The sequence below is a fragment of the Chironomus tepperi genome, unplaced genomic scaffold (assembly GCF_022539635.2).
Source record: "Chironomus tepperi strain 1889 unplaced genomic scaffold, CSIRO-AGI_Ctep_v1 contig_472, whole genome shotgun sequence".
NCBI classification, from domain to species: domain Eukaryota; kingdom Metazoa; phylum Arthropoda; class Insecta; order Diptera; family Chironomidae; genus Chironomus; species Chironomus tepperi.
In genome coordinates, this window is record NW_027226594.1 from 1,345,461 (window position 1) to 1,460,296 (window position 114,836).

General features: G+C 32.5%; 12 protein-coding genes and 1 long non-coding RNA gene across 15 annotated transcripts; 6 read left to right on the plus strand and 7 right to left on the minus strand.

The window, feature by feature from the left end:
• Positions 1-9,323: 9,323 nt before the first annotated feature.
• Positions 9,324-18,902, plus strand: Pdzd8 (PDZ domain containing 8). 2 transcript variants are annotated; one of them, XM_070651949.1, is made up of 6 exons: positions 9,324-9,781; positions 9,868-9,969; positions 10,028-10,231; positions 13,524-13,716; positions 13,780-15,881; positions 16,698-18,902. In XM_070651949.1, the coding sequence occupies exons 1-6, from the start codon at positions 9,701-9,703 to the stop codon at positions 16,917-16,919; spliced, it is 2,904 nt and encodes a 967-aa protein (XP_070508050.1). In that variant the 5' UTR covers positions 9,324-9,700; the 3' UTR covers positions 16,920-18,902. The 2 variants fall into 2 exon arrangements, with proteins under 2 accessions (XP_070508050.1, XP_070508051.1); XM_070651950.1 differs by lacking the exons at positions 9,324-9,781; positions 9,868-9,969; positions 10,028-10,231 and adding an exon at positions 13,024-13,154.
• Positions 9,369-12,337, minus strand: LOC139099480 (uncharacterized). Its single transcript, XR_011545314.1, has 2 exons — positions 12,187-12,337; positions 9,369-11,318 (listed from the first exon to the last, which is right to left on the minus strand). It is a non-coding gene; the product is annotated as an uncharacterized lncRNA (long non-coding RNA).
• Positions 18,903-23,816: 4,914 nt separating the features above from the next.
• On the plus strand, positions 23,817-34,400 carry Sclp (leucine rich repeat containing protein 20 sclp). The gene is made up of 3 exons (XM_070651953.1): positions 23,817-24,200; positions 33,708-33,851; positions 33,918-34,400. The coding sequence occupies exons 1-3, from the start codon at positions 23,993-23,995 to the stop codon at positions 34,253-34,255; spliced, it is 690 nt and encodes a 229-aa protein (XP_070508054.1). The 5' UTR covers positions 23,817-23,992; the 3' UTR covers positions 34,256-34,400.
• A 5,894-nt stretch (positions 34,401-40,294) lies between these two features.
• Positions 40,295-84,818, minus strand: LOC139099513 (uncharacterized). 2 transcript variants are annotated; one of them, XM_070651988.1, is made up of 7 exons: positions 84,317-84,818; positions 51,375-51,755; positions 42,790-44,656; positions 42,462-42,632; positions 41,967-42,206; positions 41,397-41,902; positions 40,295-40,881 (listed from the first exon to the last, which is right to left on the minus strand). In XM_070651988.1, the coding sequence occupies exons 2-7, from the start codon at positions 51,566-51,568 to the stop codon at positions 40,647-40,649; spliced, it is 3,213 nt and encodes a 1,070-aa protein (XP_070508089.1). In that variant the 5' UTR covers positions 51,569-51,755; positions 84,317-84,818; the 3' UTR covers positions 40,295-40,646. The 2 variants fall into 2 exon arrangements, with proteins under 2 accessions (XP_070508089.1, XP_070508090.1); XM_070651989.1 differs by lacking the exon at positions 84,317-84,818 and adding an exon at positions 53,837-53,952.
• Positions 84,819-90,181: 5,363 nt separating this feature from the next.
• Positions 90,182-91,467, plus strand: Bub3 (mitotic checkpoint protein Bub3). The gene is made up of 2 exons (XM_070652001.1): positions 90,182-90,447; positions 90,507-91,467. The coding sequence occupies exons 1-2, from the start codon at positions 90,253-90,255 to the stop codon at positions 91,293-91,295; spliced, it is 984 nt and encodes a 327-aa protein (XP_070508102.1). The 5' UTR covers positions 90,182-90,252; the 3' UTR covers positions 91,296-91,467.
• Positions 91,288-92,820, minus strand: LOC139099520 (3-oxoacyl-[acyl-carrier-protein] synthase, mitochondrial). The gene is made up of 2 exons (XM_070652000.1): positions 91,716-92,820; positions 91,288-91,607 (listed from the first exon to the last, which is right to left on the minus strand). Exons 1-2 carry the CDS (start codon positions 92,779-92,781, stop codon positions 91,357-91,359), a joined length of 1,317 nt encoding a protein of 438 aa, XP_070508101.1. The 5' UTR covers positions 92,782-92,820; the 3' UTR covers positions 91,288-91,356.
• On the minus strand, positions 92,806-93,734 carry Sbds (SBDS ribosome maturation factor). The gene is made up of 2 exons (XM_070652002.1): positions 93,563-93,734; positions 92,806-93,499 (listed from the first exon to the last, which is right to left on the minus strand). Exons 1-2 carry the CDS (start codon positions 93,691-93,693, stop codon positions 92,875-92,877), a joined length of 756 nt encoding a protein of 251 aa, XP_070508103.1. The 5' UTR covers positions 93,694-93,734; the 3' UTR covers positions 92,806-92,874.
• A 465-nt stretch (positions 93,735-94,199) lies between these two features.
• LOC139099527 (epimerase family protein SDR39U1) lies at positions 94,200-95,486 on the plus strand. The gene is made up of 3 exons (XM_070652012.1): positions 94,200-94,346; positions 94,411-95,096; positions 95,152-95,486. Exons 1-3 carry the CDS (start codon positions 94,328-94,330, stop codon positions 95,353-95,355), a joined length of 909 nt encoding a protein of 302 aa, XP_070508113.1. The 5' UTR covers positions 94,200-94,327; the 3' UTR covers positions 95,356-95,486.
• Positions 95,376-97,412, minus strand: LOC139099526 (nudC domain-containing protein 1). The gene is made up of 3 exons (XM_070652011.1): positions 96,130-97,412; positions 95,885-96,071; positions 95,376-95,774 (listed from the first exon to the last, which is right to left on the minus strand). The coding sequence occupies exons 1-3, from the start codon at positions 97,337-97,339 to the stop codon at positions 95,468-95,470; spliced, it is 1,704 nt and encodes a 567-aa protein (XP_070508112.1). The 5' UTR covers positions 97,340-97,412; the 3' UTR covers positions 95,376-95,467.
• Positions 97,413-97,480: 68 nt separating this feature from the next.
• LOC139099506 (lysoplasmalogenase TMEM86A) lies at positions 97,481-99,620 on the minus strand. The gene is made up of 4 exons (XM_070651978.1): positions 99,434-99,620; positions 98,414-98,586; positions 98,141-98,346; positions 97,481-98,074 (listed from the first exon to the last, which is right to left on the minus strand). Exons 1-4 carry the CDS (start codon positions 99,464-99,466, stop codon positions 97,791-97,793), a joined length of 696 nt encoding a protein of 231 aa, XP_070508079.1. The 5' UTR covers positions 99,467-99,620; the 3' UTR covers positions 97,481-97,790.
• A 936-nt stretch (positions 99,621-100,556) lies between these two features.
• On the plus strand, positions 100,557-103,295 carry Gycalpha99B (guanylate cyclase 1 soluble subunit alpha 2). The gene is made up of 5 exons (XM_070651968.1): positions 100,557-100,734; positions 100,847-101,075; positions 101,132-102,515; positions 102,571-102,725; positions 102,786-103,295. Exons 2-5 carry the CDS (start codon positions 100,855-100,857, stop codon positions 102,985-102,987), a joined length of 1,962 nt encoding a protein of 653 aa, XP_070508069.1. The 5' UTR covers positions 100,557-100,734; positions 100,847-100,854; the 3' UTR covers positions 102,988-103,295.
• A 520-nt stretch (positions 103,296-103,815) lies between these two features.
• On the plus strand, positions 103,816-104,558 carry LOC139099502 (hepatitis A virus cellular receptor 1-like). Its single transcript, XM_070651973.1, has 2 exons — positions 103,816-104,137; positions 104,332-104,558. The coding sequence occupies exons 1-2, from the start codon at positions 103,816-103,818 to the stop codon at positions 104,556-104,558; spliced, it is 549 nt and encodes a 182-aa protein (XP_070508074.1).
• Positions 104,559-104,855: 297 nt separating this feature from the next.
• On the minus strand, positions 104,856-106,073 carry LOC139099503 (general odorant-binding protein 99a-like). The gene is made up of 2 exons (XM_070651974.1): positions 105,956-106,073; positions 104,856-105,109 (listed from the first exon to the last, which is right to left on the minus strand). The coding sequence occupies exons 1-2, from the start codon at positions 106,071-106,073 to the stop codon at positions 104,856-104,858; spliced, it is 372 nt and encodes a 123-aa protein (XP_070508075.1).
• Between the last annotated feature and the right edge of the window lie 8,763 nt (positions 106,074-114,836).

Consider the following 114,836-nt stretch of genomic DNA (forward strand, 5'->3'; position numbering starts at 1 on the left):
GATGATTTCTTTAACTTAATGTCAGAATCTTATGCCTTTTTCTGATAAATGCTAGCATATTTATATCATGTCAAACTCCTGATTTTTTAAGCAGCTCTGAATTGATAAACTTAGAATAAACAAAAAAAATCGTGACTAGATGAATCCAAAAAGTTTTAGTTGGAACAAAAATAAATTGTTGAAAAAAATAAAATCACCTCAATGATTCAGAAAAGAAAATTCTTTTGATACATTTGCATAGATCAGTTCTTGTGGAGGAGATGGTTTGTTGGGGTGGTATGTTTGGTTAACAGAAAGATTGGCATTAAATTGCATCTGATTCAAATCTGAATGTATAATTTAAAGTATAAGCTGCCTACAAAAAACCTTAAAGTCGACCCTTAAAGCTATTAAAATTAGCAGCCATGACTTTTTGACACGAGCTGGTAGGTACCGAAACTACCATGTTATAGGTAGTAGCAGGTAGGATATTGCTAATGGATCAGCTGTGCTCCAGCAGTGCTCGAACTCTGAGGAGCTCTCTTCCCCAATATCCATGATTTTCTATTCACTACGAGGGATTAAGTCGATCATTACCTTGATGTCAAATTCCTTTTCACTGAATTCTTCTCAAATTTGGAATCATTTTCACTCGAATCTGGATTTATTAACAGAAAAGGGTTATTTTAACTCGAATATTGCATAAAATTTAGTCCATTTTAGTCAACTTTGTGTTGAACTTGTGTGATGCGAGCGACTGGGTTTTGGATTCTCCGCTGTATTTATTAAATTACTTACTTATTTACCTGATCGAACAGATCAATTGTGATCCAAGACCTTCCTAGATTTGTTAGCTTGGAGCTAAAGATTGCGGCTTGCTTGGCTAATGCTATAATAATAGCCAGAGTCTCGTTAGATTAAGCCTTAATATGTGACTTGGATTGACGGTCTCCATCGCAAGAAGGTGAGGTTGGTGCATGACGATGTTAAGCTAAATGCAACATAGAACAGCATATATTGTTTATATAAAAATGTTTTTAATTAGGGTATTATAAGCGCTTTTATTAAGAAAGTATTCCAAAAATTACAATGAATACCAAGCAAACCCCCAAACACACCAGACCCCCACAAGAAAAAAAATAAAATCCAATTTTATTCCAATTACTTTTCATTAAGAAAAAAAAAAACTAAATTAATTGAGAAATGGTCCAATATTCAAGAAGTTAAGATATTAAATAATGAAAATTACTGAAAAACCTATAAAACCTAAAAAAAAGTAAAAAAACGATTAACTAACATAATGAAAAAAACTTAATTTAAGAATACGTTAAAGTAAAAATTAGTCTTTTTTACGAATGAAAAAATCAACAACAACAGCAACAAAAAAATAATAATTTAATTTCAATAAGAATTGCTACTTAACATGTGCAATAACAGCAAAACTAACTAACGCATTTTCATGGGTAAATAAAAAAGTTTTTCATCCTTTTGCCTCAAAACCTGCATTAAAAAAATACATTCAAAATATGCATTACATACATATAAATTATAAGACAAAAATATCATCAAAATAGTGCTGATTTTTAAAGAAATTTTACAGTCAACAGATTTGTAAATGCTCATCCGTAAATGAATCTAATGTTATTGATAAAAAATATTAATATTTCTAGTTAAAATTCCTCTTTTTTATGTTTTTTTCCAAAAAAAAGCTTCTAACGGTTCATCATTCTCGCACTTCTTTTCGAAAGCCAAACCAAAACTTCATCTTTGTAAAGAAATTTTCATTTCTTATTTCTCGTCATTAAAGTCATTCATTCATAATAATAATATTGCCTATTCCGCATCAAGTACACACACACAAATCGAGCTTTGATCTGATGACCATTTTGAGTATTTTTGCAGAATTTTTATTATAATCTTGAGTTACTGATTGTTGAGTTTTAATTGTTGATTTTGTATTGTTTTAATTGACATTTTTATGACTAATTGGATGATGGAGTGAAGAATTGTCACAAATTGAATGTTGTTCTAGACATTTTTGTTTGCTGATATGTATGTCTTGCAACCCAACTCGGAACTTAGTTTTCAATTATTAAATAATTAGATCTTAAGATACAATAAGCATCCAGAAGGCAATTTTTATGTCAGTTAACATGAAAATTATCACTTGAACGCCCTGTGGCATTTATTTGGTTGCAATGTTGAACCCAATTGGTTGCCATGTTCATCAGTCCCTTAGCTGCCATAAATAATTTGTGTCAATTGGGTATGCGTCCTTTGTTGTAAGGAAAATGCGACAGAATTCTCTAGTGATTCACTGGATGATTTATCTTGTAATTGTCTAGTTGAAAAAATTAGCAATTGCATTAGTTGTCTTTGAATCTAGACATTACCTAAGCAAACTTTTTGGTTATCAACTTAAGATAGGCGAGCATTCTGTAAATTGATTAAAGTTCATAAGCTCAATTTGTCAAAAACTACGACAAAGTATCTGAAACTTAATTGATTTGGGTGAAAATTCATCTGAAATTAATGATTAAATATCTTATGAGAATTTTTAAGGTTCGAATCCCATTAATATTGTTGATCATTTCTTATTATATCAACCTTTTACTTTCTATAGGCAAGAAATTTTTTTGATGCAATTTCATTTCAATAAATTCTATTCAATTTGTGATAATTCTTCTTCAACAAATTTAAGTTTTTCGATTTCAAAAATATTTAAATCTTCTTTTGTTTCAAATTTTTGAATTTATTTAATCTTTTGAATTCTTTTTCCAAAATTCCATTTAAAAACTCTTAAAAAAATTCCAAAACTAAATCCTTCAATTCGAAGACATTTTGCTTTAACTTCATTCGTCAAACTTTAAAAATTAAAAAATAAAGTATTTAGAAAAAGTTTTTTGAGACAAAAAAAAATTAATAATTTTTAAAAATTTCTTTTCAATCCTTTTTGAATGAATAAAAAAAAATGAAAAAATGAATAAGAAGAAGAAAAAAAAAATCGTAATGTAAATAATTTTTCTGTGATATAACTAAAATGAGAAATGGATGAAAAAAAAATATTAAGGAAGAACACTACTTACTTATTAAGAAAAAAACAAAAAAAAAATATGAAAATACATGAAACTTAATACATAATTTTTTTTTTCTTTCATATTTTTAATCTTAAATCAACATTAAATTAATAACAAAAAAAAATTGATTTCATTCATATGGAACATCATACGAAAATAAAATAAAAAAAAAATTTGCAATCGCCTTTGATTCCCATCCATAAGACATAATGAAAGATGAAAAAAATATTGAAAAGAAAATTATACTCTCTCTATATCTAAAAATATCTATCAGCATAATATAATTCAACATATTTCAAGCCTTTTTTCATCTATCAGATTATATGCTCAGAGAAAAAATTTTCTTCTTAAAATTCCTTGGTTGATGGATATGATTAGATTGATAATGGTAATCATATTAAGATTTTTTTTGTTTTTACTGGGATGTGTGATGGAATTTGGTAGGAATAAGGGTTATGAATAGGAGAATTCATTCCCTGAATTAAATTTTAAGTAATTTATGGATCAATTTCGAGATTTAGTAAATTCTAATCCTCAATTTAATTTAAGTTGACAAAATATTTTAAATTAAGATTTATGACACGAATTTATCAAACTGGACTATAAGCACTTAAGTAACTTGCTAGTCAAATTAGTAAAATCCTTGGTTCAAATTTGATATGGTAACCCTAAAGTCATGGGTTCAAATCCTTCCATATCCAAATTGGTCCTTTTTCGAAGGTTGAGAGACTTCGACTGTTTAATTTATGAAATCAAGCCATGGCTCTCTGTGCAAAGATGGATTAAAGAACGAATCATAAATTTGAATTATACTTACTTTATTCACTTGTCGTACAGATTAGTTGTGATCCATGACTTCCTGCAGAAATCGCCTGAAGCTGAATTTTGAAGGCTAAAATTTGAAAAACAGCGGAAGAAATAGTGACGAGAGCTACCATATTGACGCTAGATTTGGGATATTGTCTAAGGTATAACATCTTGTCCACAGAAGATTGAATCGAGAGTCTCAGATTCAAGGTTTATTCGAAATCTTGAAATGATTAATGTGTTAAAATTAAAGTTTAAATTAGTTAAATGCAATTACCAAAGTATCGAATGGTTCATTTTAGAATGATATCTAAGCAAAGTTTTAGATCTGTTCTAGTCAAATTTCATCAAACTTTCGTGAAATAAAGTAGAATTACAGTTAATAATACAGAATTATTTCAAGTAATTCGGTGTATTAATGCACGAACTGATGTATCAGAGACACAACAATCCTGAGGATAGATATGTTTTGTTTCATAAGCATAACTATACTAAATAAATAGTGAATTTAATTTGAATCTACATTAAGTAGAGTAGATCATTTTTCTTTCAGAACTCTAGTCCCTTAAAATTAGGGGTAACTTTCAAATATTGAATTAGGATCTTACTTTCTATAACAGATTCCCTCAGATACCCCTCCTAACAGTCCCATCACACACCTAGTAACAAAAAAAATCTAAAAAAAAAATTAATTTAATTTCAAAAAAAAATCTTTAAACTCAATCGCAAAAAAAAATTATGTATAAAAATTTTTCCTCCTCTCTTTAAAGTAACAAAGTAATTAAAAATGAATTAAATTTAATGAAAAAAAAAGATTCGCAAATGAAAAAAATTTAAGAAAAATTATATTATAATGAAAAAAAAATAATTAAGAGTAAAAAAAAATCTTTCAAATTTTACACCATGTGATCTCTCTACGATTAAATGACGATGATGATTAAGTAAGAAAACCAAAAAAATGATAGTTAATTCGCATAATTTAAAAAAATTAACAAAAAAAAACATAAAAAATGATGATCAAGAATGTCATAGCTTTAAATAAAAAAAAATTCCAATTTCAAAAAATGAAAAAAACTTTTTTAAAAGAAGTAAGGATAAAAAAAAACATTAAAAAACTTATCAAAAAAAAACGCCGACTGTAAATGCTTTCCATACAAATAGAAATGAAGAATGATCAAAAAATTCTTTTTTCTTTCTTAATGCATTTAATAAAAATTATTAAATATAGAGTAGGGTTGGATGATATTGAAAGGGAGTTGAGAGGGAATATGGGTAACAAATACTTGATTAGATGTCATTTTTTAATTTGTAAAAACTTTAAATTTCCATTATTAAACTATTAAATCCATAATCATAATTTAAAACTAATTTTTAATTTTTAAAAAATTCTCAAAATATGAATTTTGTTAAAAATAGAATTTTAAATAAATTTAGTTTAAAATTTAGAAGTTCACAATGTTAGTTTTTTAAATTAATAAATTTAAAAAGTGAATTTTTAGAATCTGAAAAAATGTTTCTTAAAATTTTTGATTTTTTAAATATAAAAGATTTAACAATATTTTTAAATTTGAAGATCTTTTTAAAAAAGGATTTTTTTAAAATTGGTGAAATTTTCAATTAAAAACAACTAAATTAAATAAAATTAATAAAATTTATGAAAAAAGTTTTAAAGTTAATAATTTAATTATATAAAAACTTTTAAATTATCTTAAAAAGTTTGAATTTTCATTAAATTTTCATTAAATTTTCATTAAAAGTTAAATTTTGTTACTTGAAAATTTAGAATTGATGAATTAAAAATTTTTAAATTGGAAAATTGAAATTTCAAACTTAAAACATTCAGAATTTTAAAGTTTCAAAATTTAGTTTCAAAAATTAAAAAATTTAAAATTTTGAAATTAACAAAACTGAAATTGAAGAATTTTAAGTTTCAATTTAGAATTTACCAAATTCAAAGTATAACTCTGATTTCAAAAAGGTATCCCAAATTTCACCTCTAGTCTCCAACAAATCACCATCCAGCCCTACTCTTTAATAAAAAGAAAATGACGAGATAATAACGCCCACATTGCAATATCCGATTTAAAAAAACAAAAAAAAAACTAATGAAAAAGAACAACATGACGAATGTAAGTAGTTACCTGAAATGTAGTTAATTATTTTGTATTGTTAGCAGCTTATAAGCTCAAAGTTAATTCTCTTATAGAGAGACGAAACTCACTCACAAAAAAAAACATAAAACTTTTTTAAAAAAATAAATTAATTGATACTTAAAGCTCATCATTTGTGGATGTTTGAAAAGTTATTTCAAAAAATTCTGAGCGATGGAAATGAAAAAAATTGTTCAAAAATGTAAAGTCACAGCTTGTTGATTTATGGACATGTAAAGTTCCTTTCATCACTCAGATCCACGTCCACAAACGATGCAGCAAGGAATAAATTTTTCAAAAAACGAAAATAAAACTCGAGAGTATTAAATTTGAGTGTTGAAATGCAAAATAATTTTTACTTTCAGGTAGATAGACATTTAAAAATGAAACAAAAAAAAATGAACAACAACACAGTAAAATTCATAGCAAAAAAAAAATAATAAAGTGAAATAAAATGAAAGAAAATTTTTACAGTTGATAAATGAAATTTAATAAAAAAAAATTACCAGATGAAAAAAATGACTTTAATAGTTCGAATTAAGTAAATTAAATAAATGAATAATAAATTATAATAAAAAAGACAACAAAATAGCTATTTATATTTAAATGAAAAATAATATTTAATAAAATAGTTAAATTAATTCAAAACAAATTCTTTTACTTTTTAAATTTTCTTTTTTCACGAAATTTTTTCAACAAAAAAAAAAATTGATATTTCTTTGCTTTTTATAGCTTTTTGTGGGTGGGATTGGAAAGTTTTTTGGAGATTTTTTTGAGTTTTGATATCAAGTCGAGTTATTCGTGTGACTCTTTTGAAAAGTGTTGTTTCAATCTAAATTAATACTTTAATGCTCAGGGCTTTCTCTTGTCTAAAATGGATTACAGTCTAGTTCAACTCAATTAAAGCCCAAAGTAGATTTGGATTTTATTTGGGATCGACTTGATTCCGATCATCTTTTTCAAGCAAAATCATAATTGTTAACAATTTAGAATTAAATTGTTATGTCATCTTCATAATCCTGAAAAATGAAGAAAACTCGTAGTTTAGCAACTAAGGATTCAAAAACTTTAAATGGGGGACCCTCTCCCATGAAGGAATTTCAATCCTAAGGCTGAAAATTTTTAAAATTAATTCGAATAATGATCCATTACTCTAGTTGATTCATGCCTGAATCTGGTTACCGCTTTTAAGAATAAGGTAGCAAAAAATATGCGATTAAGTCAATATGAAGTGAACAAAATGTCGGATAAGACACAAAACTGGTAGAAAATTGGATTTCAGTTATTTATCTCCTTGGTTGGACTCCTTGTGAGTTAATTGCCATGCATAGTGAACGTCTTAGAGCAGCTACAATATTCAAAGTCTCCAAAATAAAAAGCTAGTTTCACACAGCATTTTGTTGAATTTCAGTTGCGATTTAATGTCCAGTAAGGAAATTATAAAACCTTAAAAAATGACTGCCCATTACTATATAATGTCGGGGTCAGATTCTAAAATTGTATAAATTGTGATTTTTTACAATTTTTATTAAAAAATGATTTTATTTCATTCAAAACTCCTTAAAAGTTCCCAATCTTAACTCACAAATTTATAATAAATTTTTCAAAAAAATTCCGTTAATTTCAATTCTTGGAAAATTGAGAAAATTTTTAATTAAACTTAAACCAAGAATCAATAAACAAAAAAAACTAAAACAAAATCTCTAAAAAAAGGAAGTAAATAAAAGAGTCAAAATATTGTGTTCTGACATGACATAAACCTAAAACATGAGAAAATAATAAAAGAATAATTAATAAATGAAAATATCTCTCTGTTTTTAGATTTACATATTTCGTATTTAAGAAGTGAAAGAAACAAAGAAATATAAAAAAAAATTCAAAGCTTTTCATCTTGTTACAGAAAGTTAAAGACAAAAAATCTAAAAAAAATTAATCAAACTGAAAAAAGCAACAACTTTGTATGAAAAAACAACTGAAAAATAATCGAATGCACATCAAAAGTACTAAAAAATGTAATGAGGAATTACTGCAGTGGGAAAAAATTAAATTTATTTACTTTTATCCGATTTACAAGACAAAATTGACAAAATTTTCACAACTGCCGTTTTATTCTCGATGAAAAATTTTTCATTTAAATTTAAAAAAATACACAAAAAAGTCAAAAAAAAGTCATCTCAGTTTCTTCCTGCTGCTAATTCTCAAAATGAAAAACAAAAATAAATCTTTTATTTCCATCGGCGGAACTTAAAGACAACAATTTATTATAGTTATATTAAATATTATATTTATTATCATTATTAAAAAGAAAAATTTATTTAGAAATGAAAATTGAAAATTAATGAAAATTTTTTTTGACAATTTCTTATTTATAGAGAATATTTGAAACAAAAAAAAAACAATGAAACAAAATGAGAGAAAAATATTATCATGTCATTGCTTTCGAGCCCGTTTTTTAAAAATGATGAAAATAATAAATAAACGAAAACTTACTAAATTCATTTAAATTTGTTTTAATTGATTATTATTTGAAAATGTTTTTACTTTACAGGATTTATTTGTTCTAGATTAAGATTTTCAATTCTTTAATTAACTTTTAGAAAACTTACAATTGACAACTGGTGAGTTTCATTTGATTTTTATTCTGGGCTCTGTATAGGGCAGCCGTCTGCTGTATTTTTGCCGAGACGCTGTTGTACTTTTCTACCTTGCTGCTGTGTCCCGACAAATCCTCAAAATGTCCCGATTTTACAACAAGTCGAAAACTCCATACAAATTTTTCTGCACTTTTTTGTAAGTTTCTAATCTAATATAACTAGATCTTTGATTATTAAGACTCAAAATAGTCAAAATGCACCCCAATAGTGCCAAACTTAGAAGTGTCCCGATTTTTTTGCGAAAATCCTCTGACCACCCTAGCTCTGTATTAAACCCCCCAAACATTTCAAAAGAGATCCTTTTATAAAGCATTCAAAAAACTAAAGTCATTTAACAACAAACTTGAAAAAACCAATTTTTTGGCAACAGACCTTAAAAATTCTTCCAACAACAGACCATCATCAACCGTCCCATATGTTCATCATCAATTCTTCTTTTGTTTTTGTTCTCTCAAAATTTCTCTTTTTTTGCCTATTGTTATAGAGAAACTCTCTCTCTGACTGATCGTCATCATCATTACTCAGCATTTATCTTTATATGTTATACACATGTATTAATCAATACATTCAAATGAAATCAACAAGAAAAGAAATGAATAAAGTAAAAAGCAATGTATAAAGAAGAGAGAGCAAGAACTAAAATATCATTTGTAAACGTGGTTGCAAAAGTCATTGTCGCGCAAACTCCGTACAACTTCATATCGATTTTCATATATATTTTTTAAGTTTATTTTTTATTCCGTGTAAAAGTTTTTTAAATTAAAAATTTATTAGAAATTCATCAATAAAATACAATAAATTTTCATTCATGATGCAGTCAAGTCGTGTGTGTGAATGTGTAGCATAAAGACGTGCTGATAAATTATGAATCATTGTGTGTAAGTCCAAAAAAAATAAAAAAAAATTATTTTTTTGTTGTTTTGAAATTTTTTCGTCAAAAAAATACAAAAAAAAAAAGTTTATCAATCAGTGCTGATAATGTGACACGAATTTAGTGGCGTCGGAGCAAAGGAAAAAGTACACAAATTTAAAAATGAATCTCGACATTTCAAATCTATTCCTATTTTGTCTCATCTCAATTGTAATTGGTGCAACAATTACACTTATTGTACAGGTATAGAATCTTGAACTTTGAATCTCTGTGTTGTGGTTGTAGACATTCGACATCAATCCTTTGTTCTCTTCTCTTTCTTTTTACAGTATTACATATTTATGAGATTCTTTAAACTCAGTAATGATGAAACAAATGAGACCGATGCACAGACTGATAGTAAAAAGAGCTCAAAATTTCACATGCCGGAAGTAAGAAGTACCTTGACTAGTTGTAAACATGCAAATTTTATGTGTTTTATTTTCGTAGACTTTAATGGATGGCCTACTTAATGCAGCAAATCTCGACGATAAAACATCACAAATTAAAAGTGTCAATTTAGTGCTACAATTTCTATTTTTTGAGCTCCGTTATTCAAATCAAGTTAGAAAATGGTTCATACGTAAACTCTCGTTGGAGCTGGATGAGCTGCTGACGAAAACAACGATTGGAAAATTCTTCTCAAAACTTTCGGTAAATTTAATTAATTCTGAGCGATGCAAATGAAGAAGGCTTTGACATGGAACTTTAAAGGCTCCGGACCAGGCTGACTAGGGACCAGGCTGTCTCCTAACCAGGCTGTCTCTTGACCAGGCTGTCTCTTGACCAGGCTGTCTCATGACCAGGCTGTCTCCTGATCAGACTGTCTCCTAACCAGGCTGTCTCCTGACCAGACTTTCTCCTGACCAGGCTGTCTCCTGACCAGGCTGTTTCCTGTCCAGGCTCTCTACTGACCAGCCTGTTTCCTGACCAGGCTGTCTCCTGACCAGGCTGTTTCAAGATCCTTAAAACCTCCGTGCCAGACCCTTCTTCATTTGCGTCGCTCGGGATTAATAACAAAAAAAAGTCATAAAACTTTAACACAATCTCACATATGGAAATTAATGCTAAGTGTTATTGATTCTTGACCATGAAACTCGTCACGACTGGCTCTTGACGTCACAAGTTATTTAAATTCAGAAATACAATATGGAAAGTTAATAGACTGGAAATGTTTGAGATTTGCTTGAGTCGTCGGATGGAAGTGATGTTAATGAGAACTTGAAATTTTGGGGTATTTTTTTATGGTTTGTGGATCCAGAAGAATTTGGGTTCTTGACTGAAATCTCAGTGGTGAGCAACCTGTGTGTCATGGCACACCTGTGTATCGTTCAAAAATTTTGGAAATGTTATGAACCATAGGCCGTGTGCGGTTTCGGTCAAGGCTTAATACCAAGGTGTGCCACGAGAAATAAAAGGTTGTCCACCACTGCTTATATTGTTATGAAATTGAGGTGAGGACATATTGACCAATAATCCCTTCTTGAAGTCGTGTATGTCACCTCTGATTATGTCAAGAAATTCTCAAACCAGACCTAGAATTCTAGTCGAGCCAGAGTCGATTTTTCCATACAAAATCCGAGTCGACTTCGAGTTCTGTCTCATACTAAGCAATCACATGAAGTTATCATAAAGTTCCTCATCCTTTTCACAAAATGATGGACGTCACTTATGCTCGACCCCACAAAAAATTCTCTTCTGATTTTCTAAAACTCTCTTCACCCATGAAAAGAAACTCGATCTGAAATAAAATAGAAAATAAAAAGGTCAAGACATCAAGCCGATTACAAAGTAGAGTAGATATCTACAATAACCACATAAGCTGATAGAAAAAACAAGTGTTCTCAAGTGATGTAGCATAGAGGGTGGAACTAAAGTAGCGGTTCTTGAACAATGGTTCACTGTATGTTTCATTGTATGTTAGCACATCTAATTTACAATAGATAGGTGGTCTACTGTGACACACTCGAAAAAGCTAGAAAAGCACTGAGTTAGAGCAATTTCAGAGATGTATTCAAGGAACAAACAGACATTAAGCCATTCAAAAGGCAAAAAAAATCTTTGATTTATTTTCGAGATAAATGCCCAACCCCTAAATGTTTGTGTTTTATGCCCGAGCAGCAGAAATTGTTCATTAGGTCACTGTTTCATAGCTGTATTTACAGTAAGATACACAATTGACCTAACAGCATCAATATAGTTGATTTTGCTCCATTTTTACGGTGATATCTGTGGTTCATCGCATTGTGCCACTCGGAGTTCGAATAATTTTGATCTCTGCTTCAAAACTTCTGATAATCCTTTTGAGCAACGGTTAAGTGGACCATGGTTCAAGAGGAAAATGGCCAGTTGTCTCACCATATCGACTCTTTAGTTCCAATTAATATAAATGGACTATTCCGGAAGTTGCACGGTGTAGAATAGACGAATAGAGTAAAATTCGACATAAAACGAGACTGAGAATGATGCAACAAAAAAGCACCAATGATTCCAGACTGGGAATGAATTTTGTATTTGCTTTCTCAGACGCCGGTTTCCTTCCGGGTAAAATACAAAAGTAACTATAGAAACCGACCCATTTTAACTTCATATGCACACAAATTCCTTACATCACACACCAAACCCCCTAACTCCACCACTAACTTAATTACAGTGTTTAACTTTCAATTGCATTACTCTTTCCAGAAAATAAGCAAAAGAAAAACAGATTATAAATTATTTTTGTGGCAATTATTTCCACATGGAGCAATTAAGTGAATGAGTTTTTTTTGCCAATTGAAAACTGAAATGAGAGAATAAAAAGAAAACAACAAAGGAATCAAATGCTTTTTTGTAGATTCAGGGGCAACCTTTTTGTGTGGTTTAAATGAGCAATGGGTAATTTAAGTGCTAGAAAGATTTTCGAGACATATGTGAGATATTTTGTAGTACATCAGTGTATCGCGGCAAACAGGTTGTCCACCACTGTGATAGACTATAGTCGGGGTGGTTGAATAAACATTGGAAAGAATGGAATTTTGAATGAGAGTCTGAAGATTGAATGATGTAAATTAAATCCGAACAGTCTTGGGACATGCTTTTGAGTATTCTCACAATATTGAGCATGCTCAATTATATTGATTAAGTATACTCATAGCCAAACTCATTTAGAAGATTATTTTCATTGTCTTTTTTTGAGTTACACAATAAGTCGGTAATAAGTAAATGACCCCATTACCCCCTAAGTTGATTAATTAAACACAATTTAAAGCTACATCTCAACGCTTAATTTGATGCGCAAATTTTAATTTTCTTTCTATTTACGTCAAACATTTAAAATACAATGTAGAGTTCAATGTCAATTTTGGCATCGAAAATGCCGCATAGTAAACAAAAACAAGTTCATAAACACATTCTCATTAAGGAACGTTCGAAAATTACGTATTGTTTAGAAGAGTACAGAGGTGCATTTAGGTTTACTTACTTATTTAGCTGGTCGTACAGATCAATTGTGATCCATGACCTACCACAGATGTCGCTTGAAGCTGGTTCTATCGCTGACTTCCACCTACAGTATGTCTGTAGACATAAAATGCAGGTTTGAATAAAAAAAATAGAGTCCTGCAGCTTTGGGTAAACTACATGTATGTACATGTATGTGTAAGGTACAACCTAAATCTGCAGGCCTTTGCATCTAAAATGCAAAATATGCAGTTCTGCGATTATTGACCGAACCATCCAGTTTTGCTCAAAAGCATCACGGTAGGGAAGAGAAGCTTAATAAGCGATTTCTAGCATTACGTAATTTGTGGGAATTTTTGTCCCTTATCTGTAATAAAACATGAGAGTCATCGTTGCTTGAGACAATTACTACTAATCATAACATGATGCATCATATTCTCAGTCATGCAAATCAACATGACTCAACATAATCAGTTGTAATAAATCTCTAAAAAATCTATTCCAGATAAGCGAACTAGATTTGGGGAGTCAATTTCCTGAAATAAGAAGCCTAGAATTATCAAATGTTGAACTTCATGAAACGGAAGGTCATATTGAGAGTTTGGATATTCTCATGGATCTACACTACAAAGGTGACTTCCAGTTGAAAATCGATGCAGACATGGTATTAGGAAAGAAAGGAAGCTTATCAATGCGAGGTAAATTCAGTCACAAATTCTATTTCCATTCAATTCTTATCAGCATCCACATCCATTTTTTAGTAAAACAGCTAACTGGAAAGGCACGCCTTCAATTTACACGTAAACCATTTACACATTGGTCATTAAGTTTCTTAACCGAACCGCTGATTGATTTACCAATTGAGTCACAAATTCAAGGACGTCAAATGCAGTCAAACTTAACAAGTCTAATATCATCAGCTGTAAAGAAAGCTATACGACGTAAACATACATTGCCAAATTATAAATTACGCTTTAAGCCATTCTTTAATCGTCTGATTTACGATGATATTGATATGCCAATACAACAAACTGGAACATTAGAAGTCACGATACGTACGTTAGCACGATTAAATTATCCCGCCCATATAACACAAGTTTATGGTATATTAACACTATCACGTTATCCATTTGTGACGGCAAATCAACTTGATGAGCATAATCTGTCAATGATATTGGACATAGAGATCCATAAAGCAAAGAATCAGCAGATTGGTATCATTTTTAAGCAAACACCCGAACAAATATTAATCGAGACAATTATTCCAAATACACCAGCAGCAGTTGCTAAATTAAAACGCGGTGATGTTCTATTATCGATTGAAGGACGTCGCGTTATGCACATTAATCATGTCGCAAAAGTATTAAAGAGTCTGAATAAGTCAGCATTTACAATGAGAGTTGAAAGAACTATTAACGGTGTCATCAAGAATGATGCCATTACTGAAGACTATATAGATGTTTATGAAGACTTTAATGTCGTTAATATAAGTTTTTCAAAAAATTCCGATACTGTACAAATTGGCGGTAATGATGGACCACCACCAGCACCCCGACAAACCCTTAAAGAGCCATCGTCATCGAATGAATCAAGCATAAGTAGCACACCATCAAATTCACCACGTAAAGTTATTGATAAAGCAAAAAATTTAATAAAACATAATAATGAGACAAAAGTTGTCGAGGAAACGCCAAAGAAGACACCAACACATCATCATACAACAAATCAATTACAACAACATTCGACCATTGACTGCTCTATATCGAATTTCATTAAGATGAATGATTCAACAATATTTTATTTAAGTCAAAGTACACCGTATTCATACCTAAATGTCAATATATTTGGACGTTCATTGAAAAATGACAATATGCTTTTGGCGTACCTTAATATACCACTTGATAACGTCCTGGCTGAATGTAGTGATTCAAATCTTTACATAGAAAAATACATGTTTAATCCACCAGAAGTTCCTGAAGTCTCAAATCATCAATTATCAGCACAGTCAGGATTTACACCAATGATATGCTTCGGTGATGCATGCATGAGCTTCATATGGAATCCAGAGACACCAAAAGAAGGTCTAAGTCCAAAACAAGAGAGACCAAATGAGGAACAGATTAAAAATACAACGAAATTAGTGAATCAAGGTTCACAGGATAAATTAGACAGTGATAAGAATGAGCTATTAACAAATAAGAAGCATGACTTTATACGTACACAATTCAACAGATCAACACAATGTGATTTTTGTGGTAAAAAGATATGGCTTAAAGATGCTGTACAATGTCGCGAATGTTCAATGTCGTGTCATAAAAAGTGCATCGTCAAGTGTCAATCGTCGACCGTTTGTAGTGGAATCGTTGAGTCAAGAGATTTTGATGACTTATCGCAAGGTCATCAACCAGAATTTAAAGTTACGGCAGCTGATTGCGATGATGAATATTTTGAAGTAGCTGATGAGGCTATCGACTCATATAAATTAGCAGGACATCGTCAATCATTCAGTGATTTATTAGCACAGGGAATAAAGAGAGTTAATTCTGCAAATAACCTAAATATACCGACCATTGTCTCATCATTGACACAAAATAGTAAAAGTTTACCGCCAACACCTCAACACACCCCATCCAGGAAGCAGTCAATTACCCAAAATATGAATCCATTTAGTGAAGTTGTTAAGCGTTTGGAACAAGCACCGATCGACCGAAAGGAAATGAGCTGTGAGGAAATTAGATTTTTAGTTGAGCCATTAATGTCATGGGGAAGTTTGGATAATCTCATGGATGTTGCAAAGTCGTCGGCTGAATTTTTATATGCTGATTATGATGTTGACGATAGGCTGAATAAGATTAATCAATTAGTAAGTTTTTTGTGATTTGTTGATTGAAGCAGGGTTGATGAGGTTGATGGGTGGATGTGGGATGAGGGGTGGAGGGGAAACCTAGAGGGTCGGGGCGTCAGGTGCGCTCCTTTGTATCTTGTTCCAGGAATTCTTGTTTAGACTTAATCCAGTTGATGATATCTCGTAAATCCACAATTGTACCGTAATTCGGAGTTGGATGGGTGGGTGTAGGATTAGGGTTGGAGGGGCAACCTATGCTGTCAAGAGCGCTAAATTGTCTTGAGGTCCAGATGCTCTGATTTATCATATCTAGTAATCCACATTTGTACGGGAGGCTGGAATTGGATGGATGGGTCTGAGATGAGGATTCGAGAGGCAAACTGTGCAGACAGGGGTGCTCCTTTGTATCTTGATCCAGAAACTCTGGTTTAGATTTGAGCCAGTAAATAATATCTCGTAAGGCACATTTGTACCGTAGTTCAGAATTAGATGGATGGGTCTGGGATGAGGATTGGAGAGGCAACCTGTAATATCCGGGGCGTAAAGAGAACTCCTTTATATTTTGATCCAGATATTCTGAGTCAGTCTAGTATGATTCTGTCATAAACCCAAGCAAATTGAAGATTTTGGTCCAAAAGGGGTAATTGGGTCCAAAAGGGGTTTGTTCCTCATTCCACGGTAGAGAGGCTCGTATACGAACCTAACCTACCACATCACACAGCCACCTGTCTACTCTCTCCAACCCTGACACTCATTTCCACATGCTTCATTCCACTGAAATTCATTAATTTATTCAATTTATTTTTATTATTTATTTCCAAAAAAACTCCACAGCTTTCAACACTACGCGTTGCTCTTGATTGTGAAACAAGTTACCAGCACAACAATAAACTTAAATTACAAGCATCTGCTAATAAAGATGTCGACAGTGCACAAAAATCCTTATCAACAAGTAACGTTGCCCTTGACGATCGGTCGGAAGAGAGGCTTCAAATTTTATCTGTAATTATGCTACATTTGTGTTCTGGCTTACAAAATACGCAATCCAATATGTAATTCCCTTTCCTCTAATATTCTCGTATTATAAAAAATATAATATGTATTTCAGACTATCTGCATGTGACAATTCTAGACTTCTATTCATACAATCCTAAATATTATAAATTTATTTATGCTTTAAGAATATTTGATACTTAGGTAGTGATGAGATGGAATCAAAAAAAGACTTTATTTATATATTTTTCTTCATGTCATTTGATAGATGTAGGAAATTGAGTCATTGAAAATTTATGAACTTGAAGATCGGATTTATATTTACTTAATTTTAGATCTGTTTTAATGAACTTGTGATTGTTTTTATGATGATACAAATCAGACGCGTAATTTTAAACATTTTCGAAGAGGTCTTATCTTTCGCATAGAAAGGTCCATTCATGAATCCTAATTTTATCAATATAAATTTCAAGCTTGCCTGGATTGGAATTATTTAAACCCACAACGTACCCTGATATCACGTAATTTTATACATTCAAAGGTTTTGGAGTCAGACACCTCTCCCTCCCTCTCCTCTTTTTGGATACAATTTTCAAGGATGATTTGAAACAAAATCCTAAACCTTACCTCTGTCAAAAAATATTCTGAATAAGTTGCTATATTCATGCGAAATTTGTTATATTTACAATCAATTTCTGCAATATTTGAAATTTGATATGTCGTCAATTTAAGTATCAAACTTTAAAAACAGAATTAATGAGTTTGTAAGTCAAACTGTGATGCTTTATGTAGTTTATCGTCAAATTCTTCAACTCATGAGTGGATTAGAAATGCTATTACAGATCAAGGTTATAGACATAAAGTCAACTGGGTTGTGAGTTCGAATCCAATCTGAGTCTCACTTTTCGCATTTAAAGACATTTAAAAATCAAACCTAGGATGTTGAACTGATCAAAATGAGCAGAAAATATTCAAAATTATCAAAATTGATAAAAAAACTGATTGATTCTGCATTCTTGATTAAAACATTACTAAATTGAAGAACACTTGAGTCCACACATGAGAAATCAAATACCAGAATTCTATTGCGTGACCTAGAACTTAGGTTAAAAATAATATACTTTATCTACAATCCCATGTTTAACCCGAATATCACAAGAAGGTTAATCGATCCAAAATCAGACATCAGGTCAAGTTAATTCTGGAATTCGTATTTAAGTGAATCCGGGTACTGTAGTTAACGGTTCGCAAACCATCACTTTGCTACTTCAGGTAAAAGTAACGTCGATCCTAAGTTTGAATTTTTGATCACTTAGATTGAGAAGTATTGACTAAAAGTGCCCCAAAATTTCGAACCTTCTCCTAACAGGAAATAAGTACGCTTTCATATTACAGAAAGACCGCTACGATACCTAAAAGCAGTATCTCTGCCTTTTAGGGATTTACATATTAAAATCACCTCTTTAAACTATTTATCTGAATTTTTCCCAGTAAAATTCATAAAATTTAAGACTCAATTTCACAAGAAAGAATTAATTATAGTTCATTAAAAAGAAAAAAAGCACTATGATTTATGACCTTTGCTGCAATATTGAATGCTAGACGTATTTATTTATTACTTATTTATTTCCCTTTTAATGCAATATTACCTATCCGTAATGATTACGAAGCTTTATTTTCTCGTAAATTATACATGAATACTTAACTTAATAGACAATGAATAAGTAGTAAGACAAGACATAATTTTATGATATCGGGAGTCAGACAACAGTTTTGCATAAAAGTATCAATTAAAGCGCAAACCCCCAAAAATAAGTTTTTTTTGTATTAAATATGATGAAAAAATAATAAATTATATAATTGTAAGTAAATACAAAATATTATTGTGGTTTATAGTTCTTATATGTTTCTTATGAAGAAGCAGCATTTTTTTAAATGAATGAAATAATAAAAACAATGAATAACTACAATTAAGTTTTAAACTTTATTTGAAGTATAAAATCGTGGAATTGAAGTGAATAAAGATTTTATCAATACAAAGACAAATTTAACATTTTTCTTTCTTTTGAGCCATTTAAATTTTACAGACACTAAAGAAAATTTACATTCTTGCCGACATCAAACGCTTCGCTTCGTTTTCTTTTCTTTTTATTGTCAAAAATCACGCAAAGTCTATAATTTGAAAGAAATAAAGAGAGATGGAAGAAAGAAAAAAAACAACAAAATTAAAATTAGTTGTAAAAGTTTTTGGAAAATTTGGAATTGAAAAAGTATTTGATATTTTAAACTTGAACTTTTCGTTTTGTAGAATTTTGAAGATTTTTAGAATAAATTAAAACTTATTTTTGAATTTTTTTAAGCTTTTAAAGTGTTCTAAAATTCGATTTTAAAATTTAAAACTAAATATCAAAAAAATTTAAAAAATTTAAAAACTTCTATTTTTAAAAATTTCTACTTTAAAAAAATTTATTTTAAATTCAAATTAAAAAATTAATGAAATTAAATTTTAATTTTTGAAAACCTTTGCCAAAATTCAAAATTAAGTTTTGGTTTATTTTAAAAGTTTCAAATTTATTAATTAAAATCATAAATTTGAATTTAAATTAAATTTTTAATTTTTAAATGCGTTTTCAAATTTAATTTATATTTTTTGAAAAAATAAAACTCAACTCATGATTGAATTTTTCAAAATTTAGAATTGAAATATTTAAAAAAATTAAAATAGTTTTTTTTTTTAATTTTCAAAATTAAACTTTTAAAATTTTTCAAATATTTTACAAATTTTTCAATTTATTTTCTTTTTCCAAAGCTTTTATATACTTAATTAGGGACAAACTGACCCGTTTTACAGTCCACAACCTACAAAATCAGCTGCAAAAATTATACATAAAGAAATGAAAATGAAATTGGAAAAGAATAAGTAAAAAAATAATATTTACGCAGTGTTTTGCTTAATATCTACGCATTATATCATTTCTTTTACAATTGGCCATAATCTGTACCCAGTTTTGATGCATTCCATTAAGTCATAAGCTGGTGAAATATTTCTTTGGAATTTAACGAACACCGCAACCCAATTTATTTATTTTTTAATAGGAAATTCCATATGAATTCTTGAATATGCAGGCATTTGCATCATTATTGATGTTTAAACATTAATTATGGAAGCACTGCCTTTTTCGCGCCAATTATTGCTCACCACGAGTTCTTTATTTTTTATAAGTTCAGGCATTTCTGGTTGTTTTTGTGCTGAATTTTTAATGCGTAAATTATTTCGACTGCGTATAAATTGGGAATTGTTGTTGATTTGACTCGATTTATTTACAGAATGACATTTATAGATATTAAAGATATTAATTAGTCATTCAATATTTTTAAGAATCTGACCTAGTAAGAGACTTTTTTTCAACTTTTTCTGAATTAATGCCAAATAAATTGCTTGATGAAAGCTAAATGTGATATTTGTATGATTTTTGGACGTAATTTTATCCACTCCATGACGTTGTGGCTTCGTTCTTTGGGATTTAATTATTGTATACTGACATAGTGATCATGGGTTCGAATCTCGTCAACGTCTATGCTTTTTCGCAATCATATGTATAGAAAGAGGTATTGGTAATTGCCAAAAAGTAGCCAGCGATAGAGACAGTTTTAGAAGCTAACTGACAGAGGCCATGGATCTCAAAAGGATCTCAGATGACCTGTACGACCAGCATAGTAAGTAAAAGTCAAGTAGCCAAGAAGAAACCAAGTAGGTACCTTCTGAAATCGCAACTTTAAGACTACTTTTGCAGACTAGAGGAAGTAATATTGTCAAATAAGTACTTTGGATTCTCCTATAAACTGTAGTTCTTTGTTTGAGAGGAAAGTACAGCAAATTCTTACTAGATAAATTGTCATTAGCCTTGTAATGAATACAACGTGGAATCTATTGACCCAAGAACTCATGGAGAGAAGCTGTCGATAGAGATAGCATGGAATTTGGTGTTGGTAATTGGTAAACAGAATCCAGAGATAGAGTCAGCTTTAGGAGACGTCGAAGGAAGGTTATACTTACTTACTGGAACCATACTCCGACTTTGAGCCTAGATTATTAGAAAAGCCTTTCCATCAGACTCTTTTGTTCCATCTGAATCTATTGTAAGGGAGGTTATGGATAGCAATTAATCTGTACAACCAGCGAAGTATGTAAGCAGCATACAGCTATCGATTTAAGGTCTAAACCAGAGCTTGAGGTTGACTCGAATTTTATATGGAGTCGTCTTCGAGACAGCTCTGCTGCAGCTGTCTAAACAGCCAAATTTCAGTAATTCATTACAGCCTCAATCCCTCTTCCTTCAATGTCTCTCAATATTTAATTTCACGTTTCACAAAAATTGACAATTCAGGAATTTATTGTCATGAGACGTTTCCATTTACCGACATTGGACCCTTCTCAATGGCTTCATTACCTTCAAATATCACAACAAAATCGCTCAGATACTCCAAATATTTTGACTTACTTTGTTATGCCTCGAAAATCTTTATTATTGCATTTTAAGCTTATTAATATTTAACATCAATAACACCACGTGCTGTAGCAGCTTAGTGCAAATTTTTTAGAATAACAATTGACAATTCTTAATTGTATATTGAATTATTCTGTCACTCATGTGTATAATTTCAAGGCAATCAGTGGCTCCAGCATTTACATGTATCATAGCTTTCGTAGCTAATAAAAAAACTGAAACTGTAAAAATCAAGGCGTGCTTGCTAATGAATATTTTATGACTTTTTACGATTTTTAAGGAAAATCTCGGATGTTCATGAGTCAAGGCAAAGAATGAATTATTTTTAGAATTACGATGTAATTGCTGAGTGTGTCTATCTTGTAATTGGTGCGGATAATTAAGAGCAGTAGATGAATGAGCTTTTTGGTCTGGTTTATATTCAATAGATCCGCATTAGATGTAGATTAGAATTTGAATTGTTTGATTGATTTAGCTTTTTGTGGTTGATTCAGTACCTGAACATACAAATCAATCAAGAAATATATATTAAGATGTAATTTGTAAGAAAATGTTTTTATGATTCATTGACTTCATGAGTTGAAATTTTAAAAATATTCTTGCAATGATGATGAATTCCTTTTCTTCACGCCCCTTAAATTGTGTTGACGAATTTTCATTAAAAAGAAATTTCAAGAAAATTGTTTAAAAGAATTTTCGGAAAATTTTGCAAAAATGACGGAAGAGAAAAAAAATATTTTTTAATAATTTTTTAATGAGAATTCAATAATTTAAGAAAATGAGGATTTCGAGGCAGAGTTGTGATGGTCGATGGCGGCGACCGAGAGAATCGGCCAGTTGTTCATTGATTTTACCGGACATTGTTTTTTTATCGCTCGCCGTTTTTTATTGGCCAACGTTTTTAAAAATAAATGGCCAGCATTTTTGGCCATCCAATAAAATCAGGCCGTTTAACAACTCTGTTTCGAGGTGGTAGACTTTAGGCCAGCGTGAGTCTGAATTCAGGCCAGATTCGATGAAATCCATGAAATTCGACTACAAAAGCGGACAACCTGTGCGCCGCCGAAAATTCTAAAAAATGCTATGATTCGTATGCCGTGTGCGGTTTCGGTCCAGGCTTGCCACCAAAGTATGCCGCGGAAAATAAAAGGTTACATACCGTTGCTCTAGAGTGAAGTAAATTTTTAACCATTTCGACCACGATCGGCGCAAATTGACCAAGGGTTGTTTTGACCAAGGGACTGCCACTTGGTTCTAAGTAAACTGCCATTTCGTCGCCGTGGTGACGACATTTCAATATGTGTCGATCGGGTACGGATTAAGTTTGCACTATGCAACACTATCTGACAACTCTCGTTAGTTCAGTAGATAAAAGCTTGACATGTAATTAAGAAAGTGTAGGTTCGAGTCCCACTCGGACTTTTATATGGTAAAACGGATCTTTTTCTTCAGAAGCTTAGATTGAAGTAAGGTTCAATACAGAGCTCCAAATTGCTATTTACTACTGTCAAACTTCAAACTGTCAAACTATTTTTAACCCAATTTAATTAGCAGAATCCTTAATATTACACAATTAATCAGTAAAAGCTTTAAACCAGTTCAACTTTCCAATGCAATATGCAATTTCCATATATTTAAAAAAACTGCATCCAAAATCCAGATGTGTCTACAAACTATATAAATCAACATTAGTTTCTTTGAAGTGCCTGCACAGAAGTGCAAACTAAATGCAATGCCCCCAATGTAAATAATAAAACATCCACATATTGATTTAAATAATCAATACTAATTATATCATCAAGTTATTGATGAGCTTAGCAGACAAAAAGTCACCAAGGAATCCAATATAACATGTTCAATCACACAAAAAACAATGACCCTAATTCTGAGTCACATGTGGAAAATTTTCTCATTATATCTACTGCCCACCCGTAGCTGTAAATTTCAATTCTTTATGAAATATTAATTCTAAGTGAGGTGAACGCACAAAAGAAGCTTTGAGTGACCGAAGGGAAATCCTGCATCTCAAGGATCACCTCCCTTTGTTCCAAATTCTCATCTCGTCGCCAAGTTCAATAATCAAAAATCTTTTTCGGTTCAGCAAACTTCCGGAAAAATGCTTTATGAGTGAGAACAAAAGACACAAAAACTCGTATTTTGCCTACATTTTCAATCGTAATAATAACAAATTACGCATGTATATTTAAAAAAGTCCATACAAATGCACAACATCCAATACAAATGGAACTTGAGTATGTGTATGCAGTCACAACAAAGAATCAAAAAAGTTTTTTGTTTTAATGCTATCTCGCTCCGTTACATCTGACATATATATGCGTTATAGTAAAAAATCAGCTGTTTATATATCACATGAAATACACGACGTAGTAAACAGCGAATAACTATAAACTAATATTTTTTCTATAAGGCAGCAAAATCTTGCAAGCTACCAAGTCAAATTCAGTCTTGTTTGAATCTTTCAAGTGAAAAGTAGGAAATCTGAGAGAAATAAAAAATAATATATTTTGGATATAAAATTAATTAATTAAGGAAGTCAAAGGAAGTGAACACAAAATAGTCTCAAAGTTTTTAGTGCAATTCAAGAAGAAAAAAATAAAATAATTAAATATGAGACCATTATTTGGAAACGACATCACAAACACCCAAAACTCAGGAAATGGGAATAATGACGATGATGGAAATAATAATCGCAATAATAATCACATTATTGATAGATTAACACAGAATGGTGCAACACCAGTTGCCACAATTGCTGGCAAGGGTATCATTCGTGTTGTATCCAGATGTGAAGATGCTAAAGAAAATAATAATTTAGGTGAGTGTTAAGCTATTGAAGCTATTGACATGAAAGATTGTCGTTACATGCCCGAGCGACACAAATTAATCAGTTGGCGTCCATATGGCTGCCAAACGGAGGTGACTTCCATTTAGTGTTCTTAGCCTTAGCTCTTGTTCTTATTAGCTGCTATGGATAGCCTTCATACGCTCCTATGCAGAGCCTTCATACGCTCCTATGCAGAGCTTTCATACGTTCCTATACAGAGCCTTCATACGCTCCTATGCAGAGCCTTCATACGCTCCTATGCAGAGCCTTCATACGCTCCTATGCAGAGCCTTCATACGCTCCTATGCAGAGCCTTCATACGCTCCTATGCAGAGCCTTCATACGCTCCTATAGAGAGCCTCCATACGCTCCTATGTACCCTTCTTCATCTGTGTCACTCGGGCATGCTGGTTAGCGCCGAAACAAAAAAGTGAAATTTCCTGCTTTTTAAGTTTATATTTTAAATAAAAAAAAAGTCAAAGCGACAAAGAAAAGAAAATGTGATATTAAACTACTGCCATAAATCTAACTTGCTACTGCTGCTGCTACGGAAATGCATGCTTCTTGCTCATTACATGTTTATGTAACAGACATCGTTCGCGATAATAATCGTTTGTGCCTTTTGATTTGCAAATTTTTTTATTATTATTATTGTGATTATCGATTATCGTGAGACAGTAAAACATGAATATAAAATTGAATTAAATTGCATAAGAGTATCTGCACTGACTCTCTTGTCTATTGTCAAGACCTTCGATGTTAAGCATATATAAATTTTCTATTCCACTTGATTTAAATCAAAAAATTGTGTTTTTTTCGTTTAATATGAAAATATTATTATATCGAGCATTAAAAATCAAGTTTCAAGGCAAGGATTTTTTATTATTAAGAACACATTTAATATATCAATAAATCATGTGTTGATATTGTGCAGAGTTGAAATATTGGCAAGTTCAATTGACTGGAATATATAAGTGCTTGTGAATTGATGAAAGTTCTATTAGATCAATTATAATAACATCAATTTAAAATTGAGGCTACCATGCCTCTTACTTACTTACTTACTTCATCTGATCATCCATGACCTACCAAAGATGTCACCTAATACAAGCTATCACTGACTATCATTTGCCAATTCCCAATTCCAAACGCAATTCTATCTCGATCGACAGCAGATTCCATGCCTCTAATGTCACAAAATTGTAGATCAGTTGGTAATTTTTTGAATTATCAAGCTCATTTGAATGTAAACTCAAGACTTCCTTAATGTTATACAACATAATTGAATGACTTATACTCTGGTTTATTAATTGAATAGAGACAGGTGCACATTAGTAGCCTCAATCTATAATTAAATGCACTTTTCTGATAATTTTATTTAAATGCTGTTTTCTAATTACTATGGGATATACCCATGAGATGCCCAATTCTTGAGTGAATTAGTTAGACGCATATCTTGATTAGGAACGCAATATGAACTCTTCAGCTGTTCACATCGTGTATGGGAACTTCGCATTCTTCAATCTCATTCTTCATTCTTATTATTATTAGACTCAGAAGTTTACAAATAATTTGAATTTAGTTGATCTTAGATGCAATTAGAACTTTCAATTCATGGATTCAATAGGTTTCAACTTCGGGATTGAATTGCTTGCAAATTTAGGGTCCCGATAACGGGATTGATCCTAGGATTACAAACAATTTCAATAGTTCTTGCAAACCCTAAATGCAATGTATAAGCTATGTGTCATTACTAGAATACTGATTTTCATGAAATTCCGTGATTTATCTCTTGAGCGCTAAGCTAATAAAATAATTTAAAGGAGAGCAACTCAAGGTGGAACTTTAAAAGATTTGAATGAGTTTTATACTGATTCTGTACGCAGTATCCTTCGATTTTATCATAGTGATTATATAGAAGATTACTCTCCTTCTTGACACTTGACCTTTTGGCTCAACAATTGAAAAAAAAATTGAATTTTACTCCAATTTAATTGAAACTAATTTTAATTGCAATTCAATTTTCCATGCAAAATTTCATTCAGCTTAAAAATGCTCTTCCTGGAAAAATATAAGAACTAGAGCAAACAATTCTTAAATACTTTCAAAAAATATTCCCAAACATGAGTTGTCCATATTCACACATCCATACTCACATTGCCTATCCAAGAACAGGAGTAACGACTTATGTCTATTAATATCCATGTCAATAAATAATCGAGTTCAAAAACATCTGAGATTAAAATAAAACTTAAAGAAAAAATTCTACGATGCGGCATCTTCAACTACAAAGTGACGGTTATTTTTATTACATCAATATGAAATGTGAACTGAATCGCATGAAGTGATGAAATTCAATTGCGGCGAAATCCTCGTCCTTTGTTTCATGAACTCGAATTAAAACGGGATCAAAATTAAATTTTCGTATTTTGAACTTACAAAAAATAACAAAATTCCAGTGGCTGAAGCTTGAACAATTCGCTTCCAATTAATATTAAGCTATGCTTTTAAAAACCTTCAAAAAAAGCATTTCAACAACCAGAAAAAAGCAATTTCATCAATCTGCAACTTCTTCACATCCCATACTTTTGAATTTCAAAACTAGTTTTTTCAGCATGTACATTCACATGTTAGACACAGATGTGATGCATATAAACAACAATCATATGATTGATATTGACTTAGGTCATTGCTCTAGTTCTGACATTTAATTCCATCCAAAAAAAAATTTCTGCATCATTAAAGTTTCCCACTCAATAGAATTTACGCCAATTCAGTCATTACGTCTCACCAATTGCAACGTGATTCAATAAATAAAGGCAAACAAAGGTAGAAAAGACAATGAAAAATTGTTTGTTGATTTTCGCACACATAGAAGCGACTACAGCTGATGATGATGATAATATCAATAAATTGCATATAAAGTGTGTCATTTTTTTCTGGTGATGTGCTCACATAATTGCCAGTTTTAAGCTGATTAAAATTTTTTTAATGAAATATGAAATGTGCCACGAAATTATTTTAATTTATTTGAGAGTCTACAATTATTTTCTTATGCACTGTCGGTGTCGAATCGAACGATTTTCGTAATGATTTTTAAAGTGTGAGATTTTTTAAGTGTTTGGCATTGTGGCTGGGTGGGTGATTGATTGATCAATATAGTTCAGTTAAATTGAGCAAGCTCAATTTAGTGAGCATATTCAAGAGCATGGTTCTTGTCTTTTTGGGATAGTTGCAATGGTGTTGTTGGAAATTACTTTAAGGTACGCCATTTATGACCTAAAAATAGGGTTTGTGGTGCTACTTGGTGAGAATTCTAAAGCGTTAGCCAGATACCACTGTGAATTGATAGATTTATTACCTTAATTATCAGAATCATAAAAAGCTTGTTTTTAGTTAATTCATAGCCAAAATAAATTCATGTAGACTAGCTCACAGATCGATAAAAGGCAATTTTTTAATATTCTAGTTTTTTGGGTTTAATTTGAATCTAGAGCATTATTGACCAAACTCTGTGTCGCGTCACACTTGCTAGAGATTCAACAAATTACATTAGAATTAGACATTAATTAGACATTAACTGGCTATAACGAATTTTTATCCACTAGGGCATGTTGTCAAGCTTTTTGACAACTTAGTTGTGAGATCAGGCTCGGTGGTATACCCTAAATCTAAATGCCTTATGTTGCACTCTATGAACTAGTTAAATTCGGAAATGATCTATTGGAAGCAATGCTATTTCGATACTGGCTGCTATTCACATGTTAGATTATACAAATAGGTTTTTAATTAAGGATTATAAGACCTCCGAGTGGACAATTTGACATCATGCCTAGTTAATAACTAGGCCAAGAGTCGATTAATGACATTTTTTCAGAAAGTTTCTTAAACTATGTTATTAGTCAATCTTAGGTCTAGTTTTTAACTAATCATATCAAGTTGTCCACTCGGAATCATAAGACCAGATAAGATTCTTGAAATGCTGAAACCAAAAATTCTCAAAGCTCAGAATCTCATCTGAAAATTGTTTACTTTTGTCAGAATTTCGCAATATTTGTTAACCGAAAAAAAATGCGGAAATTGTACAATCTTTACGATTTCCAGACGAATGCCTGAGCCTTGAAAATTCTCTTCAATATCACAAGCTCTTTAAATGGTTTTACTAGAATTCCAGCCAATTTTAGAGTCAATTCCACATTTTCCAAATCAAACTCACAACCAGCAAATGCATCACAACCAGCAAATGCGTCACAACCATTCAAAACACATCACACCATCACCTTTCCCTACTAGTTTACATCAACAACACAAGAAAATTACACGAGTTTTTCGAAAAAAAATATAAGGCGCAAAAAAGTAATGATTATATGAATGATTGAAGAGGCCAGAAGAAATAAACTAATGAAAACAAAAACAGCAATAATTGCCAATAAACACACTGACAAGCAAAGCATGCAACAAGCTAACTTGTAGATGTATTTTCAATTTGGAATAGCTTAAAAAAACTCATTGTTGCACAGCAATGCTTCATGAATTTTCTGTCGGAAAAAAATATTAGGCAATTGACATAGCGAATGAGCTCAGACACGATGAATTTGGGTTATTAATACCGAGGGCTATTTACGACACAATTTTAATATATTGCATATAAACATTTACACATTCAGTAAGAAGTATGAATTGAATGAAAAACATATGTGCGAGCTCCTTCCTTTTTGTAATTAATTAACGCTTGGATGAGTCTTAATGCAATTTTCTTTACGAACCGCATGGTGCTGCTTGTATATACACGAAAAGTAGAAGCAAATGTTTTGTCTATCTACGCAGAATTTTTTAATAAGTTAATGAAATTGTCTGGCCAAACTCTTGTATCGTAAGCGATTCGCGATTGATTGATTGATATTAATGGAAGTATGAAATCATTTCATTGTTATTATTCGTGGCGTTTCAAGTGCTTGTTGATAAACATCACAATCTATTTTGACGAAACAATTAAAAGGTCATTATATGGGGGTCTGTGGATGGATTTTGAGTGATGTTTTTGAAGATACTTACTTACTTACTTTGCTGGCTGTACAGATCAGATGTGATCGACTCTGTGCTGTGATCTTCTTTCAGTTGACGTGTAAAAGTAGCTCTATTACTGGCTGCACTTTGCAATGCGTATTTTTGGATAATGAGCAGTATTTATGGTGCTTTGTTTGGAGTTTTTTGCTTAATTTTTAGGGAACCATGAATTTGTTAAATCTCGGAATGCTGATCAATGAATGAAGTTTAAGGTAAACTTTATACCAGAGGCGTATCCAGAGGGGAGGGATTATTGGAGGCTCAGGCCTTCTATATTTTTGACTTGTCAAACTTACCTACATTCTAAAATCATGAAAGTGCACTAGATATCTAGCAAATCAATGATTAATGAATCGTAGATGTTTTCAATAAGTTCAATCATAAATAGAATGATAACTGAAGTGATTCTTCATCAATTGTGATTCATAGTCTTCCTTATTTGACGTCTATAGCTGTCTCTATCATAGATTACCACTTCACAAGTTCAAATAGCAAGAATAAGTCTGTCTCTTACACGAGTGGACAAAAATACGTTAGAACTAGTTATCAAATAGTCTCGGGTTACTTCTTTGCTGTACTGTTTGCTTTTTCGAAATCCCGGTCATGACAAATTTTCAAGATCGGGTTCTGGATTGAAATTTTCGGGATATCCCGGGAAATCCCAATCCCATATAGATCAACTTGAATCTATGACTTTTCTTAATTGGCATATTGAGCCGGCTCTATCGCTGGATGTCTTCTATCAAAAGCTCATTCTTATATTTACTCGATCGCAATCTTGATAATTTGCCATTTCTAAAGACACATTTAAAGACTTCGTTTAGTTAAGCTTATGAAGGTATTTTAATAACATGTCTGGCTTATCTAAATCAGTTCCGTAAACAATCAGTCTTGCCACAATAAGTTAAAATCTACAACAAACCATTAAAACCACAAAAAAAACTTCTATTTCATCATATCTCATTACTTATCAGCATAATAATCAACAATATCATGACCTAATAATTGCAATCAAGGTTTTTTTTAATTATATCGACTATAATATAACCATTAGTCATTAAAACATCCCATAAATCCAATTACCTACAACAATATGACTAATAGACATCTTAATTAAAAATCTACTGCAAATGGCTCAATAAATCACATAAAATCTACAGTAAATCTACCTTTTCTTAGTTATAAATTCTCACGAACTTTCATCTACGCAAATTGAGTATAGAGAGTTGAATGACATCCAATTTTTGTTCAATTACAATCTACGTTCAAGTCAGGTGAAACTTGAAATATAAAAGTTCAATAGTCGTTTCTAATTATTTCTTGAAGCAGTGCCAAATGTTATCATATAGGTGTCGCCATACTGTCTCAAAGCATTTCAACACAATTATTTTATAATAAATCATCATTAAGTTTAGATTTTTAAGTCAATATTGGCACTGACTGTCGGAAAAATATCGCAAAAAATAAGTTTTGAGTCGCAAAAATATTTTTCCGCGATCTTTTTCCTTTTCCTTTGTCCGACTTCTCTTGTTTCACTTCCTCTCATGCCGCACATCGACGTAGCATTGGAAATAATCTTTTTTGGCACAGAATCAAGTTTTTTTTTCTTTTAATTCCCCGAATGGGAACAGAATTTTTTTTGCACAAAGACGCAAAATGTTTTCCAAAAAGCGATGTAAATAGTGACCATGCGAGAGAAAAAAGTTAAACAGCCCGGCACGAGAATTAATGTGGGGAAAATTTCCTCACTCATACTTCGTATGATGATGTTTAGTGACGATGATATTTTGAGACTATAAATAAAGTAAAATGTGTTTCTTTTACACTGTAATAATAATTAATATACAGTATACAGCACACAGAATTTCTTTGTTTCGACATCATTAATTTACTCTAATGGATAAAAAAAGGCTGTGCTCTTCCTCAAACCAATAATTTACAAAAGATTATGATTATGGAAAGTTTTTGCTGTATTTTCTTAGTTTAGCAATTTATTGCAGCAAGTTGGCTAATGCCAGTGTTGGAAAACGGCTGTTCATTACCACATTCTGTCTATAGTCACCTTCTTAGAATAGCTACTTTCAGTTCATAGCCACATTCTGTCAATAGTCACCTTTTGTCCATTGTCACGTTCTGTCCATAGCCACCTTCTGTCCATATTCACCTTCGGTCCATAGCCACCTTCTGTGTATAGCCATCTTCTGTCCCCGCCAACTTGCGTCCAATGACGGACAATGTTCTTACCGACCGCAGTGGTCTACGCCCGCCATTTCCCCGCAGGCCGGTACCGACATGCCAACTCTAGCTCAACTCTGGCTAATTCAACAATTGAATTCGCTAAAGGGAATAATTACGAAAGCTAGAACTTGATTATTCAGTCAATATTGACTAACTTGTTGTGTATAGTCTTTGTTTCTCTGTTTTATATCATAATAATTGTTTAATTTCTTGCGATGCATTATGATTTTTAATTAATAGCTTGAAATGATTAGCAAGCAATTAAGTGGGTGGGGGTGAAATAGTGCAGGAATTAACGAGATTCAAATTTAAACAGAAATGAGAATCATTTAAAAAGTTGCTAATTAGACAAGTGATTTTTAGAAAATGAAAATTTAACTAGTTATAACATTTTTTAGTTTACGGTTTATTGCGACTGAGACTCAGACTTCCCAAACTCAAACTTGTGATTTATCGATACCAATACTTCGAAGTATTCCCTTGTAGTCTCTGTCTTGGTCTTGGTCTTCGATCTCGGTCTTCGAGAAACCATAAATCTCAGACTTTGGCCAGCCTAGTCTAGAATCAGTTTCCTTGTAATTCGTTTTCAGAACTATGATATAATTCAGGACTAAGGTGTAATTCATGGCTAAGGGTTATGCCTTGTGTCCTCCGTAATTACACATTTATCCATTTTCCATTTGAATTTTAATACAATACACTAAAGTTTACCTTTTAAGCAGCTTATAAGCTGTTATCAACCTTGACTTATCTAGAACGTCCTAGACCTCAACCTCGACTCACATCTTATCTATTATATAAAAACACAAAGGAGAGAAAGTGCGCAATTAAATGCAAGACGGAAAATGTAGCGCATGTAAATGATCAAATAAACTGATATAAATGTGTTTATCCTAGACCTCTCAAAACAAATAATTCTAGTAATATAGTAATACATAGTAGTATAAACAGAAGATAGAGAAGTATAGGATGAACTAAGGAAGGAACTATGGAGAGATTCTGAAGCTTTTATGTGCATTTTTATTGTTATTGGAGTTGGCTTTTCCATTCTAAGACCGAGTCGAATTTGAGGTCTGATTCTTAATGACCAGATCTTGTAAAATTGTGATGGACAACTTATCTGCTGACGCACACTAGTTTTCCGCTCAATTTTTAGGAAATGCCATAAACCTTCGTCAAGTTTGGTTTCGGTCGAGGCTTTAAAAGCTAGTTTAACGCTATTCAACATGAATTTTCATTGCTTTAAGAATGAAATAGTCACTAGGCGAACCTTAAACCTTTTTACCTTAAAAATGAGTCAAAACTAATCAGAGCAACTTCACGTCTTCTCATTAACACAGCAACACAGCGATGCCTTAGCTAACAATTTGTACTGCCCGGGAGTACTCATAAGTGTAACACACATGCTTAGTTGTGTAATTTCAAATAACTGAATATTAATTCAGTATTGAATCGCTCGTTGCACCTCACAACTTGTTACCCATTAGTCATTAAATATATAAAAACTATTAAATTCGCATAAATTGTCTCTAAAGTCTGAAAAACTTTTAATTAATTGCCAATAATTCTCCAACATTTGTTAATTCTAATTAATAAAAGTCCATTCGACAATACAATTTATATTCACATGCAGGCAGGCAGCGGTATTAATAATTCCGTCAATAAATTGTCATGTTTACATATTTCTCTTTATAGAACAAAACGTAAAATATCAAAAGAAGACATCATAAAACAGCGTCAATTTACGTTGAATATTTTTCATTTTTGGCTACACGACAAGCACAGAATGACGCGGAAATTTTCAATAAAAAATGTTCTGATTATGTCTTTGGACCTTAAACTCTTCTCGGAAACTGCGACGCAATCTTAAACACGTGCAATTTAAAATAATAAATTTTATTTCACATTCAGAGCTATGAACATGTTTGTTAGTTCCAATGTTGTCACACATACATATGCAGATGTGTCCAACATATGATCGTCATAGTCTCTAACATAAATACAGAAGAATTTCAATATTTTTTCAATTTTTAAGAGCTGCAAAAGTTAAAAAATTAATTAAGAATTATGGCTTATCAAGCAGCACTAGTAGCAAGACGTTGCATTGATGCAAGTGAAGACCAGCATTTAGGTCATTAAGAAAACGAAATTCATTCATAAAATTACAATAATTGTGAAATTTTCTCTTTACAGATTTGTCAGAATGCTCATTAATTCAAGTACCTGATGCAGTCTTCCATCTCATGCGTCACACTGAGCTGAAAAGCTGTGATTTAAGTGGAAATGTGATAACTAAAATTCCACCTAAATTCGCTGTCAAATTCAACTTAATTACAGGTAAGGAATAAAGGCATGAAAATCACGTTTTTCACACAATTTTCACTGAAAATTTTCTATTTTTAGAACTGAATTTATCACATAATCAGATGGCAAAGTTACCCGATGAGCTCTCCGATTTAGCATCACTTCAATCATTAGACATCTCACACAATAGCTTCCTATCACTTCCAACAGTCGTATTTAAAATGAAACAACTTAAAAAGCTTAATGCAAATACAAATAAAATTATTGAAATTGACTTTGATCTTCTGGATTATCAAAATAATTCATTGGAGCATGTTGATCTTCGATGGAATCCATTGACTGGAATTTGTCATGATATTCTTAAAGAAGCTAAAGTTAATTTTAAAATTGAGCTTTCGGATAGACAGAAAGAGGAATGGGAAGATTTGGATATTTAAAATAATTATCACACAAAATTGTCTTTGGATCTAATTAATCCACTACTTTTGATATCAAAAAACAGGAACAAATTTACTTTTAGATTTAATTTTATTTTTAAGTAAACTCGCGATTCTCAATGAGAATTAAAGTACTTAAAATAATAATAATAATTACATTTGTGTTCCTTTATGATGCTGTTTCTTTAGGAGATTGTGGGTGGGTGTGGTGTAGTGTGGTGGATAGGATGACTGTTGGTCCATAAACTACAATTAATTCATTTAGATAATCTAGTCTGAATTGAGGATATTCTTGAAAACCTCAAATACAGCTCAAATTTTGTATGGAGTCGAGTAGACTTAAGTCTATTTTTCCTTAGAAAATCCTAGTCGACGTCAAGCTCTGCTATCATTATGTTCATTGACTTACCCTAACAGGCAATGAGCATGATCAGATGCGATATTTGTGATGATGAAACGGAGTTGTGATCATGATGAATTTTCATCATCACTCCATACATTATTTGATGACGGTACGGTACCGACGCGATCGCGCTTTTGTGATTATGATCACTGATCATGATCATTATTGCGTCTGATTACGATCATAACTTGTATGCAAGTGCAAACTTGCATGCAATTTTTTCACTTTTGTGGTCACTGATTGTAATCAGACGCAATCATGAACATGATCAGTGATTGCAATCACTGAGCATGATCAGTGATCATGATCACTTCGGGTTACTGATCATGAAAAAACAAAAAAATTAATTAAGTTAACCAATTTTTTTTGGTGTTAGTTGAATTTTTTTAAGTATTTTTTTGTATGTGTGTTAGTAGAAATTATTAATTTATTTTTCAGAAAATTTTAAACTTAGAATTTTTTTTGGTCACCCATCTTATTGCTGCGTTGCTTAACTTTCGAGATCTCACGTTTTTCCTTGAAGCCACCATCTGTAAATATATAATAATAAAAATATGGCAAAAGACATATTTAAATTATTACATTTCTTGATGATGCAAATTTCAAGAAGTAATGATACTTTAGTCACTTCGGATACCATTCGGGTTTTAATAGTTAACTTAATTAACTTTTTTACTTTTCGTACTCACTGATCATGATCAGTGAACATAATCATGTGATTATGAAAAAAAAAATGTTCGACCATGCACATGTGCATGTGCATACATATGCTTACAAATTAAAATTGGTGATTCGTTATAAATCATTATTCAATCTGATAAACAAAAATTGAAGATGAAAATTAAATTTTCCCGAGTTTTTCATTATAATTTGAGAAAAAATATTCAAAACCTTACATTTTATAAGGTTTTCAATTTAACTTTTAAAAATTAAGGCGAAAAATCACTTTTTGAAGGGTTTCTATCCAAACAGAGTAAAATCGATATCAAAAATAAAATTTCAATCGTTTTTCATCCTAATGAAAATCTTGCGAAAATCGTTGCAAAAAATCACATTTTTTCAAGTTTTTTTTTTATGATAATTCCTTGAAAATGACTTAAATCTTTCTGGATCTTGCTTTAATGTCTTTCTGGATCTTGCATGATCTTACTGGATCATGTTATTTGATTGAGAAAGTAACTTTTACCTTACTGGATCTAGATTTTAGTTCGAGTGACTTTGACCTTATTCCTGGATCTTTTTTTTAGTCACTTAAAAGAATTAAAAACAAGATCCAGTCACGTCAAAGTCATTTCTACAAACAAAACTCCAGATCCAGGAAGATCAAAGTCATTTCCACGAACTAAAATCAAGATCCTGTAAGGTCAAAATCACTTTAACGATTAATTAACAAGATCCAGTAAGGTCAAAATTACTTCCACGAACTTAAATCAAGATTCAGTAAGGTAAAAGTTACTTTCCCGATTAAATAACAAGATCCAGTAAGGTCAAAGTCACTTCCACGAACTAAAACCAAGATCCAGTAAGGTCAAAGTCACTTCCACGAATTAAAATCATCGTATACGTTTCACGCCAAGTAATCTTCCCCCTGATTGAAGTGATCATGCTCAGAACACATTTGATTATGTTCATTGATTACAATCAGTGAACATGGTCATATGACTTTGAAAAATTTCGAAAAGTTTTGGAAGTGATTATGCTCTGATTACGCTCACTAATTACAATCAGTGAACATGATCAAATATCACGCTCATTGATTACAATCAGTGATTATGATACTTTGAAAATGAAAATTTTCAGGAGTGATTATGATAAGGTCGCATCTGATTGCGCTCATTGATCACGATCAGTGAACATGCTCAGATATTTTTGTGAACAAAATGTGAAGAATTGAGTAAAAATTTTCATTTGTTGAACAAGATTTTTATGGATAGTTAGATAGATTAGGGCATGAAATAGCATGATAGAAATGGCATGATTAGGGGATGAGGACGTTGGTCCTGTAGGGAGGAAGGTGGGGATTTAGAGTTAGAATTGAATGAGGAATTGAAGATAGAATCTAAAAATTAGTAAGGAAAGGGGAAATGGATCCTACTGGATCTTGTTTTGAAGACAGAAGGCTTAGAGATGAAGGGATTAAGAGGAGTTGGTCCTGTAAAGAGGATGTTAGGGATTTTGAGTTAGAAATGAAGGATGTTAGAGATTTAGAAGTATCAAGAAATTAGTTGTTGAGTTGATTGGGAAAAAATTTAGATCCTGTTGAATCTTATTTGGATAACCGATTATTCAAGAACACTTGGGTGTCAGATCAAGTAAAATCAATTAGACTAAATGCACAACCTAAATTAGAACCAAATTCGCTCAAAAAAGCACAATTCTAGGTCCAATAATGCAAAAACTATCAAAATTAGGAATATAAATCCATAAAAGTGTTCAACAAACCCTCTCTTTAGACCAAATAAAAGAACAAATTAATACTACTAAAAAAACTTCTAAAGACCAATTTTGCCAAAAAAAAAGAACTTCCAAGGAAGAATCAAACAAGTTATTAAATCATAAATATTCTAACAAGAGTTTTTGTATAAATAACACTAGTTTTTAAATCAGATGTGATACGTAGTTTGTCTCAACTATTTGTAATAACATGATGGAAACAAAAAAAATTTAGTATCCACATCTAGTCATATGATGTATGTAAAATAATTACTAAAATTAATAATAATAAACGTTTTTATACATTAATCGTTGAGTGAACAAAAAAAGAAACCAATTGAAATTTTATTATTTAAGAATTGGGGAATCGGATAGATTTTTGAGGTGAATTGTGGATTGGAATGAGAATTTTGAGAATGAGGATGTAAATTTGACAGGGATTCATATTGGGAAAATGATTTAAAATTGTGGATGCATAGACAAGAGGATAAGAAGTCCATACGTATCCTAAATGGACTGAGGACTCTGAGAAGCTTTCAACCCTAGCAGTCAAAGAGCGTGCTTTCAAGAGAAGAGTAATCTGATTACAACGCTCACTTACATCTAGATTGTCATTTAACAACACATAAGTTGACCAAGCTATCGAGAGCATATTCTTTGGCTGTTAAAGAAAATGACTGCCAAATAGAGCCTTGTGTCGTCCGGATAGGAATTTATAGAACTTTGTTTCCAAATTTACTAAATTTTCTACTTCGACAGAGCTCGAAGTCAACTACTTATATGAAGTCAAGTTGACTGTTCCATACCAAATCAGACTCAATTTGAAGCTCAGTAACAGTGGTGAGCAACCTGTGTGACGTGCCACCCTAGTATGTCACCAAAAACTATTGAAAATGCCATGAATCATATGTCATGTACGATTTCGATTTAATCTTCCACTAAACAAGCATAAAAGGTTGCCCACCATTGCTCTACCTAAGCATCCCTGTCAAAACACTGCGAAGCAATTCACCAAGAACCCCCCAAAACAATTTTATTAGCCTTAAGTAATCATTTTTATTAACAAATTTTTTAAGCAAATTTAATTTTTTTATTATTGATAGCAACGAAATTGTGCAATTTTAAAAATATTTGACAATAAAGCAATCATTTTTGATAGATGAACGGAATGAACTGGAAAGAAAGAAGAAATTGGTGTTTATTGTGTTTCTATTTCATACATTCGTTACAGCTTATTGAGATCAGAGATAATAAATATGAACAGTAGCATTTAGATCACCTTAGCAGCACAGATATTTTTGCTTTGTTGTGGATGAATCTGATGGCTTAATAAATGGGTATGTGTTATTGATTTAAGAGTTTACATGATGGCATTCATGGCCGGGCGATACAGAAATTTATTTGGCAGCTATTTGGAAGGCACACATTGTTTGTAGTTGATTTGGACTAGAGTTGGCAAGATTTGAGAGTCTGGACAGCAAAAGTCCTAAAGAGGCATCTTCACTTGAGTCTGAATTTCATTTTAGGTGCGCAGTAGGTGCCTCTACTAGAGTCCGGTCCATCGCTAGAGTCCGGACCATCCCTAGAGTCCGGATCATCACTAGAGTCCGGATCATCACTAGAGTCCGGATCATCACTAGAGTCCGGACCATCACTAGAGTCCGGATCATCACTAGAGTCCGGATCATCACTAGAGTCCGGACCATCACTAGAGTCCGGACCATCACTAGATGAAAGTCTATAGACATACATCAAAACCATTATCACATCACGTACGTGTCTACTACCAGAACACAGATCTAATAATACGTTTGAAATGAGGGAATTTAATAAAAAATTGCAATTTCTAAACGTAATTGGACGGAGGATTAAATCATAATTCACAAATTGTTAATGAAATAGTTTTTCAGAATTAATAATTCACACATTATTCTCTCATTCAATCGGAATTTTATAGATATTTCGTCTGAAAATAGCAACAGAATCAATTGTAATCGAAGTCATGTAAGATCTTTGTTTAAGATTAGATAAAATTGAATGTACTTGTTGTAGGTGATATACTTAACAATGTGTATACTGGTCGAATTCTCATGAAACAAATAAGTAAGTGAATATTTTTTGTTCGGAATCGATGCAATTTCTGAAAACAGAAGTGTGTAAAATTGTTTGTAACAAAATGAGGCTGCATGTATGTTTTGTACTTTTTGGGATATTCCAATTTGTATGAACTTTGTGATTGATTTTTGGTGTTATTAATGATTCCGCCAAGCTTGTTCTTGAGAGCTTAATTACTTACTTAATTTGCTGGTCGTACAGATCAATTGTAATCCATGAACTCTCATGAAGCTCCTTCTCAAGAGCTTGGGCTAATAAAATATTCTAGTTAAGCATACACTGTGAGCATTAATCTCAGCTGTCTCTACTCCTGAGACTACACTCTTTTCAAAAGTATAAATTTCGTAATATCATAAATGGAGCATGTACTTGAGCACCCAATTTGCATACGCCTTAGACGACTGTCTATGCTACACCTACTAGAGTCAGTCATTTGTATCCGAATTCAATTACATAAGATAGGACAAGTGACGTAGCACTGATATTTTGAAGGTCATATGGGATTGGTCAATGCTATCATTGTAGCTATGCGATGCCTCCTTGCTTTATAATTGGTCATCAAAAACATCTCCAGCAGAGTTGCAAATCAGGCACCTTACGAAGCCATACAAATTATCAAGAATTTGTAGGGTTTTTGTCTGTCACAGGTGTCTATTTAGCAACTCTGATCTGCAACATAGTACATAGTGCTCTTTAAGATCCAAGTGTCAACAGCAACTATACTTTGAGCTTCTATCTGTCTTTGGGGGATACCCGAAATTTTTATTTGGTAAGGTACAACAAGTAGATAATAAAAGGTTTAGAATGACGAACATGATTGACACAAATGAAGAATGCTCGACTTAGGAGCTTTGGAAGCTCAGTTGAACACAAACTAGTAACACAAACTGAAATTTACCTCTAAGTGGCATTCAAATGGTGGTCTAATGGAGTTTCGTCCATAAAAGCTGTTTGGCGGAGCTTTCTTCTTTTGTGTCGCTCAGAAAAGAAGGGAGAATAGATTGATCTCTAAATAGGTAAGCTTCTCCTTCACCTCTATCTCTACATAGAATGCACTTACACCTTAAACTAATAAAAACACATTTATTTCATCATTTTATAGCTTACAAGGCTGAATTATCATTATTTTTTATTTAATTTTTATCTCAACATAACAATACAAATAATATTGAAAGGTTTTTCTGTGACGTAGAATTGTAAAAAGCTACTCCTCAATAATAAATTTAAATATCACATTAAATAATCTTTCACTTCACCTGCTCATTCATATCATCTGTATCCATTTACAATATTTTCTCTTTTTTTATCATTTAAGTCTTATAAAAAAAACTTTTTTTTCACATTTTTTAATTAATTCCTATCTAAATATATTCATGATTCCTTCATAAATTTTCCATTAAATATAAAAAAAAATTATTATTTCAATTAAATTAACCTCTCTCAGGTTTCCGTTGGAACTGTATTTAGCTTTATTGCGTAAGCATTTGCGATGCTATAGATAAATTCATATTGATCTTTAGTTCTCACAGCATTTGCGCGACCACGTCTTACGTGATAGACAATTTGTGGAATATCAATTTGTCTTGGTGGGATTTCAAGCATACGTAAAACTATATCACATGCAATGATTGTGCCGGTACGGCCTGTACCTGGTGAGCAATGAACGGTAAGTGGCCTAAAGAATGGGAAGATTAAATATTAAAGTTAGATATTGAATACATTTATCATTTTCGAATTTCGAATTTAAATTTGTCGAAATTCGAAATTTTCACTTTCGAAAATCAAATTTTCAACTTTCGAAAATGATTCTTTAAGTTCGAAATTCAAGTTCAAGACTTTTCAACTTTTCGAATCAACTTTTGAAAATCAATTTTTCAACTTTTGAAAATCAAGTATTACACTTTCGAAAATCAAATTTTTAACTTTCGGAAATTGATTCTTCAATTTTGAAATTTAAGTTTTTGACTTTTCAACTTTCGAAAATAAAGTTTTAAAATTTCGAATATCACATTTTTAATTTTCGAAAATCAAATTTTCAACTTTCGAAAGTCGATTTTTTTATTTCGAAATTCAAGTTCATGACTTTTCAACTTTCAAAAATCAATTTTTTTAATTATCGAAAATCAAATTTTTAACTTTCGAAAATCAAATTTTCGAAATTCGAAAATCAAGTTTAAAAATAAGTCTTACCCTTGCACTCTTTGTAATGACTTAGTCTTATCTAAAGTTGATAACTTCTCTTTATCATTTACATTATTATTATTTTCAGCATTACTATTCTCATCTAAATGCTCTGGTAATGACGTTCTCAAATGTCCACGTGCTTCTAATAACATTGATATAATACTTGCATCATCTGTCGGACAACCAGTCTCTGGCCATGAATACCATAAATGCATTATCTCTCTCCATGTATTTGTCTTTAAATTCTTCACATGAAGCTGCGAAACTGCATACTTTCCTTTAACCTCACGACTCTTTAATGTTACTTGAAAATCACCAAATGTAATTGTATTGTCTAGTACAATTGATGCTGGAATATATTCAGCACATCTTTCAACTCCATTTTCGGTAAGATCAGTAACCATAACAATGACTTTTGAATTTTGCTCCCATATCATACGCCAAAAATCTCCAACGGTGTTCTCGAGCGGTGCTTGTGTTGCTATGTAATAATTTGTTGTATCTTTCGGACCCTGAATAAGATAAAAAAATCATTAAAAGCTGCTCATATGCATGATGGAATCACAATTTAGTTACTTTGACGTAATTTGCATTAATATATTCCGTCTTCTCATCATCATTCAATCGCTGCAGATGTACACGAGTTTCAGGCAATGGAACAACATTCGCATAGCGATTCTTGTCCTCACAATTTTCGGGCACCTCATCAACACGAACAGATACTTGCGGTATTTCCTTAAACTCATCATAAATTGATATTTTATTTTTTGTAAAGTCTTGAAGTGATTGATAGTCGAGAACGTTACTTTGAAGGCTCTGGAAGTAGCGAAGAGTTAGAGATATGATTAATGACTGCTGATTGATGAATTAGCTCATCTCTAAATGATCAGTTAGTCTTAAAAACAGCAATCAGTCTGTGATTGAAGCTTTAATTTTGATTTATTGTTCTTTTGGATTTTCGACCCAATTTTAAAAAATGTGCGAAAATCTCAAAATTAAGAAAATAAGCCTCTACATCCACAGATGATGCGTGTATATAACTAGTTCAGCATAACGTTGGAATCAACTTACGGGATCCTCAAATGCAGAATTTCCATATGATCGCTTTGACAATCTTAGTGCATTAGCCTTACGTCTGACACTGTTGTAGACTGAGACATTATCCAGGCTGTATGCATCAAGCCCAACGGGACGGCATCTTTGTCCGTAAGTCAATTGCTTCTTGCGTTTCTTCAAAAAGATCTGTAAAGGAATAAGATAAAGTCAGGAAACATGCAAACTTGTCGGTTATGAATGCAGCCTTGAATAATAAACATTGCAAGTCACTTAAACCACATCTTCACGACCGAATACGCAATTATTCTCAGCAAACTTGCATCAGATTACAGATAATACTTACAAATCCACCAGCCGCAAGAATTACAAAAACAACAACACTGATGGATATTGAAATAATTGCAATATTACTGCCTGACGATTCGCTATCCAATTGCTGCTTATTTAAATCCCCGTCCTTTGGAAGTCCAGCATCATCAGCACCACCATTTTTACCCGATCTTGGAGTATCTTGTGAGTTTGTTGTTGTACTGGCTGTCGTCTCTGGCCAGACTGTATTGTACTTGAATTTATCATCATCAGCTATTTCAATTGGAGGACTACTGCTACTTGCTGATGTATCAAAATATTCACTTGACGTTGGATAGTTGCTTGATGAGAATATTTCATTGCTGTCGCTTAATGTTGTATCGATGTCTGACTGTTCAGTGGTTGTGGCAAGTCTAATTGATATCGATTTAGTAACCATAGTTGATCTTGTGGTGAGTATTTCTGTGGTTGGTGGTGCTGTAGTTTCAGGAATTGTTGTCTTTGGTTGTTCTGTTGTTGTGGATGTTGATTCAATTGTTGTAGTTGTTGGTTCAGTTGTTGTTGTTGTTGGAATCTCACTATAAATTGTTGTCGAAATTCTCTCAGTCGTTGTTGTTGTCGGCATTTGAGTTGTAGTCGGTACCTGAGTTGTTGTCGGCATCTGAGTCGTAACTGTTGTGAATTCTTCCGTTTTCATGTCCGGCATTTCAGTTATTGTGCGCTTAAACACATCAGTCTCATCATCATCATCACGATCTTCGCCAATCAGCACATCAATACTACTGACCATCGTTGTTGTATCAATATTACCGGCACTTTCAATTGTTGTGGCTTCCTCATCAAATAATGATGCGGGTGTTGTTAATTTCTCGCTTGATTCTGTTGTGGTTTCATTCATTATGTCTGATTCCGCAAGCTTTAGTTTTTCTGGTTTCTTATTCATTCCGTTATCATTGCTATTACTTAATGGTGTTATGAGCTCAACATCAAAATCATCATGACTATTTGTTGTGTTTATTGTTGGCGCAAATAAATCAGTATCGATTTTTGATATAACTGCTGGTTCCGATTTATTTGCAATAAATTCTACATTTTCATGCTCCAATTCTATCCGATTATCATCGATTGTGCTTCTTACTGTTGATGTTGCAATTGATGATGTCGAAATGGCAAATTCTTTATTTTCAGCTGTTGCTGCATCGTCATATCTTGTTGATGACTTGTTTAAGTGCTCAGCTGATGTATTGTTGTCGAACTTGGCGATCTCACTAAAGTCGAGGAGATTTTTGACTGTATTATTCATCATATTTACATTCAATAACTCAACATCACTATTATTTATATTTTCATCATCATCATTGAATTGTTTTCTTGTTGATTCTACGTCACGCATCGATGCTAATGCCCAGACTTCAGGTGAATTTGGTAGTGATGTATTCATATTGTCCTCACCCGGTGGCATTAGATCAAGATACTTTCCTTTTTTATTCATCAATGGTATCGTCGTTGATGATGACAATGGAAGTTGTGTAACTGTTGTTTCCTCACTTTCAGTTTCTGTTTCTGTTGTTTCATTCTCATCCATCCGATGATTTGCTGGTGAACTTTGATTTCTTGAACTATACAACATCATATTTTCATCTATTTTAATCTCATCAATACGATGACGTTCCTCTTTGGTTGAATTATCTCTAAATTCAGCTTCATTCTCATTAAACATTCGTTCCATGCTCACTTCAGTTGATGTACTTTCATCTGATTCATTTTGATCGTCAATAATATCAAAACGCGATGAGAATTCCGATGATGTATCAAACGGTGATTTAAATAGTGGATCTATTGTTGTTTCTTCGGCTTTAAGCTCGTCATAAAGTGAGTGATTACTAATTTGTGGCATAAAACTGTAAGAATAAACAAAAGAAAATGAGAAATTTACGTTACTTCCTTGTTTAAAGAGAAATAAATAAGAAAATACAGAACGTTTATTGTTTGATTTCAAGTCATTGACTAAAAGTGTAAATAATTGATGAGTTGCAGGGTAGCAACAACTTTTGTGGAAGTTAAGCTGTAGAAAATTATGCAAAATTGTAAAAAAATCTCTCAAATGTGTAGAAAAATCTCTCAAAATTGTAGAAAATTTCACAAAATTATACAAAATTGTTGAAATTCTTACAAAATTGTAGAAATTGTTACAAAATGGTAGAAAAATCTCACAAAATTGTAGAATAATCTTACAAAATTGTAGAAATTTTTTCAAAATTGGAGAAAATCTTACAAAATTGTAGAATAATCTTACAAAATTGTGGAAAAATCTTACAAAATTTGTAGAAAAATTTTACAAAATTGTAGAAATTCTTACAAAATTCTAGACAAAATCTTACAAAATTGTAGATAAATCTTACAAAATTGTAGAAAAATCTTACAAAATTGTAGAAAATCTTACAAAATTGAAAAAAAAATCTTACAAAATTGTAGAAATTCTTACAAAATTGTAGAAAAATCTTACAAAATTGTAGATAAATCTTACAAAATTGTAGAAAAATCTTACAAAATTGTAGAAAATCTTACAAAATTGAAGAAATTCTTGCAAAATTGTAGAAATTCTTACAAAATTCTAGACAAAATCTTACAAAATTGTAGATAAATCTTACAAAATTGTAGAAAATCTCACAAAATTGTGGACAAAGTTTTACAAAATTGTAGAAAAAATCTTACAAAATTGTACAAAATCTCCCAAAAAAGTCTACAACAGCTGATGCTCCCCTAGACTGTAAACAAATGACTTACTCATTATACTCATACTTCTCTTTATTTTCAATATTACTCAAATGGACTCAAATGCAATTTATTATATTAAAAATTCATTTCATTCATAGTTGCATGAATAATAGCCTAAAAGCAGCTTTTGTGGTAAACGCAAACTCGTTAATTAAAAACCACTCATTTATAATATTTTTTTCAGTACATTACTTCTAGACATATGAAGCATATACGCAAGATGATCAAAGGAAGTCATTTCAAAATAACAATATAAGACTGTGTATGTAGATATTCCAGTTCAACCTTCAATCATGACGTAAAAGAAATCATGAAAATGAGAAGCAATTTTGACTTTGAAAGAGATATCGCCGCTAAGTGCACACGATGGTTATAAAGAGCTATAGCATAAAAAAAGTTATACTTTACATGGAAATTTTTTCTTGAATTGCAAAAAACGTCACGCAAAGTAAATTATTACTTTGTATTGTGGATATTCGTTAATATTGTGACTGCATTCGATAACAATTGATTTTCATTCAATATTTAAATACAGTCTATACAGTTCATTGTTATTCTGTTGACGAGTCAGCAATTCAAACTCAAAGAAATACGTTTGATGAATTTATTTTGACCAATTCCAATATGCGTTAATGATGATGACGGGTAAATACGACAAAAATAAATTGATAAATATTTGCGTAAAAGCTTTTGTGTCATTGGGAAGTTTCTCATGGTATTTGCATGTGTCAATATTGGTTTATAATTTAGATTAGTGGACGTGTTGACCTTTTTTCATCGTTGAGTTGATTTAGAATTATTCAGAATTATTTTAATCATGGTTTTGATATAATTTGTAATAATTCAAGGATTGCACCTTAGTTAAACAAGATTCCTAAGGTCGAATGTAGAAATGGTCGAGAATCCAGTCCTAAGTCGACTTAACTTTACTTGAAATCATCGAATCTGGTTTGGGACCAGAGTCACGTTGGTCTAGAAAAATCCGTATCCATGCCTACTTGAACATTGCAATCTCGGTCTCAAGACAGGAACTAAGACCCTCCAATTTCGGTTTCAAGACCGGGACCAAAATTATCCAATCTCAGTCTTGAAACCGAGACCAAGACTTCCCAATTTCGGTCTTGAGACTGGAGTCAAGACTTCCCAATTTCGGTCTCGAGACCGGAACCAAGACTTCCTTATCTCGGTCTTGAGTCCGGTACCATGACTTCCCAATCTCAGTCTCAAGACCGGGACCAAGACTTCCCAATCTCGGTATTGAGACCGGTACCAAGAATTCCCAGTCTCGAAATCGATACTTCGAGAAACTCTATCGGTATGAAGTTCTAATTCTGCATTTTAAGAATGCAAATCACTTGTCATATTGATGACAATAATCACTCCCAAAACATCAAACTTCATCACTTCTGAATTACCTCAAAGGAAGTAACAGCAAAAAAATATTCAATTATGAAATATTGGGCAAGGTCGCAAGTATTATTACCTTATAGACTTACAGTCTACCTATGTTTACAAACATATATGTTTAAAAAAAATCAAACTGTGACTAATATAGTTCAGCATGTAGTTCCGCTTATAATAAGATGTATGAAATGTAGGTTATTGTTTGGAATTTCTACGTGCAAAATTTAAAGTAGAACTGATTAAGTAACCAGCATATGTGCGTGATAATCTACATATAGGAAATGGTCAATAGTCGAATTCCTTAAATTAAAGGTTCAATGCTTAATCAAGCTTCAAACAAAAATCTCAACCGGATCATAAGAATGTAATTCCAAAACTTGTTACTTAACCTAAAAATATGTCGCAATAAAAGCTAAGGCTAAAAATGTCAACAAAACATAAAAACGTTATGTCAATTTATCTCCCATAAGCAACAAACATACATACATTAAATTCCATAAATCCAATAAGCATTTGAGTCTGCAAATGTTCAATTATCATTTAATTTTATGAGAATGAAACAGCACAACAAAGGCATTGTAGTTTTTGAATTAAGAAATTGAATCAAGGTTTGCCATTTGAAATTGAACAAAATTCATGCATATATGACTGGTACAGCTTGTTACCTAATTAGAATTCCAAGTTTGTAAGCGTAAATGCCGTGGTGTAAATAAAAAAAATTATATTGGCTATAATACCTTCTGTCCGTGAACATGTCCAATGCTTTTCTGATTCCTTTCTAAGTAATTTATAATTTTTGTGCTGCTCAATATTGTGAAGTCAGTAAGGATGCCGTGAATGTTAAACAGTTCCTAGAAGTTTTATTGTCTTTTCTTTTACATTTTGTTTGGTGCTGTAAACTTGATTGGAATGAGATATTACATGTTGTTGTCTGTTCACAACTGTAGAATTGACAAAAGCATATAGGCACAAGTAGTATCAGCTAATAATCAGATGAATTACATGTCTCATTTCAATTTTATTTTATTCACATGATTGTATTGCATTTTAAGTTTTTGCTGATTTGCAGTTATGTAGTTCAAAGGTATTACAGTAGTATAGGAGAAGTGTAGTTAAGGTTTTTGACATTTAGGGATTGTTGTAAAATTAAATTGCATGACTTTGCATATTTTCTTATCAGAAGATTGAAATTAGATCAGATTGTTAAGCAAGTGTAATGTCGTAAGCATTGTGCGGATCTACAGTACTCTGTATTATACAGAGTATCAGGGGTATCAAGCTATATAGGCGAATCTGTCAATTTAATATTAAGGCCTCTGTAGTCGAATGATTAGGCTACGGACCTTATATCTGTATCCCTCTTTTTTGAGTCCCACGGATTCCCCAATTATAATAATTGGAGTATTGCTTTCTAGTGGGAATCGAACCTAAATAGTCACAAAAGAATGATACAGATAAAAGGTATGTAGCCAAACCATTCGACTACAGAGGACTTAATATTGAATTGGCAGATTCGACTATAACGCTTGATACCCCAGATCCGACTATGCTCAGACACCATTTCAATTACTAGAAAAAGTGTCGACAAGCCTGGTCTACTCGAATATAGTATATAATATTGAATAAAACATTTGGAACAAGCATTTGGCGTCCTTCATGTGAACCCATAAATCGTTCTGTATGGCCAGCTAGAGCTCGAAGTCGAGTCGAGTCGACTGGAGTAGCCTTGAAGTCGGCTACATTTGAGTCGACTCGAGTCACCTTCAATCATATCGACTTCGAGCTCTGCATCCAGCGAAGTAAGTCCATAAGTCATGATCTCAGTTTCGTCTCGATCTGAAGAATTTGTCAAAGTCGAAACATCGGGAATTCACACCAGATATGGCCATCCTTGCAACTGCCTAGGCCAATTGCAAGTTTAGTAAATTTACTTGATCCACAATTCACAACACTTGTATTATCAATAATAGGTGTCACAATTAAGTTTGCCAAACCTTGTTGTTGTTGTTAATTTGAAAAATTCATAAAAAAAGAATTGCAACACTTAAATGACAATTCAGATTGAATGAGTAATAAAACATTACAAAACTCAGCTCCAACTCAAACTATTTTCGGCACTTCAAAAATTAATCTATCGGTGCCTCCTTCTTATTTATTTCTAATGGACAACATAATAAATCTATTTTTAATTTTCGTGGATTCAGACATTATGTAAGACTCACGACTTAACTATTCAATAAATTTAAAAATTCACTTTCTTAAGCATGGGGCTGAACTGTTGGAACTATCAAAATGAAGTTTTGAGTTGAACTGTGAGTCAAGAATATTACGACATAATATTGTTATTTAGAGAACAAAGACTGCTTGGATTTTGCAAAAATTTATTAATCATAGTAAGTCAGTGCTGGACAACCTTGGCGACCTTACGCGACACACTTCGACAAAATTGACCGATACCATACATGGCGTACAGGCCAATACACGGCATACAAGCCAATACACGACGTACAGGCCAATAATCAGGCATATACGCAGAATATACTAGAGTGCCGCGTAACACAGGCTATCCAGCACTGCAAGAAGCTATTTCCATTGATCGATTTTGAATGCCTTGACCAAAGCCGCACATAGCGTACGGTTTATGACAATAGTGCCCCACGGCCCACAGGTTGCCCACCACTGCAGTACGCTATTTCCATTAATCGATTTTGAATGTCTTGACCAAAATAGCACTCGACATACAGTTTATGACATTATTGTGCCGCGGCACACAGTTTGCCCACCCCTGCAGTAATCAATTTCCATTGACCGATTTCAAATGTCTCCCCCTAGGAAATTTCAAAACATTTTTCATAGATTACTTTGCTAAAATTCATTCATCTATTATGGATTAAAAATGCATTCATTGAATAATTCAGCACAATTTCTCTCTCACTGTGTCTCTCCATTCGTACCTAATTAATTTGATACACAGAATATGAAAATGACATTGAAATTGAAAAACAGTTACACGCAGCGACAGCAGACAAGCAAAAAACAAGAGAGCTTAAAATGTGCACGAGCAATTAAAAATATACAGCAAGTCTCAATGAACATAAACAAAAAACAGCGAATACGAAAATCGATTCATAAATGGATGTAAAAATATAAAAATAGAGAATTTAATTACTGGTGTCAATGTGAGCCTGTCGTGCACACAATTGGCTTTGATATTCAATCTAATGTTAATCTCAAATTGCTTTTTGTGATAATCTAAACATGCACGGTATTTGATGGAAGAGACGCAGAGTTGGTGGATGTGAATATGATTGTGTGTTAGCTTGAAAATGCTGTTAAACTCTCTAATTATGAACAAATGAGCGGTTTGTTGCCTTTTTGAAGAGGATAGGGTTCAAATCTGCACAATTACATGATGCAGGGTATACCAATACAATGTACCTTGCCACAATGTGTCGCAAATACACAAACCGAGTTAGTGTGACTATATATAATGCTTGAAGGGCCCTGATTTATGAGTTGGAGGTACTGCGGTTATTAAAACGCAAGATTTCGTAAAGAAAATCATCCAGATTACTGGTATATCCTTGTGTACCAGAAGTGGAAGCACATTATGTCGCAAAGACATCAAAAACTGCACCCAACACATGTACCGAGCTTTGTAACTACAATTGTGAAATGTAAAAGAGCTTCGAAAATTAGACATGACCAGGGATTGAACCCAGGGATCTTTAGCATGTAAGGCTATCCGCTTTACCAATTAATGCCACTGATACCATTTCTCTGTTCTGATATGACGTGATGTGCACTAATGTGACTAGAAACAACGGAAAAGCACCCGAAATCTGACTTGAAGTCAGAGTTGAGCAGCAGGCAACTGTGACAGGCTAAAACCATACAATTTTTCTTAAAAAACCATACAAATTATAAGGTAATTGTCCCTAAATTTCCATGAAATCAAACCCGGGACTATAGGGTCTAAAGGCCGAAACTCTATATATTGCTCGAGTTATTGTGACCAGAAACTACGAAAAAGCATCCGAGTCCGATTAGAGTGTCCATGGGATCGAACCCGGGTTGTTAAGATCGGTAGGCCGACACTTTATCAACTACGCCACTGCTGCTTTGTTGCAGCCTGATTGAATTCTACTATTATCTGATAATATGTCAAATATACACATTAGAAACTGACAACTTGATGTCATCCGTTGGATCAAGTGACTCCCCGAGCAACAAAGCCACATTACCACAAAACCACAACTCTGATAGAGAGTTTTTTTTACATATATTTTAATTCTAGCAATTCCGTCACAATTTTAATGCTCTAATAATGGGAAAAAGCTCATTTGAATCATGAACAAAAAAAAAAGAAATTGTCATAGTTGTTTTAATGTCTGTTGTTAGATACTACAATTATGCTAATTTATATCTACTTCTTACCTGTTTAAACCTAATGTGATGTCTGTAGACGACTTGTTCTTCTCATCACTTAAAACTGTCGTCAATTCATCATAAATTTCTGTTGTTGTCGCAATATCTGACTCTTTATTGGTCAGTGGGTGACCTTCAACATGAATTCGTGGATGATCCGCAAATGTTGCGAGAAGAAGTATGAAGATGTGAAATTTTGCCATAATTAATTTTTTTTTTTATTAAAGACTTTTAATTGATTCCTTTTGAAATTTTATTTTTGAGATAAATGTTGTAATGCTTCGTTTTTTGGTTGGATTTACATCGTCAGCTCATTTTTTATAAAATTGCAGCATGAGTCATCTGTAGAGTAATTGTCGTTGACAAATCAATGGTAATCAGTTCGAGGACCTGTAATGACACAAAAACACAGTTTATAGTCTCAATAGTTAAGTAAACAATTGAAGTGGTTGTTTTGGGGTTTGTTCATAAATGACGTATGTTGGAAATTGGAATGGAATGGTCTGTTTGAGTTTGTAGAGAGTGTCTATCAAGTGTCTATAGCAAATGTTGCGGAATTGATCAAATGCTTTTGATTTTGATATTTTTGATCATTTTTGGTCATTTTCGATCATTTAATCAGTTCCGTAGCCTTGATTAACATCTTTATACCTCTAAACAGAGCATTAGACGTATTTAGACGTATTTAGACGTAGTTAGACGGTGTTTGACGTAGTTAGACGGTGTTTGACGTAGTTTGACGGTGTTTGACGTAGTTAGACGCAGTTAGACATCGTCAGACGTAGTTAGACGTAGTTAGACGTAGTTAGACGTAGTTAGACCTAGTTAGACGTAGTTAGACGTAGTTAGACGTAGTTAGAAGCAGTCAGAAGTGGTTAGACATAACTAGACGTAGTCACACGTAGCTAGACGTAGTTTGATCCATAAACAGAGCGTCAGACGAAGTTAAATATAATTAGAAGTAGTTAGACGTAACTAGACGTCATTTATGAACGACTCCAAACTTATTCGCACTCAAAATCTGCATTTCAATGCAATTCTTATGCAAGCGCGCACAAAATTAAACACAACAATTAAGAAGAAGAAATAGAGAAAAAAAAGTCAGCAAAAAACTAGGTTGATGACTTCTGTAAGTAATTTCGTACTTCACAAAACATCATTAATTGTTCATGTTTAAGCACCTTGCCTGCTTTTAATTAACAAATGAAGAAGAAATTCTAATACAGTCAATTAATTGTTATTAAAATTACTTTTCATTGTAAAATGAAGCAATTAACGGTCAAAATTATTTTGCGCTTAATTAACATTCTGTATATACTTTACGTTATTTTCATATTTTTCAATGCCTTGCCGCAATTAAATTGAAAGAAATGTAGATTCATGAGGCAAGGAAAATTGCTATAATTTTTTATTGTCAATTATGGTAAGAAAGTAAAATTTACGATTGATATCTTGGCGATTTTCACTGGCATGAAAAGCTGAACAACATAAAGAGAAGATGAATGGAGATTAATTAAATAAACTGATGATCTTGAATGTTTTGTTTTGGTATTAAGAAGATTTTAACAAGCTTTAAGATTTGAGTTGTGTGGAATTTATTGTAAGGTGCCATTTAGAGCAGTTTATGCAGTTTATTGTGGTTTATGATGCACTACTTGCAAGCTCAGAAACTAGCATTGTCTTCAAGACCTCATTTACCAAGTCATAATTCATGTGCGCAAGTTTAAAGCCTAAAGACTGAAGAACTGTACTTCAAACGAGCTTTGCGACAAGAGAGAGTATAACCGATAAACACAATGGAACTGCTAGGGAACACCTACGACATTGCATTGCAGGCAAGACAGATAGGAGTCTTATAGGCTATGCAATGACTGTTTCTGATCAATTTATAAAGCAAAAATGAAATTACCAAACAATTCGATTGTAATAAGTTAAGAACGAGCTTTCAACTAAGCATAAACAAGAATCGAACAGTCAAGAAGCATAAGTCTGCTCATAAAACAGATCATGATCAGTTATATTGATTGATTATACTCGTAAGCACACTATTTTAATTATCGGTTAAGTATTAAGGATCGAAAACAGGATCTTTGATGTGTTAGGTCAAGTCAGAACTCGCAGACTTGGATTCTGTATGGAAAATGAATCAAGTTGCTATCACTTAGTCTTCTGATGCCATTTTAATGAATTAAATTATTATAACTTTATTTAAGATTCGAGTCAACAAGTTTTAATTTGACTGGCTGCATTTTAGGATTTAAGAACAACTAATAAAATCAAATGTGGTTTCGTCGTCCATAGAACTGAGCATACAACAATTTAAATGAAAAGCTATTCAATTAGAACAGTCAAGGGCCAACTTTTGTCTGTTCTTTGTCTGGATTAGACACAAGACATTTTCACAGCCACAAAATTCAAAATAAAATTGCAAACAAAGCCCAAAAAGAATTAATAAACACAAAGTATCTCACTTCCTCCTATCACAATCCAATTATTAACAAAATTGATCACCAAGAATAAATAATAAAAATTCTTTTCACAGCAGCTAATAATTCAATGTTCACACCACTTAAGCCTGAGAAACAATAAACGTCTCAATTTGTGGCCTGAACAGTACGAGAAAGACGAGAACAATGGCCGATTGGCATCGTAGAACAAAAGAATTCTTATGGTCAATGAATGATTCATTCTTAAGAATCTGAAAATCAATTTTTTTACAAGGCATGAAGGAACTAAGTAATTTGAGTTAGAATTGTAACGATTCTTATCTTCATTTGGAATTCAAGTAGCACAATAGAATTTTTGCAAGAAATTCCGCGGCTACCTTCAGCATTTATTTAGCATGTTTGGATACGAACAATTTAATTTTCTGTCTATTTACTTAATTTTGTATGGCAAAATTTAATTAAGAAATCCTCACGATCTTTTAAAGATATCATCGTGTATTCAAATTTTTATTCATTTCATTGAGTAAATAATGTATGTAAGGGCACCTGGCGGTTAAGTCAAACAGGCAACAGAGTCGGAAATAAAAAAACAGCTATTATTGTTTATGCATTATTTAATTTATTGCATAAACATAACTTTTTTAAAAAATGAATTATTTCTTCTAGCCACAGTTGAGGCAGTAGAATTTGTAAGAAATATAATTCAGGTAAGGAGTGTTGCCTTCAAGGTCTTTATTTCATTATTATTTTACTGTACATAAAAAAATAGTTGTTGGGGTTTTTTGGATGTTGTGTAACATGAAAATAGCTATCTAGAGTCTTGACCCCACTACCGTCACTTGCTGGAGCCATCAACATAGCTTTTTGTATCATGACCCACCTTAGAGATATGCCACGTCATAATTGTGTCACAGTACACCTTTGTGGTAAGCCATGATCACGGCATGAAGTTCATGGTATTTTGAAAAATCACACTTGTGTGCCGTGACACACATATTGGACAACACTGTCATAGATAGTCATATTATGAGCTTTATTCATGCTAACCCCACATACCCCCATATACCCACATCCATGGGCAATTAAATGCTCAATTTGTCAAACATTTGAACTCCATTAGGACTCTTATCCTCCCAATTTTGCCTACTTTACGTCGATAGGGTCCACTAGACATCGGTAATTGGCAAACGGTTGCCAGCGATAGAGCTTGATTCAGACGCAAACTATGAGTAGCAATCGATCACAATTGATTAATATGGCCAGTAAAGTCTATAATTAAGTGTCGGTCAGGTAAAATCCGAACTGACATAGACTTGTCCATGGATCCATTAAGGCTCCGGCATGGATGCATACTCATTAACACCAAATCCAAGTTGCGTCTACACAAAGACGATACACTAAAATTAGTCTTAACCAACACCCAAACTGCCCCATAGCTCCACAAAGTTAATAACATCATGCCATAAATTATCATTCAACCTGAAAAATAATCATATCCTCATTATTCTTAATTTTTTTTTTGGGATTTGCGATTCTAATTGTAATCAACACATGATGATGATGTACACATCCAAAATGCCTAATGACGGTACTTCTACGTCGTATTTTGACCATGCCACAGAGTACAAATTTTAGCACTGTCAATAATACTATTTAAACTGAGCACATTGCTGTTTAATATTTTTGAACCTTGACGCTGCTATTTATATTATGCAAGCTTTAATGTCCATTATTTTTCTACACATACACGATTATTTTCGAATGTTCAAAAATGTTTGAGTTTACGCATCACGCAAAAAATTCATAGAATTAGCATTTTAACGTCATTCGAGCATAGGGCTTTCTCAGAATCGGAAAGTTGTTATATTGAATGGACATGTCGTTAAGAATTTCTGTTCCAAAAATATACAGTTCAAAGACATTTGATATTTTGTGGGGACATTTGTGTATATTTTGTAAGGAAAATCAGGTTTTGTCATAAGAATCGTGTTCTTAATCGTGTTCGTGCTTTTAAAAAGGCTGTGCCACTTCAGCAGTTTGACATACTCATACATTCACTATCCCTGCAAGTCACATACTCAAGTTTATAGCTTCATATTAAGGGTAATGTCTCTTTTCTCCTTGATTGGATGTTCAGACGGTTTGCGACTCATTACGTCAGTCAGTCGAGCTTCAAAATTGTTCCAAGTATTAAGTTCTAACTTGGAGACTCGTAACCAGATATAGGCCACATCTGTAAGTGATCATGAGCCAAAATTGCTCTGTACCAGCCAGCAATTAAGCTCAAAAAGTCATCAACCTTCAAAATTGAACCCCGAACTTAACCAAAACCACCTGCTTCTCACAACCCCTATATCCACTCACTAATGTCGCGCATGACTTCACCCGATGACCCCATCTATGCCTTCTCACTTGTTAATATTTTAATTAATTTTCGCAAATAAAATTCGTTCACCCCTCGTGAATTTTTGTGTTGAATTTCTTATTTTCTTCTTATTATGCATACGTAAACACACAAACATGTCGATGACCCAGTAACATGCATTCGGGCTACGATGAAGAAAAAGTAGAAAAAATATCCAATATGTTAACAATTTTGACGATATTATGATAATAAAAACATGAACAAAGCGCTCGAGCATAATGGCATTAAAGTGTATCTTTTTCAAATTGTTGGGAGATTTAATAAGCAATAAAATTCAATTATTCAGCCCAATTACTTTCTACTTTTTTTGAAGCGCTTAATGTCGAAAAGTGTTCAAGAAGCCTCTCTCGGACTAACGGGAATGAAGCATAATAAGTTGAAATTAATATAAATTTAGATCGAAGCATAGTTTTCGGTATTTATGTACAATTGTACATTATGCGATACGTTTTGAGAGGCTTCTTGATGACTATATTTTGGAGGGAAAGCAGTGGTGTCACAAGGGGGGTCTGACTTCATCCAAGACTCAGAACTGTACACCAACCGCGACATGACCAATCCCACTCCAATCTTGCTGTCTAGAACAGGGTTCCACATGCTTTGGGATCGAACCCAGGTCAGGAAATAGAGGTTGTCTTTAGTGACTCCATTCCAGATTCACTGCTATACATCAATCACGCCATGATCCATGATATATCATCCTAGCTGTCCAGGACAGTGAAAAGTAACAAAATCTCAGAAAACATGACATGTCTTGGGATCGAACCCAGGTTGGGAAACAGAGGTTGTCTTTAGGTATTAGTGACTCCATTCTAGATTCACAACTGTGCATCAACCATGTCCTAACCCATGGTATATCAACTTAGCTGTCTAGAACAATGAAAAAGTAGCAAATTTTCATGAGACTTGACATGTCTTGGAATCGAACCCAGGTTGTCATGGTCGGTAGTCCGACACTCTAACCACTACGCCACTGCCGCTTTTCAACAGCCAAATAAAATTTGAATTTTGTCAAAAATTAAGAAAATCCCCAAAACAGTCTGCGACTCCATCCCTGCACTGGAAGTATCAAAAATTGTATAATTTCGTAGCTTTTAAATATTTTCTCTCATACCCAATAATCTCAATGCTTTTGGCCCATATTTTTGTGTTATTGTCGGCACAAACAATTTTACACTCCAGAATGCTCATCAGATAGATTTCCGCAAACATGTATACAGTAATCATCAAAAATGTTTTCGCTATATGTCTACGATTTCGCAAAGAATTAAGCATTAAGGTTGACAATGAATGAAACAGCACTTTATAGAGCGATAAGAACTTCCATTCATACATTAATATGACTTGTTGTTATTGTTATGTATAGTAAGTCACAATGTATATGCCATCAATTTTCCTATTATTCCAACTATTTTTTTTCCCATATCTTAATTCAATTTGTCGCTCATATCGCATAATTGAATGATTATGATATGTGTCGTAAACAGAATGTAGCTGTTTATACTCACTTATTCCGACATATTCACGTGGTTTGCTTAATTTACCATTCAATTTATACTGTACTGGCGGTGTGATTTATTGCTCGTTGGAGGTACGTATGGGAGAATTAATATTCTAAAAATATATGCAGCTTAGAGAATTTCTTAATGATTATGAAATTCTTTCACTTCTGAAGAAGTAATTGCAGTGAAATTATCTTTTAATTACGCGATTCCCTTTAGTTGAAGAATGGAATGTTATGTTTGCAGTTAATTACTAATTGAAGATGGAATTAAGACTAACGTGTTTTTAGTTCTCAGCTTAGAATTCAGAGTTGCTCTTTATTGCTGAGTTGCTGATAGGGTTGGTAATGATTTTTTAATGAAATCGCCCGAATTTCGAGTTCTTGAGGCTAGTTGGATGCAATTTTAGGTTCTTCCATCAACAAATTGACGTATCGGTACTCTACCAACTATGTTGTGTCGCTCGGGTAGGATTTAGCAGAACAAAATTTGAGTAACTCTGCCATAGAACACACTCAAGGTATATACAAGCATTATGATGGTGATTTGGACTTTAACCCCGAGTTTTTTCAATAATCCTTGAGTCCTTAATATCCCGAACTGGCAGAAGGTTTCAAAGGATAGAACTGTCTTCAGACATTCCCTACGCGCGGCACTGGGCCCTCTTGAGCACCAGCCAAGGAAGTAAGTAAGTCAGTATCCTCAATGAAGAAGCTAACATTGAATAATCGCTTACTTTACGAGCTTTGCAGATCAATTGTGACTAGTCCCGAGCGACACAAATGAAAAAGGCTCCGTTACAGAGCATTTAAGGCTGCCAAATGGAAGTCGCCACCGTTTGTCATCCATAAGATTGTCTTGGTGCAATAAAGGAGGTTTAGTACAGCGTAAAAAGCTGCGTGGCAAAGCCTTCTTCATTTGTGTTGCTCGGGAGTGTATCTCGTTTATCTACGCATGTATGTCGAGCACGTGACAAGTTTGAACTATTCTAATCCGATCACGATATCGCTAAAACCCTAATTTTGACTCATTATCTTCAAAAAATTCCGTCTTTAAGAGAAACCTTTAGAAATTCCGACCAAGGTCATCCATATCTAATTCCCAAATGCTTATAATTAATTCCCAGATAACAACACTGCTTTAAAATCTATAATCAAAATAAATGCATAGTTTATATCCATGTACATACTCGATTAATCTCATTAATAATAGTATTAACTAATCCATAATTACGCTATTGCACCAGAATTACATGATTTTTGAGGGGGAAGCTCTGCATCAATAACAATAGAAGGTAATGAAACCTAGAAAACGGTGAATATGTCGTGATAAGATAAGGTAGTAACGAAACAGCGGTGAAAAAACTCATCGACCAAGGTCAATAGCTTATTTTTTGACTTTGAATTTTTTTATATTTAATTTCCAAAAAAACTCGAGTGATTTACAAAGCTTACTCAGCTTAATCATTGAATTTTCAATGAAGCTCAGCCCAATGATTTTGTCTATTTTAAGTGAGAGTTTTGTAAGTGTTGGATAGAACGGATTGAGTAATGCTTATTACACTTGTACAGAGTATAGAGTGTTGTACAGTATAGAGTGCAAGTTTGACCGACATTCTCTTGTCAAAAAGCAAATATTTTGATTCTCATATAAACCATATTAACACCAAAAACTCAATGTTATCTCATCTGGTCGGGTGATTATGAATGAAGTAACCTGATCGTTCATCATTGAATAATTTCAAGTTTTGTGAAAATGTGGGGATGGATCAGTTATAATGTCTAATATTGTTGATCTGGGAGAAATAGTGTGATTTTGAATTATGGAGCCTGAGCAGGACTCGCAGACTTTGTAGATGACAAAAGATCACGTGGAGAGCAAAAGAACTTATGGAAAGAAGCTGTCGATCGAGAGAGTATTGTATTTGGAATCGGAATTTGGAAAACAGTAGCCTACGATAAAGCTGGTTTTAAGCGGCATCTGAAGGAAGTTGTGGATCACAAATGATCTATACGGCCAGCGAAGTAAGTAAGGGAAGGGCTCGAACCTCTGTCCTACAAAGTTTGATTTCATACTCATACCACTGAGCTATCTGGATATACTCAACAATATGGCAAAGTATCAATATTAGGTTGAAATGCCATTACAGGAGTTACACTCCAACAAATATATAAGCAGAGAGCTGATATTTGGGAATTTGAATACTTTCTTGAGAGAGATTGGGACAGCCAAAATCTAACTCCGATGCAGACCGAATGTCAAGAGCATGTCTACCAGTGGAATCCCTTGTTATCACAAAATGCGCCGCTGACAACCGAGCTCTGTGCTGGGATATGTACATGAAAGGATCGATTGAAAGCCTATCAAAACAACCCTACCTGAAGGTTGGCAGTCTCGCAATCAGGATAAGATAACATCTCCGAACTCAACTTGCACAAAGAAGGCAAAAGAATATTAACAAGACTGGATTAACAATGACGAAAAAACACAAAATTGTTGCACCTTGAGTCACTAATTTAACTACACCTTACTACCTATAACACGTGACTTTTTGATTGACGTCATTTCCAAACAACAACAATGAAGCCATTCACTCAGACTTCAAATGTTTTTCGAAAAAGTCATCATGAATCATACCTCAGCATCATTATGAATATATCACAAAACTATTTGCCCATACATGGAACCGTAAATATCATCAAAATTCTGTGAATTAATTTAGTATGAAACATTTTTCGTGTATTTTTTTCGGATACAATATTCTATAACTGTATAATTAAATTTTTACATATGTTAAGGCGGTTGCAATAATAAAAATAACTAAAAGCTTTGCTTTTGATTCCAAAATGCGAAAACATTCCGCTAATTTTTTTTGAACACCATACGTGTTTAAATGGGTTGGCATATCAAGAAATAATTGTAATTTTGTACATGAAATTCTTCAAAAATTGAGTATTTGGTATGGGTAGCATCTATTTCATTTCCTTGTTTTTAAAATTGTAGGTTTAGAAAATCATTAAATTTTTTGATGAATAATTATGTGAAGTTTAAAGGCTGTTGGGGTTGATTGGGAATTATATACTGGTAAAATGTGATGTTCAAGCTTTGTTCCTATTGTAGACAACTGTATTGAAAAGACAGAATGCTGAAATGAAGTGGGGTGTCATACCTTACTCATCCTATTGATGCTTACAATTTATTTACTTTCTTGGCAAGCTGAACAAATCAATTGTGATCAATTCTTACTTAGCATCTAAATCTGAATTTGTTGCTGGCTACCGCTAGTCAATTGCCGACTTGGTGCAACAAATCTCAGCATTTCTCCCCAAAATTGCAATTGTCATAGCTGAATGACTCCTAAAATTAATGTTCCAGACTAACAATGTGACAGATTATTCAAAAGCTCTCGTGATGGCACCATAGTATAGCTTTGTATTTATAGAATATCATCCAGTAGTCAGGAATTAAACAAGTGATTAAGATTGACAGGTATAGCTTCCTCAGGCAAATTACATTTTTGCCATAAAAAAACTGGTCACAATCAACCGTTGCTTTCAGGTCTATTTTGCCTCGTACCGTCAATATGACGACGTAAAGATGTCCTCAGAGCGCGAAATCGATACACTTGAAGTCGATTTGAGTCGTTTCAGCTCGATTTCAAGCTTTAAATGCCCTAGCAAACTCGTTGTGCTATTTGGGACCATGAATTTTCGGGAATTTGGAATAAAATACTCTACACACTGTAATTGATCAACATGCGACCAATCCAAGGAAGTAGATGATCAAAAATACCTTAATTACCCACATAAACACTAGCTTCAACCAGCATAATCAACAAAAATATTCAAATATTGCTATTAGCATTCAAATAATGAAAAATCTCAGCAACAGTAGCAATTTTACAATTGAAAATAAATCAAATTCCAACATTTCAGCAACAATCAACTGATCAAGCCATGTCCAATAATTTTAATTTTATAGATTTTTCTCTCAATCAATTTTCAGTTTTTCCCATTAAAAAATAAAATAAAATTTCCAAATAGTTTTGTGTCTTGCCACTTTACATTATAATTTCCATGATAACTATCATGTCAGTCATTTAAACAAGTTAATAAACATTTTTTTGCACAACTTTTACTTTCAATTTAAAAGAAATAAAGATAAATTTTCTTTTGCGCTATTTTCCATGCTATAGTTAAAGACATATGAAAACTACAACGGTATGCTGAGTGGGTTCACAACTTTCTCAAAAGCATTAAAATTCTTTAATATTGCATAGCTTTAACGAAATTTTAATAGCTGCATAGAGATTTATGTGTAAAATAAATTGTAATTTATTAATTTGTGAAATTAAGACCGAGCTACACAATAATACCGTAACATACGAGAATTTGCTCATTGAGAAACTTACGGTACCTAGTGACCATGTTCATTGGAACCTTAAGGTGCTCATTGAGCATATGCTTGTTTATTAGCAACGGCTAGATTGTAAAAGAGTTCGCGGACGTACTACATAAACTATAGGTTTTTTTGTGAATTTTGGGATTTTTATCACTTCAAAGTCAAGAAAATTGAAGAATTTTGTGCATGAGAGGTTGGGAAGAGCTTGATACTCAAATCCCTTTCCATCTCTGAATATGTTTCTCCATCAGGGCATCTACTCATTTTACCGCTATTACGAAAATGCATGGTTGATTCACAATCCACTTTCCTTCCCTGAAAACGGTCCTGAATTAGGGTATTTTCTCATTAAGTCGTTATTATGACAATGCAGGTTAGACTCTCAATCTTCCTTCCTTCTAGAAATAAGCTGTTAAATCGGAGAATCTCCGATCTTCTTGTTAATATGGCGACGCAGTTATGCCTTAGCAAGCACATTCCCTAGTCGACAAATCTATGGTGTAACTAGTTGATGGCAGCTAAATGTCCAGTTGCTGACTATTTCTAACATATCTTTGTCTACTAGGAATTGTGCTGCTCGGACTCAAGCCTAACTACACTAGATTATCTCAACAATACTCCTAATCAATCCAATTAATGTGAAATTAAATGATTGTCATGAATCTAGTCTTAAGCAACTGCAATGCTGCTTCATTAAAGTCATAACTCAAATAACACACAAGAGACATAAGATTTAAATGATCGAAATGGACTAGATCTGAATTTTAAACATAAAATTTCTAATCGTGATTTAAAATAATAATAATTTAGTTATGAAAAGACAAAAGAAAATGGGCAGCATGTGATGATCATTATCGATTAATACAAAAAAATGAAAATTTGTCGAATTTAAATGCATTTTTAATATGTTTTTTTATGTCTCGTTTATAATGAAATTAAGAGCAATAGAAATTGTTTTCATTTCAATTATGTCCAAAAATTAGCATTTAAGCTCATCCCGTTAATTGTATAGTCAATTTAATGGAGACCTTAATTAGCGAAAATAAATTTTATTTTTTATTTCTCTCTTTTTCCGACTATTAATGAACTTTATTTTATGTCATTATATTATATTTAGTCATTCAACGGTAAAAAAGCAGTCTCACAATGTTGTTGACCAATGTTCAGATTGAATGATTAATTTGAATATATTTTATAGAGTTACAGAAATGAAAATTGAATAAAAAAGCTGAAAATTGACTTTAATGTGGAAATAATTCGTTCAAGGAAAATTGTTCATATTTTTTTGTAATAATTCATTCAACTCGGTACGCAAAGTGTAGATCAAAGCACTCTTTTGTTAGCAAATTTATCAAACTTTGTGTGCCTCCTCTATGTAATCAAATGTGTAGACGCTTCCATTATCAAAATCTGCATACAATGTAGGAAATTCATTTCCACACTTCACAGCAGCATGAATTGCAAAGAAAAGAAGAGAAAAAAAAAGATTGAAAGGTTTTTGTATGGAGTGATTTGAGTGATGTGAGCGTGCTTTTTGAGACTTGATGATAGGTTTGAAGATTAAGATCAGTTTTAAAGAGTTAGTAGCTAGATTTAATTCATGCTCGGAGTGACTCAGTAGCGCATTGGTTTGGTTCTTAGAGACATAACTTTTGCACACCGATTTAGTGATCACGGGTTCGAGTCCTCAGCATGAATTGTTCTTTTTCAAATGAAATGCATTAAAAAGCTACTCGCAGTCTCATTTTGTCTCTAGGCTAGTCGAAAGAATGGTCCGAATTCCTATGCATTAATTGTAAAATTAGGTTAGATTGCCTAATGAACCTCTTAACACTTTGAGTTCGCTAAACCTCAATCAAGCTGTAAATCGCTTTGTGTGACTATGGATTTTTCAAACAGTAACCCTGCCAAAGAGTTGCCTTCTTAGTGCTGTGTGGTTAAATATTACTGAATTTTGACTAAATTTCATCTTGTGTATGCCCTAATAGAGCTTTTGGTGCGACTTTAAGTCTGTTTGGTATAGAAGATTGCTACAGAATCTAGCATAAATTGAGCATGCTCCAATGGTCTCTTTCTGTTTGGTGCACTTGCTGCATACCCAACATATTACTTCTAAAATCCCCAATATCAAGACTAATTCCAAGGGTCAGACACTATTGAAAAATTTTATAAATCCAATTTTTACAATTTCTTCCATATAGAAATTGCAAAAATTGTAGAAATTGCAATTTACAATTTTTCTCCATATAAAAATTGTAAAAATTGTAAAAATCAAATTTCACAATTTCTTTTCATACAAAAATTGAGAAAAATTGTATTTTTAAAAATTTTTATGGAATTATTATGCTACACGTGTTTTCTACAATCAATAGAGATTAAAGCGTATAAATTCATTTTTTTAGGGGTTTTCACCTTAGTAACAGAAAATTGAGCCTAAATTTGGTTTTCCTGTGGATTTTTCAGTCTAATATAAGAAATTCAATAGAAAATTTGATTTTTCCGATGGGTTTTTCACTTCGAGTAAGAAACCCGAGGCGAAATTTGGCTTCTCTGAGAAGTTCTTCGTCCTTAATGAGAAACCCGAGGCAAAATTTGACTTTTTTGAGAGGTTTTTCGCCCTTAATGAGAATCCTGAAGCAAAATTCGTTTTTTTTGAGAGGTTTTTCGAACTTATTAAGAAACCCGAGCCGAATTTCGGGCTTTTCCGAGAAGTTTTTCGCTCTTAATGAGAAACCCGAGGCAAAATTCGGCTTTTCCGAGAGGTTTTTCGAACTTATTAAGAAACCTGAGGCAAAATTCAGATTTTTTTGGGAAGTTTTTCGGCCTTAATAAGAAACCCGAGGCAAAATTTGGCTTTTCCGAGTAGTTTTTCGCTCTTAATGAGAAACCCGAGCCAAAATTCGGCTTTTCCGAGAGGTTTTTCGAACTTATTAAGAAACCTGAGGCAAAATTCAGATTTTTTTGGGAAGTTTTTCGGCCTTAATAAGAAACCCGAGGCAAAATTTGGCTTTTCCGAGTAGTTTTTCGCTCTTAATGAGAAACCCGAGCCAAAATTCGGCTTTTCCGAGAGGTTTTTCGAACTTATTAAGAAACCTGAGGCAAAATTCAGATTTTTTTGGGAAGTTTTTCGGCCTTAATAAGAAACTCGAGGCAAAATTTGGCTTTTCCGAGTAGTTTTTCGCTCTTAATGAGAAACCCGAGCCAAAATTCGGCTTTTCCGAGAGGTTTTTCGAACTTATTAAGAAACCTGAGGCAAAATTCAGATTTTTTGGGAAGTTTTTCGGCCTTAATAAGAAACCCGAGGCAAAATTTGGCTTTTCCGAGTAGTTTTTCGCTCTTAATGAGAAACCCGAGCCAAAATTCGGCTTTTCCGAGAGGTTTTTCGAACTTATTAAGAAACCTGAGGCAAAATTCAGATTTTTTTGGGAAGTTTTTCGGCCTTAATAAGAAACCCGAGGCAAAATTTGGCTTTTCCGAGTAGTTTTTCGCTCTTAATGAGAAACCCGAGCCAAAATTCGGCTTTTCCGAGAGGTTTTTCGAACTTATTAAGAAACCTGAGGCAAAATTCAGATTTTTTTGGGAAGTTTTTCGGTCTTAATAAGAAACCCGAGGCAAAATTTGGCTTTTCCGAGTAGTTTTTCGCCCTTAATGAGAAACCCGATGCGAAATTCGGCTTTTCCGAGAGGTTTTTCGAACTTATTAAGAAACCCGAGGCAAAATTTGGCTTTTCCGAGAAGTTTTTCGGTCTTAATAAGAAACCCGAGACAAATTTCGGCTTTTTCGCGAGATTTTTCGCCTCTAATAAGAAACCTGAGGCCAAAATTTGCTTTTTCGTGATAGTTTTTAATCCTAATATAAGAAAATCAATTCATTTTTCATTGCTTTGCAACAAATTTTTAGAGAAAAATAAATAGAAAATAGAATTTTTCAGAGTTCTCGCTATGTTTTAAGGAAATCGACCCAAAATCAAAACGAATAACTATTAATTTTAGTGTTTTTAACAGCACTTTCTAAGTATAAATAATTAAAAATATATAAATTTAATGAAAAATATTATATTTTGTCATTATAATCATTAATATCATCAAAAATTATAGAAAGCAATCTGAAAAATTATTTTTCTCTTTTTAAAGACTTGAAAAAAATTTCAGTTAAAATAAAAAAGAATTACAATTTCTACAATTTTTCACAATTTTGTCCATACAAAAAATTGTAAAAATTGTAGAAATTGTAAAAATCCAATTTTACAATTTTTTTCTAAGAGAAATTGTAAAAATTGTAGAAATCAAATTTTTTACAATTTCTTCATACAAATTTTAAGAAATTGCAATTTCTACAATTTTAAAAATAGTGTCTGACCCTTGACTAATTCTTAATTTCTTAAAATCAACAGGTTTTTAAGTTCGAAACAACTATCAACAACTATCAACAGCCAGTAATGATAATATGATTTCTGACCAAACATTCAATATTTAATTACGTATTTCACTGGACTTGCAGATCAGCTGTGACCCATAGACTCTCTCAGTTGACGCATAAAACTGTCTCGACTGGCACGTATTGTAATGTTGCCAATACGGAGATGAGATGGCAGTGTACTAAGAACCTAGTAGCAGCTACTTGGTAAATTTGATTGTTTTCGCCATGTTGGTCTATCGCTGGCTGCCCTTACCATTAGTAAATGCTAATCAATTGTAAATATCCAACAACCTTACTCAAAACCATACCATCAATAAACAGCTTTAGAAAATCATCATCCAAACACCATTCCCATCTCAAATAACCACGCTACAAATAAAATGCCAGTAACTCAAGTCGAGTCGGATATACTCAATGGTCTTCTCGCCTTCTTTACTCTCTCACTCCCATCTAATCTTTTTTCAAACAAACTTCTGAAATTTCAGTCAATATGAGATTTCATAACAACAATAAAATGTCTCACTGCATGTGGCATGGCGATGATTTGGCAGACATTAATCACTATGCATGCATCGTACACAAGCAGTAATTGTTTTTCTTTCACTTTTAGCTATAAAATGTAAGCAATTGAGTGCGATTCGTTATCATTATCTCAAAAAAAATATGTATTTATACACATGAGTTGCATCATAAATGGATGGAAACTTTTTTTTTTTGCACTAGATACTCAATGCTGGTTATGAATTATGAATTTTAGTGAAATTTTTTATTTTGCGAGTTTATGCTTGAATGAGCCTCTTTTTTTGAGGTAGGTATTAGGTGTATTAAAAAAAATTGTTTGTGTGTCATGCTTTAATACCTTGCTTCCTCTCGATTACTCTTCTTTCACTATGTTAATTTTTTGTTTATTGCAAAATCATTTTCGATGTTTTTTTTTCTAAATATTTTAGCGGGTGTTTGGATAAAGGGAATGGAGTTTATTGGCTGTACATTTTAATTCAGTTTGTTGGTTTTTTTCTTTCTTTGATCGGCTGATTAAGTTGTCGGTTAATTCATTGAACTGTTCGTTAATCAGTTTGCATATTTTGGTATTAATCTGTCCGTATGTCCAACTGACTATAAATTCATTTGTTTCTCAAAACATCTTTTCAATCTTTCTACTTAGTTACTTACTGCAACCATATTCCTATCAGGAGCTTAGGTTACATTAGAAGGCTTTCCATCTGACTCTGTTGCTGGCTCTGTCACCTAGTTTGTACAAATTCTTTGTTCTTCTTATACTTTACTATCTTCGCTGGTCGTACAGATCAGTTGTGATCCATGATCGCCCACAGGAGTCGCCTGAAGCTGGCTTATAAAAATGAACTTAACTGCTCGTGGTAGCCAGAGTAAATCATAAGTTAAGCAAATTTGGTTAATAAAGAATTTTAAATGGCATATACCATGCTGTCCACCAGAAAGTATGGTGGGTAAATGACTATAAAACGGCTACACAGTGGCGTATCCAGACTAGGAGTGGATTTTGGGGTAAAGCACATATTCTTGACTCTCTTTACCTCTTGTGGCTTGGGGCTATTCTGGTAACATTTCAATTTTATTCACATATATTTAAGTATTACTTACTGACTTACTTACTGGAACTATGCTCCGACTTGGAGTCCAAGTTTTTACAGAAGGTTTTCCATCAGACTCTATTGCTGATCACATCACAAAGCATGTACAAATTCTCTATTTTGTCATCTTAGTATTAATTAAATTGATTTCCAGTTCGAAGGTTCGGTACTCTAGAGTGCACTTGACTCCGAGTAAGAGTCCCAAGGTACCAGTAGACTTCTCAGTGTCTTAAAGGCGCCAGATTATGCAAACTTTCTTTTACACCATCGCAGAGGACAAAATTTAGACATTAATCAATGATCAGGTGAATAATTGGCGCAGAACAGTGATAAAAGAGTGTCAGCTCAGAGTGTGGCTTTCTAGAGAATTTGTACAAACTAGGTGACAAAGCCAACAACAGAGTCAGATAGAGAAGCTAAACATAGAAACATGATTACAGTAATTAAGTAAGCAACCAATGATCTAATTGTTATGCGTTGAAGTATAAATTATGCATAAATAAATTCTATAATAACAAAGCTTGAACAAAGCATAATCAACTCTACTGCAACTCTATGCGACTAAAAATGCTCCTTAAGCCACTCATTAATGACAAACATTTGAACTAGTTTCAAAAAATATTTTCGCTATAATTTGTTCCATATCGAATGATTAAAAAATACGTTGACTCGACGACGTTGCCAAACTTTTTCATTTTATTTTCGTTTTCTTCTCATTCAAAAATGAGAAAAAAAGCACGTTGCAATGGCTTAGATTTTGTAGACATACAACAGGTTTTTTATTGAAAAAAAAATCTTCTCAGCTGCAACAAATTCTCTCAATTTTTTCGTATTATTTATTAAACAATTCTATTTTATTCAGTGAATACAAAAAGAGCCCCGAGACTTCATAATAGCAATCATAATAGCTGGTTTTTTAATTCCTAGACGGCAAAAATCTAAGCAAAAATAAAAGTTGCAAGTCTTGAAATGAAATGAAAAAAAAAAATTACACAATTATTTCGTACAGCATAAAAAAGCAGCAACAGCACGAAATAAAAGGTTTATTTCAATGCTACTTCTATGTGTGTGCAGTTTCTCAGCATCCACGGATTTATTTATTATGTAAAGACAGTGAGTTAACTTTGCAAATAAATATTTATGAATTGCGATACTGCTGTGCATTCCTGATGCATATAAATGACACTGTTTATTCTGTTTAATCTCTTCTCACAATCATTCTCGGATTATGAAATGAAAGATTGTTGATCTAAATTGTCTGTGCAATGGATGAGTAAGGCATGCATAGAATTGAAATAATTATGAGGGCAGTATGCATCTGACTTGTATGATCAATAAGGAATGTGACACCATTTATGAGATTCCAGACTTGAATACCCGAGCGACACAAAATGAATGAGGCTTTACTTGGAATCAGGAACAACTCAGAATTAGGATCAACACACTCCGTTGGTCTAAACATGTTGTTGATCTGTTGAAAATCCAATTAACAATTTCTTTAAATGTGATTTTATAGAAGGCAAGCGATCACGAGGGTAATCCAAGAACTCATGAAAAGATGCGGTCGATAGAGCTGGCATCCGTAATGCACTTGGCATCGGTAATTGGCAAGCGGTAATTGGCAAATTGGATGGACGCAAACAATGGGAGACCGTGGATCTTAATTGATCTGTAAGGCCAGCGATGTGAGGAAGTAAGGAAGTTTAAAATACTCCACTAGTGTGGTATTCATATGGCTGCTCCGTGGTGAATCTAAGTCTTGTACTTAGACTTTAAATAGGACTAGCGGTACTCTTGGAGCCTTGGAACCGTGGAACTTTGGATTCTTGGACACTTGAAACCGGAGAGCTGTGGTAGACTCTTCTTCATTTGCGTCACCCGGGACATAATGAGAAACAAATTTTGAAACATTTGAATCATTTAAACAGACGCTGTATTGATTGGAATGTTCATTGACTTAATTGGATTTAGATTTATTTAGAAATGATACTTGAATATGAATGTAATAAATGTGTGCACTTGAAATGTGAATCTCTATTGATTTTTTATGGGATTTTTTGTGACCTCATCGTACATATTATGCTCTTGATTCAAACTTTTTTGGAAAGTGAATCAGATCAGAATGTGAATTTTTTGGGAAGTGTTTATTGGACAGCATATCGAATGTATTTTTGCTCAAGGGTCGGAATTTAGACATTACTGCACTTTTAGAGTGTCTAAACCTTGCTCTAGCCACAAACTCTAGTAAAAAATTCAAATTTCGATTTTTAGTTCCATCGATTGCTTTAGAGATTGATTCTGATCTATCAAGTTTTTTAGACAAGGTCATGAAGCTGACTACCTCAATTGGTATACAATCTATCTGCTCCATATAATTGCAACCAAGTGCTGTCCAAGTAGCTACCAAGTGGGTCTCATTGCCAAACGAATGTCACTTCATTATAACTCTAGGTAACTATGTTGTCCACTGAACAGCCTTGTGAACAACATTTAAGCATGTGTTGATTGTATAACACTTGCCAATTTTGAATGTCAAGTTCAGCACAGCCTCTATCAACATATTCCTTTCATATGCCTCAATTCAAAAATGTTCAAGATCTGAGATTGCCGACTACATTCACATAATTGATACCAACAAAGCCTTTTGATCATTTATTTATATTTTTAAATCCAATAAATCCAAAACTTTAAATATGATTGACAGGTCGTAAATAAAAATGATCAAAAAATTATTCAAAATGACCCAGATAACCAGCATGACCGTAAAGTTCAAACTTCTTTTTTCGGTATGATTAAATAAAAGTTGTTGTTAACACCATTTTTGTACCTTTAAATATGTTCAAATTATGGATTTTTAAAGCAATTTAAAATGAGATTAAAGTAGTTAATAAGATGCTATAAATTATTATTATTATTTTGAAATTTTTTGTATTGTTGTGCTGCATTGGAGTGGACTGGTTTATTTTGAAGTAAATGCTGCAATTAGGCAACTAAAGTCGGTAATCTCTGATCATTTCATGCGATGGTGTCACTGTTGCAATGCTGGCAATAGGTTTGGACCTGAAAAATTGCAGTAAGATTTCGGAAATCAAAAATGGCAACGGGATATCCTGGAAAAATTCTCATTTTTGGTAACCCTACTGAAAATTCAACTGAAAAACGTATGATCTTGACTGAAAAAGTATTGTTCCGAATAACGGATCCGTGACTGGGACTCGGACTCACGTTCTACGATTCCTACGGTTTTAGGTTGTATGCTCTTACCACTGCGCTATCGGTGGTTATTTAACTAGCTAAGAGCCATATATAAATTTCACACTTTATGTAACCTTGCAGTCCCAATGATATACCGTTAAAAGATCATTACTGGAATCTAATTGCAACAAATAAACTTCTGATGACTACGGCTTATTGCATTGAAAACCAACTTCTTCTGTTGTGTTGCTCGGAGACGTACAGATCCCATTTTCTCATCTTTTAAAGTTTAAGAATAGGTTTGAACCCAAAATTTCAATCTAAGTCAGTCAAACGACCAGGGCGTCAAGAGGAAACGGGACAATGGGGGTACGTGCCCCCTCCGAGAGTTAAAAAACCGTTTATTTTGTAACCTTTTTTTTATTTTCAAATTTTTTGCTTGCTTTTTCAAAAAAATTCAAAAAAAAAAACACAAGCAACAAGTCATCTAGCACAGCCTTAATTATATTTTTTTGAGAAAAAGTCTCTCCATAGCAATTTTTATCATTTCTCAACCTCCCAGCATTTTGATAATCCAAACACCATACCAAATGATCATAAATTTCAACAGCACAACCATAAATTAAGCTTCTCAGCATATTCAAAAAAAAAGAAATTTGCAACAATTTCTTTTATCACCTCAAATCTCTTTTAAATTATGCATATCACCACAGACAATTGCTTAGTTACATGAATCGACCAAATCAGATCAAAGATCTTACAAATCGATGCTACTGGCTATTGATTTAATGATCATTAGATATTCGCTTCCTTGTTTGACTTCTTTTTTCATGCGATCAACGATGTTGTCGAGTTTTAAGTGATGTAAGTGACTTCTTGCGTGTTAATGTTTGATGTTACAACATTCAGCATGTCAATTATTTATTAAATGCTGCAATTGCTTAAAAATGTATTTTAAGTCACTAAATTTGGAATTGACATTAGCTTAAAGGTGTAACCATCCAAATTGCACAATAATGTGTAACTATAATCGTGATGTAGGCATGATTTTTTTGTTTTATTAAAAAAAATTAATGAATCACTCAGTTATAACATTTTTGTCATAGCTGTTTTATTAATACGATTGTGAATTATATTGCTACAATTCAAGTATGTACATACCTATATCTGCCCACAATTAAGGTATGTTCTTGATGAATTACAATTTTTGTATATAATTATCTCAGATTATTCTTTTGTTACTCTAAGTTGTTCTATTTAGATCTAAGTCTGTAGAATGTTCTCAGGTTTGATGTAGGTATTTAGGTAAATTAGTAAGGTATGTAAACGGTATGCTGGAGGAATGTATTTATGAATGTTTTGAAATATGCCTGGATAGCACAAATTATTTAATCGACCAAAAATCAAGCCCCAGGGCGGCATGTTTCTGTCGATGTTTCGGATTCGGCTTAAATCTGACACCATCCCACAGTCATCCCAAAGTCCTTATCATTCCGAATTGTCAGATGTTCTCAAATGATAGATTCGGCTTTAGACGTTCTTTTCACGTAGCAATGAGCCCAAGTAAGCCCTAACCAAGGAAGTCAGTGAATAAACCCAGAGTCATACCAGCCTCTTTTTGGATTTCGAATCAATTAACCGAATTTTGGTATTCAAGATTTAAATTTGGTTATAGATTCATGAAACAATTCCGACTGGTCAAAAATACGTTAGAACTAGTCATCAACTAGATATTTACTTGCCATCCAGTTAAATCGTATTTATATCATCTCGGGAATTTTTTGAAATTTCAAATTCTTTAAATAATTTTGAGGTTTGAACCAGTTTGAACCTCAACTTCAAGATATTCATAAATAAAAGACCCCCCTGAATACCCCCCTTATAAATTACATTAATATAATTGAATATCTTTAAAATTGATCATTTAAAGAAAATTATATCAAATTAGCAATACATAATGATCGTATGGCTAATTGAATGCTTTGTATGTTGCAATAATTTATTTAAAAATGATCAATTTTAAACAAGAATGATTGTGAATTTTTGTATGGTATTGAAATTTTTGAGATCATTGAAATCGAAGTGACCTTCGAAGTTTTGTGGTACAAAAATTGGATTTTTTTTCAAGGATTAATTTGGACAAATTTTGGAATTTTGAGGTAATTAGGGCATTAAATGCTTGGAAAAGTTAAATTTGGAGTATATTGAGCATTGCTGAGTGCAACGGTATGCCGCATCCAAGCTTGTTTATCAATCGCTTGCCACGAATCGCCCTAGCGCAGCTCTGGATCTCAAAAATTCAAATTTCCATATGCGTTCAGTTTAGCAGCAGACAAAATCCCAATTTTTTGAGAGTTACACTTCCCAGAATTCCAAATTTTAACTTATTTGCATCCATTTGGACATTCTCAATACTAAACTCAACCCAAACTGCCTAAAACCTCAAACTTCAAACCCATAAATTACCCAAAAGTCGATCACATAATAATCAAGCAGCAATATTATGTGATTATGATACATTTAAATTCATCCAAAAAAATCATGTCACTTTAAACACCTTCCAGACACCGCCTTGATATTTCACACAATTATTATGCATACAATCAAATATAACAATGCAGAAATTGTATATTGATCCGTGCATGAATAATTTTTGAGAAAATATTTTGACAGAAACAATCAAATTGTTATAAACATAACATTAAACTTGATATGAATATGTTGAATACATTTTAATACACAAGTAGAAAAAAGATTGAGGAACAGACTTTAATTTAAATTGTCTGTTTTTCAGCCTACAGACAGTCAAGTGCGTGTATATGTACCGAGCAGCATATTGAAGCTAGTGAGGAGCTGCATGTGCTTCAACACAAGAAACTAGCAGAAGTAGCTGTTCTGGCCAGGAACAGACACCTGTTCAACGCTTTCTTAACGCCTTACGATTCACAGTGCATTAGGAACTAACCTTAAACACATTAAAGCTACTATGGCGCTGCATTGACAAGAAGACATGAAAACTGGCTGACAGGTAAGTGACAGCTAATATTGGCATATTTTTGTGATTGATCAGCCGAGATGGCTTGGTGATTGAGTGGTTTCGTAGTTCGGTACCTAATTATTGTGATACTGACCAAGTGGTCATGGGTTCGAGACTCGAAAGGAGAAACTCACAGACGAGGCACGACTCACAGCCTCCATTATGAGGTTAAAGACAATAAGATGACAATAGCGTCATCAAAGAAGTGATATTGACCGCTATAAACTCTAGCAAACCATCACTCGTCAAACAATTTTTGCATTAGCCGCGACACGCCCCCCGAACTTCAATGATCTGAATAGTGCTGCTTAGTGCACTGCTCGGGTTTCAAGTCTCATATGACTTGGAAAATCTACTAAATCTCGCATGACTATAGAAACAAAAGACAATTGAAGAAATCGATAAATATCAAGTAATCCGAAAATGGTATAACTTTAAAGTTCCCTTGAAGTAGCTCAACTCAGTACAGTGAAAAACTTTCCATTTCATTTCTTATAAAGAAAAATGAAAGAAAAAAATGTCTTTGATTGTTTTATTTTTAGACTTACAATACTGTTTCTTTTCTTCTCGGTGCCATAGACTCGTCGGACAGTTTCACTCGCTCATTTAATGCTTTTTTATTTAAATACGACAGAAAGAGATGTAATGAACACTTCTTTACTGTTGCTTACTTAATTGTTAGCAATTTTCACTTTCAATGAAGATTTTTTTTTCACTGTAAAAATTTAAGATTTGTGAAATATTTTATCATAATTTCATCATCCTGTCTGTGGGCTTATGTACTTCCTTTCGAGTGATTACTCGGTGAATTTTTGAATATTTCATTCATAAAAACTAACAACAAACTATTGGCACTTTCATATTATGAATCATATTTGTGTCTTTTGTTGTGAATGAGTGACGATTGACGAAATGTTTTGGCATGCATGAGGTGAATTGAAATCAAAAGAATGTTGATGCAAATGTTCATCACTTAGTTGTTGGATGTTTTGAGATCGTTGAACTTGAATTTTAAAAATTTGACAATTTTGATCTTTTTTATTTGAAAATTTAGGGTTTTTTAAATTTAAAATTTGAGTTTTTTAATTTTTAAAATTTGAAATTTAAGCTTTTTAAATTTGGAATTTTAGATTTTTAAATTTTAAATTTCGGATTTTAAAAGTTTAAAATTTTAGTTTTTAAATTTGGAATCTGAGATTTCAGATTTAAAACTTTTAATTTTAGCGTTTTTAATTTTTTTAAATTTGAAATTTTACTTTTTAATTTGAATTCTTGGATTTTTAAATTTTAAATTTGACATTTTTTTAAAAATTTGAAATTTTATTTTTTTTTTGTTTTGAATTTTTGGGTTTTTAAATATGAAATTTGAAATTTTAGTTTTTAAAATTTCAAATTCGACATTTTAATTCTTAATTTTAGAATTTTACTTTTTTCAATTTGAAATTTTGAGTTTTTAAATTTAAAATTATAAGTTTTTTAAATTTGAAATTTTACTTTTTTAAAAAGATTTTTAAAATTTCATTTAAATTTCAAAAATTTATTAAAATCTTGAATTTTTCTAAAAAATTTAAAATAATATATTAAACTTTTAAAATATTTCAAATTTCTATATCTTCAAACTCTTACCAATATAAAACTTTTCTGCTGCATGCCAAAACAAAAATTTCTTTTCCATTGCAATCAACGAAACAAAAACTTCAATCACGTCATCTTACACACATATGACGTGCAACAGCAAAAAAGAGTGTGAGTCATACGCTCTATATGTCTACACATTCAGAAATACAGTTATAATCGTACATCACAATTGTTTTATATGTTCATATATGCCCAGGTGAAATAGAAGTGTAAAATAAGAAGAAATTTTAATAGAAATATTTAATAAGAATTAGCGGAATTAGTGATATTTTTGTAGCAGATTTGCTGACACCTACAACTCAGCTATTGTCGTCGAATTTCCAAAAAAGAAATTTAATTAAATTAAAATTGTCTTTGAGTTGGTTGATAAGATTTTGGTCAATACTAGGCATGGTGCTCGTCTAGAACAGTTGTGGGGAACTTTTTATGTTTTGCGGGACACCTTGACGGTAAGGCTCGACCAAAACCGTACATGGCATATGGTTCTATAGTTTTGACGGCTCAATAGTGTTCCACGACACACAGGTTGTCCACCACTGGTCTATAATGTCCAAAATTGTTCTTAAAATAACAAATTGACCCCATAAAGTACAATTATTGACCCCAAGATTAAAATAATTCCCAAATTCGCCACAAAATTCCACAAAACTGACCAACATGCACAACACAAAATCAGAATTTTATCGCCCATCCACACACAAACCAAGCTTCAGTTAGTTGCCCCCAAAAGAAAAAAAAATTGAATTTTTTTGCTTCATTTTCATTCATTGTAATGGTATCGATGGCAACGACACAAACGTTGATTTTACAATAACAAAAAAAGAAGTCAGCAGCAAGTAAGAATTGATAAGCCACGTGTGCGTGATAATATTTCAGACTTACTGTTATAGAAAATAATATTAAACATAAAAATGCTTGTAAAAGATTTTTTGAGAATTTTTGAGTAGCTTTCATTTCATTTTTATGGTATAATGAATTACTGTATAACTTGTTGAGTAGGTCAAAAGCACCATATTTTTGTGTAATTGTTGTGTTTCCATGGTTATGAATTTCCATATAGGTCGATAAAGCTATCCTATACTTTATTTGTTTAACAACGTTTTATTTTATATTAAAACATCTCTAAGGGAACATCCTTGAAAAATTTCACTGTGCTTGTTTATAAATAAATTACGGAAAAAAGTGATATTTTTTTATCAAGGTCGTAAAATCATAATTTGTATGAAAAATATAAAATATAAAAAACTTTTTCATTATTTCCTTTCCTATTCGACAAGGTGAGGGCACTATCCGGTGAATTTGATGAGATTTTATCGGATTCTAACATGATTTTATTCTAACCCAAACATTTTTGTGACAAGGTACAGGTTGGTGATAAGCCACGACTGAAAGCGCGAACAACTCGTGGTTCAGACATCTCCAAAATGATTCGACGGCACACTATTGAACCACGGCACTAAACTAAACTTATGAGAATTCTGAACCCATAGGTGAATCCCAAACAGCTAAAGTCAGCTAGTTGATTTAAAAAATTCAGTCTCAGGTCGTTGTACCTCTGTCTTGGTCTTTTCACTGTCTAGTGGCAAATCCTGCACCAAACCGGCATGAATCTGACACCAAGACATAGCAACGCCGACCTTGAACTAGATTTTTGGTCGATTAATCGATATGTACTATTAGATCAGTGGTGGGCAACCTGTTTGCATCAAAAAAAATTGAAAATGCCATAAACGTACGTCGTGTGTTGTTTCAGCAGAGGCTAACCACCAAAGAAAAATAAAAGGGCTGTACTAATGTATTAGATTCTGCAAGCTATTAGACTTAGTCTTAAGTATCAAGTACGTGTTAGACCATTGGTGGGTAACCTTTAGTCTTTCGCGGCACACCTTGCTTCTTAAGCCTTGAATGAAACCGCATAAAGCATACGATTCATGGAATTTTCAAAATTTATTGGCACATAGGTTTTTCCACCATTAGTGTAAAAGTATAAGTCGGTTAATTGATCAAAGATTCAGTTCCAGGCCGGCATGCCATTTCCAAACATTTTTAATAGCACACCAGTATGCCACAGTACACAGGTATTGCCCACCATTGATTCAAACCTTTAATAAATGCTAGATAATTGACAAAAACTCAAAAGTAACCCAAAAACCCTTTTACGGAAATTACGAAAAACTTCCCAAATTCCAGACAGACCCTTAGCAATCGGAAGTAATTTAAGCAATCCCATTCACTTAACTTAAAATTGTCACAACCTTGCTAAATTCTTTTCGGCTTAAAAATTTTAATTTTCCATTAACCAAATAGTAATGAGGAAGTAAATGAGCCACAAAACTTTATTACTCATACCAAATGACTTTATTATCAACCTTACCATAAACTGCTGTCAATGCAAAAATTACATATATAATATTAAGTCAGGTAGAATAACTTAAATATCAATATACGTAGTCGACAGGAAGTTTGTGTAACATGATACCAGCATGCAGGTATTCTTGGAAGCATAAAAAATCATCTCAACGTTCACATCGTGTGAATAATAAGATCTCACTTTTTTTTTTTTTTTGTTAAACAAATTGCTCTCGCTACGACTCGTTTATTTGCATTTTCTGTGACGACATTTAACAGAAAACATATGAACGACTGCTTTTTTTTTTTGAAAGCGAAACGTGTTTAGTTTTCTTAATCTCATTTTTTCATGACAATTTCATTTTGGATGCACTAAGTGATTTTTTTTTTTTTGAAAGAAAATTTTCAGACAAGATTCTGGGGTTGTACGTGAATGATGTGTAATGTTACAGATTTACTGTACTTGTTGTGGCTAACGGTTCAAATTTCAAGATCATATGTTATGTCTGGTAGCTTCAAGCTCAAGATCGTCTTCAAAGAGATAGAGTATACCGAAAAACTTAGAGTATCTATAACGTACACCCACCAGCCTAGAATATACAATAACTCATAAAATTGCTAGGGCATTCCAAATAAACTAGAGTAGTTATTGGTAGCCTGTATGCCGCGACACTAGGTTTTGGTCAAGACTTCCCATCAAGATATGTAACAGAAAATAAAAGATTGACGAGAGTAAAGTTTGGCTAGAGTATGCTCAAAAAGTGATGAGCAGCCAGTGTGAGTATGGATATGCCATACTAAAAAACCTTAAAATATGACTAAGGTATACTCAAAAACCAAGAGGTTGAACTAGAATAATCTCAAAAACGTGAAGTATGAAAAGAATATTCATAATAAGATATAGATTGACTAGGGTATACCCAAAAACGTGTACCCGAACAGACAACAAGTATAGTCAATTATATTGATTGAATCTACTAAAAGCCATGATAATTTATGTGACTATGTTCATTGGCTATCAGGGATTAAGTATCAGGGGTATTCCAAAGTGCCAAATTATGGATCCGGTTTACCCAAAAACTTTAGAAATGGTATGGACAGAGTTGACAAGACTTTGGGAATCCAGACTCCGAAATTCCAAAAAGACGCCATTGAAATTCTGGCAACTCTGGGTTCGAATATAAACAAATATCTGAAATACATCCAGTAAATTCATCACCTTAGACCCATTCTGGTGTGACACTAAACTTAACAGAACATCATTTATAATCACCCCCAAACTAAAAATGTATCTCTTTCGTGCTTCAGGTTTTTTGATTAGAGCACATACACATAAACACAAAATTTCTCGGTTTTGGTTTGTTAATGCGTGCTTGATGATAAATAATTTATATATAAATAAATTTTCATAGAAATTCTTGAATGAACATGAAAAAATTATTAATTTAGTGATTTTAATCTCTTTTTTTGTTGTCGTTATTTTATTGTAGCATTGAAAGCTAGCTGAACATGTTGTACCCAGATCTACCTTGATTCAAACTAGACATTGAAATAATATTTAAATTATTTTATTGAAAAAATCTCTTAATTTTCAATATCATGCATAACTTTATGTTTATGATTATTACAACGCGGATGAGGGTTCCTTGATGGTTGCCCATATTTACATTATATCCACTTCATCGTAGTGTTTGCTTCTCATTAACATTCTAGTAGAATGTAACTTCTGTAGAGGGATTAAGAAGAACTTCATGAGGTGTTTGTTTGGAATTTTCTTTAAGAAATTGTGCATGTTGAATAGCTAAGTAAATACTTTTGGAATATTTTTGTTTAATACTCATCAATCATTCTTTATGAACGAGTATTGTGTGTGTGTCTTGATGTTGTGTCTTAAACGTTTCAGGGTTAAAAAGGCTTGAGTTGAGTTATGGAATAGGTAGAGTCGAATGAGATTAACATGGAATACAAGAGGTATTTTTTGAGATTTTTGAAGATATGAAATCGATTCTACTCAAGTCTCGATTCGACTTTTGCATACAAAATCTGACCCGACTTCGAGCATTGGATTTTACGTGAATTTACGTGAACATTGCGCATACCATTGTCATATATCGAACTACACTCTGTATAATGATTGAGATATCCGATATCTGATAGGAATCGAACCCATAAACTCACAAAAGAATTATACAGATTTCCGGTCGGTTGCTTAATTACTCGACCACAGAGTCCTTCATATCGCACTAGCAGATTTACCTATAAATGACTCAATTCCCAAAATTCTAACATATACTTCGGTGCTGTTCAAACTGTTTTACGCCACGGAACACCTTGACACCGCACACAGCATGCGGTTTAATGTGCGACAACAGAACACTGATCTACTTCCTCTTCCCAACCTTTTTATAGTTCCGTCAAGATCAAATGACAATCCAATTTGCAATTTCATCAAATTTACTTCTACAATCTATTCTAAATCCACCAAAAAATCCATCAACAACCAAAACTATAGCCAATTTTCTGAATCAAATCATTTTTCCGTACCACGAATGAGTAAAGCTAACATGAAACTTCTACCTGTTAGAATTTCCCCATCGTACCATGACGAAATAAACACAATACAATAGAACTTTTTCATTGACAATTTCTTCAATGAATTTCAAAACAAGTGACATGTTTGGACGACTAAACATCCACAAAAGTATAAAGTTATGAATGAAGTTCACTGATGTAAACAATTAACCCATATATGAGCAACTCCGTGATGAACTAATTAAAATCCAATAATTATTAGATGAAAAACAAAAGAGTTGAAGCTCCTACATAATAACTGACGCAACATTGTTTATGTAGGCTGCTTGTTATACATTTTAATAAATTATTCATCCGCATAAACATCGCAAAAAAATGCGAACGAGATAAACGAACATCAAAAGACAACGATAGGCTATGTGACAGTCCATTAACATTTTTTTGCAACTATAATCAACTTTTACTTTCAACGATGACAGTGTCTCTTTAATGATGAATGCCAGAAATGATAATACTAAAAAATTATTTAATAAAGAGCGGACGTCTCCATTGTTTAACATTAATGTGTCGCTTTAATTACATCAATGTCCACGATACTACAATTATGACTTATTATGAGATTTATTTTCTCTTTCCTCTAATAAAATCATATTTTCAGACATCATGTATAGTCTAAGAGATTGTTTTTGCATCAGACAGTAAATTATGGACATGATGATCATCATTAGGTACAACAAGTTGAAATATTTTTTTTAGTCAATAATATTACATTACTTTTGATTATGATGTGTTGTGAATTTATTTTGTGTCGTAGTTATTAACATCCATTTACTTTCATATTTAGATGATTCATTCAGGTGATGTACGATAAAAATTATTAAATTGTTTTTCGATGAGCTTTTTTGTTTGAGATATTTCATAAGCTAATTAAAGGGTGCCGTTGATGTTATGAGATTGGATTGTATAATTACAATTTAAGTTATTTTGAAAATGTCATGAACTGAAAAAAGTTATTTTTTTTACGAAAAACGTTAAATCCATTTACTTTCATATTTAGATGATTCATTCATTCAGGTGATGTACGATAAAAATTAATAAATTGTTATTCGATGAGCTTTTTTTTGTTTAAGATATTTCATAAGCTAATTAAAGGGTGCTTGATTGTGATGTAATATTATGAACGTTGATGTTATTTGTGAGATTGGATTGGTATAATTACAATTTAAGTTGTTTATTGAAAACAATGTTCAAAATTGATTAGAATTTTATCTAAAATCCAACACATTTTAATCAAGTTTTACTCACAAAATCGAATTCGACTTCATGCCGTGCTGAATCTGATGTTTAAACATTGAAACTGCTGTGTAACATTGTGTAATAGTAATTAAGAACTTCTTACGGATTGAACACAATAAAAGAAATGTTATTGAAATGAAATGAAATGATATCCAAACAAGGGGTTTGCAACTAAGTGAACTAGTTCAAAATACAATTTAAATATCAAACGACCGTTATTATATTTACAACAAACTATGATAGAAATTAGAGTTAAACTCGAATTGTGCATTGAAAAGTCGACTTCAAGCTCTAATAAAAAGAAATTAAGCAAATAGTTTAATACAGACATAGGTGATTTAAGACATGCATTATAATTCTTAAAATAGCTGATTTTTGAGTCAACTTCATGGGAAAATTGAAAAAACTAATGAATTACAAATGAAGGCAAGTTAGTGACTTGTTCTAAAGGCTTTCAGTCCACTCAGGCTAGAACAAGCTTCAAGAACAACTAGACAACCGATTAAATAATCTTTAGTTCTTAAAAACATCTGACTTTACACTTAAAACAAAAAAATAACAAATTCAATCCATGAAAATACATTAACTCCAGTCATCTTCAATCAAAATCAAACCACCCATTCGTAAATTCCATGAAATCGAAATCAATCTTCAAAAGAACACATCAAAATCCATTATATTCAATATTTTTCTATTCATAAACATTCAAACTACATAATGCCCAAAAGGCACCGTAATGTACTCAGACTTAAATATAAAAAATTAAGAATCATCAAGACGAACACGAATTTTGATTAAATAAGTATATTGAGATCGTAGATTATAGTCAGATATAAATTTGCGAAACTTTATGTTTTGCTACAGAAAAAAGCAAAAAAAAATCTCATCAATTTTACGAACAAAAAAAAATCCAGTTTTTGGCATTTTCTTCTTTCCTCTCTGACCGAACCAACCTTTAACATTTCTTCTTCTTAATTTCAATAACTTCTTCTTGTTGTTTTTCTTGTTATTTCCAAGAATCGTAGTCATTATGATGTTTAAGATCGACCGAATATATTGAAATGAGATTTCACAGTCAGACTTATTTCCATTTACAGCTAATTTGGTAGCGTCGTTCATTAATGATGTTAGATTAGGTGATGTTCTAGGGTTTGTTTAATTATGCTAAAGAGGCTATGTTCTAGGGTTTGTGGAATTATGTTGCTTCTTGAATATTAACAATAAGTGATACTCAAATGTTAGATCAGTGATGGACAACCTGTGTGCTGTGGCACACTACTTAAATTTCAAATTACGAGTGGCTTAGTTATGGGTTTTTAGGGGCAAAACATCTCTTCTTCAATAAATTCTTCAATTCATTAAGGTTTTTTGAGAAAAAAATCAAAAACTTCCTGGCGGCTTTGGGTTTGACTCTTGATAATATAGTCAATGTTCTAATTAAGAGTAAGAGTAAATATGTTTGAGGCTGTTTGTATAATTTTACGATATTTGCTGCTTTATCGGGATGTCGAATGTAAAGCTAAGTTCAATGTGATACAGATTTATTTAAATGTCATTGATCTGACAAACATACGAGTTTGTTAAATCGCTTTTGGCTGGAATTTCTAAGGGAAACATCGTCCAAGAAATTTAGAAGCTAATTGCCATAGAACAATAATGAAAAAATGACAGCTTAATGTGCGAACAGATAATTTGTGCAAACTAGATGAAAGAGTCAGCAACAGAGTCAGATGAAAAACTCTTTGACAAAACGTAAGTATCTTAAAGGAATATTCCCGAGCAAAACAATGCAACGAACCGTAATACGATGACGTCCTCTAACAGATAATGAGCATACTCAACTAAATGAGTGATTCATTCAATCAATATAATAGAGCATGCTCATTTTTTTAAACATACTCATGAATAAGTTCCCTGTCTGCTCGGAGTACAGACACGTACCCTTGCGAACACTTTGTACTGTACGGAATTGCCATTGAAAGTAAGTGGCACCAAGTCTTAAGAACGAGAGCCTCCTTATCAATTTTTCCAACTAAACATCATTAATGAACGATCCCTAAGCTGTTCAATTTACTGATTGTAATAAAATTTACGAACCTATTCTTTCAAATCCTCAATATAGATTTATATTTGTCTATGTTGTATAATCCAATCGATGCTAATTTAAATTTATTGGTAGAATAATATGCTGCATGTCACACAAAAGATTCTTCTGATATTAATTTTACTTTTTTTTATTTTTTTTGTATATCAAGCTTAACACTCAGACTAAATACACTTTATTTCTTCTCAATACCACTTGTGGATGATCAGCTTGTTATTATTATTAGTTTTTTTCACTGTAAATCAATCACCAATACACGGGAAGTGCTGAATATTATTATTATTCTTTTTATCGACTATACACTTGAAATAAAAGGGAAATTTTTAAACATTTATGTCCAAATTCTTTTGACTTTAATTTTTTTAATGCCTTTAAAATTTTTGCAGTGTCTGATTGGAATTTAATGCATTTCCTATAAGAACAAGTTTTTTGTCTTTTTTTTATATCCACTGTTTATAGTCACGCGGAGTAAAAAAACTCACACAACCTGTTCGACACAACGATCACTCGAGACTGAACACAAAAATATTTTTTTATTATTTTCTTTATGCTCACACAACTATTCGGAGCAGCTTAGTTAGCCAGTAATGTGGAAAAGAGAAATAAAGCTTAAGGTATGAGAGATTCTCTCAATTCCGTTTATTTTGGAATTTATTTTCTCTTTCTTTACTTACTTATCAGTTTGGTGGATTATAGCTGCATGAAATATGATCAGTTTCACTTTGGGCGTAATTTTTTTCAGCCTTTTGTTTTTGTTTTTCTGTACTTTTTGCGCGAAATCGATGAGCAATTAATTAAATTATATTTATCAGCAGGCAGACCATTCAACTTATTAATGCTTTTTGATGAATTCGAAATATTTACTTTCATAATCATTCGGATACATTAAACTATTTGCTGTTTACTTTCATACAATGATGAGCTATGATGTATCTATTACTTCATGTGTGAGATTGAAGACATTATCACATGAGGATGGAGATTTCATGCTTCGATCTGTCATTGTATTATGTTTTTTATTACTTTTTATTGAACACAGTCAATATTTGTGACTGAATTGACAGCTTAAATGGGGATTTCCAGTGTAGTTGGTTTTTTGGGGGCATTTGGAAAGGCTGTTTCAACCTTGTTGCAGCCAAATGTGAGCCGAAACTGATTGTTTTGTGGATTATATCAATAAATTCTTCTGTAATTGTTATTTTTGTTGTTTATTCTTCGGAGTTCAAAATCAAATTGAACTTTTGCTTCAAAAGGGGTTTTCAACTATGCAAAATAAATATTATTCAAATCTCAAATGACCGTTACAACAGATTTTATAACTTATTTAGTTTAATTCACAAATCACGTTACGCAATTCACGAATATTCAGAATCTTAGCAAAAAGAATCACTCGAGTTACTCAATTAGCTAATTCAAGGATTCCAACACACGTCTATTTATTCTCATATCTAAAAAACTCAATACTGGATGTTTTTCAAAATTGAATCTCAGCCGCATGTGGTTTAAAAATCATTTCGGAAGAAAAAGCAGCATGTTCAATTCATTGACCGCTTGATATGTTTGTTATTGAAGGAATGTACAAGACCCCATGTCTTATTTGGTAATTCAATGAATAATAAGAAGTAACATTTCTTTGTCAGATGTTGAGCCCGATTTGCATGCTGTGGTAAATCGAATTTATTGGAAGTTAAATGGGTTGGAAATGGCAGTCAGGACATTCAATGGACTTTACTGGAAGGAATTGAAAATGTGGCAGACAAACCTTAGAACAAATTCGATGACAACCTACAAAGCGTACCTTCCGGATATTAACCTTATAGCATTACCTTACCGACACATCTGTGCCTTAAAGACCACTTTGTGCTGCTCGGGATTATAAAACTTTACATCAACAAACTGTATTGTCCTGTAGAAGGCTTTTGAATCATGATTAAAACAAATTGGCAAGTGACAAGACGACAATGTGAATGATAAATGTTCAGTTAAGTAGCTGTGAATGATCAAATGTGACATTGGGTCACCATCATAAGTACTTTAAGACCTGTGAATGACGATTTTAATGCGATTTGATGTTTTGCATTTAAGCAATTTTGCAAATTAATGGAAAAATTTAATATTGAGGCGATCAATTGTTGATTTAACTGATTACAGCCATAAGTTCAAGCACTGTTCTTTATTATTGGGAAAATTCATCACAACCTTTATTCATGGATATTTATTGATCCTTATTCGTACTAAATTTATAAATTATTTGATACTTATCAAAATTCAGGAATTAAGTCTAAACTTTAGATTTTTTTCCTCCTTTATTCTCATCATTCTATATACCTCCTTCCAAAACATAAACCTCAACCTCTTTTCCATCAGCATCCTTGATCTTTTCCTTCTTGAAATTTGGATTGTTCTTCATCTTTTCAAAATCAAAGATAGTATTTGCATCCCGTCGGATCCTTTTTACTAATCCGGGTGCTGCAGGTGCTGCTGGTGCTGCTCCTGCAGTTGTCGGAACCATTTCGGATGGTAAAACTTCCTTTTTCATCAAGATGGTGATCTCATTTCCATCTCCACTCGTCACTTTCTTAATTTGCATTTCAATTCCATCTGTAAAGTCAACTTTTGCTTCTGCAACTGCTTTTTCCTTACTATTTGGATCATTTGGCTTTACTTCATTAGCTTTTATGCTTACTATTATGATCGTGATCATCAATAGACTCATTGACAGTTTCTGTAAAATTAAAAAAAAAATTGATGTAAATAAACAGCATTGAAAAGCCACTATGACTGACTGCTTTACTTCTATCATTTTTCCTCCCATTTGTTATCACTTAACAAGCACTATAATCCAAACTAATCATTAGTTTACAATTATTCGATGAAATTTATATGCTAAATAATGAACAATTCATCCATAATACTGTACTTAATTGATTTTCTACAATTTTAAATTTACATGAAATGTTTACAGACTTCATTATTCGATTCATTGAATACTTTTGCTGATTGCTTTTTTATTTGCATTTGAAATTGTTGATGAAATGTAGACGGGGTTGTGGCAATCAATGAACGAAGTAACTTGGGAAATTTAGTTGATATCAAGGAATTTGTGACTGTAAATGGGTTATTTAGATAACTATTGACAGAGACAGTGTTACTGTTGATTTTAGAACTTGGCAAGCCAGTAATAAGGATAGTTTCAAGCAATATCTGAAGAGGGCCATGGATCACAATTGATCTGTACAGCCTGCGAAGTAAGTAAGTAAGTTCAAGATGCCTGATGAGCTAAGATTTGACTCTATCTCAGTTGATACATGATTAGGTGTTGTTCATATCGAAGCTTACTTGATAGTTTAATTAGAATCAAGTCAGTTCATATCCAATCGACTAAGTAGCGACAGGTATGCGCATCTGATTGACGAGCTAATGATGATTGACTTTAAGTAAACAGTCTACCAACTATAGTTTAACCTAAGGTAGTTTTTGTAGCTAGAATATGACTAATTTGCACTCATGCACACTTAAATTGTGATGGATCATCAGTTGGATAATAATAACTAATGGAACTCTCCCTGAACACAAAGATCAAGGTCTGTGAATTACCCGAATGGACAAAAATTTGATAGAACTATGCATCAACTGGACATTAACTAGTTAAAGCGTATGTTTATCCACTTGGGTTATCAATTCAACTCTTCTAACACAAATTCAGATAGTGAATCCATAAAATAACACAAAACCTCAATCTTCTTGTCTACAGCCAAGGAACATCCTTTTCAGCATCAAATATTCTGTCCTTCTAGACATAAAATGCGTTATAAAGTCAAGTAGTTCCTATTGCAGTGGAAATTTGATGTTATTTAGGTTAGTATCAAGGTGGGCAACCTTTCATTTTTCGCGGCACAATTAGGTGCTAAGCCTCGACCGAAACTGCACATAGCAGTAAGATTCATAGCATTTCCAAAAATTATTTGCGACTCACAAGTTGCCCACCACTGATCTTTATCATTCCCACCTCATTGCCAGGTTCATGACAATTTTTAGATCATGTTTGCATTTTTAGGTTATGTATGCATTTTTAAGGTTATGTATCCTTTTTTAAGGTTATGTATGCATTTTATGGTTATGTATCCATTTTAAGGTTATGTATACATTTCCCACTTATAAAATAAAGTCCAAACATTCAAAATTAAATTAAAAAACTTAAACAATATTGTTAAGCTATAACTAATTATAATTTATTGCAAAAAAGTCAATTTTCATGATGATTTCGCGACATTTGATCTTTCCATTTTGTGGGGACGATAGTCTGGCGGATATGGAACGAGTGTGTTATTCACTATCATTGCGTTTCTGTAAATATTTCTCTTATCATGTTCATTGTCATGTTCTCGTATTCCAACAATTTCAATAATCTCGTCTACATTTCGTCGAAATCTCTTCTTTTTCTTCTGATTCTTTTGTGCATTTGTCTGGTATGGCTTGTAGAAAATTCCAACGGGTTTTCCATCCTTCCGTACTTTTATTTGCAGGAACTTCATGTTATCTGAATCTTTTACATTCATTTGTGTTCTGACTGTCACGGGATTCATTTGCTTTTTTGCACATTGTGTGACATGAAGTAGCACCACAATGAAAAACAGGATTATGAATTTCTGGAAAAGAATTAAGACTTTTATTGGATGAGATTTATGGTTTTATGGATTGGGGGATTGTTTGGATGTTATGTGACGATTGTTGTTGGATATAGGCATGTAAATGTGTAAGGTAAAGCCATTTGAATTCTCGGAATTTACAATTGGATCAAATCCAGCATTTGGTCAGTATAAAGACTGATTAAAGGGAGACTTGCTGTAGAACTGACACTAAATAGTCATGTTATTGTTTCCATTTTTAATGATTCTTGTTTTTAGATCGATATGCGACCTGGATCTTACTGTATTTCATTTTGTGGGTCTGTAAGTGACCTGAAACCTACTGGATCTCGTTTTGTGGGTCTGTAAGTGACCAGAAACCTACTGGAGCTTACTGGATCTCATTTAGAACTCAAGAATTGACTTATCAATCAATTACTGATCACTAGGACAAAAATGCGCTGAAATGCCTTGATAAGAACTAGTCCTTTTGTAATTCTTAACTAAAAATCATCACACAACATCCAAACAACTCCTTTATCGCACCGTACCTTTGCCATAATATTTTATATTGGAACTGTCTAACTCACAAACTTTATGTCACCTTTGGTGAATCTTCACTTCATAACTAAACTTTGATAACATTATTCACAAGCTTTTAAACTTTTTTTTTATTATTTTTGTTGTAATACAAGCTACTATGGAAGTTAATTCGGTCAATGTCACAATGATATGATGAAAAACTTATTCTTTTCAATACAAAACACTTTTTTTTCAAGTTCTGAGACATATGATTAATGCGCTTACATCTGTAAAAATGTTTCAATAAAGTGTCTCAAGAAAATGTCATTTCAATAACGTATAATTTCTTTATGCTCTTGTATTGCAGTCAAATGTGATGAAAATTCCATTATTTCATTGTCGGCTGTGTTGGCGGCATGTTGTGAAAATTGTTTGGTCTTGCTGCTGCTTTTTTTGCATGATCATTTTTTTCTCAACGAAAAATTGATTAATTAATGAGTTCGTCAATATTTTTCAATTAATTTTTCCAACATCCATGCCTAGTCAATCAAAAACAATTCATTACAAAATGACATTCAAGCATTTCGCATGTAATTCGCATGCGTTTTTTGTTGTCAACTGTCAAAAATAATTCAAATGAAAGTTGTTTGGCCGATTATTGCATAACATTTATACTAACGTATTTTTCAAAAATTAAGAAAAAACAAATTTGCGGCAGTGCTAAAGAAAAAAATATTATTTTTAAATTTATTGCACGATTTGGTTAATTAAAGTGTATAATGGCTAAGAAAACGGAAATTCAAATTAATCATCCACCAAATGACACAATTTCTTCATTGTGTTTTGGTCCAGAAAATGCACAATATTTAATTGCAAGTAGTTGGGATGGAGGAGTTAGATTGTATGATGTTCTTGGTAATAATTTAAGACAAAAGTATGTCCACAACTGTCCAGTTCTCGATGTTTGCTTTCAAGTAAGTATTTTTAATTCATCCAGTCATAAAAATTCAATTAATTAAATAATTTATTTAAGGATCAAGTTCATACAATTTCTGGCGGTTTGGATGGTGTATTGAAGCTATATGATCTAAATACGAACGGTGAAGCTAATCTGGGATCACACGACAATGCCGTAAAGTGCGTAGAATATTCAGCAAAAATGAATGCAGTAATAACTGGAAGTTGGGACACAACAGTTCGAATATGGGATACGCGAGAAAAAAGTTGTGTTGGAACTTACGAACAAAATAATGGAAAAGTTTATTCGTTGAGTGTCGTGGATGAAAAATTAGTTGTGGCAACAAGTGAACGGAAGGTCTTAATATGGGATTTAAGAAATATGGGAAATTATGTAGCACGTCGTGAATCCTCATTAAAATATCAGACTCGTTGCATCAGAATCTTCCCAAATAAAGAAGGATATGTCATGTCATCAATTGAAGGTCGTGTAGCTGTTGAATATTTTGATAATGATGCCGAAATACAAAAGAAAAAGTTTGCCTTTAAATGTCATCGACAAAAGGAAAATAATATTGAATTAATTTATCCTGTAAATGCTCTCAGCTTCCATAGTGGATATTCAACATTTGCAAGTGGAGGTTCTGATGGATATGTCAGCATTTGGGATGGATTTAACAAGAAACGTTTATGTCAATTCCATCATTATGATACGTCAATTTCAGCATTGAGCTTTAGCAGTGATGGAAGTACATTAGCTATTGGCTGCTCATATTTGGATGAATTAGAGAAACCACCAGAGCCTGCTACAGAACCAAGCATTTTCGTCCGATATGTTAGCGAGCAGGAAGTAAAACCAAAATAATCAAAAATTTCGTCTAATTTTGTCACATTTTTATTAAGTACCAATAAAACTTTCTTGTATATTAATTAACATATTCGCTAACGATTAAAGACACATTTGTTCCACCAAATCCAAATGAATTCTTTACAGCTATTCGCTTCTTTCCATTTTCTGGCCACTTCTGTGACTTATTAGCAACGAAATTTACATGTTTAAATTCATCTTCAGGCTCATTCATATTGATTGTAGGTGGAAGAAGTCCATCGCGACAGGCTAGCAGTGTAAAGAGGCATTCTAACGTTCCAGCAGCTCCCAGAAGATGTCCATGTGAACCTATTAAAAGAGAATCAATTTAGATCGTAACGACAATTTTAATTTTGAATTACAAATTCAATTTTTGAACTTTAATATTTAAAAAACTAAAATTCGTTAAAAATTTACCTTTTGTGGAACTAATTGCAAGATCCTTATTTCCACCGAATATTGATTGAATAGCCCTAGCTTCAATAGAATCTCCTAGAGGCGTTGAAGTTGCATGTGCATTTACATAACTAATATCTGCTGGACTTAAATTAGCATTCTTTAAAGCTCGTTGCATAGCCAATCTAGCACCTAATCCATCCTCACTCGGTGCTGTTAAATGCGATCCATCACCAGATAGTCCATATCCGAGAATTTCACCATAAATTGTTGCATTTCTATCCAGTGCATGTTGTAATTCCTCTAATATAAATATTGCAGCACCTTCGCCCATCACAAATCCATCACGTTTCTTGTCAAATGGTCGTGAAGCTTCATGTGGCCGGTCATTAAACGATGTCGATAGAGCACGTAATCTAGAAAATCCAGCTATTGATAATGGATTAATTGATGCTTCTGTTGATCCACAAACCATTGCATCTGCATCATTATGCTGTATAAATCTAAATGCATCACCAATTGCATGAAGACCAGTCGCACATGCCGTAGATACAGCATGATTAGGTCCTTGTAATTTATATGATATGCTTATTTGTCCAGCTGCCATATTCAGTAGTATTCTTGGCACAAAAAATGGACTAATTTTATTATATGACTTTTTGAGATTCTCACTCGTCTCACAGACATCATCTAGATCCACCATTCCCATACCAACAGCTACACCAGTTCTCTCTTTTTCTAATGGATTTGTCGGCTTCCAGTTTGCAGATTCAAAAGCTTCTTTTACAGCATTCATTGCATATATCGTAGCCGGTGACATTGTCTTCAGTTCCGTTTTTGAGAAATTTGATCGAATCTCTTCAATTACATTGCTGTCAATTGGTGCTGCTACTTTACATGGCAATTTTGCATAATATTCATTATCCGGAAGATTTTTTGTTGCACTTTTTCCATCTAAAACAAACTTCCAGGCCGAGTCAACTGTCTTACCAAGTGCTGAAATAACTCCTAAACCAGTCACAACAACTCTCCGTTTCGGATGTGTTGAATAATTTCTTAAAATAATTAATTTATTTGAAATAAACATCTTTGATCAATAAGAAACAAACGATGACTGTTTTTAATGATTTTCAATGATGATTTTTAATGATTTTCATTTAAAAAATTTACAAAATAATTTTTACAAAATTTCTTCATCAACATTCATATGCTTAAGATCCAGGACCTCGATTGTTACTTCACCACGACTAGTTGAATGTAATGCCTCAATAACTTTGAAATTGCCTGGATCAATCAATGCTGTAATTTGACCGTTGGCACCTGACCAAGTCTCACTTTCCTTGACCTTCAAAAGTTTTGGAAGTTCATCAAAACGGAGCTTCTTATCTTTGCAATTGGTGACATTAATTTTGACCCTCATTTGTGCCTTTTCAATTGGCATATTCTCTTTGAGAAGTTTAATGACATCCAGTGCTTGAGATTTGACATTTTTGCTTGGTTTAATTGAGTAATGGGCATCCTTCATAGCTTTCTCAATAATTGTTACTGGATATGCTCGATTAGTCTCCGGATTGACACACTTATCAGCTACCATTGTTGCTATTTCTTTAAATGTTGAATCAAGATTAGCATGACGTTCCTTTTCACTAACTTGAAGCTCTCCTTTGGCTAGAATTTCCTTACAAATTTCAACATGATCATCTTTACCAAATGCCTTAATTAAATCTTCTTTTTTAGCTACTTGTCCTTTGCTGACATTCGTGAAAACTGTTTCAGTCTGTAACACTTCTCCAAGATCTTTCTCCCTGAAAATAAAACATCCAGTTGGACATTACGCATTATTGGAAAATTTTACAAAATTAACTTACGTTTGTGCTCTCCATGACTGAACTTTGTTCTTATAGCAAGCAATTTCAAAACGCATTCCATGCTTTTTAATTCTAACAATTGCTACGTTAGTTAAGCGAATTTGATTCGTTGGTGTGAATATTTTTGACATTTTAATGAAATTTTCTTACACTAAAAATATAAACAATCAGTAAATAATGATTAATGATGAATATTGCCGGATAATTGTTCATTGTAGGAAGCGTTGCTTTATTTAATTTTTGGTTTTCTATAAGCAACAGAATGTCATTCATTTATCATAAGATTAGCAATGATAAATTAGAAATTTTTAACTGTCATTTAAATTTTGAAATTTTGAACTTCAAATTTGAACCTTAGCAATCAATTAAAATTGAACCTAGGTATATGGCAGCCAGATGGACACGTTAAGGTAGCCAGATGGGCGCTATATGGCAGCCACTTGCGTACCATGAATATTTTATGCCGATCGGGAGTGGTACCATAACGGTATTTCTGTACCATTAAAGCATGCCCTTTGAATATTACTGGATGTTACTGGATCTTTATGAATTAGCTGTAGAAGGTTTGAATTGATAAGATCTAATAACGTTTTATATCCAACAAAATAAAAATGCCCTTTTTCATGTCCAACACATTCAGTTTTAGAAAAACAAAAATATTTTGATGATTTTTGTCTTCTACTGGAATATTTTTTGTGATTTTAGTGTTTAAACAATATTTTTAATTAAATTAATCCAGTGATATTGGTCTATAATATAAGAAACATGAAGCGAGTACTAATAGGTGCATCTAATAATTTGTGAATATCAAATTTTCATAATTATCTAATCAATTTAATTATTTTAAGGCGGAGGAACTGGATTTATTGGCACAAGACTGTCGAATCTACTTAAAGATAGTGGATATAATGTAACAATAATTAGTCGTATGCCAGGATTAGGTAGAATAACATGGCATGAAGTAGAAAAGCATGGAATTAAGGAACCAACAACAGCAATAGTTAATTTATGTGGACAAAATGTTCTAGATCCAACAAGACGATGGACGCCAGGCTTTAAGCAGAATGTATGGAGCTCTAGAATCAACACTAGTGCATCATTAGTTAAAGCAATAACGCACGCAACTCCTGAATTTAAACCTGATGTTTTTATCAACGTTAGTGGAGTCTCAAACTACAAACCAGACAGTAAGAAAGTCTATACAGAGTATGATGAATGCAAAAAGTATGACTACATGTCTGAATTATGTATTGAGTGGGAAAAAGCAGCAACAATCGATAAATCTCATGGAGTTAGAAATGTCAAGCTACGAACAGGCGTTGTACTTGGCAGGGAAGGTGGAATGATCAAGTCACTGTACCTTCCATTTTTCTTCGGTGCTGGAGGTCCTGTTGGTGATGGCAAACAACCACTTCCGTGGATTCATATTGATGATTTATGTGAATTAATTATGTTTAGTATTGAGAATAAGAATGTCGATGGAGTTTTGAATGCTGTATCTCCTGATATTATCACTAATATGGAATTTGCTAAAGTAAGTGACATCTGCTATGCCTGTAAAGTTTTTCTAATTTAACTATCCATTGTAGGCCTTTGGAAGAGCAATGTGGAGACCAGCATTAATTCCACTTCCGGAAGCTGTAGTAAATATGTTGTTCTCTAAGGAACGTGCTGTATTGCTTACATCCGGCGCTAAAATCGAACCCAAACGCACAATCGAAACTGGATTTAAATATCAATATCCTAAAATTTACGATGCCTGTAGAAGTGAATCTAAATTGTTTTTGTTTTAAGATGCTTAATGTCATTCACATGTTTTAGTGGATAGTCTTCATCCCATTTTATTTAATTAAATTTCATCAATTTGCAGTGTAAAAAATTAATATTAAAAAATAAAGACTTAATTTACTCTTCTTCAGCAAGCTGTAGACATAAAACGGCATTTTCCGTAAGCAATAAGACAGCATCATTTTCGACACTTATTCCTAAAATCTCGCCATTCGTTCCGTCTAATGCGACAAGTTTCTGCTGGCCAATTAATAATTGAGGTCCTGTACGCTTTCTTAAGCCACCAGCAGTGCTATATGAATCTCTATAAATGAATAAATGCCTCGTTGATTCTGAAATCACTGCCAAACTCATGTCAGGCGAGCACATCATGTATTTTCTGTCACGTTTGGATGCTTGAACGTAGCCAAATGCATTAAGAGTTCTGAAAATAAGGAAACAATGTTAACGGCTTTCAAAAATTTGAAATCTTACAAAATTTTTAAATTTCAAAAATACGTTAGATTTTAAATTTGAAAAACTCGTTAAATTTACCCTTCATGTTTTAAGGTCCATTCATCCTCAGATGTTATTTGGTGTTGAAGCCATAAGCAACAATCAACATCATTACGGACAGCAATTGCTTTTGGAAATCCAGGACGCAGCGTTCTTGAAAAAAGAGGATGGTTCGAGGCAAGGAATATTTTGTGGTGAGCTTTGTGGGTTGTTGCGTCTAGTTGCTCTAAAAAATTAAATTAAGGATTATTAAGGAACAAAAGAAGTCAAAAAAAGCATCTTACCAATAAAATATTCATCATTTTCATGACCATCTTCACCAAAATCACATTCCTCCATTTGTGCATTCAAATCAGGAACAGGCTGTGAACTAAGCAGTTGATTGCTTTTCTCAGTCGATGATAGCACTTCCGCTGGTCCACCAGGAATCAAATATGGCCAAATTAATTCTGGAGATTTTTTAATTAAATTTAATTGCAAGAAATCATTCTCAAGTGTCCATGTTGTAAGATCCACATCAATTTCAGCAAATAAATCGGAATTGAGTAGGAACTCATCGCCGCATTTAACTTCTACATGACTTTGATGGCACTTGACGTGATAATCATCCTTCATGGCGTCAGGAATTTGACTGAAATTTATTGTAATGTCTTCGCCCTTTTGTGACCATTGGAAGGAACTTTCAGTATCTGCTGTCTGCTTTGTCTTATCACTTTCCATTTCTACGTCTTGAACAACTTCATTGACGGAATCAAAAGTATATTTATATTCGTGATTTGACGAATAGATGAGTGACGTACAATGAACATCTAATGAGAGGTAGTATAAGCTTCCTTTTCCTTGCACTGTACGTCTTGCAGTGCTCTTCCATTTCTTTGTACTGGATTCCTCCTTCAATGTGATCCAGTCAATAATATTATAAAATTTACCATCAAACTGATCAATGTGCAGGAGCAAGCAATGAATAATTTTCTCGCCTTTCTCAATCTTAAATCGTACATCCTGTAAGATAAATGACTTGTCAATCGGTTCCAGTGAGTCAATTCTCTTCCATTCATCGATTTTTTGACGATCACCAGTGTCAATAATTTGCAATATTCCAGTTCCGTTGCTTAACAATGCATATTTTTCAGTTAAAAACTTAATTTCAGCATTATATGATCCTTCCGTCTGTTCCTGATTATTAGTGAATTTATAGACAACTTGTGCTGGCTTTAAACGTCCACTTTGTGTATCGTACTGGATCCTTTGTACTGATAATGTATTATCGATGTAATAAGCTGTATTGGCAAGCCATGGATCTGGAATAAGATGATTATGCAATTGAAAGAGCATAGAATGCGACAGTGAATATTCTGAGCTGGTTAATTTAACTTTATGCGGCTTATTTATGTTCTCTAGCCTTAAAATCGGAATTGCATCTAATGACAGCTTATATCCATCGAAATTCGACTTTAGCAGCTTAGAGTCGGGTCTTAGGTCAATGACTTTCATGTTGATCCACTGATTATTGTAGATTTGGATGTAATTTTTGGAAAAAAAATTATTTTTGATGATCTTTTGGATTCAAAACAAACTTTACTGATTTTAATGATTACTGATGATACAAAAATTCAAAAAATTAAAAACCGTTAATAACTGATCAAATTATTTTTGTACGATTTATTTCTGGTAATTTACAATTAAACATTTTATAAACATCTAGGATAGATAAAAATTGCATTAATCAAAGTCTTTACAGTCTTCTTAATCATTTGAAAGAGAATTTCCCAAACAAACAAATCAATACTTGAAGGTTCCTGAATTATCACTACATGTCCTACATACTCACTAATAAATAGTTTGATATCATTAATGGCATTTAGAGTAACCTTTGAGTATAATATCTTCCTTTTGTAATTTACTTAATTAGTTAAAAAAAACTTTACTGGATCTTTTGAAATGTTCAAACATCCAGCACCGACAAAGTGATTCCCAATTGTGCCAAATAGTACGTAACCATGATGTAAATTTGTGCGTTATGCATTGGCTTATAGAACATATTAACTGCGATAAGACAATCACTGATAATAAACGATACAGCTCCAAGTGCACAACAAATTTGTGGAATGCTTTTAATGTTAATGACCCTTGCACATGCACGCCATACCATCGTTTCCAGAAGAAGTGAATAGATTGGAATTGCGATCATGAAAATGCCATTGAAATTCTTGAAAATTACGGCGATAACTAGAAGAATGAAGATAAGGAAATGGTTTAAAGATATTGCGTACACAAAAGTTTCTTATCACTTACCACTGCCCCCTACCGCATAAAAAGCCAATCCAATAATTAATCTTAATGGCTTAAATCCGAACGATATGACGTAAATGATTTGTGCCACAGCAAATGATCCCATTCCAATAGCAAATGCATCTTCACCGCCAGCCTTATAATCCAACATTATATCCCCAATTAGCGAGAAGAATAAAGCACTAAGAAGGAATCTCTTGTGTCGAATTCTATAAAAATAAATTTAAATTATGTTAATCATCTGTGTATACAGTCCAATTGACATCTCATCATTACTGTCTCGGCTCTTTGTAGTCATTCATGAGTAAAAATATCATCAGGTAGAATATAGGAGCACATTTTAATATTGTCGATAATAGATTGCTGTCATAATAGTCAAATTTGTAAAATACAAAATAAAGTATTGCTGATTTGAAGAATGGTGCCAATTGAAATCCAGTGACTTTGGCCTTTAAAAGATTAATTAAAAGAAACAAATAAAAATGATGATAAGAGTTAAATATTTAATCGCTGTTCTTAACATTGATTTTGTATTGTTATTTTGGTTATACTTTATCTCACTATATTGTGTTAAATAATCTTACAGGCAGTTAGAAACAAGTGCTTAATAATGTTGTGCGCACGAATGTTTTGAAAAAATTGTAACGGATATTTTTAATTTAAATTTTTTTGCGTCAATTGATGCGGAGTTTTTATGATTTCAAAAGATTTTGACTGTTAATTGAGTTTTGAAAATTGAACTGCATGGATATGAATGCCATATGATAGCAACTGCCTGCTGTGTGTCGCACGGGTTTTTATTCAAAACAATAAAATTTCCGCAAATTTTTCAACTACTTTTGCATCATTTGAATGAAGCAAATTTTTGAAATCATAAATTCCGTTAAATTTTTTTTGAAAATTAATTAACCTAAACGTAAATAAAAACACAAAATTCCAATTATATTTTACGCAACATAACATGAAATAGCAAATTTTTACAATAAATCCCGATAATCACAGTAATTTAGAGAAGTATTTCCTAAATGTCGTAAATGTCGCTAATCCACAAAGAATTTTATCGCGTTCTTTGTTTTGATTACAAAGTTCATTGTTTCGTGTGCCTGATTATTTTATAAGAAACGTGATGTATACAGCCTGGATTATTTATAGAATCAAAAAGTATTCTCGCACTTAACCATGAACTTTAAGAGTCCAAAGATGATAAATCAAACAAAGACTAATCTGCGTCATGTATCTAAGTATGTACCTATGTAAGATGTATTAAGCATAAAAAAATTAATTTAATAACTTTACCATTTCAGCAATATTGTGAATTGCTACAGTCATTATACTGTCACTCGTCTGATAACATTAACAATAATCAAATGCAATTATGTAGCTCACTGAAGCGAGAACAAAACAAAAAATCAAAAATTTTGCAGCAGCGTAATAAAATATTAATGCGGTTCGTCCGAATTTATTTTGACGACTGAAGAGAATAAAGAAGAGAATCGAATTTAAAAAAAAATATGTATGCGAAAAATTTTCTTTTGTGTTTATATGTGGACGTGCGCAAGTATTGGTGATGATTAGATGAATGAGATATAAGATGCACTAAAGCTCATGTTATCGATAAATGAATTGATATTCGTAGTAATTTTAAATTATTCTCGGCTAATCAATAACAGTGAGCTTTGGATTTATTTTTCCACTTTTTCCGCGTTCCAAAATGTTTTTTTCTTCTTTCTTGAATTGAAACAGGTGATAAACAAGTACCTGTTGAGTTTTTTATACTCTAAACAAGCTGTTAATTGTTTATACAATTGGCTTAATAATTTTTTTCATTTTATTATGTAATTTGAATTATTTTTGTTGAATTGATTTGCAACGGTTATTTTTAATTTAAATCCATTTGGTAAATTCTTAGTTTCACACCCTTAAAATGAAAAAATCGAGAAAGCATTGACAAAATTTTAATGCAAAGCTTTTGTCCAAACATGATTTTTGTGAGTATCAATACCTAAACATCTTAATAAATTAGACTACAATAATTTCAGATCCATGATGGAATTAATTGGGAAAGGACAGCCAGCAAAATAACAAATTTTAGACGTCAACTGAGAGAGTCTGTGCATTAAAGCTGATCTGTAAGTCCAGCGAAATAAGTAAGTAAGATGGAATCAACTAGCAAGATAGACATAAACAAATCAAATGAAAATTTCAGGAAATAAACAATTACATTTCCCAGTTGCCCATAACTACCAGAAAATATTTGCAAAACCATAATATTTACATTAGTCATGTCGTGCATGATATTCACAAGAATAAAAAGCCGGTATAAATAAACAGAGCAAAAACCAAGTTGAAAATGAAACAAGCAAATGCACTAGTATTGGAATCAATTTGATGTCATGCGTACCAAGGATTTTGAAGAAAAATTCAAGAGAACTACGATTATTGTCAGTGTCTCTTCAGAAAATTTAATCAATTTAACTTTGTGTGCCAAAATTAATCGAAAGAAAATATTTATATTGATTAAAACATTAATTTATCACTCTAATATCATCTAAAGTAATTGAATTTCACAACGATAAACAAGGAAAATTGAAGAAAAGGTAAATTTAGAGCTTCCGTTTTTATTTAATTTTTCCTTCATTATTAACATTATCGTTGCTTTTTAATCTCCCATTTCCGTCATGATAATGAACATCAAAATATATTTAATAGCAAGAACAATGGCTTGTCCGTTTGTGCATAGAAAACCTGTCGACCCATTTAGTCGTCAGCAGTCAGTCGCTGATTTCGATTTGCAGGATATAAACGACGATTCTTTAACACTGAAGCATATAAACGAAGCTTTGCAGCTGTTGACTGCACCATCAAATCAAACAATCAACGATGCTCTTGTCTCATTAACTGAGAAATACAGCGAAAGATTTCCGGGATTGGCTAAATTGTAAGTTCCTTACATTCTTTTGTGTATACATCCACAATGGCGATTTCTATTTTTAGCAAGAATGAAAAGAGCAATGTTTCGTCGTTTCCACATTATGACTATTTAGCGGACATACAAAGTGCATTAATGGAATTTGATGAGGCTACCGCTATTGACATATTAATATTGTTGGGCGAGGAGTTAATTGAAACAGCATGTCATGGTGTCATTGAACGAGCTTTTAAGAGTCTCGGGGGTAACATGAAGGAATTGATTGCCTCACTTGATGGCGTTTATGATGTATTAAAATTACAAGAAGAGGATTTGACAGACACTGGATTTGTTTGCGCATCTGAGAATGAATTGATTTTTACATCAGATCGTATATGCGTTGCATATGTTCTATTGGGAATTCTACAGAGACTTTCTAAGAAGCTTTATGGAGAACATTCTGAAATTAATATAGAACGACTTGATGGAAGTCGATTCCGTTATCTATTTAAAATGGTGGCTGATGAAAAACCAGAATTGCGTGCAATGTCATCAAATCCTGCTGACTTGAAGATGCACAATGCAACTTTCTGTAAGATGTTTCCTTGGCATTTCATTTTGGATGAGAATTTGGATTTAGTACAAATTGGAAATGCATTCAGCAAGCTTTTTAAAATCTACTTGAACACCAACAGGGCAGTTACAAACTTTTTCCGTTTTCGTCGTCCTGTTGATTTGAAGCTTGAATTTAAGGAAATCGCAAAGCGTACCAATACACCATTTTTGCTGACTTTACGTTCTCCAAGACAAGATTTCGTCGCAAAAGGCTTAGAAATAAAGGGTCAAATGGTATTATGTCCAGGTCAAAAGAAAAACACATTGATGTTTATCGGTTCCCCATTTATCGATGGATTGGAAGGACTAACATGCAACGGTCTTTTCTTATCTGATATTCCAATTTATGATGCAACGCGCGAAGTTATTTTGGTCGGAGAACAAGCGCGCGCACAGGATGGGTTAAAGCGTCGTATGGATAAATTGAAAAAAGAGGTCGAAGAAGGACATGAAGCCGTTTCAAAAGAACGTAAAAAGAATGTTTCATTACTTCAATTGATTTTTCCTGATGAAATAGCCGAAAAGTTATGGTTGGGAAAGCAAGTTGATGCTCAAAGCTTCTCTGACGTCACAATGTTGTTTTCCGATATTGTCGGATTTACCAGTATTTGCAGTACAGCTTCTCCATTGCAAGTTATTAGCATGTTGGAAAGCTTGTATAAGATTTTTGATGAATTTTGTGGAATCTTTGATGTCTATAAGGTTGAAACAATTGGCGATGCTTATTGTGTTGCTAAAGGATTGGAAGGAAGGAACAGCACTAGTCGATATGATGCTGCTAAAGTAGCTTTTATGGCTATGAAAATGATTGAAACTTGCTCAAAGCATGTCTCGCATTCTGGAAAGAGTATTGAGGTATATCCGATGAATTATTTTATTTTATTAAATTTTAATGAATTCCTTTTTACAGATGAGAATTGGATTGCATACAGGAACAGTATTAAGTGGAGTTGTTGGTCGAAAGATGCCAAGATATTGCTTGTTCGGACATAATGTAACAATTGCTAATAAATTTGAATCAGGAAGTGAACCAAAAAAGATCAACATTTCGTTAGCCACCAAGGAGTAAGTCACAGTCACTAGACATCACTCATGTCCTCTAATAAAATTGTTTCCTTTTTTCAGAGCTTTATCTTTAGTTCCTGAATTTAAATTCACATTTATTGAACGCGATCCATCATGTTTGCCAAAGGAACTTCATGCAGGACCTGGCGAGACTTGCTATTTCCTAGATGGATTTCAACATTCCACAGTTGACAACACCAAGGACATTCAAGTCCATATAGACGCAGCTATACAACAATTTAACACAGAATCAAAAAATTAAGCTTAAATACTTTTAATGTTACTATGGTCTAAATTTTATGTCAAATGCATGCATACTCATAAAGTGAATAATTTAATGGCTATTAATGAATCTCATATAATGGGACATGAATCAAAACAAAGGCTTTCAAAAAGGAATTTACCAAATTTGAATTGATTTTCAAGTTTATTGATAATGACAAATTGATGGATTTTTAATAGATTAAAGGATATTATATAAAAATGAATGTTAAGACTCAATGTACTTTAATTCAATAAAGAATACAGACATTTTAGGTCCCCAAAAATAAAAAGGAGGAAAACAATGAAGTTTGCAGTCTTTTTCATCATTTTTTCGACATTATTTTGCCTTTTTGCAATTGTCGAGTCACAAAGAGCAGTTGCAACAACGAAGGTTCAAAGACTTACTGCTAAGTCTAAGGAAAGAGTAAATAATAATCGTCTTGCTGGAATTGTCTGCTATTATGTCAAGAATGGAAAATGGCCATCATATCCACAAAATTGGAAGAGATATGTCGTTAATTATGCACGAAGAATTTTTGCTTTATCCGACCAGAAAATCAGGACTTTTTGCCGGCAAGTCTTTCAGGCAGCCTACTTTAATTGGAATATTGTGATTCAACCTCCACAAAATAATAAGCAGCGTAGACTAACTAGAACTACGCTACGGAATAGACCAACTTTACGTCCGGGACTTGCGTTCCAGACTTCCCGTCCTTCACCATTTACAACTTCATCAATATCCACTTTTAATGTTCCTGTCACTTACCAAATGCCTACCACGACGGTTACCTCTATTCCGACTAGTACCCCAACTTATATTTTTCGCATGGCTGCGTCAATTCCTTCTCCAACTTTATCGACCTCAACTTCTACTGTTTCAACTCCAACATCAACATTGTCATCAACAACTTTGTCAACATCAACTGTGACACCTTCAACTTCTACCTTATCGACAACGTCTACAACATTACGATTCCTTTTTCCAACATTTGCCGTACCAACTACTACTACTTTAGCTACTACAACTACTTTAGCTACCACAACTCCTTCCACAACTACAAGACCTCCATCTACAACTTTAGCAACATCGTCAACGACTCAATCTACTACCACTACTAAAGCTCCGGCAGCTTCTGCTTCTGGATCAGGTAATATTCAAATATCTAGCTTAGTGATGGGGAACCTGTTGCTTAATGTGCTGCCAAAAATGCCATGAATCGTATGCCTTATGCGGTTTAGGTACCACTAAGGTGTCCCGTGGCACAAAAATGGTTATCCATCACTGATCTAGCTGAAAATGCTTGATTCGAACAACAATTTAAATTATACTTTTTCCATTCAGCTTCATATTCAGGATCATATTCTGGATCCTACTCAGGTTCATCATCTGGATCTTATTCTGGAAGCTATTCAGGTTCAGCAGCAGCATTGACTGGTGGTGGACTTCAATCAAAATTATTACAATTTCCAAATGACAGTGGAATGAGAAGCTTTAGAAAGGCTAAGAATGGGGATATAATCGTTAAATGGGTGCCTGGTCGCATCAAATTACGACAAATTGATTTTTAATTGTAGTCAATAATGTGATTATTGTTGAGTGACCTTTGACTTTTTACAGTGTTTAGTGTATTGCTTAATAAATGTTTTTAATACTTTGTGGAGAGCTTAAAGCTCTATGGAATTCTGATTTGAGTGCTAAAATTGAATCTTAGCAACCTTAAGAACCTAAACCTAACGAATCTTTACAGCACATAATGCAAAACGTAACAAAATAAACACTTCCTATATTTATTTTGTGACTTATCAATTTTATTACAGGCTCGTGGCATCAAATAAACAATTTAATAGCAACATTATCACTTTTATTTAAGCTCGTCGAATTTTGTATAAATTTTTTCGTTTAAAGCATGTAAATGCAGCAAATGATTTCTGACAATTATCAGTTATTGTATTGTCAATGCATTCTTCAATATCTGATCTTAATTCCTCTGGGGTTTTGGTTTCTGATCCAAGAGTATTTGTTAGTGCTTCCATATTGAATTGTCCATCAGACATTGTGCCCATTTTTTTGAAGACGCATTCTGTGAAACATGGGACATGCTCATCGTATTCGCCTTTTCCTGGAAGTTTAGAAGAAATTTTTAAATCAGAAATAAGAATTCAATTCAGATTAAAAGTTAGTAAAGATGTTGTGGAGTTCTGGGATTGTAAACTTATGGCTTCTAATAGATTTAGGAGATGAGATCTTGAATTGGCAACCTTGAACTAGACATTAAAAGATATATTTTGATGAACAACATTAGCTTTCCCCGAGTAAAAATGAGAAAATTCCCATCGAATAACTGACGTAACAGATGTATTTGTTCCAAGTTCTAACTGCTTGCTACACGGATGCGGACTTTTTTTTGCGTCAATAAATGTGTCCTTGACTGAACCTTTTCATTTGTCTCGATCGGTATGGACATTATATGAAACATTCTTCGGTTTAAGGAAGCTGTTGATAGAGACAGTATTGCATTTGGTAAGATAAGTAATTGGCAGGAGGAAACCGGTGATCGAACTAGCTTTAAGCAAACCCTGAGGAAGGTCATGGATCACAATTGATCTGTACGGCCATTGAAGTAAGTAAGGGTTTTTACACCGAGACCAAGACTTCCAGGTTTCTTTCTCGAGATTTCGAAAAAAGCTTATTCGCATGGAAGTTATTTACTTGAGCGGGTCATTGCGACTAATCTTCACCAAATCTATCGTCACGGTTCAATCAGGGCAACTTCAGGTTTTACCGTAAAAACGTCGACGTAGCAGTTCCATATCGACTACTATTCGAGTTAAAAGCCAAAACTAAATATATCCATGACGGAACTTTGATGGAATTAGAGAAGGAACATTTGTCAACTCAAGTTCGATTCCTTTTCAAAAACTACACATCCATAAAAACCCTAAATTTGACTTAAAACCCCACTCACTGAATTTTTCAATAGTTCCTCGTTGGATATTCAATTCCTTTATACATTGTGTTCTATAATCAGCAGTATTAGCAGCCGCAACAACAATAACAACAGAAATCACAAGAATCAATTTCATTTTTTAAGGCACACTTGACTGTCTTCAATAAGCAAATAAATCTACAATCTCAAGTGTCGGGCTGTTTTTATAGATACGACAATTATGAGCGTAACACACATCTAACAAAAGAGTAAATTGAGTATAAACATTGAGATAGAGGAGCTGGATTTTTTTAATCAAAATATTACTTCTTTATGGTTCACTAAGAACTCATCAGTTGACTAAAAAAATCCCGAACGTAAAAACCATTACAAATAAATTAAATATATAATGCTGTGAATGTGAAGAGATAGATACTTGCTTACTTCCATTTTTTTTCTGTTGATTTGGTTCTAACCATTCAAGTACGCGTGAATAAATTTGAAATAAGCAAGTACTGGATGAGGTGCTGCAGATGGAAATTGAGTTTGTGCTTTATGCTTTTATGCCTTCTTATTCCCAATTTTAAACATCTTTGCAAGTTTCATCACCAAAACATTCAAAAGTCTCAAAACTTTGATTATTGCAGTTATTTCAATTCCATTTCCAATACTTCTTGTCTTTTTTGAAAGTGAAAAAGTAAATTCAATTTTGTTTAGAATCATATTATCCATAAACATATCTTTTTAAACTTATGCATGAGTGTCAAATGTACTAAATAATGCTTCTTTTTTTATACATTTCACCTATGTGATGGCTCTTTTCGTGAGATGGAAATTTTTGTGGTTAATTTTTGGTTTGGGTTGGTATCGTATACTGCAAGGACTGGATTAAGGACCTTTTGCATAGAAGGGATCCGGCATCAAAACTGGGTCAGGTCGGAGTAGATCTCGAAGTCAACTCGGATTTTGTATGCAATAGTTGACTCAAGTCTACTCGAGTCCATACAAAACTTGAGTTAACTTCTAGTTCTGGGTCGGAGTATAACAAGATTGACGTGGAACTCGTAACAAATTGAGCAGCGAAAAAGCGGAAATGGCCATGTTGGTTAGGGAGTTGGGCAATCGACCCAAAGGTCGCGAGTTCGATCCCAAGAAAAGTCTATTTGGATTCTGGTGCTTTTTTGCTGTTCTAGTCACCAACTCGGTTTATGTGATTTTTGGCTCACAAACTACGTTGCATAGATATACCCTGGATCATGCAGCGTGCAGAGTAAGACGACAAATCTTAGAGACATGAAGCCGTCGCTACCCCTAATATGCAAAGGGACCGCTTTTAGGTCTTTTTGTAAAATGAAAGTATGATTTTTGCCTGTAAGGATACTCGATTATTTTGCTCGACTTTTGTATAAACTTAGGCTCCTTTTCCGAGTTAGTAAGTAAATTGACAGTTGAAAATTCAAATATAATCCAACCGTTAAAAATGCAACAATTCTTTAACCTAAAATTTGATATTATTCACTTCAAGATTGACTAAAACTTCTTAAAATTCACCATTCAAACTCAATCTCCATCCTATCACCAACAACCTGCGTTCAATCCAATTTCCCCATCTTCTTAAAATTCCACTCAACTTGTTTGCATGCGAGCGAGGGTGGATTTTTTTTCGTGATGTATATTTTTTTCCATTTTCTTGTTTATTTCTCTAGAGTATTTTTCTTTCCTTTTTTTATAATCATTTGCAATATATGTACAGCATAGGTTCTTTTTTTTGTGTTCTCCCTCTTGCTCGCTTACTCTTTTTTTTTCAATATGGAAGACTTTATGTATTTTATTTTTATGTATTTTTATTGAAAATACGAAAAAGAAATAAAACGAATGTATATTGAATCGATAGATGGAAATAAGTAGAAAGTATAAAGGAATTTGGAGGGAATTTGGAAAGATTTTGGTAAGGAAAAAATTTTTGAGATAAAAGAATTTTTTTTTTCAACCGAATAATTGAGTCTTCAAATCTACAGAAAAAAGATGAGATGAAAAAAGGAAATCCGCGTAATCCAAGGGGTGAAAATTTTGGATTGGTTGTGATGTCATGGCCATTTTGGTAAGAGATTTAAAGACCTTTTCTATTTACAAGGAAAAGTGATCACAATATCATTTAAAATTTACAAATTGATGAAATTCAAATATTACAAAACCGTTAAAATTCATATTTTACCAAATCAGTAAAATCCAAAATTACGAAGCTATCAAATTCAAATCTTTCAAAACGGTTCATTTTACAAAAATTATTAAAGTTCAAATCTTAAACTGTCAAATTTTAAATTTTACAAAACCGTCAAAATTCAAATTTTTTGAAGCCGTTCAAGTTCAAATCTGAGAAAAAATTGTTAAAGTTTAAATCTTGAATCATCAAATTTCAAATTGAGCATAATCATTAAAATTCAAATCTTACAAAACCATCACTGTTCAAATCTTACAAAGCCGTTAAATTCAAATTTTATAAAACTGTTAAAATTCAAATCTTACAAATCCGTCAAATTTCAAATTTTACAAAACCGTTAAATTTATTCTTTATAAAATCGTTTAATTTCAAATCACTCAAAACTGTCAAAATTCTTTAAAATCCGTTAAAATTAAAAATGTAGCTTAATGTTTCAATTTGAAACTTTCAAACATTTTCCTAAAATTTTCCAAAAGTTTCCATACCCATTTCCAAATCCAAATAGAAAGTTATGATGAGATGAAAGTAATAATGTTACGCAACGAGCATATTTACATTTAAATCGTAATGTCCCCAAATCACAAGGAGAAAGCAACAGCAGCAGCAAAGAGAGAGGAGGAACAAAAAAAGTATAATAGGAAATAATTTAATGAACCGTAACTTTGTTAAATTGAGGAATTTTTAACGTTAAATTATCCAACACTCACGAAATGAAAGTTTTTCGTGTGGAAATGGTAAAGAATATTGAATGAAAAATGTGCGAAAAAAATGAAAATTTTTTTCCGTCTCAAACAATTTTTCTGCGTCAAAGAAAATGAAAAATTATTAATTGGAAAAAAAGGAAAGAAGAAAAAAAGTTGGAAAATTGTTAATAATTTTGAGGTAATTTAAGCGCATTTTGAAGATTTATGTGGAGTTTTTTTAAGTTTAGGCTTCTTACTAACCCGAGTTCCGTGGCGGATTTGAGCCGACTATGACTTGGTGCCGGATTTTGGATCAAGAAACTGACATGTGTTAAGGTTTCTGGAAGTTTCGGTCTCGACAAATTCTTGAAACCGAGATCAAGACCGAGACTACCCGAGGAGTCCCGGTAATACTTCCCAAGTAGACTAGGTATCGGCCTCGGCATCAGGAATCCTTAGCATGTGCTATTGTGATTAAGGACTAAGTTTTAAATCAAAATCAAAAGTATGCAACGTCAGCCGACTGACAAAAATGAAGAAAGTTTCACTATAGGGCTTTTATGCTCCATTTGGTGTTAATGCAGCAGTTAAGAGGGGCTTTATAAGCTGTGTGACGAACTCTTTTTAATTTTTGTCGTTTCGGAATATCAATCAAATATTCGCTGACCACACAGATCAATTGTGATCCAAGACATCCCTCAGATGCTGCCTGAAACAGGCTCAATTGCTGGCTACTGCTTAAGATTCCTAAACCTATATACAATCTTGACATCCAGCAATAAAATGAAAAACTGCCTCCATTACCATCAAAAATATGCACTCAAAAATGAAAAGTGGAAATCTTCCTTCATTCGCTCAAAAAAAAGGTGAAAAAGTGCAAAAACTTCCATAACGTAGCAACGAAAAACTTTTTCATTTTTATTAGATTTTCTAATGTTCTGGGACGGTTATTTTAGAAAAAAAAGTTTCTGATAATAATTTAGGTCCCTCTCACCTGTTACGTATAGGAACCGAGAAAGAATGCATGATTTACTGATAAAATATAAAATTTATGGAAGTTTCCCAATTTTCTTTCTTCTTTTTTCTTGCTGATATTGCTACTTCCCTCGCCTTATTTTTCTTTGGGGATCGGATGATAAATTTTTGTTTCTCTTTTTATGATTTATAATTTATTTCGATTAATTAAACTCTTTTTTTTGTTCTTCTTTGTTGCCTTCTCGGAAAGATAAAGACGCAAAATTTTATTATGCATTCCTGCTATAAAAGCAGCGCTCTTTTGTTTTATATATTTTTAAAAAAATGTTCTTTTGTTAACTTTTATGGACGAGAAAAATGACAGAATCAGCATTTTGTCAGCAGTTTTTGGACGGAATGTGCCATATTTTGTTTGGGTGATTGAATCAAAAGTGTCTCAGTTTTATAGGTATGATGTCGATTATGAGTTTGAGTATTGATTGGAAGACATGATCAAAAAGGGTTGTTGAATTTTAGATTTTATTGAATTTAGAGAACAAAATCTCCAAAAAGTTACACAAAAATTGTCAAAATTGAAGCAAAACTTTCAAAAAATGACACAAAAATTGTCAAAATTGAAGCAAAACATCCCAAAAGTTGTCAAAATTGAACCAATGCATTGAAAAATTGTCAAAATTGAAGCAAAACTTTACAAAAATTTTCAAAAATGAAGCGAAACTTTATAAAAATTGTCAAAATTGAAGCAAAACTTTACAAAATTTGCTTAAATTGAAGCAAAAATTTACAAAAATTGTCAAAGTTGAAGCAAAACTTTACAAAAATTGTCAAAATTGAAGCAAAACTTTACAAAAATTGTCAAAATTGAAGCAAAATTGAAGCAAAATTGAAGCAAAATTTTACAAAAATTGTCAAAATTGAAGCAAAACTTTACAAAAATTGTCAAAATTGAAGCAAAACTTTACAAAAATTGTCAAAATTGAAGCAAAACTTTACAAAAATTGTCAAAATTGAAGCAAAACTTTACAAAAATTGACAAAATTGAAGCAAAACTTTACAAAAATTGTCAAAATTGAAGCAAAACTTTCAAAAAATTACACAAAAATTGTCAAAATTGAAATGCGCTTTTTCAAAACATTTCCTCTGAACTAAACAATTTTCCTTGCCTCCAAGCGTCACTCTTTTGGATATGTGCAGAATGGGGTACAACAAGAAGAAAATTTTCTTTTATTATCATAAAAAAAGATAAGCATAGAGTGTATTAATTAATTCTTATATTTCTTTTTACGATCGAGTTTATGGTTTGAGAGACAGAACATAGAATATGGCTCAGATGGAGACAATAAAAATTACTTTTTGACTTGCTTCATGTTCTTTCCTTTTTATACAAAATGCATGTATATATTTTTTTGTGGGAGGGTTTCATAAAACCTAATCTTTTTTTATTAGATCAAAGATTATATGAGGGATCTCGTTGCGTTACAACAGAGGTCGATTTTGGTTTTGCTAGAATTGGGTTGTTTATTTGCTGGTTAGTTCCAAATGTCAACGAAATTTATGATATCTTCGAATGTACTAAAACTTTTACTTCATATATGAATGAATGAATGGATGTATATTATGTACCGTGCACATATAAAAAAAGGCTATTCTATTAACTCCATTTCCATGTTTCCTAAAAGACGACTCTACTTTTAGCATAATTCAAAGTTTTACTATCTTATTCAAGTATATTTGAGTTAATCATAAAAAAAAGTCTGAAGATGCAATAAATTTTTTTTTTGGTCCAAAGACGTAAATTAATTTTTTTCTCGTTCCTTTACTACTGCATGTATTTTTACGACTACTCAGATCTGTAATATCACATGCTTCAGCCAACGAGCGCTGTGTTTTGCTTCATAACAAATTGTCTTGCTTTAAATAGCGAAGCGAAAGATAGATAGAAAAAATATGCTCAATGTGCAGCACATCTTGTTGCAATATTATTCAATTCATTTAAACAGCAAGGATTTAATTAAAACTCTGCTTGAATATTTTTTAAGTAATGAACGTGAAGTGATTCTTTGTTACGATGCACTTGAAAGTTTGTTCCTTTTTTTCTTGCAGTTTATGATGAAATTGACCTGTTAGACTTTTTTTATTGCGATGGAGAAATTTTTAATGATTTCATTTTGAAATTACTTCTATTTATAGCAATTTATAGTTTTATTTCCATGAGCGACATAGGTCATTGAGACTTTTTCAATTGTGTCGCTAAGTTTATCGCTTTTTTGAGTTTAGAGTATAGTTTATGAGTTCATTTTTACTTACTTTAATGTGTTGAAATCTATATGAATTATTCAAATGTCTAGTTTATGACTTTAAATTCAATAAAACTGCTCAATTTTATTCATTTTCTTCAAAATTTTAAAAATATCGAAAAATCTAAAGAATTTGTCTTAATTTGAAATTATTTGTTTAAATTTTTGCAAAGCTTGTTTCGATTACTGATGTTTATGTCGATTTTAGAATTCATCATTTGCAAAATTTTGTTTCAAGTTTGAATTTGTTTTTTTGAAATTTTTAGTTCAATTTTGAATGTTCTGCCTAGTTTTGCATCATTTTAAAAAGATTTGCATCAATTTTGACAATTTTCAAATCTTTTTTAAATGTTTTGAGCTTTAAAATTGACGTTTTATGAGTAATTTGTTATAGTTTTGCTTCAAAATTGACAATTTTTTGTGTAATTTTTGAAAGTCTTGCATCAACAATTGTAATGGTTGTGTCATTCTTGAAAGTATTTATACTAATTTAACAATATTTGCATAATTTTCGAATATTTTGCATCATTTGAAAAGGTTTGCTTTCATTTCACCAAAAATCAATTCAACATTCAATTTTGATAATTTAGTATCATTTTTAAGAATTTTCGCATTTTTTTAAAGATAGTTTTACTTCTTTTGAGCCAAATTTTTGCATCATTTTGAAAAGTTTACTTCTATTTCATCAAAAACTAGCTTCATTTTTAGATTTTTTACTTCATTTAAAGCCAAATTTTGTTTCAATTTTAAAAATTATTAATAAGTTTAAAATTCAAATCTCATAATCACCCAAATCTTCCCAAATTCATAAAGAAGATTGAATCATCATCATAAAAATTTCAATTCCATTCATCCAATCATCGTCTCTGATTGCTTCTTAAATCGAAAACTGAAAAATGATCAAAAAAATTTGAATAAGAATAAGAAAAAAATTTAAAATTCAGCAACAGTAAAAGGAAAAAGTTTTCCCTTAAAAGTATTTTCCATTCCAACTCCATCTGACCTTGTATGGATATTAAAAGATTCTTTTTTATGGATAAGTTAATACCAGGCTTTATAAAAGAGAACAACATACATACAAATATGTTATGTTACATCTGAAAATTTTTAAAAAACATTGAAAATATCATCATCGTCGTCATCATCATACACAATAGTAACCGAAATTGTGAAAAATACACTGTGCAACATGAAATAGAAAAAAGAAATAAGAGAGTGAGTGAGAGATTTGGGACTGTCGCTCTGAACTACAATAAATAAATCCCGTTTCTCGATCACGTAGCAAAGCGGATGCTAAGATTTTCCTACCATGACTTCCTTAAAATATCACATTAAATGACAATCTTTATATTTTTTTTCCTCTTATTTTCTTTTATTTTTTATTTTAAAAAAGATATATAGTTTAAAGATCTTTAACATCATATAATTTTAAAAGACTGCAAGTCTACCATGCAATGCTGTATATTAGCTGTAGCTCTACAATAAAGTGACATTACAACTTAACAAATTTGAATTATAAGGAAAAAGAGGAAGGAACAAAATTGCTTACAGAAATAATTGGATACTCTTTCTTTCTGACGGAAGTGCTTTGAGCATTGGCTATTGACCATTTCCTGTATTTTGAATTGGTTGCTTGCTAGACACGTTGGATCATTGTAAGGAACTTCTTAAATGGTCAATTTAAGAGTGTATTTCGAGTGGACAAAAATACGTTATAACTAGTTGATGATGGCAAGTTAATGTCCATTTGATGACTAGTTTTAACGTATTTTGATCCACTCGGTTATTCTTACTTTGTAGACCAAATTAATCAATTCTGTTCAATGCCCGAATAGCACAAATCGTGCTAGTTAATCTTAAATCCGGTCCCAGGCTGGCGTGACTCTGGTTTGGTGTCGGATTCTATTAAAATCGAGCACGCCGGCCTAATGCCAGATTTTGAATCGATTAGCCGATTTGTGCTATTCGGAATAATGTCTATTGGATATTTTCTGGTGTTCTTGCTATCGTTGTTTAGTCTTGATTAACTGCTTTTATTTTAATCTTATTTATTCCAGAATCTTATTACTACTAATGTTTTAACTGGCAGAAATGCACATTTCCCTACAGCTATAGCCCTTTGGGATTCGAACCCACTCGCTCTTGATTACTTGTCAGGTGCTCTTATCTTGTGAACTATCAAGGGTTGTTAAGGAACGTGGCAAAATTCCCATTTAAACATGTCTCTCTATGTGATGATTATTGCACATTGTTCGTTGCTGTATTTGACAAAGCACCAAATACAGCATATGTCCTAAACTCAGATCACTTGTTCAACATTCCACAACTTTTAATCCAAATAATTCAAAATCAAACCTAAAATGCGCTCCTAGCCTACCAGCTTCATCCAGCTCCTCTCTTGCTATTCCTCAAAGGTCTTTGAACCAACAAAACAATCAAACTCTTCAAAGATCTCTTTTAATTTAGAACATGTAATAGTAAACAAATGGAATCGGTAACAAATTTTAGATGCACTAACGATTAAAAGATTAAAGAGATTACTGATTTGTTCTCGATACATTTTTATTTCTCTCTGCTGTTGACTTCTATTCCTATAAATAAGAATAACTACGAGACGGTTCACACATTATGTGACGCTGTGTCGATGGAAATAAATTCTTTTGAGAAATTCTAGGAAATAAATTTTGTTAAATTTAACTGGGAAATTAGGTAGGAAGTAAAATTGATCAGAATTGTAATTTTGA

Excerpts from the sequence above, each read along its gene's own strand:
- Sclp (XM_070651953.1), top strand. The coding sequence starts at position 23,993 with ATGAGACCATTATTTGGAAACGACATCACAAACACCCAAAACTCAGGA. Across the intron at positions 24,201-33,707 it reads TAAAGAAAATAATAATTTAG|ATTTGTCAGAATGCTCATTA; the intron begins GTGAGTGTTAAG and ends TTCTCTTTACAG. Across the intron at positions 33,852-33,917 it reads CAAATTCAACTTAATTACAG|AACTGAATTTATCACATAAT; the intron begins GTAAGGAATAAA and ends TTCTATTTTTAG.
- Gycalpha99B (XM_070651968.1), top strand. The coding sequence starts at position 100,855 with ATGGCTTGTCCGTTTGTGCATAGAAAACCTGTCGACCCATTTAGTCGT. Across the intron at positions 101,076-101,131 it reads TTTCCGGGATTGGCTAAATT|CAAGAATGAAAAGAGCAATG; the intron begins GTAAGTTCCTTA and ends TTCTATTTTTAG. Across the intron at positions 102,516-102,570 it reads ATTCTGGAAAGAGTATTGAG|ATGAGAATTGGATTGCATAC; the intron begins GTATATCCGATG and ends TCCTTTTTACAG.
- LOC139099527 (XM_070652012.1), top strand. Across the intron at positions 95,097-95,151 it reads CTAATATGGAATTTGCTAAA|GCCTTTGGAAGAGCAATGTG; the intron begins GTAAGTGACATC and ends TATCCATTGTAG.
- LOC139099506 (XM_070651978.1), bottom strand. The coding sequence starts at position 99,466 with ATGACTGTAGCAATTCACAATATTGCTGAAATG. Across the intron at positions 98,347-98,413 it reads GACTACAAAGAGCCGAGACA|AATTCGACACAAGAGATTCC; the intron begins GTAATGATGAGA and ends TTATTTTTATAG. Across the intron at positions 98,075-98,140 it reads TTATGCGGTAGGGGGCAGTG|TTATCGCCGTAATTTTCAAG; the intron begins GTAAGTGATAAG and ends TCATTCTTCTAG.
- LOC139099520 (XM_070652000.1), bottom strand. The coding sequence starts at position 92,781 with ATGTTTATTTCAAATAAATTAATTATTTTAAGAAATTATTCAACACAT. Across the intron at positions 91,608-91,715 it reads TGCAATTAGTTCCACAAAAG|GTTCACATGGACATCTTCTG; the intron begins GTAAATTTTTAA and ends CTCTTTTAATAG.
- Pdzd8 (XM_070651949.1), top strand. The coding sequence starts at position 9,701 with ATGAATCTCGACATTTCAAATCTATTCCTATTTTGTCTCATCTCAATT. Across the intron at positions 9,970-10,027 it reads CAAAATTTCACATGCCGGAA|ACTTTAATGGATGGCCTACT; the intron begins GTAAGAAGTACC and ends TTATTTTCGTAG. Across the intron at positions 13,717-13,779 it reads AGGAAGCTTATCAATGCGAG|TAAAACAGCTAACTGGAAAG; the intron begins GTAAATTCAGTC and ends TCCATTTTTTAG.
- LOC139099513 (XM_070651988.1), bottom strand. The coding sequence starts at position 51,568 with ATGGCAAAATTTCACATCTTCATACTTCTTCTCGCAACATTTGCGGAT. Across the intron at positions 44,657-51,374 it reads ATCACATTAGGTTTAAACAG|TTTTATGCCACAAATTAGTA; the intron begins GTAAGAAGTAGA and ends TTATTCTTACAG. Across the intron at positions 40,882-41,396 it reads TCATTACAAAGAGTGCAAGG|GCCACTTACCGTTCATTGCT; the intron begins GTAAGACTTATT and ends CCCATTCTTTAG.
- LOC139099502 (XM_070651973.1), top strand. The coding sequence starts at position 103,816 with ATGGCTGCGTCAATTCCTTCTCCAACTTTATCGACCTCAACTTCTACT. Across the intron at positions 104,138-104,331 it reads AGCTTCTGCTTCTGGATCAG|CTTCATATTCAGGATCATAT; the intron begins GTAATATTCAAA and ends TTTTCCATTCAG.
- Bub3 (XM_070652001.1), top strand. The coding sequence starts at position 90,253 with ATGGCTAAGAAAACGGAAATTCAAATTAATCATCCACCAAATGACACA. Across the intron at positions 90,448-90,506 it reads TTCTCGATGTTTGCTTTCAA|GATCAAGTTCATACAATTTC; the intron begins GTAAGTATTTTT and ends AATTTATTTAAG.
- LOC139099503 (XM_070651974.1), bottom strand. The coding sequence starts at position 106,073 with ATGAAATTGATTCTTGTGATTTCTGTTGTTATTGTTGTTGCGGCTGCT. Across the intron at positions 105,110-105,955 it reads AGGAACTATTGAAAAATTCA|GAAAAGGCGAATACGATGAG; the intron begins GTGAGTGGGGTT and ends CTAAACTTCCAG.
- LOC139099526 (XM_070652011.1), bottom strand. The coding sequence starts at position 97,339 with ATGAAAGTCATTGACCTAAGACCCGACTCTAAGCTGCTAAAGTCGAAT. Across the intron at positions 96,072-96,129 it reads AAATGATGAATATTTTATTG|AGCAACTAGACGCAACAACC; the intron begins GTAAGATGCTTT and ends TTAATTTTTTAG. Across the intron at positions 95,775-95,884 it reads TGGACCTTAAAACATGAAGG|AACTCTTAATGCATTTGGCT; the intron begins GTAAATTTAACG and ends CCTTATTTTCAG.
- Sbds (XM_070652002.1), bottom strand. The coding sequence starts at position 93,693 with ATGTCAAAAATATTCACACCAACGAATCAAATTCGCTTAACTAACGTA. Across the intron at positions 93,500-93,562 it reads CAGTCATGGAGAGCACAAAC|GGAGAAAGATCTTGGAGAAG; the intron begins GTAAGTTAATTT and ends TTTTATTTTCAG.